The sequence below is a fragment of the Cuculus canorus genome, chromosome 7 (assembly GCF_017976375.1).
Source record: "Cuculus canorus isolate bCucCan1 chromosome 7, bCucCan1.pri, whole genome shotgun sequence".
NCBI classification, from domain to species: Eukaryota; Metazoa; Chordata; class Aves; order Cuculiformes; family Cuculidae; genus Cuculus; species Cuculus canorus.
In genome coordinates, this window is record NC_071407.1 from 35,949,635 (window position 1) to 36,065,154 (window position 115,520).

At 43.0% G+C, this 115,520-nt stretch overlaps 1 protein-coding gene across 36 annotated transcripts; it reads left to right on the top strand.

The window, feature by feature from the left end:
- The first annotated feature begins 26,562 nt into the window (after positions 1-26,562).
- Positions 26,563-113,173, top strand: SORBS1 (sorbin and SH3 domain containing 1). Of its 36 annotated transcripts, XM_054071048.1 has the most exons (35): positions 26,563-26,621; positions 37,627-37,682; positions 39,108-39,173; positions 41,125-41,220; positions 44,256-44,375; positions 46,081-46,196; positions 48,297-49,103; positions 49,676-50,047; positions 52,956-53,103; positions 58,143-58,172; positions 61,584-61,759; positions 62,521-62,584; positions 63,714-63,788; positions 64,123-64,185; positions 68,128-68,175; positions 68,290-68,419; positions 70,793-70,907; positions 74,960-75,043; positions 82,198-82,263; positions 82,839-82,940; positions 84,228-84,277; positions 87,122-87,297; positions 88,868-90,385; positions 91,115-91,200; positions 92,696-92,863; positions 94,298-94,344; positions 96,032-96,146; positions 96,257-96,382; positions 97,432-97,626; positions 99,494-100,213; positions 101,522-101,638; positions 107,470-107,529; positions 108,157-108,347; positions 109,797-109,909; positions 110,963-113,173. In XM_054071048.1, the coding sequence occupies exons 1-35, from the start codon at positions 26,590-26,592 to the stop codon at positions 111,028-111,030; spliced, it is 6,516 nt and encodes a 2,171-aa protein (XP_053927023.1). In that variant the 5' UTR covers positions 26,563-26,589; the 3' UTR covers positions 111,031-113,173. The 36 variants fall into 36 exon arrangements, with proteins under 36 accessions (XP_053927023.1, XP_053927024.1, XP_053927027.1 ...); XM_054071049.1 differs by lacking the exon at positions 49,676-50,047 and having other exon boundaries at positions 26,564-26,621; XM_054071052.1 differs by lacking the exon at positions 48,297-49,103 and having other exon boundaries at positions 26,568-26,621; positions 49,733-50,047; positions 110,963-113,172.
- The last annotated feature ends 2,347 nt before the right edge of the window (positions 113,174-115,520 follow it).

Genomic DNA, 115,520 nt, shown 5'->3' on the forward strand with positions numbered 1-115,520 from the left:
AGGTCTCTGATTTGTGGTACAACTGCATGAAGATATGGTGTCAACTGTTCTGGTCTTGTTTGTTTCCTTAAAGCTATAATAGGAAACATTTCAAAGGCTGCCAGCTAATTAACTGCAGGTACTGTTTAATTACTAGTATCATATCTGTTGTATCATCTGTTGTATCAGTGACATGAGGTTTAACAAGGCCAAATGCCGGGTCCTGCACTTGGGGCACAACAACCCTATGCAGTGCTACATATTAGGAGAAGGACCTGGGGGTGTTGTTTGACAGCCGACTGAACATGAGCCAGCGGTGTGCCCAGGTGGCCAAGAAGGCCAATGGCATCTTGGCTTGTATCAGAAACGGTGTGACCAGCAGGTCCAGGGAGGTGATTCTCCCTCTGTACTCGGCACTGCTGAGACCACACCTTGAGTACTGTGTTCAGTTCTGGGCCCCTCACCACAAGAAGGAGCATTTCCAGAGAAGAGCAACGAAGCTGGTGAGGGGAGAACAAGTCTTACGAGGAGCGGCTGAGAGAGCTGGGGTTGTTTAGCCTGGAGAAGAGGAGACTGAGGGGAGACCTTATTGCTCTCTACAACTACCTGGAAGAGGTTGTGGAGAGGAGGGAGCTGGGCTCTTCTCCCAAGTGACAGGGGACTGGACAAGGGGGAATGGCCTCAAGCTCCACCAGGGGAGGTTCAGGCTGGACATCAGGAAAAAGTTTTTCACAGAGAGGGTCATTGGGCACTGGAACAGCTGCCCAGGGAGGTGGTTGAGTCACCTTCCTTGGAGGTGTTTAAGGGACAGGTGGATGAGGTGCTGAGGAGCATGGTTTAGGGAGTGTTAGGATTGGTTGGACTCAGTGACCCAGTGGGTCTCTTCCAACCTAATGATTCTATGATCTTCTCTAAGACTTTTGAGTTCTGAAAAGCTGTAAATTGTTCCTCTGACATTAGGCTTCCTGAATACTTTTCCATGAATTATGCAAATGACGAGGAGAATAATGCAGGCCAGTATTCAGTATTCACCCTAATTTGGTTCACAGAAGTTCCTAGAATAGAAATTCTTTGCATTGCAGAATTCTGTTTCCTTCTAGGAAACATGTAGCAGTGACCTTAACAAATCAGTCTTCTATGGAATATCTCATTCTGTATAACTGAGATTATGTATCTGGGAATTAATTATCTAAACTGTATTAAAATATATTTAGTCACCCACGTCATCACAGAGCACATGTAGCATTCCTCTTTCTTTGTTATTACATCAAAATTTCCTGATAGCAAAGCAGGGGAGGATTCATTTGTGCAAGAAGTTAGGTCGGGTCCATGTGAAGAACGTCTCACTGGTACGCTGTGACAGGAATGTGTGCTTAGTAGTTACAGAAAACCTGTACCTTGTCAGCAGCAATCACTCCGTCTCCCTCATTCTCTAAAAAGAAACAGCAGGATCCTAGTGCATGGTTGTAAATGCACTGACACAATCTTGGTAAAGTCAGTTATGGATCATATTTCATATCAGTACCCTACCAGATCTGCTTTCCCTTCATCAGTTCTCTCCTTTTACAAGGGCCCTGTTCTTATTCCTGTTAAATAAAGAGCTGTTTCTTCATTGCTTTTGACATGGGGCTTAAGGATTCACTTACATTAAAATGACTTTCAATGGGATCTATGGCTATTTGTTGTAGAGTATGCCGTGTTCATCATCTGGACATAGAAGGTTTATCATCACTATATCATTAATGAGACAATGAGGTGTTATAGTTGCTGGTTCAAGGGGCTGTGGAAAGCTCTGAGCTTGCCTAAGTAATTCTTCCAGTGTGGAGGTGACTTTGGAGTGAAGCTAAGGCTCAACAGACTGTTCTTGTAGATACCTCCATGACATGAATGTACCTTGATGGTTTAAGTAGTGCATACCTCTGACTGATAGAGAGGCTCTTTAGACTATTCTGGTGAGCCCTTTAAAAAGCACAAGAAGTGTCTGGCTGAATAAAATGTGCGGAATGAGGAGAAAATCTTTAATGATTATTGTAAAAGTTTATTCAGCTTCTCTTGGCCCATAACACAGCTGTGAGCTTCTATACCATATATGAGCTATGGAGAGTTTATAATGAGCACAAATCCTATGAGGAGCAGCTGAAGGAACTGGGGCTATTTAGTCTGGAGAAAAGCAACTGTAAGCCTCCTAGGAGGCTGTAGCGAAGTAGATATTGGTCTGTTCTCCAAAATAACACAAATTTCTTTAACGAAAGGGTTGTCAACCATTAGAACAGGCTGCCCGTGGAAGTGGTTGAGTCACCATCCCTTGCGGTATTTAAAAGACATGTAGATGTGGTTTTTAATGTCATGCTGTCAACTCCAATTGTGGAGTTGGCAGCATTAGGTTAAGGTTTCCAATCTACGTTATTCTGTGAAACAGTTCTTCTGAGGTTTGAACAATTTTTGGGGGTAATATTGGTCAAGAGCACACATTAAAAATTACTGTGTAACAGATAAGCACAGTCAACTTAACTGAGTACACGCCTCACAGATTTTAGCAGTCAAGAAAAAAAGAAGTGAATATAGAATGCGTGCCTTTTGATATTGATCTCTGGAATGGGATATCTTCCTAAGTCATTCCAGTCCTATCATGCCAGGAGCAGCTCCTTGCTCTGATTACGGGGAAATGTTGTGGAACAATGCTGGCTTACACTTGCTGAGGAGTTCAATGCAGTGGAAGTTCCCAAGATCCTGGCAGCTTAGCTAATGAACATTGCATGTTTTTGTTAGCATTTCAACATCTGTTTAGTTAGTAAAGCCCAAGACAAGTGAGTACCTTGCTCTTTTTTAGGACAAAACTAATAATGTTTGAACAACTTGTTGTTAATGTTTTGGCCTGGCATTGTTAACATCTAGACCGGCTGTGTTATAACAAAGCCAAGCCCCTGATTTTCTGAGTGAATGGATGAGAAAAAATATTTCTTACCACATGATTGCCAAATACAAAGCAGCTGGTTGTCTGAAACGTGGGTCAATTTTACTATAAAGTCATATTCAAAATGTGTTTCCATCTAGAGGAAATTACTTGAGCCAAAGCATGCTCCTTTTTGAATGGCCTGGCTCTGCTTAGCAGCTCCTCGACTACGACAGGAGAGCTTCTTACATGAGGAATGTCTGCCAAGTTCCCCATCTTTGTTAAAAAAGTGGAGGTTTGATAGGTGATACTGTGAATGGAATAAGAGAGTTTATCCTCTTTCTACTAGTATGCTTGTTTTTCCACCGCACTGATTTGGTCTAGCCTGTAAAGTTCAAGGAAGTCAAAGGAGTCTTTAGGTATAAATTTCAGTCTTTACATCTGAATAGGAAGAGACCCTGCGCAAGATCTGCCCCACAGATAAGACACAATCCATTTATCCAAGATGTGGTCTTATAAATGGCAGCACTGCCTCAGGTTGAAAGTTTTGACTTGGCTAAAATATATAAATGTTTGCATCAGGAAGAGTATCTGGAATTTTATGCAGCCCCAAATAAGAAACAAGCTGAGTTTGATCGGGATGTCTAATGCCAGATAAGTTACTCATGTGCTTCTCGTGTTTTAATACTTTTTTTCTTCTTTTTAAAAATGGAAGAATGAAGCAATGTCACCTCAGGACCATTCTACCGATCACAAAAGTGCTGAATAATTTTGTATTAGCCTTATGACTGTATCTTTCCTGGCTTTTGAAATTCTACAACCATATTTGACTGTTCCCTTTATGTTATCCTAGGCATCTTTGCTGCTCGTCAAGCACGTTGCATCGTTGTCTCTTGGCAACAATTTGTAATGTGCCATATATTTTGTCTCTGCTTTTTTTTAGTATGTCTGAAGAGTTTATAGTTCATTTGAGTATTTGTGAGATGTCCTCATCTCTCAGATATTTAATGACCATATTAGGGAAGGTCTGAAAGCCTAGAGTATCTAGTTTATAAGATTAGTTCTGAAAGTTCAGTATGCTTACAGAATTTGAAAAACAACATGACTTGATGGCTTGTGTTTTATGCAAAGCTGTAAACAAGAAGAGAGTAACCAGAGGTTGGCTGTTTCATAGATATGAATTACTTTAATAATATCTCATGGGAAATACAAGAAAAATCCACTTATTTGGTTTCATGGATAGTATCTCTTCTGGTGAGTGACCTCTTGGAGTACATACAAAGGTACATAAGTCATGCTGTTGTCACCATAGTGAGTGACACTTGTAATATATGAAGGGCCAACATAGCGGTGCAGAATGAGGATGCACTGATGTTGTCAATAGTGCTATTCCTGTAGAAGGAGAAATTCTGAAATGGTCTGCAGTTGTGCTCTGCTCCGTTCTTAACTGGATTAGCATTATATCTCTCATCCCGTGGGATATTTAGCTGTTAAATGTGTCTGCCTCTGCATTTTGATAGAATCCCAATGAAGAGAAGGACAGGGTTGTTGTGGTTAATCTGTTATGAGGTACTTGGATTTTAAGTAGTACTAGGGCCTTACTATGACATTTTGATTTTTGTGTTCTTCTGAGCCTTTGATATGTTTTTCAAGCTTATTTTCTGTAGTCACAGGCTAATGTTCCTAAATATTCATGTGGTTCTTTAAATAAAACAAAAAGGCAAGCAAACAAAAGAAAAATTAAATAGCCCTTTAAGGATGGCTGTATCTACTCTGCAAGGCGATGGAGCCATTACACCTCTTCTGCAGTGGAAGTACGGTGCTCACTTTTGCTGATGGTACAGGTAGTTACTGGAGGGTGATGTTGACAGCCTGGGCCTTCAGAAGCAAAAGTCTCTAAAGGGAAGTTCAATCTTTAGGAATGTGAGAAGTAAACACTGCTTAGGCCTCCTGTATGTTTACAGTAGAAATACCCCTGTGAACACTTAATTGATCTGGAGCAGCTTGCCTGGTGCCTGGGAGCACAGTGCTGACAAACCCAGGTAGCAGCTAACTCAGGGCTTACTCATCTATCTGTGGAGCTCTGTATTGTGCACAGTAAGCATTCGCAGAACTTTTTTTTTTTTCATTTGAAACCTATGATTCGTGGTTAATGCGTGAGCTACAGCAGCTCAGACTTCACAGAAAACCCCAGCTATCCTGGGAATTGCAGTCAAAGTACAAGATCTGGCATGTTTGAGTGTTCGGCATCCAGTCCACATTTGACTTGCAGCTGGTTAGTGTCCCCAGACTGTTCAGGAAGGGAAACCCTCCTGCGAGGCAGGATCAAATCCTGTTTCATCCCTGCTGCAGAGTAAACTGTTAAAGGAGCCAGACCCGAGGAGAGCTACTGCTTTGAATCCTGTACCTCCTTTTCTCTGAGCTCAACGCCCCCTTTTCACATTTTCAAAAGTCCTGGCTGGCTGAGGCATGTCCTTCTGCATCAGGGGAAGAGGACAGCATTTCCTATCAAATATGTTCATGGAAGACAGATGGGAAAGCAGTGTCTTCTGTGAGGTTCAGTTCTACCCTCTCTTGAGCTTTGGGGATTACTGGACGTGTTAGCCTTCTTTGATTCAGATTTGGCTCTTCCTGGCTATACCTGTCACCCAGATACAGTGGCAGTCCAAGGCATTTGCTGCTCTGGGTCTCAGTCTGCACAGGCAGAAACAACTGAGTTCTGTTTGGAGATCCTCAACTGAGCACAACATCATCCTGCCCCCAGCACCCAGAGCACTCACGCACTGAACAAAGTGGCCGTATGAGAAATGTCACTAAAAATTTAGAAAATTGTGCTGTTTGGCAACACTCCAGCTTCTTATTTTATGACTATGTCTTCCTTGCCCTTTGATGTAGTAGGCCTTTGTATTAAAATAGGATTTGTGTTTCCCAAGAGAGAACACCTGGAGGATGGTATGAAGTCATATGTTCTATGTTCATCGTATTGCCACTTTAGATGTTCTTGAAACAACATGTGGGTTCCCCTCCTCAATCCCAAATTAAACAATTTCACTTAAAGAATCACGATGAGATTTTCTTTGTCATGTAAGAATGTAAGTTTGAATGACTTTTACCTTCTGGTTGTGATTCTTTCTGGTTCTTCAAGTTTTTCTCTGTACCATGCGTGTCAGTAACTCCTTGTTTTTATTTGGGGGGTTGTTTTTTCTTTTATTTATTTCAGATGAAAGCTGAGTTTATTATGCAATCTTTTTTTTCCATCAGGTAAGGCTTCGTAAAAACTTCCCACATTGTAGGAGCTGACACCACCATACTAGATGTGCAGTGCTCAAAGGTATATCAAACTGGGAGGTGGCACTTAGTGCTGTGCCCATTCTTAACTGACTGAGAGATTTTATATGATTTAGAGCAGCTCCATAAGTGATTGTGGACAAGTCTGGATGGGTTCAATCTTCGGGAATCCCCTGGGAGACTTTCGGTTAAAGGCTGAATGTTATTACTTGACTAGGGCTATCTGAGAAGACTTCAGTATTTTTGCAACATTTTGTAACTATTTCAGTTACTGGAATGGTAAATGTTAAAAATCTGGGCTATTATTTTAGCACCAGGGCTTTGTTGAAGACAGAGAGGCTTTTAAAACCACTTTACAAGAAATTAATGACTGTTGAATTTCTTTGCACTTTGTGACGGTCTGAGTATGGAGACCAAAGATGGAGGAGTTTGGTGGTCATCTTCCTTTGTAGGAGCAGACGGAGTCACAGCTTGGGCAGGCTTTAGAGGTGAGAAGGACTCTTGAGCTAAAGTAAGCAGATTGCTGCTGTGGTTGTTAGCTTTGCAGCTCACTAGAGGAATAGAAATACTAATTGTACCAGACAAAACTGTAGGCTTGCTCACAGGCATTGGCTCAACCCAAAACTTTTGAGTTCTTGAACTAGTGCTCCCCCATAGTTTGAGCACAAGTCACATACAAGACCATGTAAGGGTCAAATCAGAATTTTACAGCCTTTTTGATTAGAACAATGAATCAAAAATGGCAGGCCCTGTCTGAAGGCACAATTATGGGGCTGCACATGGAAGAGGGACGTGCCTTTGGACTGATTATTCTTGTAACTCTTCATGTAGCTCTCCCAGATGTAGATATTATTTGTGTTAGTATAATTGTCTAATCCATTTTGAATGCCAGTAAAGCTATTTCCCTACAATATTCCTTCCTTGCCCTGTGGTAATAAATTCCTCAGGCTGATTTTATGCCACCTTTTTAAAATTATTTTTATGAAAGAATATCTATTACGTTTACTGCCTTTTTATAGCATGGGGCAGGATAAATTGGCACATCCCAGTCTTGCTACACAATTATTCCTTCACTGCTTCACTTGCAGCATGAAACCAATTGCCTTTTCTTCTGCTTCCATCTTTTCCAGCTAAATATTCCTGTAAACTTTCCTTGTAACCTCAATGTATGTCTGTAGATTTTAGTCTCTTAAGAATTTATTTCATTTAGCTGTCTATTCTTATAATGTTCCCCAGTATTATTTACATTGGTTAGCAAGTTAGATTTTTTGGGCAGCTTCTCCAAGAGTTGGCCTGATTCTTCTGCAGTTCTCACCTGGAGATGTATGAATCCCAGCCCAGGTAACAACGTGGTCCTCAGGGCTTTAAGAGCTTCCATACAACTATCCAGGGCTGCTTCTGTGTTTAAGGCAAGTAAGAATTATCTTAAATCATGTTTGTGGGGCCCTACCACCATAGCAGGGTGCTGCATATTCCAGCAGCAACAGTAGCAGCCTTGAAGCTTGAAGTTCCCTGCCATAGCTCTAAATCAGTGTGTCCTGGCCCAAACACTGATCTTCTGAGAGCTGCTGTTTAATCAGTTTTAGACTCCGAGAAAGGCCATCTGAGCAGGAAATATTCCTTACTGAGTTGTTTTCACTCATTTTAGGGTTGCCTTACTATTAGTGTAACCACAATCATACCTGATGTAACTTTGCCAGCTACTGTGTCACTTTGCAGTTTTCAAGTGCAAGATACAGAGCTGGAAGGGAATCTCATGAGAATTTTTCTCGTAGTGATTACAATCAGTTTCCTTTTCTTCTGTTATATATAAAGACATCAAAACAACATGAAATTTAAAGAAATATGAAACATGAATTTGTTCTTTAAAAACAGAAGCATTTTTCTTTTCCTGTAGTCTTGATTCGAGACCCTTAGCATTTATTTGTTCTTTGTTTTTCAAAATTCTTTTTTTTCAGATAATGTTTTTCAGGATCTGAATCCAGTTTCTGAATTGGAAGAGCAACAAAGAAAAAATACTCCATTTATAAATTCTCAGTGGAAAAATAAAATGGGCACATATGGAAACATGAGAGGGAGGGCTGCAAGCACAGGCAATGTGACTTGCTTCCACGAGACATGCTTGAGTTTCATCATAACATGGGGCTAACATACAGAGAAAGCAGAGGGACATGGACAGTATCATCTCTGTGTCAGCTTTTCTGTGAGCTGATAGTGACCCCCTGCAATGCACTCTTCCTTGTCTTGTTTCCATCTGTTTAGCATTTTACAGCTTCTCAAGTCACTGGAAGCCTGCTATTGATTATTAGATGTGTCCTAAGTTTGCCATAAATTTTATACTGTGACATCATACTGCCAGAAAAAAAGACTCAGAACACTTTGAAATAAATGGAAGATGTGTGTAAATCATTGCAAACCCTTTATATCCCTCTAGGAATGCCTGAGCTGAAGGAGAATTACCACACCTTAGTAGTTAGTTATTGATGTCTGCAGAGTACATCTTTCTTTTTGTGGGAGAGTTCAGCAACCTTTATTCTCTGTTTTGGTGTACAGTCGTATCTCTTTTGGTATATGCATGGCAGCACCAAATCATGTGTGTCTGTCCAGCGCATTGTGATTTCATTCTCAGGCAATGCAGTCTCTGCGTTAGATCAGACAGGTTCTGCTCTGGCAATGCTACATTTGGCTGATGTACCCCATTCTACAGTCTACAGCCAAACCCTCTTTCAGTCATTCCACTGTTCTTTTTCTCATTTCCATCTCTTTGTCGTTCCAGACTTTCTTGAATAATGGAGACAGTGATTGCTTTTGAGATGTGTCATAAGCTTGTCATAAGCATTTTCTTTCCTTTAATAGCCCCCTTTGCCAGGCAATGCAGTTGAGTAAGGGGAATTGACAACTTATTCCAGCTGTTCTGCTGAAGCAAATGCCAGTGGCTCTTCTGCATGTTTCCCCATTCACTGTCTACATTGATTTTCTGTAATTCTTAGTGGATATACTGAGACTTGTTGCAGCCACTGAAAACTAAGGGAGCCTCGTCCCTTGAAGCATTAGAACAAGAGAGATTTTAGTGTTGGGGAGATGAGGACAATAAGTGCTTGTACTTAAAAGGGTTATTGATCTAGAATCTAAGGCATGAAACTTATTTCAGTTCTGAAGTTTGCATACTTCATCCTTTCCTTGTTCAGAGGCAAAATTCATTGCCATAGTTGTTAACTGTGAAACATTATATTCACCATGGAGTTAACTCACGTGGCTGGATTTTCAGTCCCAACTTTATTTACAGCCACTTAATGTTTGCCTCAAGCTGTGATAAAGATCTTATGCCCTAAGGCTTCAAGTGATTTGCAGAGAAGTCAGGTAGAAATAAAATACTGTCTTTTTTTCCACAGTGCTTTTGAGACACAGGGGAAGATGTGAGTGCCAGAGGCATACGAGTACTGGGTGTTGGCTTTGGCCTCGGTAACCGGGCAGCAATGCTGCTACCCAGTGGGGGTGAGATCCCCACAGGCTGCCCGCCCCCCAGCTTAGAGCAGCTCTTTCCTCCTTACTGCGAGTCTGCTTTGTGGTGGGTGGAGAACCACAGTCTGATTGCAGCAGTTTCATGCTTGTACAAAGCCCTGTGTGAGTGATGGCCTATAGGGGTGAATAATTCACTGCCTTCTCTTTCTCTCCCCCTTTCCTGATGTGTTTTGTTTTTTTCTAGGTAGTTGTATAGTTCTCAGCTTTTTGAAAGAAAAGCAGGGAGCATGACCTCAGTGTGATTTTTGTGGCATTATTTTCCCCCTCTCTTTGGAATTGAGGGGCTATTGTTTCCTCCTAGAGAACTGTAATCAACATAATGCCCCAAGGTCAAGTCACTGTGTGTTTGACCCTTTGCCTTGGTCACTGACCCACATTTCATTTAAATACATTGGTAAATAGTGGCACTTCTTATGTCTTTAAGATTTATGTAACGGGAGAAGATTAGAAATGGAGGTATCTCTTACTATTTTGGGGCTTGGAATGCCTGCCAATTTTACTTCTTGAGAAGCAAGTGCTTGGTTTTGTGAGTATGAAGTGTGTGTGACTCATCCTCCTCCTTGACATACTTTAGTGCTAATATACAGAGTGGTGATTTACATGAGGGGACATTAAGGCTCTGCTTGAGCTGACAGCACTTGGACCGCTTAAATCTTACATGTGGATAGAGGAAAGGATTTAATCTGCAGTTAAATATAGAAGCAATGGAAGAGGTGGGAAGAGGAGGCGTTGACTCTAATCTCACTTAGGTTGGGGTCAGACGAGAGTAACCTCTATAGCTGCATGGTATTACGCTGGGCTAAGTCATATCTCACCTCTGAGGAGCTGACAATATTAGCTAATGGAAACTGGCAGCAAAGTGAAAATGTACCCTAAGGTCTGTCATAGTTGCAGTGTTATTCTTTCTGTTTATCCTCTACACGCTGGTGACACTGATTTTGGTGTTAGATTATAGAGCTTTTTTTTTTTCCTTTTTCTTTCAAGAGGTGGGTTGTATAGGTGAGCAGCTGCCTGTTGCTAAAATTGTATCCATCTGCATCAGGCTGACACTGCTGCCAGATTGCCTGCACCGTGAAGCTTTATGTTGCCTGCACTGTGTTGGAGAAGAGGTGAAATGAATTTTGCTGACTTATTCGGGCAGGTAAAATCGGAGTTTCAGACACAAGCTGAGCAAACCTGAGAGCAGAATTTCAGAAGCAGCCAAGAGGAGGTTTTTTTCTGAGAAGACAACTTGAACTAATCTGTTAGCGCTGACCGTTTTCTCAACAGAGTTGAACTCAAGTAGTCCATGGAAGCAATTTGCATTTGGAAATTGTGTACCATGTGGGTCATGTTTGTTGAGCAGTGGGTGAGGGAAGCCCCTGATTTACCTAAGTTCTCTACAATGAAAGGTCTGTCAGTTAGAAGAGTTCATTTTTATGGTGGAGAAAATCTGAACAAGATCTCCTCTGGAATGCACTTGTGCGTCTTTTGTTGACTTCACTGGGAATCACATGCTTTTGCAGAATTTGGTCTTACATGTGGATTAATAAAGCATCACAGTTGTTTTCCTGTTAGTCCAAAGCAATATTCTGTGAGTCATTCCAGTCCACAGACACAGGCTGAACTCTCACCATCTGTCTGTAAACGGGCCATATTGATCCCGTAAAAACAGTCTGTTTGGTAAAATCTAATAAAATGCCAATACCATTAGAGATACCATTATCAATAAAAGGCTGATTCTCAGTATTACCATTAATTGCCATTAGCAAAAATGTTACCAGAATCTCATCTTTGATGCACTAGCCGAGGATGGTGGATTTCTTGCATTTGACATTTATGAGTCTAGAACTCACAGGATGGAGTGGCTCAGATAAGAAATTTCTAAAAGGTCACTTGATAAGTCCTCTTATCTGAATCACGAGTCTTATGACTTCAGAGTAGAATGTCATAACCACATCTGAGACTAAGGACATGCATCAATGTAGCAAACAGCTGCTCAGATTGAAGAGGAGAACCCTTGTCCTCCCTTCCACAACGCTGCCTGTTGCTGTGCTGATGGTTGACTTCACTTACAGCTTCGCCAGCTGAAGAGTGCATGTGCGCACTGTCTGATTAGCATTGAGAAAAATGGATGAGCTTAATTTACCTTCGCTGGTTGTTCAGTTTAACTTGATGGATTCTGTCTTCTCCATATCATGGTGTGCTCACATGGACTCATCTGCTACCAGCACTGCAGGGTGTGATAACCTCCAGCAGTGGGATGGTGACAATGGAAAGAGCTTCAAAAGATGGGTGTCAATTTCCAACCATAGAAGAATTATAGACCAGGGAAAACAGCATTGTGGTAGGAAATCGGAAGCTGCAGTTCTATGGTCAGGTCAAATCATTTCTCACCCATGCATCTGTTTTCCCTTCAGCTGTCTTGTCCATTTAAATCCCTTGGAAAAAAAATGGCAAAATATCTTTTATTCTGCTGTTCTTACATAGCTGCTTAGAGTTGTTGTTTCCTAAATGGCCTTTATATCTGAGTATTGTTTGTTGGTTTTCTTCTTGCTTTCTTCTTTCCAAGCCTTTGCTTTTCTATTGCAAAGCTGGCCCCACACTGATGTGTTTGATTATGTTTTCATTGCCATTGTTCTTGCTTTGATTTTGCAGCTCAGTGCCCAAAGCACAGGGCGCTGTATAAACATGATGAAGTCGAGCAAGGTCAGCCCCCTTTCTCTTTTTACCTTGAAAACAATGTGGAACTCCTATGTTTCTTTTGCTTGGCACTTCCATTTCATGAGCTTGAGGCTCTGTGGACGTGTGTGCACTGCCCTCCTGTTGTGTTCAGGTTTTGAGTACAAAAGCTGCAGTTTGTCCTAAGCCACGGTGGTTTATTTGACTGAGGATCTGAACACTCTAAACTCAAGGAGTCTTTACAGTTAGGGAACCCTCTACTTAAAATAAATAAATAAATCAGGACAAACCAAGCAAAAAAATGAATACCCCACAGGAAACCTCTTGATCAGCAGCGCGGTGAGGATTTTTGGGTTTTTTTCTGTTTTCTCATCAGTTTATTTCATTTCAGTGCTCACCTGTTACATTGCTGCATTAATTCAAAGTTTCCAGGTAGGAGCAACGATCTGATTGTATGCTGCTTTTTGTAGCTTACTGAGCATTTCAGTCACTGTCAGGAGCTAGTGTGCTTTCAGCAGACTTCTCCATGACAGTGGAAATCAAACTGTAACAGGAGATAAAGCTGAAGATTAACAAGATTTAAAATGTCAAAAACTTTTTGGCAGTGTTGTTCATCTCTGGCAATGTCATTTGCCCTGATTTTGCTGCCACTGACAGGAAGGGAAGTTTTGTCACTAACAGCAATGGGTGTAATGTTTGCCCAGACTGAATCCTTCTGTGAATCCTGTGTTGATTTTTTTCATAAAAACAGCTTCTTATGGTCCTCTCGGAACTAATGTGGGGCATACTTCCAAGGGGGAAGTTTGGGTGTTTAGTTGTCTCTTCCAGATTTGGGCACAGACCAACCATAACCTGCATCCATATGCCTGTGTCGTGCTGCGCTCCACAGCTATGTGCCAGGTCAGAACTTTAATTGTAACAACTCTCAGTACCAGAGGAGTGTCTGTCAGTTCCCTTTTGTGCCATTTATTCTCTCCTCCCCTTCCTGACCTACCTCTTAGTCCTTGTGATGAGTAACAACTTCTTTGCTTTGGGCAGCTTTTGGTAGCTGGGACTCTGGCCAGCTTCAGCCTTTTGCCAACTCGCAAGGACAGGGCAGGCTAGGAAAGCAAACAAAGTGTAGTTAAAGCCAGCAGGGCAGATACTTCTATCACAGCAAAACCAGAGCTAAACCTTGCTGCTGAAATATTAACTCTCTCCTGGTGCATACTCTGGACAGCTTTATAGGAAATTTTCTTCCTGGTACCAGCAGTAAGTCTTTCAAATGTATATCCTTTCACTGATCCCTTTCTCCTTGTTGGAGATGGAGTAACTACTCAGCTGGCCTGGACAGAAAACTGTAGTTTGTTTCAACTTGTGTTTTCGTAGAATCATAGAATGGTTTGTGTTGGGAGGAACCTTAAAGATTATGCAATTCCAACCCTGTTGCCATGGGAAGGGACACCTCCCACCAGATAGGTTGATCAAAGCCCCATCCAACCTGGTCTTGAACACTTCCAGGGATGGGGCATCCATGTCTTCTCGGGCAACCCATGCCAGTGCCTCGCCACCCTCACAGTAATAAATTTCTTCCTAGTAGCTAATCTAAATCTCACCTCTTCAGCTTTAACTGAATTCTCCCTGTCCTATCACTGCGCTCCCTGATAAAGAGCCCCTCCCCAGCTTCCCTTTAAGTACTGGAAGGCTGCTCTGTGTTCTCCGCACAGCCTTCTCTTCTCTAGGCTGGGCAATCTGAACTGTCTCAGCCTGTCATCATACAGGAGGGGCTCCGGCCCTCTGATCATCTTTGTGGCTTTCTCTGGATTCACTCTAACGGATCTGTGTCCTTCCTGTGCTGAGGACTCCAGAACAGAATGCAGTACTCCAGGTGAGGTCTCACAAGAGCAGAGTAAAGGGCGAGGCTCACCTCCCTCAGCCTGCTGGTCACACTTCTTTTGATATGATTGACTTTCTGGACTGCAAATGCATATTGCCAGCTCATGTTGAGTTTCTCATCCACCAGCAGTCCCAAGTCCTTCTCTTTAAAGCTACTCTCAATCCATTGTCCACCCAGCCTGAATTTGTGTTTGGGCTTGCCCGCATCCAGGTGCTGGGCCTTGCACTTGGCCTTTTGGAACCTCAGGAGGTTCTCACAAGCCCATCTCTCAAGCCTGTCAAGGCTTCTCTGGGTGGCATCACTTCCCTCCACATGTCAACCATATCACACAGTTTGGTGTCATCAGCAACCTTGCTGAGGGTGCCCTCAATCCCACTGTCCATGTATGCGACAAAGATGTTAAACAATAAGGGTCCCAATACCAGTCTCTGAGGAATGTCACTCGTTACTGGTCTCCACTTGGACATGAAGCCATTGACCACAGTTCTTTGAGTGCAACTACCCAGCCAATTCCTTATGCACAGAGTGGTCCATCTGTCAAATCCATGTCTCTCCAATTTAGAGACAAGAATGTCGTGCAGGACAGTGTCAAATGCTTTGCACATGTCCAGGTAGAAGGCATCAGTTACTCTTCCCTTACCCACTAATGCTGTAGCCCTATCATAGGAAGCCACCAACTTTGTCAGGCATCGTTTGTCCTTAGTGAAGCCATGTTGGCTGTCACCTCCTTATTTTCCATGTGCCATGAGTTTGCAGGAGGATCTGCTCCATGATCTTGCCAGGCACAGAGGTGAGACTGACCGGCCTGTATATTCCTGGATGTTCCTTTTTTCCTTTTTTAGAAATGGGAGTTAAGTTTCCCGTTTTCCAGTCAGTGGGGACTTCACTGGACCATCATATTCTCAAATATGATGGATAGTGGCTTAGCAACTTCATCCACCAGTTCCCTCAGGACCTGCAGATGCATCTCATCAGATCTCATGGACTTGTGCACTTTCAGGTTCCTTAGATGGTCTCTTACCTGATCCTCTCATACAGTGGGCAGTTCTTCGGTCTTCCAGCCCCTACCTTTGTCTTCTGCGGCTTGGGTGGTGTGGCTTGACGCCCTGACAGTGAAGACTGAGACAAAGAAATCATTGAGTACTTCAGCCTTCTCTGTATCTAGGGTAACCAGGTGCCCCATTTCCTTCTGGAGAAGGCCCTCATTTTCCCTAGTCTTCATTTTATCACTGACATAGCTATAGAAACTTCTCTCATTGTCCTTGATGTCCTTGGCCAGATTTAATTCCATGTGAGCTTTAACTTTCCTAACCTGATCCCTGGCTGCTCAGAGAATGTCTCTGTATGCCTCCCAGGCCACCTGCCCTTGCTTCCACCCTCTGTGACCTTTGTTTTTGAGTTTAAGTTTGTCCATGAGTTCCTTATTTATCCATGCAGGCCTCCTGATGATTTTGCCTGACTTCCTCTTTGTTGGGATGCATTGCTTCTGAGCTTGGAGGAGGTGATCCTTGACTATTAACCAGCTTCCTTGGGCCCCTCTCCCCTGCAGGGCTTTATCCTATAGTACCCTACTGAGGAGATACCAGTACCCAGAGTAGTGAGCTCCATGCACACCCTTCTTGCTGCCTTGAACTCCACCATTTCGCAGGCACTGCAGCCTAGGCTTCCCTTGAACTTCACATCCCCCAGCAACCCTTCCTTATTGATGAGAATGAAGTCCAGCATAGCACTCCTCCTTGTCAGCTCCTTTATCATTTGGAGAAGGAAATTATCATCAACACATTCTAGAAGTCTCCTGGATTGCTTGTGCCCTGCTGTGTTGTCCTTCCAACAGATGTCGAGGTGATTGAAGTCCCCCATGGAACTTTATGGTCATGTGTTGCTTGTTTTAAAGAAATATGACTCCGTTCCCCCCCAGAGTTTGAATAAAATGCACACAAGGATTTGTTCAGGCGTCCTGGGTAGGCATGAAACTTTGCTAGGAGGTCTCCTCAAGTTCTTTTAAAAACTGTTGAATACAGAGAAGTATGAAGGAGGCAGCACAGAGAGAGGTGGACTTGCCCTCTGGAAGAACCCCTCTCTTCATTCAGTATGGAAGAAGCTTAGGGTGATTGGCTGACTGATAAACGGCGTGGTTAAAGCTGAGTGGTGCTGACACTTACGTATCAAACTGCAAAGACCTCTGGCTAAATCCAGGCTGCTGTTGATGTTATTGAATGAAACAATAAAGCTGCAAAGCTGTCTATCAAATCAGTGTCAACACTAATCATTAGACTTGGTATGGGACTGGAGTTAAGCAGTCCCGTTTAGTAAGGGTCAATGCATGCAAATAAAATGTGAATTTTGCCTCTGTGACTGCCTGGCTGGCTGTGTACGCTGCCAAAGACAACCTGATGCATGTTTCTTAGTATGTGTCTACTATCTGCATTTCCTTTTGAGGGTTTCTTATTCCTGGCAGTGGGGAGTTACATTTTGTGACTGTTGTTATCCCTAGCTCCTAGCCCAGCCTCAGTATCAGACAAGCCTATTCATGCCTCAGGGATAGCTGCATAAGATAGGTATTCACTACACTTTTTCTGTGTTTTGCAAACTAAATCAGCAGTGCTTTACATTAGTAAATGAACTGCACATTATAGGGAGGCGTGGACATTTGAGCTCTTCAGCCACCCTTGCTGCTTGGGGGTAATCTCTAGCAGAAAGGAAAATGGATGTGGTTTCAGCCTTCCCTGGAGACAACCGTAAATATAATTTCTCACATAGGGCATGCTAGGATGCGGATCTGGTTAGGCCACTGTTTATACTAAGCATCCTTCCTGCCTGGTAAGCAAAGGGAATTGCTTAATCTAGGACTAACATTATTTCTGTGAATGACTGGTTGCATTGTTACAGCTCTCTTGGTAATTGTGTTGGACAGCAGGACTAGTGGCACTAATGGAATTTTCTTCCTCTGACTTTTGTAGGTATGTGCTGTTACATAGCAGGTGCATGTGAAGAGAAGACGGAGCGGAAGTCACTGTTGAAGGATCCTGTCATTCTAAGCTGGGCCTGACCAGCTGGTTGATGTGAGTACCCTGAAGGGGAGATGAAGGAGCATGTCACTGGGAGACCTCATCCTGACTTGGGGCACTGAAATCATATCTATCTGTATCACCTGCAGCGAAGGAGTTTTTCTTCCTAGTAACAACTAGCCTGGGTTATGCAGCAAAGGCTACATATTGGTGAGAGCACCCTTGTGTTGTATGGGGTTTTTTGGTAGATGCATCAGTCAAAAGCTCTATCTCTTGAAAGAGGATCAAAATCCAAGTGCTATTTTTGTGGTAAATCATGGATGCATTAGATAAAACGTAGTAGTTCCAGCAAAGCTTAATTCACCTTTACCACCATCAGATGTGCTCCTTCTTTATAAGCTGCATTTGTGACATCCTTTTCTGTTTATTTTGATGCTGATGTGGGTAAATATTTTGTGCCTCAATCTAGCTCAGAAACATATGGAGGTGTTTGGAATTGGAGTGGGGGTTAGGTTTTAGGGTAAAGACCAAAGCTTAGCAGTTGGACTTGAATAGACTGCAGTTCCAGGTTTAGCAGTGGTGCTTGGCTGCACTGTAATGGTGACCTGTATTCGTTGCCTCATCTGTAAGAGGCAGTTGGATTAGGTTTGAGTTGGGCGTTGGGGTGCGTGACTTGACTTGATGTGGGTTTAGAGCTGACAGAAGCTATTGGACTGGCATCAGGCTTTGGAGGGAATAACGAAGTTGATGACATAAGATAAGGTCAGATCCTCAAGGGGCTTTTGGGCTAGGTCTAGGGTAGCTGCAGATACAACAGTTACAAATACTGCTGAAGCTGTTTTGTTTTCTTTAGAAGAGATGGTATGGGGTCTTTGGTACCATTTGGTCTAAGATTAAGTCCTAGGTTGAAAGACACTTGACAGTTTTGAGGTAAGGTTTGATATTCTTACTTGCCTGAGGCAAAAGTGCCTCAACCTTTGAGAACTCTGCATTGAAGTAGAAGTCTTATCAAGGCCGAGGCTTACATGTCAAGCTGTTGAGACCATTTTTTCCCCTCAGGATGTGATCAGGAGGGCAACAGTCAAAGCAGTACTTGCAGAAGGCTGGCATCCCAGAAATGGCAAATGCAACTCTTTCAGGCTACTTCTGTTTTGTTTCTAAAAAGGCTGAAATTTTTAGGAGCATTTTGTCCTGTCTCTTCCCTTTCCTCTGCATGGATGCTGTAATTGTCTCAAACTTCAGTTCCATATGATCATCTCAATGCTTTTCTCATATAACACTGTATTTGATACTTGTCTTCATGCCAGTGCCACATCCACACAGGCATCGTGATTCTTGGGGATTGCTTAGATGTATCTCTTTCAGTAATGCAAAGCCCTTCCAGTAAGGCTGCATCAGCCTCTTGCACACTGAAAATGCAGAGGCTCTTGTTAGCCTGACTGTGCTTTGTCTCTTTAGTCCTCTGAGTAACGAAAGTCCAGAATGTTGAAGAGGAAGCTGGAGAAGCTTTTGGTATGTATCAAGCCAAGTTTTCTGTCATTTTCTCCTGCTGCCTTGCCAGCAAAATCATATGGACTCTGCTGCTGAACTGGCACAATTACTTGGTCTCTTCTGAAGATGAGACCTGAGTATGATCCTGTGCTTTGACTGAAAAAGGGAAGGAAGCTCCTTTCCATCGCTTTGACTGCTTTAAAGGGAGTGCGTAGCATTGAGTACCTTTGCCTTGTTAGCCCATATAGGATTTTGGAGGAGAAGGCTTATTCTTTAGCCATCATTCTAGCTTAGGTGAAGCTCTAAATGGCTATCATTATGCTACCTTTTTATATGAGAGAAAATATTTGCCTTTCTGTAGTAAGGTTACTCTCTTCCTTTATTTGAAGGCTCATGGGAATGCAGTGCAATGCTTGTATACCACATTCTTTTGCGTTTGATTTTTGTTTTTTAAGATCTAATCAAGGCATTGTGTTGGGTTTTAATGTGACCTCCAATGCATGCTGTAGATCAGCTGTTGACTTCAGACCTTCAGTCCAGACATCTGGTACTTAGTGGTGACAAAACAGTTCCAGGCCTGACAATCTGGGCCAAAGACACAGAGGGAAAAAAAAAAAATCTAGCCAGTGCACCTGGAAACAAAGTGAAGTCTATGAAAAAACATTGTGGAAATCTTGACTATATCATTTGCTATCATAGGTGGGGGAGGCAAAGTACAGAAAATGCTACTGTATAGATCTACGGCTTTCTAATTGTTTCTCCTACCAACAAAAAAACTGCTCTTCATGCATGCAGAGAACTGCTGCAGAGTTGCTGTTCGCACCAAATGCCAGACTTGCCAGGGCCCAATGGTCAGTAGCTGCTGCCTTATTCGGTTCCTGAATTCATTGCTTTGAGTGAATGCTGTAAATTACTCAGGCTGCTCTAAGATACAATGAGTCCTCCTTTCACTACTTTCCCTGGGGACAGAGCAGGATGTCTTCTAGAGGAAGTTGTTACTCAGAATACCATTTTGGCTCTGGCCAGTTGGTCACACCAGCTCCACGTTGTCTCTGCCCAACTTCAGACTATAAGAGGTTTAAATGGTGCAGCATTCTGCTAGAAACCAGAGCAGCGACAGTGAGAATGAGTTTACAGAAAGCAGGAAGATGGAGCTTTCATTTTTTCCATTGAACTTTTGGGAACAGATGGAGAGTCGATGAGGCAGAGACGCTGGAAAGGACAGTGTGTTTCAAATGTTTTCCTTAATGTCTTCTCAATCTGCTCATAGTTTCATAGCTCCTGCCTTTTCAGTGCAAGGCAGTTAGTACAGGATGGGAAAACTTCAACACCCTCGGGCCTCCAGAGGAGGATATTCTCCAAGGCCTGTTGAACTGTGGGTTTTGGGCTAATGCACTCTTGACATAAAGGGTCATGGGAGTAATTCATGGCCTGATGGGCAACGACTTTGTTTGCTTCATTCCAAGTACCACAGTGAAGGATCTGGACTTTCTGGATAGAAACAGTAACCCAGGAGCATCTTTACTGAGCCCTGTGTTGATGCTAATAGACCGGTGCTGCCTTCCTAATTGGCCTTTTTTTTTTGTTTTTAATCTGGTTAGAAGCCAAGAAGAATCTAATCAGAGCCCAGCAGTGCACTGAGCAGCAGTCATTGTCGTTACTTAGTCATCCAGTTGCTATTTTTTTGCTCTGATGAGAAATGTTGGTGTGGTGGGAGGGGATGGGGGAAGATCATCAGCCTTTATCTTCATCTCCCTGAAGAGATTCAAGCGCATTTCCTCTTACTACACCTATACTGAAGCATTGCCCTTAGAGGGCAGATTTAAAGTCAGTGAGGCCTTCAGAACTATGACAGTCACAGTGGAGGAGTGGAATCAATGAGAAAGGGGAAAATAAACCATTGTTATGGAAGGTTAAAGAAAATGTACCCTTGCTGATGGTTGAGAATGGTGACCTCGTATCAACAGACGAGGAGAAGGCTGAGGTACTTAGAAACTTTTTTGCTTTGGTCTTCACTGATAACTGCTCTCCTCACCCCTTCTGGGTCACGGGACAGCAGGATAGTGACCAGGAGGGTAAACCCCCTCCCACTGTAGAGGAGGATCAAGTTCGTGAACAGCTGAGGAACCTGAATATATATAAGTCTGTGGGACCTGATGAGATGCATCCTGCAGTCCTGAGAGAATTGGCTGATGTGGTTGCCAAGCCACTCCCCGTGATATTTGAAAAGTCATGGCAATCAGAAGTCCCTGGTGACTGGAAGAAGGGTAACGTTGTGCCCATTTTTGAAAAGGGTAGAAAAGATGAACCTGGGAACTACTGACCTGTCAGCCTCACCCTCTGTGCCTGGGAAGATCATGGAACAGGTCCTCCTAGAAGACATGCTAAAGCAGATGGAGGACATGGAGTTGATTAATGGCAGCCAGCATGGCTTCACCAGGGGCAAATCCTGTGTGACCAACTTAGTGGCTTTCCATGATGGGGTAACCACAGCAGTGGACACGGGTAAACCAATGGATGTGATCTGTCTGGACTTCTGTAAAGCCTTCGACACAGTCCCCTACAACATCCTTCTCTCTAAATTGGGGAGATATGGATTTGATGGGTGGATGGTTTGGTGGACAAGAAACTGGTTGGATGGTTGTATTCAGAGAGTAGTGGTCAGTGGCTCAAAGTCCAGATAGAGATCCGTGACAAGTGGTGTCCCTCAGACGTCCGTACTGGGACCGGTGCTGTTTAATATCTTCCTCAATGATATTGACAGCGAGATTGAGTGCACCCTCTGCAAGTTTGCATATGACACCAAGCTGAGTGGTGCAGTTGCCACAGTGGAAGGGCAGAATGTCATCCAGAGGGACCTGGACAGACTGGAGAAGTGAGAACCTCATGAGGTTCAACAGGGCCAAGTGCAAGGTCCTACACGTGGGTCAGGGCAATCCCTGATTTCAATACAGGATGGGGGATGATGTGATTGAGAGCAGCCCTGCAGAGAAGGACTTGGGGGTGCTGGTCGATGAGAAGCTCGACATGAGCCGGCAATGTGCGCTCACAGAGCAGGAGGCCAACCGTGTTCTGGGCTGCATCAAAAGAAGCGTGGCCAGCAGGGCGAGGGAGGGGATTCTGCCCCTCTGTTCCTCTCTTGTGAGACCTCATCTGGAGTATTGTGTTCAGTTCTGGAATGCTCAACATAAGAAGGAAATGGAGCTGTTGGAATGGGTCTAGAGGAGGGCTACAAGGATGATCGGAGGCCTGGAGCACCTTCCCTACGAGGACAGGCTGAGAGAGTTGGGCTTGTTCAGCGTGGAGGAGAGAAGGCTCCGAGGAGATCTTATAGCAACCTTCCAGTAACTGAAAGGGGCCTTCAAGAAAGCTGGGGAGGGACTGTTCACAAAGGCTTGTAGTGATAAGATGAGGGGCAATGGGTGTACACCAGAGAGGGGCAGATTCAGACTAGACATGAGGAAGAATTTCTTCACCATGAGAATGGTGAGGCACTGGCCCAGGTTGCCCAGGGAAGTTGTGGCTACCCCATCCCTGGAGGTGTTCAAGGCCAGGCTGGATGGGGCCTTGGGCAGCCTGATCTAGTGGGACGTGTCTTTCCCATGGCATGAGGGTTGGAACTATATGATCTTTTTTAAAGTCTCTTCCAACCCAAACTTTTCTATGATTCTGAGATTAACTCCCAAAGGCATTGACTTTCAGCTGGGAACTGTGAGATGTGATTACTTCCTCACTAGCTTTCATAGTTACAAATGTAATAATAAATGCCAGCCAGCTGGCCAAGTTAGAGGCAAATCCAAAGTCTCCCTCAGGCTGGTGTTTTAGGCTGGATCTTTACTTATCAGTGACACGCAGAGCAAGTACATTGGGCAGAACTGCTGGGACTTAATTTCCATGAATGCCTAGGCTTGTTTACTGGAAAATATTTTGCTTCTTTTTGCTCTGTAATTCAGTCCCAGGGGAACAGAGGATCTGCTTGGGGGGTAGCCTGATTTGATATTCACTTGTCTTTAGTAGTTAAGGTGCAGGGAAATGGATTGCAGGAAACTACTGAAACGGGGAGAGAGCACAGTCTCTGAATTTTCTTTGCTGGTTCTTGTAGTTCCTTTCTTTACTGCACTCCTAACTCTCCTTTTTGGTTTTTTCTTACCCTCAGCAAACTATCACATCACTGTCATTGGAAGAGGCAGTAGGTGCTGGCCTAGAGATTATGCTAGATATATGTGTATTTAGACTCCGAAGAAAAATGACAGGATTTTACAGAAGTCGTCTTCCTTGCATGTCAAATAAGAGATTAGTTTCTTTTGACTGTACCTTAAGGTTAATTGTACCTACACAGCACAAAGCTTAAGAGCACTGATAAACAGCTAGTGCCATTACAAAAGGTTTTAATATTGATTGGGCTGTATTCTGTTACCTTCAAAGCCAGTGGTGCTTTTTATTGAATGAGGTGCTGTTTAGATTAGCTCTTGCCCAAACTAAACTTGATATATGAAGTGCCATTGATGGTCTCATGTAGCAGAGGAACAGAGCCTAGGTCCTCCTCCCATGCCTAATCCGGTGATCACTGAGCATAATCTTTGTGTGCCATGGCCCAGTTTGGCACATATGCCACAAATCACAGCATGCAAAACTTTCTTCCATTTTGCCTGAGTGGCAGTACAGGGTGCAAAGGGCTGGAGCAGCTTATGTGAGGATGCATGTTTTGTTGATTGCATGTTGTTAACTGCCACAAATTTCCTTAGGACTTGGGTAAGCTTAGCTGAGATGTGAGTTTTTCCCCTGCAGTGTTGTATTTAGCAGGTCCTGAATTCCACAAAATTGCTTGGTCCAGGGTCGGCAACTGTTGAAGGGTAGATGGGGAAGGTTGTACGTGGTTTTATGCATCAGAGTTTAAATAGGTCAGCAAATCAGTGGGAGCTGGGAGAAACCTGTACTCGGGTGACTACTAAACAGCTGATCACTTCCAGCTTGTATGGTTTCCAGCTGCTGCCCAGCATTCTGGTCAGTAAAAGACAGCAGAGGGAGCCACACCTCTCACAGGGGTCTCCCTTAAGATGCTGTAGATCCCAAATCCTGTGACACTACCAGGTAGTATTTTTTTCTGTTTTAGCTGAGGGATCACCAGCCTATAGCATATCCCTTGTCTCCAACAGTCAGAAGGGACACTAGGCCTGCTCTTCAGTTTTCAGCTAGGAAGCCAAATTATGCATTTTCTTTTCTCAGCTATTTGAGAAAACTTCCTAGTAGTTTGTCTTGTAGCCCATGTTGTTCTCTCTGTCCACTTAGCAGGTTATGTTCTTTCACTGCATTAATACATGCATTATTGTTACAAGTGCTTCTTACTACCCTTTAACTACTTCTGCCCTGTAGACTTCCTTGCAGACTTTTGGACAGGTGTGCCCTTTGCTGGGTTAAAAGCAAGCGGGATGGCCGGGCCCAAAGAGTGGTGGTCAATGGAGTTAACTCCAGCTGGAGGCCAGTGACAAGTGGCGTTCCCCAGGGCTCGGTGCTGGGTTCTGTCCTGTTCAATATCTTTATCAATGACCTGGATGAGGGGATTGAGTGCACCCTCAGCAAGTTTGTGGATGACACTAGACTCGGAGGAAGTGTCGATCTGCTGGAGGGTGGGGAGGCGCTACAAAGGGATCTGAATAGGCTGGATTGATGGGCTGAGGCCAATGGGATGAGGTTTAACAAGGCCAAGTGCAGAGTCCTGTGCAGCGTTACAGGCTTAGGGAGGAGTGGCTGGAAAGCTGCCTGGCAGAGAAGAACCTAGGGGTGTTGGCTGACAGCCGACTGAACATGAGCCAGCAGTGGCCCAGGTGGGCGAGGAGGTCAATAGTATCTTGGCCCGTATCAGAAACAGTGTGGCCAGCAGGACCAAGGAAGTGACCTGTACTCTGCACTGGTGAGGCCACACCTCGAATCCTGTGTTTAGTTTTGGGCCCCTCACTACGAGAAAGACATTGAGGTCCTGGAGTGTGTCCAGAGAAGAGCAACAAAGCTGGTGAGGGGGCTGGAGAACAAATCTTATGAGGAGCGGCTGAGGGAACTGGGGTTGTTTAGCCTGGAGAAGAGGAGGCTGAGGGGAGACCTTCTCACAGTCTACCACTACCTAAAAAGAGGTTGCAAAGAGGTGGGTGTTGGTCTTTTCTCCCAAGTGATGGGTGATAGGACAAGAAGGAATGGCCTCAGGTTGCACCAGGGCAAGTTTAGATTGGATATCAGGAAAAATGTCTTCACTGAAGAGGTTCTCGGGCACTGGCAGAGGCTGCCCAGGGAGGTGGTTGAGTCCCCATCCCTGGAGGTACTAAAAGGCAGGTAGATGAGGTGCTTGGGGATATGGTAGTGGACAGGTATGGTTGGGCTTGATATTTTCAACGATGTTTCCCAACCTAGTGATTCTATGATTCTACGGTTGTAGTATTGGGATGCTAGAAAGTGTATTAGGAAGAAATAAACTTGTGCTGCTGACAGAAACTCCATGAGCATTTCACAGTGCATCATTATCGGTTTACATGTGAATGTATTTGGAGACCTTTGTTCCGTGTTCTTCACTAACTTTTTACTGAAGGAATTCGAAGTTATACTAAGCTCTACACCCTTCTGCAATCACTAGCTCTTGCCATTTGTGTTGCTTTCTAGGTCTTGTTTGAATGCTGAGATGCTCGCCTTGCAATAATTTTCAGTACATTTGTTTTCAGTCTTAGAGTTTGGCGGCAGATCAATGCCTCTACATGCATATTTGAGGAATCAAAATCCAGAGACAGGCTGCAGACAGAGACACTCTGGAGTGTCAGTCACAAAAGCCAACAGTGGTTGGTGCACTGGTTTCTGTGGTCTGGTTACAAAGATCAGTACCGAGAGACTTAAGGGTCTCCTTCAGTTTATTTCCACTGTTAAGCTACGAATTAGTCTCAGATGAACCAACCTGCAATGTCAGATTTCAGGAAATTAGGAAATTTCCTGGTCCTAATCATTTGTTTCATAGATATTCACCATGGAAGGTGCAGTTACTCACCTTCCAACATGCTGCCCAGATGTGGAGATATGTAAGTATACCGTCACTCTCCTAAAAGTTGGCACCACCTCCACTCAGATGTGAGCTTTAGGATGTCTAAAGGGGAGCCAGGCTGCACTGTGGTGGGGATGCTCCACTCTAGGGATACCCTAGTATAGCTTGTGGCTTAAAAGCTCTTTTGGTGCCTGTTTTGATGACCATGGAGTGTGCATATGATATGCAATAGCCATGCAAACAGTTAGTTTCCTTTTGTGTTGTGTTAGGTATTATGCTACGGATTGCAGCTGCCAAGTGCAGGAACCTTAGCTGCCCCTTCAGCTCTTACTCCTTGAAACAGGATCTGCCAAATCCAATGCTAATGCAAATATTCCTTCCTTGACAAGCGGATGCTGCCTTGTTGTTTGTTTTTTGTTGTTTTTTTTTTTTTTTTTTTAAAAAAATTGCTTTTTCCATGCACTTTAATATTTCTTCAAGGTCTGCCTCTCATTTCTCTTCTCAAGTGCATCCCGTACCGATGCTACCATGGAGTGTTGCTTCCAAACTTTCTCTCTTTCCTTTCCGCAGCTCCGGAGTCTTTTGTGATGACAGTGGCAGAGGAGTGACAGGCAGGCTGTGTGTGGGTGTCTGATGGTGAGCAAGCCTAGTGACAGGATGGGATGACTAAGAACCAACTGGCTAATTAAAGCGCAGCAGTGGGAGGAGCAAATATTTAAGGGTGCCAGAGAGAGAGAGATGCCCCCACAAATTTCTTGTTACACCTCAATAGCCAAGTGACAGGACAACACAGTGAAAGGCTTCCTTAACTCTTTCCATGCCTCTTAGGAAGTGAAACTGAGTGAATAAGAAAATGCCATCGTTAACTGAAAAACCTGAATCAAGGTAAGGATATTGGTATGGTTTTCAGTCAGAGCTAGTCAAAGCTAACTCTTCTAGAGCTTCTATGAACTGAACTACCAGGACTTTACATGGCTTATGCTAATATGCACTGAGTGGGTAGGTCTGTTGGGGCAGTACATACTGATTTTCAGATTACTACTTTCATTTGGATAGGTATTTCCAGCTGCCCCTTGAAAAGAGAAAGATATCAAGGTAACCATTACACGGGTCTGTGTACTCATTAAGGAGAACGGGTGGGTCCTTGCCTCCTTACCAGAGTGACTGGATCTGTCTCCTGTCTATTTTTATGGAAGGAGTTCCTGAATGCTGATGGGGGCAGCAATTAAAGTGAAAGTGATGACAATGGATGTGGAATTCTTGGCTATATTTGAATTTGGTCATCTGAGGCTGGAGAAGTCATAGGGAAGTGAACATGGGAACTGGCTTCTGGAATGTAATTTTCTGCTATTTCAGGAGACACTTTGAATATCAGGCTATTGCTTAACCCACAAGTTTGGTTTTCTCAGAGCATTTTCAGTACTGAGCAGAGGAGCGATCACTGTGTTCTTCATTTCAGTGTGAGGGTGACTTTAAAGGTAGCACAGTCTGACAAGGCTAACAAGCCAACCCTCCAGCCTGAATTCCCTGGCAGGCACAGTTTTGCTGTTTGACCTTGGGTGCATGACAGTGACCAGCCTTCTGAGTTTTGCCCGGGACCTTTTTGTGGCTGATATTCAGGTAGATTAATGTGTTCCCTGGCACTTTTTCTAGTGTAGCAATGCCTGCAGGTTGGCGAAGGCTAAAGAGAATGACCCTGTCTCATTTCAACTTGCATCCCTGGGCTTGTGAAAGATGTGTTGGAAGTATTGTATGCCTAGCTCCACGCACATAGGCTGGACTTAGCTTTATTTGGTTCTCTGGAGATCATTGCAGTTGTGTGTAAACAAGACCAACTCTCAAACTGGTTTTGCTTATTCTGAAAATATAAAAAGAAACCTGTAAAACTGATACATGTGCCTTGTTACACTGTGCCAGCTCAGCTGATTTCGGATGTTGCATAAAATAGAGGCTGGAATCTTCCACCTCTGTGTAAAATAGGAATATTACCAATAGACCTTAAAAAATATTAGCTGTTGCTTAGTGAATGTTCGTGTAGCGCTTCTAAACAGCTAGTGCTAGCAGAGGTCATAATTAAAAATTAATGTTAATGTGGTTGCCACAGTGAGCACTCATTAATGCCTATGCAATTCCTATGCCTTATGCAACTAGGAATCTTGGGTTGTGTCTCGATGATATAATGTGGTCTGTTGCATTAAAGTATCTGATTTATTCATCATAGATGCATCAAAATTTTCACTCTACCCTAATTTCTGTAACATGTTTTTAATCTGGATATGGACTTTTGACACTATTCAGTTTCTAATTAGTGTTTCTGCTTAATGGAACTTCCTCTTATTTACTACTTCACTGTTTGAGAGTGTGTGACAGAGGGGAAGACACCCTTTGTAGCCTTTGTTTGTTATACTAAACCATGCAAAAGAAGCTTCTGGATGTTGTTCAGATGATCTAATTTATCATGTTTATAGAATGCATTCACTGTAGTAAATGCAATGTAGTGTTTGTGTCCCTCAGTCCTGCGGTCAGCTGAATGGATCCATTGTTATACATAATTAGGGCTTCTGGAATTTGGATCTGTTTATTTGCAGCAATTGTTCTGCAGAAGCACAAGTGGCCTCGTGTACAGGTGTACGCAGAGTTAAATGCAGTACACAGAGCAACCCAGCTGCACAGCTCTTACAAGTAGTCTCTCAACAGCATGAACTCAAAGAATCTTCTGTTTCTTTCAGCTGAAGCATAAAACCAGCATCATCTTGACTGGCAGCAGTCGCTGCAGGTTGTCTGAAAGATTTGCAAAAGCAAAATCTCTTTTGCAAAAGCATAAATCTGGTGTCATTGAATTAATTACCCTTTATCTGTTAATAAATACTAATTTCAGTAGTTTGTGTTCCCTGCCCAAACTCCTGTATGAGTCTTAGTTAAGTGTTCTAAACAGTTGCAGGTTGCAATATGCTGTTAAATGATTTACAATCTTCTCTCTTGTGTTGGCAGCCTGAGAGCTGTGCCCAGTGAGCTCCTTTGTATGGGACGTACATCAGCTTGTTTGTGAAGTGCTTCCACTTATGAGGTATTAGCATACATATCACAGATAAATCTGAGCAGAAATATCAACATCTGCTCTCAAACACTGTGTATTATGTCTTCTGCTAAGATGACTATGAAATTTATTTTAAATATCCTCTTTTTTTTTCCTTCCCTCTCTGAAGTTGTAAATTTTTATGTGAGCTGAGTGGGTGTATGGGTGTGGCACAAAGATATTTGTTGCTGTAGCAGACAGGTATGATGGGGGTCCACAGCTACTGTCACCGTGATCTCAGCTGTCAAACACAAAATACAGGGCGCAGCCATGGCAGACTCAGGAGGAAGTCAAAGCCCTGTTATTGTGTTTTTAAAATCTATTTTCATGAGAAGAATTTTTGACTGTAAGGGTACTGATAAGAACAGTTAACTTATCTAAAGGGAACCAATGATGCACTTCATGTCAAGTTACTCCTTTGCTCTGTGCCAAACAACCCTCTGGATAGCTGTTTTCCAAGCCCTGTGTCTGTAGCAGAGCAGGAGGTTGGTGGCTCAGGCAGGAGCCACCTTTCATCCCCACATCCCTGCAGTTATAAGTCATTGTCATTTAATGAAGATTCAGTGGCTGATGTGAAGTTATTCCAGTGTATTTCTTTGCAGGGAGGTCCCTGTGGACATCAGATTCACTACCTGAACACTGACCATAGAATTGTTTTTAGTGGATAGGCCAGCATTAGAGTGAAACAAAAAAGCTGATTTACTTTTTAAATCTTGCTTTTCAGCTGTAGGCTTTGAGCTCTGGTTCTGTGACATTAAGCAGAGTTTAGACTTTGGACTGCTAACCTTTTAAAATCTTCTGCTGTTTGGCAGATTATAATGAGATGGGTGCCAGCATGCAGACTGATTGCTTTGGAAATGCTTGTTTACAGACAGGCTTGCAAAATGAAGGTGCAGAGAGTGCAGTCATGTTCTGAAAATGCAGGGATGGGAGTAAGTGCAGGGAGGAAGAGCTGCTTGAACAGGTAAAATTGTGTTGGTGCAAAATAATTTAGCTGTAGCTGTTCATGAATTAAATTTAGGTTGCAAATCAGAAGTGGCATTCAACCCATAAGGAGAATGAGTTCCGGAGCAGGCTTCTAGGAGGAGCTGTGGAGCCAGGAAACCAGTTTTAAGCTGGAATGTAAAATGCTCGTGCACAGATTGTATGACACAATTGATGGCAGTAGCATGGGACTAGGCCTGATTACCCAGGAGATCCTTTCCTGCCCACTACTCAAAAAGTAGCGACCTTGACACAGGTCACAAGTGGTATTCCCCCAGGCTCAGTGTTGGGGCCAGTCTCGTTTAATATCGTTATCAATGATGTGGATGAGGGGATTGAGTGCTTTCTCAGTAAGTTTGTAGATGATACCAAATTGGGTAGGGGTGTCAATCTGATTAAGGGCAGGAGGGCTCTGCAGAGGGACCTGGACAGGCTGGATCAATAGGCCAAGGCCAATAAGGCCAAGTGCCAGGTCCTGCACTTTGGTCACAACAAGCCCGTACAACGCTACAGGTTTTGGGAACTGACTGGAAAGCTGCCTGGCAGAAAAGAACCTGGGGGCGTGGGTCAGCAGCTGGCTGAACATGAGCCAGCAGTGTGCTTATGTCACCAAGCAGACCAATGGCATCATGGCTTGTATAAAAAATGGTGTGGCCATCAGGAATCATGTGATCATCCCCTGTATTTGGGACTGGTGAGGCTGCATCTCCAATCCCATGTTCAGTTTTGGGCCCCTCAGTACAAGAGTGACATCAAGTTACTGGAGCACATCCCAGAGGAGGGCAGCGAAGCTGGTGAAGGGTCTGGAGCACAAGTCTTACGAAGTACAGCTGAGGGAACTGTGATTGTTCAGGCTGGAGAAGAAGAGGCTGAGGGGAGACCTCATCACTCTCTGCAGCTCCCTGAAAGGAGGTTGTGGTGCCATGGGTGCTGGTCTCTTCTCCCAAGTAACAACTGATAGGATAAGAGGTAATGGCCTCAAGTTGTGCCAGGAGAGGTTTAGATTGGACATTAGAAAATAATTTCTTTACTGAAAAAGTGGTGAAGCATTGGAGTAGGCTGCCCAGGGAAGTGGTAGAGTGACTGTCCCTGGAGGCGTTCAAAAAGCATGTACACATGGCATTTCGTGACGTGGTTTAATAGGCATGGTGGTATTGGGCTCAATAATTCTCTAGACTGAGTTAACTCAGGTTGCAGATAAACTTTGTTTGCTCTGAAGTTCATGACTGTAAGTTGACTTAGTTCAAAACCACCTCTTAAGTTCTTAAAGCTAAATCTCCTAGTTTACATTTCCTATTTTGACTTTTAAGGGTGTCGTGTTCCTCTCCAGTTGCACAAAACCTGGCACATATGCCCCAGATAACTTAATATTGCCCATTAGGAAGTAAACAAACATACACCACGCTAAAAAAAAAATAAAAAAAAGGCAGTGAAAACTGCACGTGCAATGTGCTATGTTTATTTATTCTAACAGCTTTGAGTTCAATTATTTATAAGAACATCTTATCCAAGCTCGTGTTTTATGCTGCTATTTGTTTCATTTAGTAAGTTTTAAATGCTCCCTCTCTGCTGTCTTAACACTTCATGGAGAGAGAGGGGAGGCAGTTGTCTTGTACAGATGTTTCTTCAGTTTGGACTGCTTGCTTGTTCATAGTCTTTTAATGACATTTATTCTTAGGAGCATAATGTCTTCTGAAGGAGTGATAGGATGTTATTTAACCCTGAAAACAGAAATGATAGGCGATATATTTCTCTCAGTATTTTAGGATAAGCAAATAGTGATACTTGGCCAGCGGTCTGATTGCTGAGGTTAACCTAGAGCTGCCTCCTGTATCCTAATTATTTTTTCTTGCCACATGTTATATGATACAAAGTGCGAAGTACAGAGGAGATGTGCTTTCCAGCAAGTTCCTTTAAGCAGAGGAACTTCTTGTTTGGAAGTGGTTGGAACTTCTTGGATGCAGTGCAGCCCTTTGCCCATTCCGGATTTGGAACTCCACACAGCCAGTATGGCTTGTTGAGTAGAGCATCTGAGTCACAGCTGTCGGTGACAATGTGAAAAAGGGTCTGAGCCAGGAGCAGAACAAATGAGCGCAGTCAGTACTGTGCAAGACCTGACCATCTGAAAAATAAGTTTTGTCATTGCTGATTATCCCTCAAGTCTAAAAGCCTCAACTCCTAGATTATACTAATGTAAGTAAGAATTTGATTTTTCAATTAAGTGCAGCCACAAAACACTTAAAGATCATGTAAATGGAGAGAAAACTTCGAAAATATCAGAAACTCAGAACTGAAAAGATAAAGCAGGAGTCTAAATCTCAGGAATATAAGAGGCCTGCTCAATAAGTTTTCAATGTGCATCTCATGTTTAGCAATTGTTTTTAAATCCTATGAGAGTTGTCAGAGCTGTCAATAATAACAAGAGAATAAAGAAAAGGAAATTACACACATACACATTAGACCACCAAAAATAGCCACCACCTGCGACTGTTAGCTGAGGTACCAGTATCTTCAGAGCAGGTGTCCTTGCTTGGAACTATTAATAAGCTGTTTGTTACCCCTTGCCATTGTAGGGGGAGTAGAATCATAGAATCACCAGGTTGGAAAGGACTGGGTCATCAAGTGGTCAAGTTGACCACTGGGTCATCAAGTCCAACCATTCCTAACAATCCCTAAACCATGCCCCTCAGCACCTCGTCCACCCGTCCCGTAAACACCTCCAGGGAAGGTGACTCCACCCCCTCCCTCCCTGGGCAGCTGTTCCAGTGCCCGATGACCCTTTCCGTGAAAAACTTTTTCCTGATGTCCAGCCTGAACCTCCCCTGGCAGAGCTTCAGGCCATTCCCCCTTGCCCTGTCCCCTGTCACTTGGGAGAAGAGCCCAGCTCCCTCCTCTCCACAAACTCCTTTCAGGTAGTTGTAGAGAGTAATAAGGTCTCCCCTCAGCCTCCTCTTCTCCAGGCTAAACAACCCCAGCTCTCTCAGCCGCTCCTCGTAAGCCTTGTTCTCCAGCCCCCAGCCATTGGAGCACTCCAGTGTCTGGAGCATGTGAGATAGTCCAGAGAGGTGCTGTGCAGAAGGGTTTGCCACTTATCTGCGTTCCTCCCAAATGGGTTTCTAAATGCACTGCTCTCTTTTCCACATCAAGTAGAGAAGGAGCTGCAGCCATGGAAGAAATGTGTTGGGGGTGAAAAGTCTGCCTAGAGGTATGACCAAACTGACAAGGACTTTGTGGTTGTTACAGATGGACATTGGCGTGTTCAGGGTTACAGTGGCTGGCTTATGCCCTTTGAATTTATTACCTTTCCTTGTGTTTTGAATGTCTGCAGCTTTGAAGCCTTTGTTGCTATATCTATCATCTTTCAGGAGAGACACTAATTCCTGTCTGGCAAAGAGAACAACAGTTAGCTGATTAGAGCAGGGAGCTGGAAAGGGAGACACCTGGGGGTTTGGGAGTGTATTTTTTTTTATTTCTTTATTTTGTAATGTCTTTCGTATTGCCTGATCTGGCAGTACCAGTTTCTCTGTTTTTAACAGACTCAAAGGATCTTATTTTTGGTTCCCTTTGAAAGACTCTATTGTGGAGAGCTGCTGTGTGTACTTGCATGTATGTCTACAGGAAGGGCTTGGCCATTTCTGCAGGAGGTTCTGGAGGTGAATTGGGAGCAGTAAATGTTTCCAGACCCACCTGCTCTCACAGTCCACAGACAGCTTGTCTGGCCTGCCTGACAGAGACTGCTCTGTGTCAGGATGCACCAGCCAGACACTCGCTGCACACTGACTTACAGCATGTACCTTCACAAGTGTTACATAGGGCAACATTTTCCAAGAATCACCAGGTTGGAAAGGACCCACTGGATCATTGAGTCCAACCATTCCCAACACTCCCTTAAACCATGTCCCTCAGCACTTCATCCACCCGTTCTTTAAACACCTCCAGGGAAGGTGACTCAACCACCTCCCTGGGCAGCCTCTGCCAGTGCCCAGTGACCCTTTCCATGAAAAACTTTTTCCTGATGTCCAGCCTGAACCTCCCCTGGTGGAGCTTGAGGCCGTTCCCTCTTGTCCTGTCCCCTGTCACTTGGGAGAAGAGCCCAGCTCCCTCCTCTCCACAACCTCCTTTCAGGCAGTTGTAGAGAGCAATAAGGTCTCCCCTCTCCTCTTCTCCAGGCTAAACAACCCCAGCTCTCTCAGCCGCTCCTCGTAAGACTTGATCTCCAGCCCCCTCACCAGCTTCGTTGCTCTTCTCTGGACACACTCCAGAGCCTCAACATCCTTCTTGTGGTGAGGGGCCCAGAACTGAACACAGTACTCAAGGTGCGGTCTCACCAGTGCCGAGTACAGAGGGAGAGTCACCTCCCTGGACCTGCTGGTGACCCCATTTCTGATACAAGCCAAGATGCCATTGGCCTTCTTGGCCACCTGGGCACACTGCTGGCTCATGTTCAGTTGGCTGTCAACCCCCAGATCCTTCTCCTCCAGGCAGCTTTCTAGCCAGACTTCCCCCAGTCTGTAGCACTGCATAGGGTTGTTGTGCCCCAAGTGCAGGACCCGGCATTTGGCCTTGTTGAACCTCCTGCCATTGGCCTCAGCCCAGCGGTCCAGCCTGTTCAGATCCCTTTGCAGAGCCTCCCTACCCTCCAGCAGATCTACACTTCCATCCAGCTTAGTATCATCTGCAAACTTGCTGAGGGTGCACTCAATACCTTCATCCAGGTCATTGATAAAGACATCAAACAGGGCTGGACCCAGTACCGAGCCCTGGGAACCCCACTCGTGACTGGCCTCCCAGTATTTTGCTATAGTGGGGCCATGGAGCCAGATGTACTATCTGGTTGGACCATCTGTCTGGTGCCAAGAGCAACCTCGGGACTAAGGGAGGCCTAAGAGGACTTCAGCGTGTGGTTTGGGTTAAGCATATGTGAGACAGACGGAATAATTGTAGCCCTGATGAAGCATGTTCTTGCCTCCAAACATGCACCATCTTTTCCTCAATCCAAATAGCAGTTATTTTTACCTGCATGCAACAATTCTGTGTGCAGATACTCATCTGATCAAAATCAACTTTTAAATGGAGTTTCTAGAGTTATACTGACTCAGATGCTCAGGATTGGTTATGCTAACACTGAGCATGCTAAATGCATTCTATGTACGGGAACCTGCGTTAATTATATGTTCCTTCTGAGTGCTTGAATAATGCTGATTAGTTTCACATTAAATGAACAGTGAATGCTTGTTATTTTAATTGAATTCCATAATTGCTAGCAAATGTGGGCATATGCGGGAGAGTAATTTTTCTAGATCTAGTTGTAATGAGTTAGTGCAGCTCCTCCATTTAATTTTAGCAAACTTACTTCTTTAAATTATCACTTTATTTTTAATCTCAAATTGCTTCTTCTGAAAAGTAATTTATCCTTTTAAAGACAAAGAATTTGTCTTTTTTGTGTGTAAATTCTTTCCTTAATGCTTTTTTTAATGCAGTGAAGGTCAGTGCTTCATTTCCCACTGTGAGCAGTGTCAAGACTCTTGAATCAAAAAGACACTTGAATCAAAAGATGTCACTGTTTCTAAACAGAGATGGAACAGTTTAAAAAGTATAAAGTGTGGGGTCATAAGTTTAATTGCTAGGATACTGCCATTGTGGAAGGGGACATGTTTTGATCTGGGATTGAAGCAGCAATTAACTCTGCCTTTGCACAGACTCAAGTGAGAATTTCCTCTTTCCTTTAGTGAAAAGGTAATGCACTAGATTTTTTTCCCCTGCCTTTTTATCTTGTATACCAGTGGAAAGCTACAAGTAGGAGATACTTCAAGTGGAAGAAATTTGCTGTTGACTTGCTTGTAGTGCATGGAGGTGGCCAGTGCTGAGTCCAAACTTCTGGGTACTGGCAGCCTCCTCAGCTTCAGGGTGGCTTTAATCCTAAAGCTGAGTTGAGACTTACTGCAGTACTGTCCCTTGTTATAGTTTTCTCCCTTCCTTACAGAGGGACTTTATCCAGTGAGTTTAACTCATAACAGTAAATAGAAGACCATGATATCGTTGCAAACCTCCTTAGCCGAGAGAGCCTATCATTTTAGCATGTTTCTTTCTGCTTTGCTTCAACTGGGACATGTTTCTGTAAGTGAAATGTACAAGATCAGAAAGACTGCTATTATTAAGCACGTCTGTCTAAATTTTCAGACTATGTCAACTGTTACTATTTCAGGAGACTTACTGCTAATATGAAATAGTAGGAACAAAAAGCAGGTATTGAACAGTCAGTCAAAGTCAAGCAGCAGACCTTTAAGTTGAGCTGAGCTTTTGTTGTTGACTAGTTTTAGACTGCACCCTCCATTTTATACTGTATTTTACTGGAGTCAGCTTGGAGTTAAGGTGCATCCTGCTGAGCCTTCACTAACCCATGATGTAGATCTTCTGTATATATTATAATGAAGACAATATTTAAATAATGTAATTAAGTGTTGACAGCTGTTGCTAGGGATGCATACTGGGAAGCCCAGATACTGGCTGGTTTTACAGACTGATCCATTACTATATTTGCTGGTTGAATTTCTTTTCCTTCCTTTCGTGTGTCTGTTGAACATGCTCATTATATTCTGTCTGGAACGAGACAAGTGCTCATTAAGAATGGGGTTGCTTGAGGCAAGAAAACAAATTCAATTTCCTGAAGGCAATTTCTGCCTCTTGCGGTGCCCCGATGCTGCCTCCAGTTCATGTAATGGGAAGAAAAGTATCTCTAGCTCTCTTGCTTAGTTTCTTGTTTCTCTGAACAATTTTTCCCTATGCTTCACAGTTTGGGGTCTTTGCTTATGTGTGATTTTGCAGCTTCAGATACCTATTTCTGTTTGTGTCATGGAAGCCATTAATTGTCTGGAGTTACACTTGATGTCACTCTCTTTAGCTTTAACTTTTGAGGAGGGGGAAAAAGATCGAAACACAAAATTAAATGGTTAGTAGTTCAGCCTAGGACCTTCAGAAAGTTGAGAGAGCTTGGCAAACATGGACTGGTTTTGTAGAAATGCTGTTCTTTGACTATTCAAACCAACATCTGTGGTGTGACAGGGAAACCTGTGTTTGCTGCAGGTGTAAAGTCCCCACAGGTGTGGGCACTGGGTACGAATAGGCCTCATAGTTGTCCTCTGTAGCCTGTCATAACCATGAAAATTGACTTTTTTTATCCTATGGTTCCTCTCTGTTAGTTTCTCTCCTGAGTTGGTAATCTTACTACCTTTGGTCCCAGGAGGATTAAAGCTCCTAATTTTGAAGTTTCACTTACTGGAGTCTGATACTGAAAATATCAGCAGCAATGCAGGACTGGTTGCTGTAGAAGTTAATATACATTTCAACAAATAACTCTGTATTGTTATGTGTTTCAAAGGAGAGACCGACTTTGATCCAAGCAACAATTCACCCTGAAATCTGGCAGTGATCTAAGTTGAGAGTTTTAGCTTAAAGCTTTTAGTCTCACTGAGATTTTTTTTTTCTTAAAGATGATGCACATTTTATATATTTCAAGCTAGCCAAATTTGCCCTTTGTTATATATAGATGCTTTGGCTTTAATCAGTATATTACAATTTAATCTTGAGGATTAGCCTTAAAGTCTGGAAGTAGTACCTATGTTGGATAGAAATACTCATTAGTTTCTGATAATTATCAGAAAAACATGTAACTGATGGTTGACATAAATTCATTTGTATTTTGAAACAGATTTTTTTGCAGAAACTGTAACTGTTATCTTGACTTTGTTGATGAATGTACAACATCCTGTCCAGTGCTGTCTAGGCAGATATGAAACATAGTGTAACCATTCTGCTTTTCACTTTAAACAGAGATCAGCAAAATCCAGAAGTAGAAAAGGCAAGACCCGCTGCCACAATGAGCTCTGGTAAGTCTATATTGCCCTCAGTGGCATTCTTTTTTAACGCTAGAAATATTCCTCCCTGTTTCTGATGCAATTACTCTTTCCTTTTCTTTGACTCGTTTTCTGCCTCCAAGAAGAGTCAAAGCTCTTCAGATCTTAGGGAATCTGACTATAAAGTCAACAGCAGAATGGCTTTGTAGTAAAAAGTGCCCTGGCTTTGCATTTTTTCCCTTCAGTTTGCCCATAATGCCCAAAAAATGACCAGAGACTTGTTGCGCCTGAAGTAGGTCACCTTAGCTTCTTCTGCTTTGCAGTCCAAGAGTTAAAAATTATTGGTTACCTGAAAAAAAATCTGAAAGAATTTGATATATTTTAGCAGAGGTGAATGCAAATTTTGACATCTGGACAGGAAAAATCATCTGTTCAAAGAAAAATTGGGGAGCAGGAAATGGAAGTGAGTTGGGAAGAGGAAAACTTTAGGGACAGAATGAGAGAAAATGGCCTCAGGTTATGCCAAGAGAGGTTTAGATTAGATGTTAGGAAAATTTTTTTCACTGAAAGAGTGATCAAGCATTGGAACAGGCTGCCCAGGGAAGTCATTGTCTCTGGAGGGATTCAGAAAACATGTAGACATGGCACTTCAGATGTGGTTTAGTAGACATGCTAGTGTTGGACTGATGGTTGGACTAGGTGATCTTAAAGGTTCTTTATGATTCTATGGGTAGCAGGCTGAATCAGAGTGAAAAAGAAGGTAGGTGCCGTACTGAAAGTGCCATGTGTAGGACCTATGGAATAAGATTTCCCTTGATTTTTAGCACCTTCTCAAGTCTCAGGTGGAGTATCACGTCCACTTTTTAGCACCGCATTTTGAGGAATATGTGAACTTCTTGGAGAAAGTCCAGAGGAAAGCTAGACTAAGTAGTGTCTCAGAAACATGAGCTGGGAATTCGTCTTAAGAATTGATAAGATTCCAGGTTGTGGAGCATTGGAACGGATTGCTTAAGGATGATGCAGGAAGTTTGTAAGAATTTGTTAGGCAAACATTTGTCAGCAGCAATAGAGGTAGATTTGTTTCTGCCATTGTATGACCCTTGGAGGTCTTTTCTAGCACTATAGTCTGTGTTGCTCTGAATTTACAAGAGCTAGTCTTACTCGTGTCAGCTGAGGATGTTGCAGACTTGAAAAATCTCTCTTGTAACTCTCATCACTGAGCTGCATGCCATATACACATACAGAGACAGTCCCTGTTTAAAAGAGGCTGCAATCCAGGTAGGCAGAGGGAAGGGGGAAACGGGTGTCATCCAAGCAAGAATTGTCTCCAAACAAGGTAGGAATGCTTCCTAGTTCCTGAATTAAATAGTGCCAACCTGTGGCATAACTCATGCTCAGAGGTTAAATTCAGTTACAGAGGTTTTAACCCAGAAGTAATCTTCTTTGTTTGTCTTACAGAACGTGAAGAAGTTGGTGTCCCAAAAACTGTTGTCAATGGACTGAGCAGCAATGGACAAGAGAAAGGTGGGTTAAGAGCTCCAGAGACATCTCTGTAGCTCCCTCTGCATGTCAGCTGTGATGTGGTTGATTTCTCTGGACATTCATTGCAGCAGAGGTTTCTATGTTTAGATTGCTTGGCAACTGATACATGGAAGGCCTGTGTTGCACCATGCCAGGAGCAGCAGCATTTCTTAGCCTAACAAGTGTTCTTTGTCTCTTAAAAAGTGACAAGCTGGATTTTGCCTCTTTGTAGGTTTTGTTTTATATTTTGAGGAAAGCTGTGCACTGCTTGTGGTACTTCTGAGTGCCCGTGAATCAATATTTTAGTGTGTTTAGACAGCCATGGGTCTGTGGTTGCCTCTGAATCCTGTTAACTTCTGTGGTAGGTGAAGGTTTGGAGCCCAGAGTTAAAGGACAGGAACTAACCATTTAAGTAATAAAAAACCTGACATTAGCAACAACCATTTAAACCCCAAACTTATCTAAATGAACTAGTCATAATGTTAACATCAGCAGGTTTGCAGTGTGCTTTATAGCATTCAGTGTTGTGTAGTGATGGGGTGTGATTTTTCAGGGTGAAATTATGTGGTTGTATGGGGTGGTTTTCTGCTGTTTTTCTTTCCTTTGGTACTTTTTATAGTGGTTAATATTTTGACTGCGTTGTGAATGGATTAATTCAGTCAGTTACAGAGCAGAACAGAATTAGGGTTGTTTCCTTAACCACAGGCTGTTTGGATTTAGGATCTATTATATTCAAAGGGCCTCCAATGCTCAGAGAGAACAGGGGTTGATTTGGGTTCCTCTTTTATTAAAAAAAAAAAAATAAAAATAATTAAAACGAATAATTTTATACTGTTAGAAAAAATTCTGTCAGGCTCTTTCCCCAGCCTTTTGCTCGAGAACCCTTTTCTAGGTTGGTGTAGTCTGTGCTTTCCAGTTTTGCCAGGGACCAGAATAATCTGCCACAAGAGGGGGTGTACACACCACCCTGATGTCAGTGCCTCCCACAGGCTGGCCCAGTGCTAAGTGTTGGTGTGCAAAGTATTAGAAATGTGGTCCTCTTACTCCTTATGTTGTGAGCCTGAGAGGTGGCATGGAACGTGAGGGGGCATCTAGCGTTTTCGAGTTAATACATGCAGAAAGCAAATAGGTTTAAAGGAGAAAATACCAGCTCTGCAGAAATCAAGAGCATAACTCATTATTCGTGATTTACAAGATACTTATCATTAGCTGTAATACAGAGTCAGAGGGAGGAAGTACAAGCTGGGGGCAGGGGCTTTTTTTAACAATTGCTAGAATTTTACGCAGTGCTATGTATGTTTTCCCCCAGTGTTAGTACATCTAGTATAATTAGCTGCTAGCTGGTGGAGTCCAGTAGAAATCTCATCAATTCCACATTTAAATGGATGGATATTTTCTGACATGGATATTTTTATGATTCCCTTTGGCATAGGACTGTGTTCAAGATTATGTGAAGTTTCACTTCCTTCTGTTGCTGAACTTCTAAAATATGTGCCATAAAATCCAGAATTTATGTAATGTGGCTATTTTAATGTTATTCTGTCAACCTTTCAGTCCTCATTTTTTCACTTGATTTTTTTTTAACTGAGCTATTTCAATGTTTATTTAACATTTTTGATTTTGCATGTAGTTTATCTCTGCTAAATGATTACACTAATTTTTTTTTATGGCTTCTAAAAACTAACACTTGCAGGTTCTTTTCACCTGCAGCATGGTGGCAGTCATCAGTTAGTCAATTCAATAAGCATTTCTGTATGCTGTATAAAACAGACACATCCTGAATTATGGTGAATGAAGGGATATTTTTAATGGTTGCATCACTGCTCTCTGGACTGCTTTTGTATTTGAAGTTTCCTGCTATTGTGTCTCCAAGCACATTAGAAAATTTTGTGGCATGCTTCCCAAACTCTGTTCTTCCCTTCTGGGTGTGCCATTTACACTTTTGTGTTTGCAGCTGTTGACGTCCCTTTATGTACACGCTCTATTTCTGCTGTTAAAATAATCCCTGTGAAGAAAGTGAAAAGTTCTCCTCACCTAGTCCTGCCTACAGGTATCTTCTTCCTCCCTCCCCCCCCACGCATTAGTTGGCCATCATTCTCCCCCTCTCTCTCCCTCTCCCTCTCTCTCTCCCCTCCTCTCTTTCTCTCCCCCCCCTTCTCTTTCTCCGCTTCACCTACGCCCTTCAGCTAGTTTTCAGCTTCATCCTCTTCTCACTATTTCCAGAGCTGTAGATTTCATCAGTAGGTAATAAAATTAGCTCTTGATGGCACAATACACTGTTCTCAATTATGTTGGTCCTCTGCAGTCGTAGTTGTGTCTACTTGAATCTGGGATCATTGTAAGGTCTTCCACTAATGCTTGGTTATGAATAATACTGTTATTACAGCCTCATTTTGAATTGAACTTCTGATGAACCAAAGAATGTTTCCTCTGTATCTTTGGTCTTTGTGAAAGTAAGTAGGTGTCAGAGACAGTATTTTACAGGTTCAAGCACGGTTCAACATTAGTGGGATGGTTTTGCTTTTCTGTACATATGCTGACCTTACACAATCTTCATGTGGATAAATAAAGATATTAGGCTGTCTCACCTTTCCCCAAGCACATGTTTTCCCACTAAAAGTACAAGTTTTTTTTCATTCTGTGCTGGATTTGGACAGTCAGAGCAGTCTAGCTGGCACTACTTGTCTCTCCTAACTTGTCACACGTGTGCTTTCTTGGACTAGTATAGTGCTAATGTCATGTTTATTATCATCTGCTAGATTTCTGTACTGAGAAATTTAAGTTTTTGTTTTCCATTATTTCAGCTAAGTTTTGAGGAAATTCAATGTCTTGGGTATTTGTCTCCCAGATTGAAATAGTCTGACACTACTTTATTTTCAAACTTTTTCAAAACATTTTCTTGTTTTTTTTTAGTTCAGAACATTTTTTTCTGCTTCTTATTGGTTTGATTTGGTATACATGTTTAATATGTTGTATGAAAATAAAGAAGAGTGCTTTGATTCCCACATTTAATTTTCCTCCTATACGGTGGATACGTTTATGGCTTGGTGAACTCAAGTGTTTCCATTTCTAGCCAGTGCCTGTGAAGGAAATCTAGGTGTAGGAGTGTGGAACAGCTACTCTGCAATCTCTCAGGATGTATAAATCAGGCCTGGTGACTCCCAATAGTGTGTCTGTGCCTGAGCTGGTACAGCACTCTTGAAACTGGAGTCCCATAGCTGTCCTTTGTTTGAAAGTGTGCCCATGAAGTCCTTGGGCTGCATGTTATCATGTGTGGATGGGAACCATAGCCAGAACAGGACTCCTAGGTGACAGGAATCCTGGCCCTATCTGGATCATGCGAAAGTCAGTCAGAGAAGTCAACTTTTATTTCGCCAGGCACGTGGGTGACCTTAAAGCATGATCGCTTGTGTGCTGTGAGTGCAAGTATGGTATATCTAAGGATTAAGCAGTGTTTGGTATGTCTCTGTGGATAATCTTTCGCGTCACAGAGACTGCCTCAATGCTGCTTAAATTAATTAAAGGCTGAACTGTAGGAAGTTCTCCTCTGATTCCTTACTTATTCCATCCTTTCTCCAGTGTGAAGTGTGGATCTGAAGCCATGCTTTTTGTGAAATCCCTAAAGCATTGGAAACCCACATGTAAGCTTGAACTGCAGAGATTCCAGTGTCAAGGGCTTTCAATATGAGAAAGGTGCTTGACGTTCATTGTATCTTTTACCATTACTGCCATTGTCCATCTGACACTACTGATGTTTCCCTAAATTGTGGCCACCTTGGCTGTGATTAGTGTGTTTTGCAGCCTTAGTCGAAGTGTTGTCATCATCTGTTGGTACTGTACTAGTGTGGACTTAATGGGTCATTATCTTACTAAAGTCAGCCAGGGAATATTGATCTGCGTAAACATGGGCTGTTGTCTGGGCAATAAGCAGTAGCCCCTATCCAGTCTGAAGGCATAACTTTCATTGTAATAACATTTCCTAGAGAGGAACTGCATTCCTTCGTGTCCAGAGGTAGCATGGTATTCACCCCATAAAAATCATCCTGTTATCATTTGTGTAACATGGCACATGCTCAGGACCTCTTCGGGCTCCTTGTGTGGTGTCATGATAGGACTAGAACTTTGTTTAGGTAGGGCAAAGTGAAGTCTGAAGGCAGCTGCAGGATCAGTAGTAGCGCATGAAAAGGGAGTGATGTGTTTTCCTGTGGAAGTAACTTGGATAAGTGAGAGACTCTTTAGGCTTATTTTTCTGTAGATATCTTAGAGGAAACAACTCTCCAGAAGGATTTTAAGTAAGGGGAGTACCATTGAAAGTACTGGTTTGTTGTTACTTAATAAGATGACAGGAGGAAATAACCCCAAATCCGTGGACAGATGCACAAAGGTAACACAGAAGCTGTGTTGAGTTGGGCCTCAGCAAGGATGCTAGCATGATCTGGTGTCTGGCTTGCAGGGTGATCTGAACAGGTATATGTGTTAAATCTCCTTCTAGTTTGGGTGATTTGGGTTCCTGTGTCAGAAAGGAAACCCTGCCGTGAAAAGGAGGGAGATGGCTAAGAAGTAGCTTGCAGGGCCCTGCCTCTATATCATATTCAGCATAGCTGCAGGATTTTTGTCCTCCAGTGGCCCTGAGACTCTTTTTTTTTTTTCTCTTCAGTCCTGCACAAAAGGCATTTTTAAGTTTTCTGCATGCAAATCATATTGGTTTATATGACTGAGACATCACTTTAGAAGACTCACAGGTGTAATGGTAGAATGTCCTTTATTCTACAATATTTAGTCTTAAAGCAGACCAAATAAAGCAAATGGACCTGTGAAATTTGGTTCCAGTTCTTAACCTTTTTTCTTCCTTTCTTAGCTGTTACCCTGACTCAGAACTTACTTCTATATTCATCAGTTACATGAATATGAAACTACTTTGATTTCTCAGTGCTTTAAATCCAGAGCTAATCTTCATCTGCATAATCATTACTAGAATGATTCACCTGGAGGCAGCCATGCTAAGATTACTCCAGAAAGCTCAGGTGGCTCTCTTTGTATCACCTATTCCAATGTATCTCCTGTGTGCATGTGCATTTCCTGTAGAAACAGATCCCACTAAAGTCTGCAGCGGAAAAGGAGCTGTGACTCTCCGGGCATCTCCAGCCTATGAAGAGAATCAGAATATCACTTTGCCATGTCCTCAGGATGTTGAGCAACCTGAAAGTAAGTATGTGGAAGGTTACCTGGAATATGTTATTCACAATAACCTCAAGTGAGACCAGCCCAGGGTCTTGTGGGGAACTTTTTTTTGGCTATGATTTGAAGCTCAAAATCCTGTAGCATAAACCTCTTGCAAGAACCAGACCAGTGGAGGGAGACTCACTCCTAATCTCTCCTAGGTTTCATGACTACTCACTGATTGGCTTAAGTTTGTTTTAGCTGTAAGTAGCATTAAAAAGTCTCAAATCTTTTTTTTTTTTCGTAACCACCTTTTATGCCAGGCATGAGGTGGAACAGAAGGAGGCCAAGTGCTGCTGCTTCCATCACAGCATTCACTTGGATTGTCAAGGGAGCAGGGGTGGAATACCAGACAGACACTGTTCCCATGGAGCTCTGCCGTCTTTTCAAGAGCAGAAGTGTGATTACTTAATTGTAGGAGACAGGAAAAGCATAACAAACCTGCCCAGTGTTGTGGATCTGGCAGAGAAGATGAGCTCCCAGAGGCAAGATGCTATTAAAGCAGGGAGGGGAGCAAACTTGCTTTTGAAAGCACAGCATATGTAGTTTGACTGTATTGTTGGAGGAAGGGCAATTCCATTAATTCCAGCCCCAGTGTGCTGTGATCTGCTCTGTCTTCTCCTCCCATTCTGCTTCACCTGTGACCTACCCTCTTTTCATGCTTTCCATTCTATGTTTTTTTCACTCCTACCCCCCACTAATACCACTCTCCGTTCTGTTGATGGCTTCATAAATTTCCAGCAGCCTGAATGGCAATGAGCCTGTTACTATGGAAATCAGCTCATTAATACTTCCTTTGCTTACTCTCTCAATTGCTTTATGAAATGTACTTTGGGGCCGGAAGAGCTTTTTGCATATAACATAACACCAAAATTGGTAGAGGAATGGGGAGGAGCCCAGTGAGAGGTGAGTAAATAGGTGATGGAACCAATGAATCTGGCTCCAGGGACTGGATTGTCAAGTGACATTGTGTTTTATAACTCCTTTCATACACATGCATTTAGTCTGCAAAATCTGATCTATTTGTTGACAGTCCTTTTATCTCAGTTAATCATACATAGCGATGTTGATAAAGATAAATATTCTTCATAACCCATATCATAGCTGAATACGGGGTCCTTACGTTTCCAGTAATTTGTGGTGTCTGGGCATCAAGCTGCAGCTTTGAAAATAGCTAGCTGTGCTGCCTTTTTGCCTCCAAAATAAGAATGTCAATGAACAGTTGTTTCTTCAGTGCTCTGAATGAATTGCCTTGTGTTTACAAAGGTCAGAAGCAAGGGGGGCATCGTGTTTAGGACTGGTCTCTATGGTAATTAGGCAGCCCTGTCAGAAAGCATTTTATGTGTGAAATGAAGTAGCTGACTCTTAACTTCAATTGATACATGTTTTCTGTAAATTTAACTGTTCTGGTTTTTTTCCCTTTCTTCTTCTCTGTGCCTGTCCTGCACCCCTACTTCTTCTGTCCCTCCTTTCTGTGAAATGCTTAGTTCTGGAGCCAGGAAACCCAGAAACAGGTACAAACATTAGCTGCTTATGTTGCTGCTTCTGTTGATTTCTTGGGAATTTTTCTGGTTGCCTGGGTAAAAAAAAAAAAAAAAAAGAGAGGGGAAGGGAGAAAAGAGTCTCCTCCTTTCACTCATCTGGTAGCTGGAGGGAATCCTCTGTGATCTGGTTTTCCTTCTCCTTGTAGATGATTGGAGGTCATCGTCTAACACTGATGCCAATGGGGATGCCCAACCATCTTCTCTGGCTGCCAAGGGTTATAGGAGTGTGCGTCCAAACCTTTCCTCAGACAGCAAGCCACAGGTAAGCCTTTCCTCTGTGACCCTACGGGTGAGTTTCTGGGTTCAAGCACTGGATTCATGGTCAGGAGTCCTGGTTTGAACTCCAAACTTTGCTGCAGACTTGGGTAAGTTTTGCTGTGCCTCAGCTTTTCCTGCCTTTAAAATGGGGGCAACAGTGATGTCAGCAGAGTGTTGTGGAGCTCGTGTGTTCAGGTACACCAGGGGCGTTTCCTTAGTGGATGAAGGAGGGGGACAACACTATTTGTTTGCAAGAAAAAAAATGAAGTAACTGAAGGTACATTGCTGAAGTCGATCTCTTAAGAGAAGGGTAACTTCATGCATTTTTTTTGGCTGGTTGGTCTGCATAGAAACAGTCTGAAAGCTGATAAGGAAACAGCTTTCTTGGGTGCAACAGGGTTCCTTTAGTGCCTTTTCCCCATCAGAGTGTCTGCTCCCATCATCAGAGAGCACTGCTACGGAACAGACACCATTCCTGAAATTGTACGTGAAGTTGGAAGGAGGCGCAACTCAGATGAAGGCATAGGAAGGAGCAGCACCCTAAAGGAGCAATCCATTTATTGCCTGATACAGCTGTCCTGTTTGTCTTTATTGTCCTTGTTGATTAACAGAGAGAGTGCTGAATGCACATAGTGTCTCTTGCAGAAGTCTTTAGGCTTTGGACCCCTGTCCAAACTAAGCTGAAATGGCAGAAAATGGCAATTGAAAGTGGGGAAATTAGTATTTCCCGAGGGTGCTGTGTAGTGGTAAAGTGAGGCTTCGCCTAACCTAGAGAAATATTGTGGCACTCAAGTCTGCAGACTGAAACGAGTGTCCTTGCGTAATCTAAAGGAATGCACCTGTTCCATTAGCAGAAGCCCTTCAGGTGCATGTACCAATCGACTTCTCCACTCCTTTACACATCAGGGAAGTGGGGAAACAGGAGCAGCATGAGGCCAGTAGAGTTTGGGACACCAACTGTAATTTCATGAAACTGTTCTAGGTCTATATCCATGTAACAAGAAGAGGTGCTGACCGCAAGCGCAAATCATATGTGGATCATTTTAAAGGACATATTTTTTTTAGATTTGAATTATGCAAGCTGTTAAGGTATCTTCATTCTGTGGTTTTGGCCATTTTAGCAGTGGTTTAGCCAGCCTTTGCCCATAAAGGTATGACAACAGGGGGGGTGTAAATCTTACCTTCACAATCTCTAGAGGATTAATTTGCAAGAATGCAGAGAGCTACTGTTCACTAGGTGGATGTTTAGTTCTCTTTCTTTCAGTAGTTTATAGATTTCAGCTACTGACAGCAAGCAATAAACAAAACCTCTCTATTGCTGAGTTATCTTACTTCAACAACCTAGTTATTGAGAAGTACCATAAAATAGTAAATTTTTTTTTATTTATTTACTCGAAGCAGGATTTCTCTGTTGATGATCTTGTTTCTGGAGGCAGATTCTTAGAAAGTCAGTTCCTCAAGAAATTTTAATTGTTCTGGTGTTCCTGAAAGCATCTTCAGGAGTGAAGAATCCTGAAGAGAATTCAAGAGCTAGCTTTTAGAAGGAAGGAATGCTGACTATTAACTTAGCTAGCTGTGGCAGGTTACAGTGTTCAGATGATGTCTGCTTTCATTAGCACTGGTGAAACTTCACAATGTTCATTTGTCAGCAGTGCAATTAACGTGCAGGAAAGAGCGTAGAGCTCTGAATTTGGTGTTGCAGTTCAAATGTTCCCAGTGCTGGGAAGTATTTAGTTACACAGGCATGAGCTTGGGTTTGGTTAGACAGGATGTTAAATCTTGACTCAGGCATTCCCGGGGGCGTATGGTGGGTGTTGTCACAGCACTGAGATTATTTAGCCCAGAGAGAAAAAAGTGTAGGCAGGTACTTGAGAGGTGGGAAAAGATTGTGTGCTGCAGTGAGCAATGCTAAGCAAGAGAGAATGCGTGAGATGATGTATGCGAATTCCGCACTAGCCTTCCAGATACTGTATTTGCTTTTTGTTCTTGCTGCTTAACCCAAATCTAATAACAGAATTCATTCTTCAAATTTATTTATTTTTCCTTCCTTTTTCCTTTTGTTTGGTGCTGCTTCCTCCCTCTGTTCTTGACACTGGCTGGGCAGGCCCTTGCTCCTCCCCGTCCTCCTCTTCCCAAAGAGGAAAGCTTTGCATGGCGTCCTCGCACTGACACTAAAGTGACCAACCTGTTGCCAGTGCCCATCATGGATTGTGTGTACCTGAATGCACCCAAGCCTTATACACAGCATACATCACCAAATGCCAGTGCACGGTGTTATTTCTCATCACCTACCCCCTATGGGGCTGTCCCCAGCGGGAAGCAAGGCTTGCCAGCAGGGCATTCTCCCTCTTCAGGCCCCAAAGATAAGGTGCATGCTGGGCAGCCACACTTGGAAAGTTGCTCCTCATTGGATGTGTTGTCCATACAATGCAACCCTGACAGGGCAGATCCCAGTAGTAAGGCTGGAACGAATTCCAGTCATGAGATGAAGGCGGATAAAAAGGTCAGCAAACTATATGTAGCTTGTTTATCTAACAGCACTTGCTCAGCCACATCTGAAAATTCCACTGGCACCACACATGACCCAGCAGCCAGCACCAGTTTGGGCGCTGAGCTCACTCAGGCACCAGCCACCAACATTGTTTCCTCAGTAACAGATACTGGAAAGTCTATTCCTGTTCCTCCTCCTCCTCCTATTCCTCCCAGGCCATACTTTTACATTGTCCTCAGTAAAGACGCAGTTAGTTGTGGTGTGGGCCAACCGTCCTGGACTCAGTCGTCACCTCTGCAAGCTGTGAGGGACAGAGTGCTAGAGCCCCAGAGCACAGCTGCCACAGAGGACAGAATGAGAAAAGAGCCTTACCTTACTCAGCAGCGACAGCCACCATACAAGGCAATGGGACGCGGCATGGTACATATTTTCTCCATAACTTTTTTTCTTTCAGCTGTGTGAAGAGTTCTTCAGTTCATTACAATGTTCCCTTAATGCTTTATTCCCCTCCTACCTAATCTCTGAGCACTCATTGTGCCACCTGAGTTTTGTTATCTTCTACTTGATAACACTTTACTCTCCGTGCCGCCCCCCCCATCCATTGATCGGTGTGTTTGTGTGTGTGATGTTTGTAGGGGGTTGGGTTGGGCTGGCAAGCATCTTTCTATTTTAGGGAGGTGTAAAAGAAGCGAACTGTGTAACGTGATGGTTAGTGCTTTTCAAGTGAGAATGAATGCAGAGCTGTTCTGTGGTTTGATTTAGCCTCGCTACACAGAACTGGAGAAGCGTGTTGCTGAGAGGAAGGAAGATTTTTGTGAAAAGACATGCATATGGATAGGGGCCAGGGCTGCAAGGCTGAAGATCTATTTCTCCCTAAGGGAAGAAAATCTGTTGGGGTTTTGTATCACTTTGGGTGCATCCTTGCATGACGTGGCTGCATTAGACTAAAATACCGATTTCCCCATTGCATAACAACACCTTGTTTCCTACAGGATGCCACTGCCACCACACCAGCTCAGCCTGGGGTTATAGTAGTCCCCCTCCTCCAGGTTAATCCAGACAGACAGCAAGAAGGCAGCTCCAGCACTCCACCACCGCCTCTGGTTCCTTATGGGCAAGGCTCCGTATTCTCTGAGACTGTTTCTCCTGGCTCGCCCTTGACTTTTCCAACTCTAGATGATTTCATTCCCCCACATCTTCAGAGGGGTTCCCACCATAACCAACCACCCTCCACATCTGGCGCATTGCCCTCTGTTTACCCGAAACTGCCATTCTTCTCATCACCACCTTCACTTGTCCCTCCAGTCACAGGGGCTTTGCACAGGGGCTTGAAGCCTGAAATCACTGGAGTCATCTCACATACAGTAAGCTTGCCAAATATCCCCCCACACCCTTTTCCTAAATTTGTGTTCCCAGATTAAAATTACTTTCTCCTTGCAATACTAAACTTGAGAGAGGAGTGATGACTCTCTCTGCCAGCAACGCGACAACTGAAACCTTGTTTACGTCCTGTGCTAGTGCATGCATGTTGCCTGCCTTGTACAGCTTTCAACTTTCTATCGACTTCTTGCAACAACACTCGGCTGTCTCCTTTTGTGCCCATCCTGCTAGGCCATTCACACCTTAAGAGTCTTCACAGGATTTGCTCAGAATAATGAATTCTGTATAAACAGAATAGCTGCAGCTAACTGAGCTCTTTAGGCTCTTTTAATAACATCCTTAATTGTGTTTGAATAACATTTGAAGCAGAACAGCAGACCAGTTAAAGGTTAACATTGGCTTTCTGTTCCACTTTGAGCCACAAGGCTGTATGGTCTCTAAGCAAATCCCTGCTGAAATCAGTGAAAGATTGATGATAGTATCCAATGACCCTCAAGCAATAATATCAATTACTGGCCCAGGAGTCTTCTGAGCATGTAGGTGCTGTGGGATAGATTAGGGCGAGAGTGTCTCTTCAGTTTGAAATTCATTGTCTTTTGAAAAATTTGAAGAATTCAGTCCACAACAGTTTCAACTTGGAATTTAGTGTGTTTTTCTTGGGTTAAGTTTTGCTTATCTTTAAGCTCGTCACCCGTTTTAAAATGTCCTCAGGGACAGGAGGAAAAGTAGTTTTCAGTTAAAGTTGTAGAGGAGACAGAATGTACCTGACCCTCCTTGTACTGGAATTCTCGCAAGCACCATGCTTTTTATATGTTTGCGTATAAGGGCAAGTAAGAAGTTTAGTGGAAACGCCCTGCTCTCACGATGATGCTTTCTTTGCCCTCTGATTCCGTAGGGATCTAGCAAACAGGAGGGGATGAGGGAGGAACGGCCAAGAATGGTATTTTCAAAAATTCTCAGCACTGGCTTCTGCTTGAAATCAGTAGGATTTTTACTGCAGAGAGCAATGAAAACTTGGGGGGGGGGGGGGGGTTTCGTTTGCTTGCTTGTTTATTTCTTTGTTTTATTTGCTGGTTTGTTTTTAGCGGAGCCTATCTGCAGGCTCCAGACAAATCCAGCAGGCATCCAAATCGTAGAGGAGCAGTGGCAATTTTGTTATACCTGATTTTTGTGAGATGAGAGTTTCGAGACGTTTTTGGGCATGCTCACTTCAGGCATGTAGTCACAGAGCTATTTTCCACAAGGATTTAAATGGACTTTGTTCATCCACTTTGGTGGCTTAGCTGGGGCTGCAGACCCTATCCTGATCTAACATCCCTCCTCTTTGAAGGGTTCTTTATATTTTAGTTATCAAAATGAAGCTCAAACCCACCTCTCTCATAATTCTCCCTGACTTCTACTCCTTTTCTGCAATTTCTTTTTTTGGAATATTATCACAGCCAGCAAAATGGGGCTGGCTCTTTCTCTTAAGGACATCTGTTTCTGAAGACCATTGATTCATTTCTGTCCTCATGAAATGTCTATGGACTGGTCAGATGCTGACTGGAGCAAGAGCACCTCCATCCAGCAGTACAGGATTGTTCTTTCCTATTTTGCTTCTAGGTTGGAGAGACTGTAGATGTTTGTTATGATTCTGACCAGTACTCACTAAGATTTGTATCTGAGCTCTGGTGCCAGGCCCTTGTCCAACCCCCTGTCTGATCCTGTAAGTGCTTTCCCCTGACACTGGTGGGTATGAAGGGCATTGAGTTGCAGTTGGACAGAAAAGCCAGGAGTTGGCATTTTTCTGGAGCAATATTCTGTGCATTTTCCGAAGGTGGGTGATAGTAATGAAAATCTCTGTGAATGCTCAGCTCTGTTTGACAGATCAGTGGCCTGATCAGCATTTCAGTCTGACAGTAGAGTAGCAGGAGTACAGAAATGTGGTTTGCTGCTCCATACTCTCTTTGTTTGGATACTTGTTCCCTTTTAATGTTAATTGCATGTCTGAATTCCTTAAAAAGCTTTGAAAAATCTCGGCCAAAACCAGCACTCCCAGTCTTAGTCATCGTCCCTTCTTTATCTTTATCTTTATCCCTTACTAACAACAATAGCCCAGTATCCCAGGACTGAGGTTTTTCAGAGATGAACTAGTTTTTGAAGTTTCCCTCCAGACACAGCCTGTATTTCTACAGAACAACCAGAGCTATGGTGATTCCAGAGGTGGGTTTGGAATAAACAAGCAATGGAGCTGGATGCTTTAGGAAAGCAAGAGCAGCTTGCTATCTGTTCCCCAGCAGCAAAGCCATGTTGAGTATCTTCCTTGATAGAGTCCTACTTTTTACCTTCTATCAGTTTGGGGTTGTTTTTTTTAATTTTGTTATTTTAACCAGGTAGGTGTCACACTGTCTCCTGAGTGATGATCCTAACTTTATTCTTTGGACCTTCCATACCAAACTAGCTGCAGTAATAATGTTTCACTCCAGAACTGCATGAGTTTTGCATGTCTAACTTCTTGATATGAAAGGAATACTTCTAAAACAAATGTTTGTGTGTGTATGTGTTGGGGGGAAGATGTCTGTCTTTTACCCCAAAAGATTTGCTCCTTTCTGGTGCCCTATGTTTGCTCCAGAGAGTCTGCAGATTAATTTAGTGCCTCCTTTTGGGGTTGGAGTTGTGAAACGCAACACCGCGTAATTATAGTGCTGTCTTAGCAAACTAATTGCGTTAACAGCAAGCAGGGTATGTACAAGGAGCAGGGTAACACTCATGCTTATGCCTTTTTTACTAAAATTTGCTATGTTTATGCTTCTCATTCAGCTTAAAATGTTTTGGGTTGGGGCTTTTTTCCCAGGTTTTCACGGTGTAGCAGCCTTCTGCATGCTGCCAATGATGTGATGTTCTCCTTTTCAGGACCCAGGTCCTGTGCTAAATGAAGTGCCCCAGCCTGGCACTGGTACTGACTATCCAACCTCCTTCACTTCAATCAACAAGTCTTCCTCTGCCTATCCCTCTACTACAATCGTCAATCCCACTATTGTCCTCTTGCAGCACAATCGAGGTAAGAACACTTACATATAGATATTTGTGGCTCAAACTGAGTAAACTCAGTTTACTCAGGAACTGGAGATTGTATGTGCCATGGACAATTAAGTCCAGGATAGAAAGAGCTAACAAAGCCTCCTCCAGGAAGTTGTAGTGACTGCAGCATATGACAGGTAAGCAAGATAGAGACACAAGACAATGCCTGATTTTTCTAATTAAAGCTTGTGGGAGGGAGAAGCTTATAGCTGGACAAAGGACATACAAATAAATAATTGCAGGGTAACAGCTTATATTCCCCGTTAGGTGTCTTGTCTTGATGGGAATGGGTGAATGCTCACATATGTCTGTCAGTAGAAGCAAGGTAGTTTGAGATAGATACTCCCTCACTGGAAAAGGTGATATGTTACTTCTCATCTACTGCGGTGTTAGAGCAGCCATATTTTCAGTTACCATGGGAGAGATTTGAGCTTTGAATTCTCACCAGAATTTACCCAGTAACGAATAATGCATTTGCCTGTAAGTTTGAATGTGGCAATTTGTTCTTCCCTTCATATCTGGATAAACTCCTTGAGCTCTGGGTTTGCATATGAACAAAAGAATCTTGTCTATGCGCTCTGGTGTGTACTGATCTAAGCCTTTCTCTGCCACACGGCAGCTCCTTCTAAATGAATAGTTGCATCTTTTACCTCTGGCATTAAAAGAAAACTGTTTCTACTTTTTAGTTCTCCTAACAGCTGGCATTACCGCATTTCATTGTGCATCACTGTACATGTGTACTGCAGCTTTAGATGCAGTCCAATTTGTCTTGGTTTCCAGTGGACTTAAGAAACTCTAAGACAGGCAGATACCAATCTACAATGCTACGACATGCCTTCTGCAAAGGGAAAAAAGAGAGAGCGAAAACAAGGGCAAAGCCTGCATTCCTTAAATTGTAGTAATTCTAACTATAGGCATGCATTAATGTGTTCCTTTGCAGCCCTTCTTGTATTATTTTTCAGTGCTTTTTTACAACAGACTTCATTCTTTGATCCTGAAGACAGTATCCTCACTGTAACCCAGATTATAGGGGTAATGAGTGGATTGCATCTTCCTTTTTGCCAGCATCTGAAGTAGCTTTGCCTGTGTGCTTTTTATGGGGTGTTTGGATTCCTCATCTGCTTCAAGAGGAGAAAATATTATTAGGGGCAGCCTCTTATAGTTTTTTTCTTTCATGAAAGCTTGACCTTCTTGAGGTGGGATACTCTTTTGGTTGTTCTTTTGCTTTAAATATGGAGCATTTCAGTGTGAAACACAGAAGAATATTTTCTCTTTGTATTTTAAGAGCACAAGGACAAATTTGTGCAATATGATGATCTACACACATTGACTCTGAGACTTATCCATATCCAGTTGTTTGCTGATTACCTTCACAGTTAACAATTTGTTCTGCTTGAATATGTCTCGCCTGTGACCATTAGCACTCAAGATACTGTATCCTGATAGATTGAAGAGCTTTCTCTAATCACAGTTTTGATGACTGTGATATAGATCATAGCCTGATAAGCAACTTGATTGATTCTGTGAAGTATCTCATTCTAATGCGTGTTTTTCAGGCTTTATTATTCAAACTTGTGATTTGCAAGAATCATATTGAACTGTTTTGCAAAGGCATCTTAGTCATGAATCTGCGTTGACTGACATTGCATGTGTCATACTATCTGTTTATTAGTAAAATCCCATATAAGTCATTATGATATTTTTCTTCTGGCATTATTGCCAACTTGACAGGCAGATGTCTTAGCCATGGCACTAATCCTTTTCACAGGTTGTCACAACGTTTGCCTCCTTCATTGTCCTGTGAAGTTACCTTTGTATTCCGAAATATACTAAAGATGAATGTTAATGGTGCAATGAGCTGCTTTCTCCATAAGCTCTCTCTTTAGAGCACAAAACTGCTCTCAAACTCTTTGGTACAGTTTACGTGAGCATGCTAATTTTCAAGCATCTGACTTCAGTAGTTGTCATTGATCATAGTCCTTAGTTTCTGTTGAAGTGGAAAGTATTTCTGCGTAGGGCATTACGATGTCAGAGTTTTGGTGCTTTTTTTTTTTTTTCCCCCTCCAGATGCAGAATGGAAGTAGTAGTAAGATGTGTCATCTTTTTTGCCGTCTTATTAACAGTTCCTTTAACAAGATCATTGCCAGGTTTCTGTTTATTCTTCCTGTACCTCAAAACCTATCTTTAAGTCTCGGAGACGTTCTTTTAATTCCGTTGTCATTTTCTTTCACTTCTTGCTATATGTTACCTACTTGGAGGTATACATTTCCTTAGTTTTCCATCTTTACGTGTGGAGGGTTTCTTAGAGTTCCTTATGCTTCTATTCCTATCTAGGCTGTATCCCAGCATAGCATTAAGATTTCTTTCTGTTAACTTAGTGCTTCTAAAATAGTTCTCAGATCCTAGTTATCTATTACATTTCTGCCTTGGCTGGCATGATTCATATTTGTTTTCATCTTTATGCACCTTTTCTATTCAAAACTGGTTTGGTCTCATGACATATAAGAAATTATTACTAGCTTATGACCTGCCTTTCCCCAAATGGTTAATTATGTTTTGTGCTGAAATCAATTCCTTCATGTCAAGATAGGGTTTAATATAAATTTCTCTTGTGTGCTATGAATTACCCTCTGAATTAGAAATTTCAAGATCATTTTAGTACCGGCAGTGTGAGATCTCTACTAGTGTAGTTAGTCTTCCAGATGAATAATGTGGTTATCTTTCTCCTCAGTGGATTATTGATTGCTTTTTAAGGAGCTGGTTTCCTTATTCTCTGGAGTGACCGTTGTAGCACACATCACCTAATGTGCTATTTTATGGTTTATTTTCTAGTTCATTAATCCATAAGCATGTAAGACACTTTGATTTGGAGCTATCAGAGACTTAGAAATAGGTAATGACATTTGAAGCACAGAAACTACACTATATGCTTTTTGTCTGCTTGATCTTACTCAGTAAGTTGTGATGAGAGATTAGATTTTTTTTCTATTGGATTTCGGTAATACAAACTGAATAAGATTCATGCTTATAAACAAGTCATTTCAGATCCTCTTTTTCATTCCTATCACCAAGGTAAGAATTTCTTCACTTCCTGTCTGTTGGTGTCTTGATTAATTTTCTTTTTGACACCTTTATTTTGCACTAGATGTGTATTCAAATACTTGTTTACTCTTCCCCTTTTGTTAGTAGTTTCAAGTCTTAATCTCCTCCAGTGCTCCCTCCTCTGGGAGCTCTGAAGGCATCTAGAACAATTCTTTTGTGTTGCCAGTCATTATATTCTGCTGCTTGATCCTTTCTCTGAAAAGCCTACAAATTTTTGGCCTTTGCTGACAGTCCCAGAACACAAGATCAAGGGTGGAAGCCTCGGTTAGCTGGTGTGTGCCTGGGACTGCAAGCTGGCTCTGGCCAAGCAGGAGAGTGGAACAGCAGATGGCACGGATTCCTTCTGCTTCTATCCATCGGCAGCTCTTTTTCCTACTGAGACTTAAGTGAAAAGGAAACCTCCTCTTCATGTGAAAAGTTGTGGTTTTTTCATGAAGCCTATTCATCCATAATACTCTTTCCTCTGTGGCAGAAAAGATAAGTAAGAGCTCTCAAGCATCAACTCTTCAAACCACATATTTTTGTCAGGAGACCTTAGCGACTGAATGCAATTCTTAGTGAAGGTCATGGCTGAAGCTGAGACCATCCTCATTCGTATCTTTTTTCTTTTCTTGTAATACAGCAGCCTACTCCCGATGACCTGCTTAGAAGAGTGAACCCTGCAGCAGGTGGTTCCCATCTACTTTTCAGGTTCAGATTTCTAGCCCTTCCTTTTACCCATTGCACGTAGGGGATTGTTTCATGTGTTGGCAGCTGTCATGTGAGGATAATGCAAACAAGCAGCTTGCCGTCAGTGGTTAGTGAAGAGAAGTGCTGGGGTTAAAAAACAAAGTTCATAGATGTTGATGAGGGAACTGCACTCAGCATGTAGAAATATCGGTCTCCCTTGCTAAGATAATCCACTTAATACAAATATCTAGTGAAGGTGGGTTCTGCTAGCGAACAGCTTACACCTGGAGGGCTGTGACATACTACAGACTTGCTTGTCAAGTGTCCTTTGGCACCCCAAGGCACAGTTATTTCCCAGGCAGGCATTGCATGGTGTGATTTATTATCAATATATAACAAGTGTGATGATTATGTTCATGTTTTAAAATCTTTGCGTTAACAATATGAGCTTTTAAGAGTGTTTGCACTTTGTATGTCAGTAAAATAGTTAATACTTTTCAAATGGCTTTCATACTTTAGGATAAATTGCTAGGAAGTAGAAAGAACAGAAAACAGAGAGCTAAGAATTCTTGGTTTATTCCCAGCTGTGACTTGGGCAAATCATTTGGGCATTGCTTTAGAAAGCAGCTGTGAGCATCAACTTTAGGGTGGTCAAACATGCTGGAAGATACCACAAATGTGCCAGTCTGGGAACTCTGTAGTGAAAGGCCCTAAACCAAAGGGACCATTCTGAAAATCAAAGCTTTAATCAAGCTGCATCTGTGTGCAGGTTGCTGAATCTGTGGCTCAGTAGTATGTGATGAGTCTCAGAAAGAACCAACAATGACTCAATCCTTTCGTATATCCCTTGAAACTCTTACAGCAGTAACATTGTTCATGCTAGTGGTAACAGAGTTAGTTGTCAAGTTGTTATAATCTGTGAGTCTTTACTGTTTTTCAAATTCTCTTCTGTCCAACATTTTTCATTCTCTGATGTTAAGAAATAAAAAGTAATTTTAAAAAATGCTCTTTACAAATGTATCGACTGCATCATGAGATTTATATTATTCCATGAGGCTGCTGTGTGGAGAAGGGACTGTGGGCTGTCACTTTGGCAGGGTATTTGAAAACGGATTCTCCCCAGCAGCTGCTGCCATTCTGTCTACGGGGTATTTCTTACCTGTCAGAAATGCAGCACCAGAGCACTTGCTATTTGTCTCACCCATTTGTTCTGTATTTCTTTTTGTTTTGTTTCTTCCTTTACCACAGAACAGCAAAAAAGGCTTAGTAGCCTGGCAGGTATGATGTGAAAGATCTACTACCCTCCAACTGCTGCTGCTGCTGGAGCAAAGCTGCTGCTTTGTTAGCTTGTGGAGTACCTTTTGCAAACACACTTCCCAGGAACTGCGAAGGAATTGGCATGAATATTTGTCCTGGCTTAGTCCAGGTCACTGAATGTTTGATTTCAGTCTTTCCTCTAAATGCCACCTGTGTGGCCACATGTTAATATACCGAAACCCTAAATTCTCATCTGTTTCTCCTAAGTGATAAGATTAACATATAGTTTGATTTTGGGGCTGCCTTTAGTGTTATTCCCTTGGGGCACACTCTCAAGTTTCTCTGCACAGCCATTAGAGTTAGTTGTCCTTGTGGTGAGGGGTGAGGAAGAGAAATGAAAATCAGAATTTACAGGACTCCAAGAGCAGAAGTATTTGTGTCAGATGTCAAGAAATAGATTATAAAATTGTAGTGTGGCAGTATGCACGTGTGCTGCCACCTTTCTCTCCCTGGGCAGGTCTCTGCTCTTGCAAGAGAGTCTCTCCTTGAAAGAGGAGCCAGTTGTTTTCCTGGTTATCTTTCCCTCCGCGCACACCAAACAGAAGTAGCTCAGTCTGCAGTGGGTGTTACAGGAACAGCACGTTATGCATTGCTCACCTGTATTTAATATTCTTTGGTTATGGCGATGGCAGGGTAAGCGGAGAGGTAGGAGAGAGTAGTCAAGGAGTGCTGAAGCATTTTAAATATCCCAAAGACAAACACAGGGACACTAATACTGCACGTTCTTGCTCTGCTGCGGGGCCCCTGGACTAGCAGGTTTGTCCCATGTAGGGAGTATCTGCCCACGAGGCAGCTGCTGACCTGGTCAGACTTCATCCACCAGATCCCTTTGTTTGTGGCACCAGCCTGTCCCTGCTGCCTGCTGAGGTGACAGGCTGCATAACAGCTTACACCAGCAGTGTAGGTGTCGTCTCATTGGATGCCACTCATCTGTGAATTTAATGCTTCCCTCCAAGTCTGGTCAGAGGTTTCCTGTTGGTTTTCCCTTTTGTAAGGTGTTTCCCTTCATGATTAGGAACTCCTTTGTCTTCTGAACTAGATATAGCCACAGAACAGTTTGTTACAGCCCAAATGATCCTTGATTTGGAAGAGTGAAGCATGTTGTGGCACAGCTGAGTCTGCACCTGCTCTCAATGTACCAAAACAGCCACTCAAAGCTACTTGCTGCCACCTCTCTTCTTGCTTTTTATGTCCTAGTGATTGCAGCAGTATAACTCTCTTTCTCTGTAACCCCATAGTATTGCTCCTTCTTTTGCAAAATGATGGCTTAGGTACTATGGACCGTTCTGACTTGTACAGTCTGGTTGAGTCTTATGGACCTAGGGAGTACTTCACTGGCCGGGTGCACGGGGAGCACTTGCCCTGTTACAACGCGTGCTGTCAGACAGGCCTCTCCTGTCTCCAGGGTTTTCAGTCCAGCACCTTCAACCAGTTCTAAGTGCACTCCAATAAACCATTTCAAAAACTTTCAAAATACTGGCTGGCAGATGTCCCCCGGCTATGCCATGCTAGATAGCTCCCAGACCTTCATGTTGCAGTATGAAAAATGTGAATTCAGGGCTGGGAGATGGATGGCAGAGAGGCCAGGGGATGGGTTTTATTTTTGCTAAGTATTTAAAATAAAGATTTTTCTAGCATCATGGTTATGACATTGAGGAATCCGATGGTAATACATTTACCCTGTTGTTTGCATCTATATTAGATGTTTTGAATATTATGATTGTAGTTTCAGATGGGATCTACCTGGCAAGCAGCCAACGGCTTTTCCAGCACAGGAGCTAGGGAATTAGAGAAAAATTATATATATTTACCAGTGCTGTTAGAGAAGGACTTTGTGACCTTCTCTGGCTTTGAATTCTTCAGCCCACAGAAAATAATAACTAATGACTTTTCTGTACCAGAAGCTCAGGACTTGTAACATCAGCAATGACAATGATAAGTAATGGAGGAAAGCTGTAACCTTTCCTAAAGTTTGTATCCTTTCTACATCCTGATCCACATCCAAAAAAACACCTCCTTTTGATCATGGAAGAATGATTTATCTTCAGGTGCTCTTTCTGTGCTCTGTCTTTAGAGCTTAGTAAGGAGTTTAGTAAAGGAAATGGGCCAAATACTCGCTACAAAATGGAGAGCTCTGTATACCGGGAACACAAAAGTACCAAAAGACGGTGCATACACATTCACAGGGAGGAAGAATAGGGTGCAAATGCTAATTAAGGATTTAACAGATGCTTTGTTCCATTTTGAATATTCATAAATATTATTTCATTTTTTCTTAAAAAGGAGAAAAACATGAAATTTGATGGTAATTTCAAACCAGCCACTCAAACACAAGTCCTTCACGTACTGAATTTTGCAGGGCAGAATTGTGTTTGCACAAGATACCAACAGACCAATGCTTTGTTATGCATGAGCCTTTCCTCTGCTAACTGCCCCTTTCAGATTTCTGCACATTTAATTGCTTTGGGAGGTATGGTGATGTGCATGAGTAAACATATCTCTCTCTCTCTCTTCAATGCATGCAGTGATGTAAAAAGTATAGGACTTTGCAAAGTCTTGATGAGGCAGACTGTAAAATCACAGATTTTTCCTCTCCTGAAAATTCATATAGAAAAAGTCCTTGGCGGATCCTAAAGGTTGCTGTGCTGCAGCTCTGCAGAGCGTAGCAGAGCTTCAGAGCCACCTGAGCTCCGTTGGCCAAGTGATGGTGGTGCCTCCTGCTACGTGTGGATGTCAGGCAGCATCAAGGAACTCCAGGTGGAAGCAAGGTGGTCTGAAGCAATTAGTTGTTTGTGCAACTCGTGTGCAAGAGGAATCATATGTCTACTTAAACAACAGTGGAATTTGTTGTTCACGAGGTCTGGTTAGGTCACAGAGATGAATTGGAGGTGTTGTATACCAACTGTAATGAGATTGTCAGGCAGATGAATGCAAGTTGTTAAAAAGTAGTGCCCCACTACCACATAGGATACTCTGTTTGATTGAAATCCTTAGTAGAAAAAGATGTGTAGGAGACTATCACTGATGGTTTTTGATGAAGAATGAGATTGCAGAATCGCTAATTGGTCAAAAAGATGAAACCACAGTGCCCAAACTGTCCTTGAAACCAAAATTTGTTGTTTTCTTACATGACAGCTGAGACTGTTAGGAGATCTGTGGAGGTAGCTGGCTGAGAGATGCCAGCCTGCTTTTGCTGGTATCAAGCATTTTCTTGGTAGATTTCCATCAGTCCGGATCCTAACCACAGCTAGCACTGATACAGTCTGTCTCATCAACTACCTTGCCAGGATTTTTGCCTTAGAAGAGCAAAATATTGTGCCGTGTTGAAATGCTGAGATGAGATAACTCCTCCCCGCTCATTGTCATTTCCAGATTCAGTGCCAGACAGACCAGTTTCTGATAAAGTTGATTCAGCACTCATACAGGACAAGCCATTTCAGGAGACAGTGCCAAGTGAGAAGAGGGCAATGGAGGAGAAGCGAAGCATTGTCACAAACAGTCAGCACACGGCTGATTCCTCGGTTGATGACATTGGCATTCCACTGAGGGTAAGACAACACTGAGCATGTGATTGATGCACAAAACCTAGGCCAGAGTCTGCCTGCCTTAGGACTCAAGGAATCCACTAAAGCTCCAGAGACTGCAGAGATTCAAGGGAAGATAGAAATCTAGTTCCAATGTATTTAATCATGAAAGCTTCCATTTGCTATCAGTGACCCGTTGCAACTGCATGGAGGGGGGTGGATTATTAAAAGTTAATACTTCTTTCATTCATATTGGAGGATACTGTTTCCTGATCTTCTATTTCATTCACAGCTAGCAGTTAAGGGAGACTTTTGTCTCATTTTAGCCATCTTAAAGGCAGGTATCTCTTATACAACACGTTAAAGTTCATTCAGTGTTCAGGGAAAATACCACAACAAGAATTTTTAACCTATTCTTAAAACTAGTGTCTGGAGTAACCGGAACATTAAATATTTCTAGCTGTCCACTGAATACTTAGGAAATTGTTACACATGACTAAAATAGGTAAGATCTCTTCTTCTGCACAATCTACAGTTCTACACAGGTTACAACTTACCCCTGCAAAGCTTGCGCATTATTAGTAACTTGAGTGAAGCTCGTAGCTTCATTACATGTGAAGTTATATGTCTGAGTGAAATTAGTCATATTTCAATTATTAATTTCATATTGCCTTCATATAGCAGAAATTAAACCTTTTTCGTTTCTGGAAGATTCTTACGAACTTTGTAAGGCTGGTAGAATTCATGGTTGTGATTATTTGTGTGTGTATTTATGTTTCCAATAGAATACAGACAGATCGAAGGACTGGTACAAGACGATGTTCAAACAGATCCACAAGCTAAATAGAGGTATTGTAACACAGATGGGTTTTATGTACTTTAAAAGATCACCTTGATAAAATTGTTTCATTTGTGTGCAGAATTATACTGAACATTAAATAAAAGCAGTTTATGTTAACTGGTGTTTGCTCTGCACCATGGAACTCAACTAATATATCTGAAGTCTCTGAAGTCAAATTTGAGAGAACATTTGGAGTCCAAGGGAAGGTCTCATTTGATCTGAAAGGTGAACTGTAGTGCCCTCATGAAATCGAGAGTACTATTTTAGTCACAAAGCTGATAATAATTCCATACTTAGAGAAAACAGATCCCTGAACTTCAGTTTCATCAGCTAGCCCCTTCCCCCCCTCACTTTTAAAGGACAGTAGATTATCCCCGAAACTGCTGTATGCATAAGAGAAAACTTTTTACACTGTAAAACTTCAGTACCGGCGTGATGAAGTTTCCTTTGAAGCTCACTGAAACCAGTGGAAAAGTTTCCATCAGTTTTTGATGAGTTCAGAATCTGAACTCTGCTTTTTCAAAACATAAAATTTTCTTCTTTCAAACCCTATAATTGTAGTAAGCACTTGCAGACATTTCATTAATGCATTCTCAGGATATGTCCTACTTCAGGGCACATCTGTGTCTGGTTGCTGATATGTTAATGTTCTTTTTAATGTGTAAGAATTGGCTGCAATAGCGTTTGCAAACTGAACCTTCTGAACAGCCGGATGTGCAGGCAAATGCAATTCAGAACCGTGCTTATATTACGTAATAAAACATACTGTATGCAAAACTGGAGCTGTGTTCGTTGCTGCAGGTGCTGTAATGATGAGCTTTATGCATATATGAATGCTGTATTGCATGGTATGCAATGAGAAAGAGTTGAACTGCTTCCTAATTGCAGTGCTCCTAATCAGCCAGAGACTATGCTTTAGAAGGAGGAGAATGAGTTCAGTCCCCTGAACTTCCAGGACCTCTTGTAGGGCCCAGACGTGCAAGGCAGCAATGAGCAAAGAGGCACGTAGGTTGAGTCACGCTAGAACATCAGCACGAGGTGGACTGTTCTGCAGCTTGTATGGATTCTTGTCTTCCCTTCTTCCCTTTTAAATCTGTCCTCTCTGTTCTCTTTTGTAAACCATGTTCCTCTCCTTAGACACTCCTGAAGAAAACCCTTATTGCCCTACCTACATATTTCCTGAACTTCCTGAAATCCAGCAAAAACCTGAAGGTACTAGAAGTTTAGAGAGAGTATCTGTTGTCTTGTGCTTTGAGCTAACTGTACTATAGCACTCTAATAGTAACTAGATTCAGGTTCTAGATTTCCATTACCCATGTATTACACTGGCTGGATATTCAGTTATGCCCAGTGTATCTCTTTGTGTGATGCATAAATAACTAAATCTTTGCTAATCCATTAATCTTTTTTTTTAAAGTATGATACCATTTACTGTAGTATTATTAAAGTAGACAATAAAATAATATGGTAATAGGGAATTGGGGGATGAAGCAGAACCTCCACTTCACTGTGGATAGTCTCAAAATCCAGCTTTTCTCTGCTGCAGAAGACAATCCTTATTCTCCTACATACCAGTTTCCTGCGTCTACTCCTAGTCCTGTCTCTGAAGGTAATAATAAAGGACCGTGTATATTTTTCTGCACAAATGCTGCCTTATCAGTTTATTTTCTTCCTGGAGTTTTTTCTAGTTGCTGAGCGTTATGCTGCCTCATAATGATTTCCTGCACTCTAAGCATTTCCTTGACTCTATGTTGCCGTTTTGGCTTTGCAGTGGTCCTCTGGCTTTGCCACTAGTGTTTGACTAATGCTACAGACTTGGGGTTTGCTTGGTTTTATGCGCTTGTCAGTTGTATTTGTGTGCAGTGATTATTTAACATGCCTAGAATGCTGGCTTACGTGTAAAAACATGGTTTAACTGAGATTTCTCCTACTCCCTTCTCAGTTCAATACATTTCTTTACTTCTTTTCTTCTGGGTTTGGATATTAACACAGTATTAGGGCCAAAGCCAAAATGGCACTGAAATCTATTGGTAAAAAGGCTGCTTGCTTCAGTGAGTTTTGGATCAGTCTCTCCATATAGTCTTTTAAAATAAATATAGCTCAGTAATATAGGTTCAGACCTGGCCTTAGGTGCACTCGGCATATCTAGGCAAGGACAGAGCTTGACAGTCTCATCAACACATCCTGCAACTTGAAATAATACTGTCTTTACCTTATCCTCTTTATGTGCTCAGCAGATTCCTTTAAACTTCACATACAAACCAGAATCCTTTGCAGTCGTGTTTTAGGGATGGTGAAATAGCATCTTCTGCAGTGATAATAAAGTAACTGTGTGCATATGCGAGAAAATGCTTATATATGAGAAGCACTGGAATCCACTGCACACATCGGTCATACAGACATTTCTAGATTGGAAAATTGTTGTTGGTGACAGCCTTGTTGACTTGGTGCTTTGGTGTCACTTTAGATCCTGCAATTTAGGAACTTGCCTACTTAGCCTGTGCCTCAAGCCAAGCCTGGTGAGACTATTAATTAACCATGTAATTCATTGTTTATATTAAACGGATTAAACGGCTGGTGGGTACTATCTTTAAGCCTGAGGTGCTCGAGGAAAACTAAGAGATGTAAGGTGCATAACACTGTTAAAATGAACGTGGGCTAGTGTTATCTAGGTAACAAAGATACTTGCTCGTTTCTTGGTGAAACTTGTTGGTGAAGAATCCTACCTTGCAAATCATAATACAGTGTAAATGATTATCTTTTGGCAGAAAGGTATGTGAGTGTCAATGAGAGAGAGAAAAAAAAGGAGTCTCAGTAGCTAAGTGATGAAGGAGTTTCACAGAGATTGTGTTTTCTTTATCTGAAGTCTGAAAATCCATTTTGCTCCTGTGTGAAATAACGTAGTTTGCAAAACAAGTGATACTATGTTAAGAGTGTGGTCTCCAGTAAGTGTCCCCTATGCACTTACAAATGTGTATATGAAAGTAATTTGGTGGTTTCGGTAGTTGAAATTTGGTTAGACAAAATGCTTTTTGTGCTCAATACGTTCGGAAATGTTTCTCTAATATTCTTGGATTGCTTCCTTGATAAGGAATCCACAATATCTGGTGATGTAGATGGCATAGAGTGCATGTTTCACATTTAGAAAATGTTTCAAAGTTCCGTACTCGATGGCAAATTGTTTATACAGATATGTATTGAAGCCTCAACTCCATACAAACAGTGTCAGAGATTTTTGCTTTGGGTTGATGCATAGAATCTTCTAGAGACCTCAAGACTTGGTCTCCCCTCTAAAATAGAGTATCTAGAAACATAGACAATAAGGAAATATGGAAAAAAAAACCCCTGACCTGCAGATTCTCTAGGAACTGAAGGGGAACAGCCTCTTCTCACTTAAGAAATCAGATTTTTAAACTAGAGACTGATGATAGTTTGCTCCATTAAGAAGGGTCCCGCGGATAGAATGCAGATGTGAGAGCCAGAAGGTCTTGTTTTAATGCTCATTTCTGATTGACATTTTAATCTTTACCAAATCATTCAAGATGTCTGTGTTTCAGTATTCCTTGTTGTAAAAAGAGAAGAAATGTAGACACTCTTCTTAAGACACAGGAAGAGACAAAGCATACCTGTTCTCTTATTATTGTAGATATTAGAATTTTAGCAATTGGAAAATAGCACTTATCTGAAGTGAATTTTTTATTTTATGATTTTCCTCTCTGAATGATGAGCTACAATGAATATTGATGTTTCTCTTGAAGTAAGTAAATCACTTTTTTTCATTCATCATTAGCACTAAATAAACTATGAGGGAAAATAATATGAGAGAAGATAGTTGTAGACATTTGTTCATCTGTATTTGTAGGGTCTGAGATTTTTGTGATTTACCAAGTATTTTGCTACCTGAGTAAACCCAACTTTTATATTGGAATATCAGTCAATTTTGTCAACAATTCAGTGTAATAACATTAGATAATGTGGTTTTTTCTGTCATTTATGTTTAAAAAATGGGAATTGGCCTGAAAATTGACCATCAGGGTTTTTTTAACCTAGAGGTCATGATAAGCCCACCAGAATCAACAACCATCTGTTTGGAACTTAAACCTTCTGTTTCGTTCACTAGGAGAACCCAGCAGGGGGGCTAAGAGTTAAGACTTCTTTGAGCCTTCCTGAAAGGCTTGATTAAGCCTTGAGTGCATTTATGGGTTGACTGTGTTAGCCCGATGTTTTTTTCCAGCAGATGCTATTGGCTGTAGCAGCTGATGGATGTCCTCCTTGTGAGGAGAGCTGGAAATTGTTTCAATCTGTCGATCAACATGACTGAATTCAGATAACTCTTCTTTAGTATGTTCTTTTCTTATCTAGCTTATTTTAGCTTAATCTCTTTTGGTTTCCTATTTTTTTATCTCTGTTTTCCTCACAGAGATATTAGTAAAACCTTTGCTCACTGTTCTTTTTGCAGTCATTGCACGGTATTTTCCTGCATTTTCCCTTGAAAGTCCTGTGGATATTTTATGTAACAAGTTTGAATTCTCATTAGCAGAGAAAGTTGATGGGCCTCTGGGTCCAGTTTCTAGTCCCAATCCCAACTCACTTTCCTACTACCTGCAGTACATTGAGTGTTCATTCCAGTGCCTGTTGAAGATGGTGGAAGGATACTGATAAGTTTTTGATCACATCAGAGTCTCTGACTATCATCTTTAGAGTGCCATGAGACATGCCACAGGGCACATCTGCCTTTTGTGTTATGGTACCATATTATACTTGAATAAGGCAGTATGAGGTTCCGTGGCCCAGGGCAGCAGCTGTGTCCTGGGAACCACATTGCTGTGTTGATGGAGTGTAACACTTAATCTGTCAAAGAGAGGTAATCCAGCTTGGGGGCCAGACCACACCATTCAGATATGCTGATATCATTACTCCCTCTTTTAGAACTTCTTTAATATCTCTATTGTATCCTATAAAAACATGTTTCCTGTTAGAAAGTAAGCTCTTCAGAACAAGGACAGTCACTTTGTGCAACTAGACGTGTGTCTCATGCGAGGAACGTTATCTGCACTTAAAAGATAATCTGAGTTAGTCAACATACTTCAACTTGTTGTACAAGTCAGTACAAGGAAGATGTCCCAGTGACTATCATACGTGACTGGCAGCAGAACTCCTCAACTCTATTACTGTATCTAGTACCTAAGAAGTTATTTTAGGCATCTACTACAGCTTTTAAATCCTCAATTTATCTTTCAGCCTTTGATAAAATGGATCTAATAACCCTTGCTGTAGAGGATTTTTGTGATAAGAGTGATTGTTTTCTAAAGTGCTTTGAGAGCCTGGAGAAAGGTATTAGTGTAAGTAGTACGTTGATACTTATATCTAATCTAGGAATTATTTTTAAATGTGATTTAAACTTCATTGGGATTTCCTTTTTTAGGATCCTCTCCCTGTGGTAAGTAGTGGGCATATCACCCAAATTATGGGCAATGTATGAAATGAAAAGAGCGCTGCTGCTTCTTTGGGACTTTTTCAGCTCACTTTGGGAAATGCTTTTGTCTTTCAGATGAAGATTCTGATTCATACTCTCCTCGCTATTCCTATTCTGAGGACAGTAAGTAATTCACATTTCTTGTGTGATCTGTCAAACAGAAAGGGCATACAAAGCATGTATTTGTTTGCATCCTATCCAATTCACCAATGTTCCTATATTTGACTTACCCTACAGGCAGAACTCAGCTTTCAGTTCCCCGTTCCAAGAGTGAGATGGACAATATTGATTCAGAGAAGGTTGTTAAGAGGTCTGCCACTTTGCCACTGCCAAACCGTGTTTCATCACTGAAATCAAGCCCAGAAAGGTAACCTGAACTAAGATATGTTTGGATCACACTGAAAGAATCCCTGGAGGCTGTGAATAGAAAGGAAACAAAGGTGGAAGATTTAGGTACACAGCTCCAGTTAAACTTGTTTGGGAAAGTGGAGATGTAGTTTTGACTTTGACTCTTCTTCCAGGTAGCAGTGAACTCCCTTCATTGACATGGCCCAGTCCTTTGTTTTGTCAGTCTTTTACTAGGCACCACACAGTCTCTTGCATAGTTTCCTGCTGAGGTGAGGAGTGTATGTCATGCCTGTATAGTGCCTACCATGGAGAAACAGTGGAAGCTCTTGGCTTGGTGTGACACTGTAAAGGCACCTCAGAATACAAACAAGTAGCAATAATTGTGGAGAAGCAAAATTTGGATTGATGTTGAGCTTTGGTAAAAGTTTTGTTACTTTGTCTATCTTGAAGGAGTCCTACCTGTATGAACTTTATTTGAAGCAGGTTCTAGTTAGCTGTGTCATTTCTGATCTTTGAGATGACTTCTGTCATTCTGTAGAACATTGGCCTTCTGAGAAAACTGCTGCAAGTGAAAATATTACAATAATTAGTGATTCCTATTATCTAGTGACAAGAGTGTTTCACCAGGGAGAAGTTTCTCTGGAGTTGGAATCTTAAGCAATCAAGTTTATTGTTGACAGTAAAGATTAAGCTAGTTGAAATTTGTATATGTTTTGTTGGTCAGTCATTTTGGCTATTATCTTGCCTAACTTTAAAAAAAAAATCACAATTTAAATTGGTTGTGTCTGTCTTTCCAAGCCAGCAGAGAGAGTTTTGGCTCAGTTGGTTGTTCTTAACCTAAACCAGGTCAGCAGTGTAAGTGGGAGGAAACCTGGAGCAGCAGTTTTAGTAAGGTACCTCAATTATGTTTGATGAATGATAGGTGAGACGAATCACTTAACCTCAGAACTACAGAACGGTTGGGTTGGAAGGGACTTGTGGAGATCATCTAAGTCCAACTCCCATTCTACAGCAGGTTCATCTAGAGGAGGTTGCACAGATATGCGTCCAAGTGGGTTTTTAATATCTCCCGAGAAGGAGATTTCACAACCTCTCTGGGCAGCATGGTCCAGTGCTCTGCCACCCTCACACTCAACACTGCCCATCAAAGAGAACTATGAGCAAGATTAGAATTAGCTTGATTTCTAGGCTTTTTCAGGGACACTGGTTATTCTGTGTGATGTGTGAATTGAATATATTACTTTTCAGAAGAGCTGGGTATTGTAGGATATGAATCCTGAATGCTTTGTGATACATATTATCTGAACTGTGCCAGTATAGACACTGGACAACTTTATAGCATTTTGGATAGTCAATGCACTGTTCTTAGCCGTTTTTACATGTACCAGTCTGAGATAATTGGTTCATGTCTCTAGAAAGGACCCTCTCTTGGACCTCAGAGTCCCCACAGAATCCAGAGCAGCAGTAGTCAGGTAATCGGCGATATGGCCGCAGTGACGAAGTTTAGCAAAATTGGTTTAATCTCTTCTGAAAGCTTCAACATGTTCATATTTATGAGCTGAGTTGAAGCCCATCACTAAGGTATTTCCAATCAGGAAAGATATGGAAGTATGTAGGTTTGTTCAAATAGAAGAAATCCCCTCTGCTCCAATGGTTGCAGCAACTGAGCTGTGTCAAGCTCTGCCTACTATAGATAAACAAATCATAGAATTCATAGAATGGTTTGAGTTGGAAGGGACCTTGAAGATCATCCAGTTTCAACCCCCATGCGATGGGCAGGGACACCTCCTACTAGATCAGGCTGCTGAAGGCCCCATCCAACCTGGCCTTGGATACTTCCAGAGATGGGGCATCTACAACCTCCCTGGGCAACCTGTGCCAGTGCCTCCCCACCCTCATTGTAAAGGATTTCCTCCTTATGTCTAGTCTAAATCTGCCCCTCTCCAATTTAAAAGCCATTACCACCTCGTCCTATCCCTCCAAGCCTTTGTGAACAGTCCCTCCCCAGCTTTCTTGTAGCCTCTGTCAGGTACTGGAAGGTCACTATGAGGTCTCCTTGGAGCCTTCTCGTCTCCAGGCTGAACAACCCAAACTCTCTCAGCCTGTGCTTGTGTGGTAGGTGCTCCAGCCCTCTAATCATCTTTGTAGCCTCCTCTGGACCTGCTCCAACAGCTTCATATCCTTCTTATGTTGAGGATTCCAGATGCAGCCCAGGACACAGTTGGCCTTCTGGGCTGTGAGTGCGCTTTGCTGGCTCATGTTGAGCTTCTCATCAATCAGTGCCACCAAGTCCTTCTCTGGAGGGCTGCTCTCAGTACATGCCCAGAGCCCTGTCTGTACTGTCTCCATGGAAACCAAAGTGTGTGGGGTTAATAGATCCCTCTTTCCTTAGGACTGACTGGGAGCCTCCAGACAAGAAGGTGGATACCAGAAAATACCGTGCAGAGCCCAGGAGCATTTATGACTATCAGCCAGGAAAGTCTTCAGTTCTGAACAGTGAAAAGATGGTAATGTTTGTTTTATCCTCATTTGTGGCTTTATCATGTAACTGTAAAATATTCCCCCGAGAGCTCATCCAGCTCCATTCAGATATGATTCCTTATGCCTACGTTGCAGTGCTTGTGTCATGTATTCCCTGTATATTTTGGGTTGGAAACTGTTTTGCATAACTTCCTAATAATTTTGTTCTCTGTAAAGGAAGGTCCAGGAGGAACAAGACGCTTCTTTCCTTTTGAATGTGTTGTTTTCTGTGTTAAGTATGGATTGCTAACCCTAGTTTTTAATCCGTGTTTGATACTGTGACCTGTTCAGCAGCTGTTTTGCCGGCTGTACTTTTTCTAGAGCACAGCGTTAGTTGATGCCTCTGAGGTGCATTAAGACATGGCCATCTGCCCTGGACTGCTTTCTTCTTCAGCTGGATCTCACCGATTCTGTGATAGGGGAAGCAGAATTGAGTAGCTGGCTCACCAGCTACACTAGTGCGGAACCTGGAGTAGTATTAAGTGAGCTGTTACCAATTTCAGTTTGAATTAATAAGTAATGCTGTGAATTGTGACATCTAGGGGTCATAAAAAAAATGTCGCTTTCTGCAGGCTTGACTGAGAACAGTTGCCAAAAGGGCAGGGCAGAGAGGTAGCGGTAATATCATCAGCCAGTCCTGCATAAATAACCACAGCTCACTTAAGGTGTCCTTCAGTGCTACAAGTGTGACACTGTAAGTGCTAGAAAATATTGAATAGGGTTACTAGTGAATAGCCAGTTTCGTACATAAAGATGTAATTGTTCCATATAGGTATTAATTTGAAGGATTCAGTTAGAAGCGCTAATTGCATGCAAGATTCCAAGTGTAAACTGAACTTTGTGCCTAAACAGCGCAGACATTGATCTGTGCATGGACTAGATAATAGAATGCTTCTGAAAAACCTGCCAGGGATTTTACACAAGTGTGATCAGCAATTTAAATCAATAGAAATGTAAGCGTCAAGTCTGATCTGAGATCTGATGTTTCTCCTTACTCCTTTGGTGGGTTTTCTTTTTTCCTTCCAAGTGCATTCAAGGTCCATCACTTCTTGGAGATCCTACTTCTTTTCACACGTATACCTTCACTGATTTCCACAAAGTTGCTCCTGATATAGGAGCATGATCCTAGTGCCTATTGAAATAGATGATGGGTGACTCTCTCTTGATCCTACTGGGTGTTGGCTCAGCCCGTCAGGGAAGTGCCAGTGAGGAGTGGTTTGAACACACCACATTATCACAGAATCACAGAATGACCTGAGGTGGAAGGGACCAACAAGGATCATCAAATCCAGCTCCTATCCCTGCATAGGACAACTGCAAAATTTATACCACGTGTCTAAGGACATTGTCCAAAATGCTTCTTGAATATTGGGAGGCTTGGCACCATGTCTACTTCCCTGGGGAGCCTGTTCCAGTGCTCCACCGCTCTCTGAGTGAAGAACCTTTTCCTAATATCCAACTTAAACTTCCTCGACACATCTTCCTGCCATTCCCTCAGGTCCTGTCATTGGTCACCAGAGAGAAGAGATCAGGACCTGCTCTTTCTCCTTCCCTTGTGAAGAAGCAGTGAAATGCTAAGACGTTCCCCCCTCAATCTCCTCTTCTCCAGGCTGAACAGACCAAGTGACTTCAGCTGCTCCTCATACAATTTCCCCTCTAAACCCGTTACCAACTTTGTGGCCCGGCTCTGGACACTTTCCAGTAACTTGATATCTTTTTTATACTGCTGCATCAAAACTGCACACAATAGGTGTGGAGCAACGCCAGAGAGGAGCAGAGCAAGACAATCGCCTCCCTCACCCATCTGGCAATGCCGTGCTTGATGCACCCTAGGGTACGGTTTGCCCTCTTGGCTGCCGGGGCAGACTTGTGGCTCATGTTCAGCTTGTCATCGACCAGAACCCCCAGATCCATTTCCATGGAGCTGCTCTGCAGTCTCTTGCTCCCCAGTCTGTCTGTCCATCTCGGGTTGCCATGTCCTAGGTGCAAAATCCAGCATTTACCCTTGTTAAACTTGATGTGGTTGGTGATTGTCCAGCTCTCCAATTTGTCCAGATTACTGTGCAGAGCCTGTTTGCCCTCAAAAGTGTCAAGGGCCCGCCTAGTTTCATGTCATCAGTGAACTTGGTTAGTAAACCTTCAAGTCCTGCATCCAGGTATGACAACTCCATTCCCATGGTCCCTCCTGGAGCTAGATTTCTGCTAACTTAAGTGCCAATTTTGTCTCGTGGTTAACAGCCAAGATTAAGACTTGTTGCAGAAGGTGTGCTTCACCTCTCTACTTCAGCCATTGTGAAAAGTCTGACATCACTAGTGGCACTGTTTACATGTTCAGACTTCATCAGATACTTAATCGAGCTGTTGAATTGGAGTCTAAAAGCCACAAGCAAGGCCATCATCAACATAGTTGAGAAAAATTCTACAGAACCCATCAAAGTCAAGAAAAATGTGATAGCTATGTTACTTCCAGTGTTATTTTTTTGAGCTTTAATTCCAAGCCATTGATCATTGAAGAAAGAAGGTCTTGAAATAGTGGTTTGATGTTCTCCATCAGTCTCGCTAAATAGAACAGTAATACAGTGATTAGCAACCAGATCTTTCAAGGGGGCTGCAGGAAATTTACATCTATTAGTAGTCACACACAGAGCTGTGACTCTGAGAATCCCAATCCAAAACCATTTCAGAACAATGAAGAGCCTCCCGTTGACATCAGTGGATTTTTTGGTTTATGTAAAGGCAGTTGTATGACAAGACGAGCACAAGATGAGCAATAAAGAAAAAAAGAAAAAAAAGAAAGAAAGAAAGAAACATTGCTTCTATTTTGCCTTTAAGAACTAGTCAGATCTTTCTCAACGCCACTGGAGATCAAGCATGATGTAACCATTTCTTTCAGATTGAAGCATTGCCCCTCTTTCAGCATCAGTCCTGGGCTCTTGTCCTAGAACTTATTTTGTGATGCCTAATGGCTGTGGGAAAGTCTGGGATGTCTCGCAAAGCCCCACGTTACTGGGAACTGCCTCCTGCCTCACCAATGCCGTCACAGAATGATTTGCTTCAGGACAGTTTCTGTTGGCCCTCTATGCATGTGTGTGGCCTAACATGGATTGTGATGGAGCACTTTGGATCACATTGGCTGATCAGAAATAATTTATTTATATTTTTTGTGTGCTGAGATCCGTTTTGTCTAAGGGTAGTTACACTGAAATGCAGTAGTTACAAGTGTCTTTTGGGGAGTGGCACCTCATAACCTTCACCAATGGACTTTATTCTGTTATCTGACCAATAGTATTTTTAAACAGCTACAACAATTTTACTTTTTCTGTTTCATTAAAACAGATTGTGTAAACAAAAGGGAATTTCCTTTTCAGCTGTACTGTTTTCTGTCCTGTCTAATTTTCCTTTGTTGTAGTTTTGTCTGATTCTCTAACAGTTATTTGTGAAGAAACAAGTAATATTGTCTCTCTATCCATCCCTTCAGAGATCTGTCAGGGATGTGCTCTCCGATTTGTGTTCCCTTTGATTTAGACAACCACCTTTCATTCTGTTTGCAGTGTGTAGAACAGGAATTCACACATATTCATGTGCTGCTAAAGATGCAGTATTTGATTGAGGTCTAGCTGAATCTATTGTTTTTAACCAAATGAAGATTAAAACCAGCTTTATAAGTACACGCAGCTTTGAACTTAGTGGAAGTGTCTGTCAGTAGATCTGAGAGAGTGGTTCACTCCCAGCATTTCCATTGAGTCTCCCTGTGACTCTGGGCAAGCTGCATAATCTCTTTCTGTGTGCACCTCCTGATCTGTAAGATGCAATTCGTTCATATTCACGTTGCTCACAGTGATGCCATTAGGCTTAACTGATGAAGTAGTTCATGGCCTTTGTGAGAGAGGTGCTATAGAAATTCCAAATTATAAGGCGAAATATCTACATTTTAGAACGGAAACTATGGAATCTGCATCTCTAACAGTCTCTTTCCGTGTATTCTTTGCATAATGTTATCCTTCTCTTTCTTCCATTCCCCTATCACCAACTGCTTTAGACTCGGGATATAAGCCCAGAAGAGATAGATTTAAAGAATGAACCTTGGTATAAATTCTTTTCGGAATTGGAGTTTGGGAAACCGGTAAGTTTGATAGCTGCAGTAACCAATGAAGTCAACCTCCCTATTTTTTTTTTTAATGATTGCCACATCTCTTTGCTAGGCCCTAAACCTGGAACAGCTGCTTTACTAATTTAAAATGTGATTGTTCATAACATCATCCTGGTGTTGATGTAAAGAAGCCGTTCTGTGACCATTTTAAGTATTTTGAAGCCCTTCCCTACCTCCTTCCAGGCAATATTTTTTTTTCACACACCATACTTCAAACTGCATTTTTGTTGCTAATATTGGAAATAATGCCCTGTTCTCATTATTATAAGTCCATTTTCAAAGCCACTTTTCTCTCTCTGCCTAAAAAGATCAAGGATGGCTGATAGGTAGCTGTAAGTCAAGGAGAATAATTTATTCCTGGTCTTGACTGTAGGTCAGTCATTTCCACCTGTTCATAAAGAGATCATGACCCCTTTTCCTGCATATTTCCTTATGCATATAGCTGCCCATTGCCTAAATGGAATCTACCACGTGTTGAATAGCCCTTGCTAACCCTGAAACCAAAGAAGTCTGAGAACAGTGTGGTGTCTTTTCAAATTGAGCTGAGTTATGTGTGTGGAGGAAGGAAAAAAAGAAAAAAACAAAAACCTTGATTTCCTGCTCTGGAAAAAGATGAAGCAAAGCGTAATTATTCAGTAGGACAAAGGACATTTTGAGGGAAGGAACACATCAGTGGTCATGGCTACTGGAAAAATGTGACTTTTAAAGCATTTTATAGCCTGATTCTTCATTAAACACTGTTAACTCAGTTATTAAATAATGTTCAATAAGTTACTTTTACTGCATCAGAGGATCAGTATCAGCTTCTCACATCTGTTCAAGTATGGTGGTTGTTTCTCCTTGAGGTCAGTTGTCAAATGCCCGTTCGCACTATTTTTGAGTGCTGCTGAGATTTCTCTGCGCATTCAACAAAAAAGAAATAAGTTTTAAGCTTCTGTACTAGCTTCAAAGGCAACTGCACTTGGATATTGGTTTTCTTTAACCTAGTCGATATGACAAATGTAGCTGCCTGAGGTTGTGTGCCCAGTCTGATCACATCATAGAAATAGTGTAATTTTTGCTGAAAAACAAACATGTACAGTGGTTGGGTGGTCCATTCTGTCATAGAAAACAATGTTTTATAGCTATTGAATGTCCATCCTAAGCCAAAGAAGGTGCTTCAACTGTGTTTGAGATGAGACCCCCTAACTTTTAGGCAGTAGAATTCAGATAATCCCACCTCACTGAGGCATTTAAGTGATGTCAGTATAAGGATTTAGCCCTTCACCATTTGACATGCTGTAAGGTTCCCACAAAGTGAGAAGAAACCTGCTTCTCTTTGCTGCTATGTAATTAATATCCATGTGCTCTTGCAATTAATGAAGATTTGTCATCTCTGTGATTCTCCTAGTTAGTGTAAGTTAATGGAAAATGTGTCAGAGAAAGGGTAACATTAAAGCCCTTGAGCATTTCTAGAAGTGAGGGTCTTTAGAAGCATATATTTGTGCTTTCAGTCATGCAGCCTTGGCTTTAGTTCAGAAGAGGGCATCTCAGGCTACACCAGCAATCTATCTCTTGTTCAGCAGTGCATCTTTTCTGGTAACAAGTTCCCCACCTTGCTCAGGGCACTGTTTCTAAGGCCTGCTTTCTTACAGCTTGCCCTGAAATTGTATCCCATGTCAACTTGCTCTAGCTCCAAAGCCATAGAACCATACTCCCTGATCAGCTACGGCAGTCTCTGTACTCTAGCATCAGGCACTCGAATGCCATTTCAGACGTTTATAGCTAGAAAAGCTCCCTGTGAGCTTCACTACCATAGCCAAAAGAGCATGCTTTTTGTAGCTTGGCTCATTCCAGTCGTGAGACGACCAGATTTTGGTGACCAGCTAGTGGCCAAGTCTTATACCTAACCAAAGAGTTTCAACTGATGTTTGCTCGCACCTGACATTTTTAAAGATTATCTGTTTGTCCCAGCTTCTTTTCCAGTAGTGGAGATAATGTATGCTTCTACCGGCATGCTTTCCCCTGGATTTCTGACTTCATTTGCAGCTCTGTGATGTTGGCAGGAAACACCCTTTCTGAAAGTGAGCACAGGGTTCTTGTGAGGCTGTGGGTGTTGCTCTCCAAAGACACCAGAATGAGCAGGATGGAGCTTCCCCCACTGAGGAAATAACACGCGCTTACAAGGGCACCTGTAGTTATGCTTTGCTGGACCAGCATCCCAGATGCATTTCTGAGCAGTTCCATGGACAGACACACGTCTGGGAGACAGGTAGATCAGTCTCTGCAATATGGATGCTTTTTCAGTCTGCTGCTGAGACTGAATCTGTACATGGTCCTTCCTTCTTTCCTCTGGATCCATGGCTCCACAGCTCCATGGAGCCATCCACAAAACTCAGCATTCAATCAGTCTAGAGCTTGGTTGTCTTCTGCTATGATTGTGACATGTATGGACACTTCCTCCCAGCCCTTCCCACGACAGCACTGAGTAAGCTCTGTGCTATAAATGGAAAAGGAGGAGGCTGGGAAAAGGGGTGCACGTCCTGCCTTCTCACCTCCTTCCCTCCAGTTCCTCCCTCCAAAGATCAAACCTAAATCTTTGCAACACCATCTACCTCCACCCACCCACCGACCCCCCGCAGCTGCTGAACTGATGGATAAGAAATAGGTAATTAGTGTTTTCATCTACACAATGGTTGTCTGAATGTAAAGTGGCACAGGTTCGAGCTACAGATCCAGGCAGTCTAAAGAGGGATTTGGGCCAAGACCCAAGTGTTGTAGCTCAGTCTCACCTTTAACAGACTGACGCTTAGAGATTCCCTGTCAGTGACTCGGAGACACTTCAATAATCCAGTCAGAGAAGGCAGGATGGACGCATAGGATGATACTAAGCTTGCCAGCCAGCAGAGGTTATTTCTGACAAATAGTCATTGTGGGGTGGGTTGGGGGCATGTTCTCACCAAAAAACTGCCATGGTTTAGCCCCGGCCCAGCTAATTTTGGCAGCTGAAACTGTGCAGTTGTGCTCCCAAATCCCTATTCCCCACCCCCACGGAAAGGGGAAAAGTAATATCAGAGGAAGGAGAATTGTGAGTTGGAAACTGAAAATACAGCTTTAATGAAATAATAATAACAACAACAACAGCAATGCTGATGAAAATAATTAGAAAGTTATAGAACATGTACAAATATATATTATCACTCCCCCACCCCTTGATGACTGTACATCGCAGAAGACGCATGATCTCTTAAGATTATACCAAGTATGACATATATGAGATGGAGTACTCCACTGGTCAGTTTAAGTTCACCTGTCCTGTCTGCCACTCCTTGACAGAGTGGCCCTTTTTAGCTCAAGTATGGCCTCGGTTAGTATAGGAGTAAGTATAAGCATTGGGTTTTTTGCATATCAATGCCTTATCACTTCTAGGGAGGAACATTGTCTCAAGAATGTGCAGTTAGCTTTGAGAGAATGAAGTTACTGAGAGCAGCTGAGTTAGTTATGAAACTGACTCTAATTTAGCTCAAACCATGTCATGTTATTCCAAGGACCAGTCAATTGGGAATGAACTCTATTCCCTTTATAAGGGCTGAAGGTTCGCCAGCCCAGCTGAAGGGCATTTACACCACTGCACGCAGCATGGGCAATGAGAAGGAGGAGCTGGAAGCTGTTGTAGGGCCACGTGACTACGATGTCATTGGCATCACGGAAACGTGGTGGGATGACTCACATAATTGGAGTACAGCCATGGGGGTATAAACGCTTCAGGAGGGACAGGAAGGGTAGGAGAGGAGGTGGTGTAGCCCTCTATGTTAGAGAGTACTTTGATACCCGTGAGCTCAACTACAGTGAGGAAGGGACTGAGTGCCTGTGGGTTAAAATCAGAGGAGCCCACAAGAAGGCAGACATTGTGATGGGAGTCTCTTACAGACCACCCAGCCAAGAGGAGGCAGCTGACGAGCTCTTCTATAAACAGCTGGGGATGGTCTCTAGATCACTACTTCTTGTCCTCATGGGAGACTTCAGTCTTCCAGATATCTGCTGGGAGTACAATACAGCAGAAAGGAAGCAGTCTAGGAGGTTCCTGGAGTGCGTGGAAGACAACTTCCTCACACAACTGGTGAGTGAGCCGATGAGGGAAGGTGCCCTCCTTGACCTGCTGTTTGAGAATAGAGAAGGCCTTGTGGGGGATGTGACGGTTGGAGGATGCCTGGGACTAAGCGATCATGAGATGATAGGTTTTCAGTTCTAGGTGAGATGAAGAAGGGGATTAGCAAAACAGTCACATTAAACTTCCAGAGGGCAGACTTTGGACTGTTCAGAAGGTTGGTTGGCAAAGTCCCATGGGAGACAGTCCTTCAGGGCAAGGGAGCCCACGAGGGCTGGGTGCTCTTCAAAAATGAAATCCTAGCAGCTCAGGAGCAAGCCATCCCTGTGTTCCGGAAGAGGAGCCGGTGGGGGAAAAAAACAGCTTGGTTGAGTAGAGAGATCTTGAGAGGCATCAAAAAGAAGAGGAATGTCTATTAGCTTTGGAGGAAAGGGCAGGCGTCTTGGGTGGACTACAGGAAGGAAGTGAGATCGTGTTGGGAAGAAATCAGGAGGGCCAAGGCCCAACTAGAAATCAAACTCGCTAAGTCTGTGAAAGATAATAAAAAATCTTTCTACAAATACCTTAACAAGAAAAGGAGGACTGGGGAGAATGTTCAGTCCCTATTGGATGCAGAAGGAACAACAGTGACAGGGGATGAAGGCAAGGCTGAGGTACTTAATGTCTTCTTTGCCTCAGTCTTTAATAGCAAGGAAAGTTGTTCCCTCTGTGTACAAGCCCAGGAATTAGAGGAGCGGAATGAGGCTCCCATGATCCAAGAGGAGGAGGTTAGAGACTTGCTTGCCCAGCTAGATGCCCACAAGTCTATGGGGCCGGATGGGATCCACCCAAGAGTATTGAAGGAGCTGCCGGATGTCCTTTCCAAACCCCTATCCATCATCTTCCAGAGGTCCTGGCTGACTGGGGAAGTTCCACTAGACTGGAGGCTGGCTGATGTTGTGCCCATATACAAGAAGGGTTGCAGGGAGGATCCGGGGAACTACAGGCCTGTCAGTCTCACCTCAGTGCCAGGGAAAGTCATGGAACAGGTGATCTTGAGTGCTATCATGAAGCACATGGACTTCTTGTAAAGCCTTTGACACAGTTTCTCACAGCATTCTGCTTCAGAAACTGTCAGCCTCTGGCCTGGACAGGCGCACACTCTCCTGGGTTGAAAACTGATTGGATGGCCCAGAGAGTGGTGGTCAATGGAGTTAACTCCAGCTGGAGGCCAGTCACAAGTGGGGTTCCTCAGGGCTCGGTACTGGGTCCAGCTCTGTTCAATGTCTTTATCAATGACCTGGATGAAGGCATTGAGTGCACCCTCAGCAAGTTTGCGGATGACACTAAGCTGGGTGGAAGTGTGGATCTGCTGGAGGGTAGGGAGGCTCTGCAAAGGGATCTGAACAGGCTGGACTGCTGGGCTGAGGCCAATGGCAGGAGGTTCAACAAGGCCAAATGCCGGGTCCTGCACTTGGGGCACACCAACCCTGTGCAGTGCTACAGACTAGGAGAAGTCTGGCTAGAAAGCTGCCTGGAGGAGAAGGACCTGGGGGTTGACAGCCAACTGAACATGAGCCAGCAGTGTGCCCAGGTGGCCAAGAAGGCCAATGGCATCTTGGCTTGGATCAGAAACTGTGTGACCAGCAGGTCCAGGGAGGTTATTCTCCCTCTGTACTCGGCACTGGTGAGACCGCACCTCGAGTACTGTGTTCAGTTCTGGGCCCCTCACCACAAGAAGGATGTTGAGGCTCTGGAGTGTGTCCAGAGAAGAGCAATGAAGCTGGTGAGGGGGCTGGAGAACAAGTCTTACGAGGAGCGGCTGAGAGAGCTGGGGTTGTTTAGCCTGGAGAAGAGGAGGCTGAGGGGAGACCTTATTACTCTCTACAACTACCTGAAAGGAGGTTGTGGAGAGGAGGGAGCTGGGCTCTTCTCCCAAGTGACTGAGGACAGGACAAGGAGGAATGGCCTCAAGCTCCGCCAGGGGAGGTTCAGGCTGGACATCAGGAAAAAGTTTTTCACAGAAAGGGTCATTGGGCACTGGAACAGCTGCCCAGGGAGGTGGTTGAGTCACCTTCCCTGGAGGTGTTTAAGGAACGGGTTGATGAAGTGCTGAGGGACATGGTTTAGGGAGTGTTTGGAATGGTTGGACTCGATGACCCAGTGGGTCCCTTCCAACCTGGTGATTCTATGATTCTATGTTTGTAAATAGAGCAGATGTGTTCTGATTTCACAAAGTAAGAACAAAGTCTCTTCGAGTGAGAGAAGCATATGTAGTGAAATGAGGACATTAGCATGGCATTACTTGGATAGGTGTGTCAGGACAAAGGTCTTTCACTTTGAATAATCCTCTATGATATTTACACATGCATCCAGACAGGAAAATCCTATATTGAAATTGGCACCTTCACCTATAGGATGAATTTTAAATAAATAGTTCCCAAACTTTCCATCAAAACCTCCCATAAACAGCCTCAAAAACCAGTGAAATAAAAAATAACAGTTCTGCATTCTCATTGCCCCATAATGCCACCACTGGAAATTCAGCCATTTGTTCACATGGTATGTATTCATAGTCTGGTGGGGTGGGAAAGATTCTCCTTTTTCTTTAGCAAAAGTTGTTGGTTTACCCTTTCATTTTGAAAAGAGGAATGAGCAAAACAAATGCTTTTTGTGACTGCGTGTTTTTTTCCCCATTTTGTTTTGGTTTTGCATTAAGAATGCTTTAACCACCAGCCACGGGCTCCCTCTGAAGAGTCCGAAAGTCCCTTAGAGTGCCTTGCAAAAATAAAAATTTCCTCAAACACTACTGAAAACAGCCCCTCCCAGACTGCATGTATGCTCCCTTTTACCTCCCATGATCTCTTGATGTTTTTGCTATAGCGTATTTATCCCTCTTTCTATCTCTCTTTCTCTGTTGTGGTTTTTTTTTTTAATTTCTTTTCAGTGTTGATGCAAATCCCCTATTGTATTTCCCCTCCGTTCTAATCCAGTTTCCATAATCTCTGTGATGTCTTTCCTTATCTTCATTTCCTCATTTCCTTCCTCTGCTTTCCATCAGCCTCCAAAAAAGATTTGGGATTATACTCCTGGAGATTGCTCTATCCTTACTAGGGAGGATAGAAAGGTAATTGTGTCTCACGTGTATTGTACTACAGCATCTAATGTGTGTGTATGTGATTGTCTCTTTTTATTTTTTCTTTTTGTAGCATTGCTTGAGTTTTGTGTGCTATGAATGATTTTTTTTTTAATTGGGCTTCAGCTCATTAGCCTAACAATTAAGTAGCTAGTAAATTGATTTAATAAGCAATTATTAAAGCATAATCAACCATAATTTAGAGTGGTGGGTTTGCTATCTTGACTTGCAATGATAATTATACTAACAGAATATTGCATACTGTTACAATATCTTTTTTTTTTTTTTTTACAGGTGGGTTTTATAAATTTTTGGTTTGTGGAATTAGATTCTAGCAGGCCCGTGCACCTCTTAATTTTCAATGTTAAATGCCTAAAACTATTTCCTCTGTAGTGATTGAAATGTGATTAATTACTAGTGAATTTCTGTGTATTGTGCATACTGTCTTTGGGTTTTTCTCCATTAAAAAGGCTAGCTTTTTTTTTTTTTTTTCAAAATTAACATTCCTTTGGTTTCCCCTAACCCTAAGCATTATTTTCCCATTCTTCTTCTCCTTCTTTAACCAGACTGATCTAGAAAAAGACCTCTACCTTTACCAGACTGAGTTAGAGGCAGATTTAGAAAAAATGGAGAAGCTTTATAAAGTGCCACATAAAAAGCCACAGAAGGTATTTCCTATTCTTTTTGTGCTGCCAATCCCTGTTTCCAAACTCTCTGCTCTAATTTATTCACTGCTGGGTGATTATTAAATGAGGTTGGGATATGTAACGGTTCTGGCTGTTCTCACTGCATGGCTTGCTGCTTCGCTGTTGGAATTAGTAGAAGGTGATGCTGAGAATCTGCCTTGAAATCCATTTCAGATACAGTGATTTCCTCTCCGTTCCCTTTCAGCTGCTTGCCACCTCCGCCCCCTTTTAGCGTTCCAGTATGTGCAAAAACAAAAATGCTCTATTTTCCATGTGAATAGGCAGCAGCAATCAGCTTAAAATTCTTGGTTGGTGTCACGTCATCATATTGTGCCTTTCAAGCGTGTTGCCATCTACCCTCCCTTCATACAAGCCCTGCTCTCTGCGAGGAGCACACGCCTACCCAAGATTTGAATATACCCAAGAGATTTTACACAATTTCCCTTGTGCTGTGCTTGCTGTGGCCTTCTAGGGCGAGTCAGCTGCTGCTGCTGTTTCAAGGGTCTGCAGAACCTGAACCATGAAATGATAGATTAATTAGGTAACATGCCTTTGGTTTTGTTTTTTGGTTTTTTTTTTGAAGCTACAACATTTCACCAAGACTTAAAAAAATTGCTTTTTCAAACCCAAGATTTGCTTTTTCTTCCTACGTAGGGATTCTCAGATAGATGAGGGGGCACAAGGTAGAGCATTGCTTCTAAAAGTGCCTGCAGTTTTTTACATAACATGCCGAGGAAGCGTTAGATGGATTTAAAGCAAGTGGATAAAAAATGGCTTTTGCTATTGAACCTGTGCAGCTGGCATTGTTACACTTCAGTAAGAAAACTGAACTGGAAAATTGCTTTTCTTGGTAATGCTTTGGTAGTTTTTTGAATGCTGAAGAAATGTAATATCCTTTTAAAGCTACGGCGGGCAGTGAACAGTCGGGGGGAAAAGCTTGGGGAAATAATTATGAGCATGTGTCTCCTGGTCGTGGCCCAGCTGGTTATCGCTTCTTGCTTTTTGCTTTAATCCTGGTGACTCATTTGCAGACAAAAGAACAGGCACTGTGAAAAGGCATCAGCTGTGCTAAAAACTTGTCACTGCTCTGATGGAACTCAGGAAAGTTGTCACTTTTCTGCAAAGATATTGACAGCTTATATTGCATTTTGACTTAAACTGAATGTCTCCTAAAGGCTAATGCTCAAGCAATAGATGGGAAATTACTTGAGCGAGCCTTTTTGTTTCTCCTCACATGTAAGTGTTTGGACTTTGTTTGGACTTTTGCAGAATACATCAGGTGTGACTCCTCTGGAAACCTCCACAGACCATTCATCCTAGTAAGTTTTCTGATTGCTTTTCATGTCGCTTGCAATCTGAAGGCACATAGGACAGAGTTTCAAGTGTTGGAAATGCATTGACTTTGTTTTTTGGTGATAGATCTATACCAATGCATTTACCATGAGAATCATATGTGTATGTTAGGCGAGTCCAGGTACAATATCTACTCTTTGATCTGAAATTAATTTTGAAGTGATTACATGAGTGATTGCATTGTCTAGATAAGAATTTCTAATTGCTCTGGGCAGGTAACTTCCAGAAAAAAAGCAAACAGACCTTTAACTCCATCTTGATGAAGTTTATAAATTGATTGTAACTTCATGCAAGTAACTTTACTGCATGGAATACACAAAGTGTGTTACTGTTACACGTGTATGATAGATTGGCTCCTGTTAGATATTCCCAGGATGCTGTTGATGAAAGTCAATGATTTGCCAGCTTCCAGAAAGAGAACAGTGGTAACAGTAATGATATTTCTCAAAGATCAAGTGTGGCACTGCTTTTCCGGAGGGATACATAATAAGCAGTATGCTGTGTCTAAACGAGTTGTAAATGGAGCTGTTTTGTTTTAAAGGAGAAATAAAAAAAGTCCAGAGCAAGATGCCGAGCTGTGCTAAGTTTCTTGAGCCACGGAGCTAGCTCCTGCCGTGAACCTGCTGCTCCTTGTAATTGGACTGAGCGTTTAATGTTGTCTGTAGGAACAGCGATCCCCTCTGCATGGATGTTGTGTCGTGGAAAGTCATGTTCTTCTCCAGAGACGCATTAAGATCATGTGTGTTCACTGGCACTCTGGGGCTGCCTTAGAGGTCTCCTGTACTTCTTTCAAGTCAATTCCCTTCTATCTGTGTTCGTTCTGCCAGGAAACACGCTCACGCACTGCTGCGGTTTGCTGGTTGCTCCTGTGACTGCTTAGGGTTTTTTTGGTAGGGAGAGAGCAATAAAATAAATGGGAATCTCAGAGATCAGCATAGAAGAATAGCTTATGTTTGCCAAAGACTAGTAGGGTTTCTGCACATGGCAGCACTGTCCGTGCCCTTTCTGATGCTGTCCAAAGCATGCAGGAGTGCCAACATGGAGCTAGTGTGGAAGCAGCCTGGGTAGGCTGGGAATACACACCAGCGAGGCCCAGTGGAGTTGAGCATTCTTCCCTGCCTTTCTTTTAGAGAGTAGGGAGAAAAGACACTTGGACTTCATTGTCTTTGCAGTGTTGCTCTTTCCTCAGTTTACCTGATTCTGATCTTGCAGACCACCTTGGCCCCCATCGTGCTGCTTGCTGGCAGCAATCGGTAAAGGAACTCTGCCAAATGCTTCCTCTCTCTCCCCAAGGTGTATTCCCAAATGATGATGATTTTAACCTTTTGGTTAAAAGGAACCTCAGGGCAGTCATTATTCCCTGCAGCAACTGGAAGGGCTTCCTTCTGAACTTGACAAAGAGAGGTGCTGGGGTAACCTCAGTAATTTGCAGCAGCTCTATAGCTGTGAGCCTGTTTAAAATGTGACAGTATTGCCTTTCTCTTTCATGGTGCTTTTCCCAAGGTTTTACTCCAGAAAGTAATTTATGGAATCGCATGTGACCTAGTTTTCCTTGTCTGGAAACAAATCTTCTTTGTCTTCCAGACATTGTGTAATTCCACCTCCACAGCCAGTACTGTGATGTATTTGAAAGCTTTCTCTTTACCTCAAAAGTACAATGTCTGTCTAAAATAAACAGATGCGTGTACAAATTTATCCATAACAAGCAGCTTAGCCACAATCAATTCCACACTCACATAAACCGCAATCACTCCTGGATATGAGGATGTAAACCAGCTTTCAAAATGCTTCCATGCATTGGAAAATACCTATTTTTTTTTTCCCCTAAGATTTTCCAGCAGTTATGCTTTGGCCCCAGAATAGCTTTGTGTGAGACTGTATCGTATTCTGAGGAGCCTGATAAGAACCCATATCAGATGAGCAGAACTTTTAGGCAAGCATTGTCTGCTCAGCAACTCTTTTGTACCTAGAAAGACCATTTATACAATATCATTGTCAGTTATTTTTTTGGAGAGAAAACAGTGAAATCTAGAAATCAGGTTTGGGGATATGGTTGCACTTAGATTCATGACTGAGGAAAGGGTTTTGCAATAAATGTCTACTACTTAAAGGCCTAAAAAAAATAAAATTGTACTAATTTTAACAACTTTTTTTTCTTTTAGTAGACCTACATGATAGACCTACAGTTCAGGATTTTTCATTCCCTGTAGTAGAAACCTGAGGCAAAGCTGATCAGAACTGTGCACATCTGGGAATTTCTTTGGCATTTAGAACTGTAGTACCTATAGCCCCATACTATTGCTTTTCTGCGTGGTCCCTCACTGAGAAATTGCTCTGGGAGTCTTGAACAGTGATGTTAACTGGGAAGCTGCACTGGTTGAGATGAACTCCCGAGCAGCTGTGCTTTGTAAGCAGGGGAAAAGGTATGACTCGAGTTTAATGACAGAGAACTGGGAGCTGGAAAATATTTACGCTACTTCCAGGTAGCCACTGAATTTCTTTGTGTCTGTGAAGCGATCGTGCCTCTGCTTTCTGACTCTGTTGTCTCATCTGTAAAATAAAGGAGTGCTTTCCTGCTGCCTGTTTTCTGGAGGACTGAGTTGAGAGAGTTCCCTTAGGTGGAGAATGCTATGGTATTGCCAAACATAGAACATTATTGGACCATATTCATAAACTTCTTCATTCAGCAGTAGTTCCTCGTACATAGTCTATTCTGGGTTCGCATGTGCGGTTTTCTCGTACTTTGCATGAAGCTCTCAGCAAACAGAAGTGACCCACTAGTGTCTCTCGCCCCTTTTTGGGTTTTCCAGCTCCACATATTCACCCAACCACCATGCAGTGAAGAGGGAGTCAGAACCAGGACTGGTGGATCCTGCTGGCTTGGAGAATGAAAGGCAGATTTACAAGAGTGTGCTGGAAGGTGGAGATATCCCGTTCCAGGGGCTGAGTGGTCTCAAGAGGCCTGCCAGCTCTGCTTCCACAAAAGGTAGGTGGTCAGGGCACTAACGCCTTTTGCATTCTGCACAGACTGTTAAAAGCCAGGTTATATGGGGCAAACTGCTGCCAGGTTTAGAGTTCTATTCAAGGCAGTTGAGGTTTCCTCTACCCTTCCTCTTCGCAGTCCCGAGTTTTTGCTCCTTTTTTTCTCTCAGCCCACACTGGCCAATATTTTTCATGAACTCTTCGATCCAGGTTCCTCTTCCTCTTCCTGACAGGGACCAGATCCCTCCATCTAGCACTTCAGCCACACCTTCGTTGAGGCTTCTTAGGCTGGCCTTGCTATCCATCCGCTCCCACTGCCTTGCCATGCCAGACCCCTTACGTGCCTTTTCTCCTCTTGCTGTTGCCGTATGTCAGCAGGCCACACCATCTCTGCTGGCCTGGCTACCCCGGTGTAGCTGGTGCTGTGTGCTCCCCAGCCTCCTGCCTGCAACGGGTGCACAGAGAATGCATGGGACACTGGGAACCAGCAATGTCCTGCAAGCTCTGAGACAGAGAAGCAGCAGAGACCACTGCATTTCCTCCCCTCTCCTCCCATCGTGGTGGGCTCTCTAGAAGATGTAGGATGAGGAACAGCCTGACTCCCATCAGGCAGTTGTATTGGGGAAAACCACCTTCAACCTAAAAATGATTTGAGATGGGGAGAGGACTAGGAAAGGAATGTGTTTGGTTTCTGAACTGCTCTCCCTGAAAATAGTAGATCACACCAAAATGATCTCTCTCTGTCTCAGACTTCCAGCTGTCTTTCAGCTGGTATTATGTCATGCTTGTAGGACAGGGAGTCAAACTGGATCTGAACAAAATAATCTGTTCAAGCAGTTATTGTTCCCCGAACTGCAACTGAACTTGAACGTTTGACATTTGAGTTTGAACTCAAATAGGAAGCATACCTAAAAAAAGCTGCAGTCAAAGCTGAACCCAGACTGGATCTGACTTTAAAAAAAATAATATCCAGATCTGACTCCTTGACTTTAAAAGTAAACATGGCCAACCACAGTGAAGCACACTCAGCTTATTCCTAGTATGGTGAATCTCTAAGCAGGCAGCTCTTGGGCTGTGCCAGACGATATGGCCTGCTTGTGCTAGCGCTGTAAGCCATCAGTTGTCTTCTCCCACCCAGGAATAAACTGTTTGGCAAGCACTGTGGTGACACCATATTAAGTGTGACTACAAGCTTGCTATTAAGCCATTTTTGTGATGGTCATGCCTCTGCATTCTTACTGACACCCTGATGCTACCCAGAGTTCAGCTGCCGTTTCCATGGTGCCGCAGATTCCTTTGAAGCCTATAATGCTCAGCACTTTTTAGGAGGATACCTTCAAAGTGCTGTAGAATGGCTTCTGGCCGTGCTTCTCATTTTAGAAGCATTAGCAGCACTTCTCCTACTCATGTAAGCGTGGCTTGTTGTGCAGTTTCTTCCTGCTTTTCTTTGGTTTGGAATTTTATTTCTTTAAAGTGCATTTTGTGAAATCCAAGCATATTCTTTATCCTTTCTCAATAGCTTTCTAGCACTTAAGCTAACAGGTTGTATTTATTTTATTCTGCATGCTTACCAGTGGATCGTAAAGGTGGGAATGCTCATATGACTGCACCCTCTTCAGTTAATAGCCGAACCCTTAATGCTAGTCATACTGGTATGTCAGGTCACACATGTAAACATAAGAAGCCCTTATCAGCTGCAAAAGCCTGCATTACTGAAATCCTCCCTTCTAAATTCAAACCGAGACTAGCAGCTCCAGCTGCTCTTGTGCAGGACAAAAAGGGTGTCTTGCTGTCTCATGAGAAGGCTCAAAGCTGCGAAAACCTTCGTAGCTCCATTGCCTTGTTTGATAATAAAAAAGCTTTCGTGGTAGATGTAGGGGAAAGCATGGAAAACATGTTGATGAAGTCAAAACAGGAGTACGCCATCAAATCTGGCAGTACCATGAGCCTTCAGGAGTACGGCACCGATTCTAGGAAAGGCTACTTGTTCCCTGCCTCCAGGAAGAGCGGGATCGAGTTTACAGTGCTGTATAAGGACATGCACCAGATCAACCGGTCCAGGATCCATTTGGGCGCAGTCTCCTGCAGCGTGAGGGATATTGCTTCTCAGTTGGAGAACGAAGCAAAGGACAGGATGGAGCACAGCGTTAGTCGAGAGGATTCAGAACAGATCCCCAAACACACCGTTTCCTCTCGTATCAGTGCCTTTGAGCAGCTGATCCAGAGATCCCGATCCATGCCCTCACTTGACTTTTCTGCTGGACAAAACAAATTCACCACTTCTCCTCAGTCTAAAACTTGTCTGAGTTCTGCCTACTCTGCAGAGTTTCTTCTGGATGTGCCAAAAGCACACCAAGAAGAGACGGATGCTGCCAGCTTGGCAGAAAGAGTCTCCCACTCCTGCAGCAACATGGAGGACACGGCTTCGAATGTCAGTGATGCCATCCCTATGGACACGCTTTCAGCTTGCATGGATGAGATAGATCTCCTCTCAAATGCATCCAATGACAGCAGCAGCAACAGCAGCAACCTCAATGGGCCTCAGAAGCATAAAATCAGCAGATGCAAAGGTGCATGCCCAGCTTCCTACACCAGGTTCACTACCATCCGAAGGCATGAGCAGCAGCAGGTCTTCAGGGACCCTGATTCCAAAGGGGATGTCTATGGTGATAGACACATGCTCCCCAGAAATGTCTACCTAATGAGCCCACTCCCCTTCCGACTGAGGAAACCCTTCCAACACAAATCCTGCAGAACTCCACCCCCAGACTACCTTGGAAGCCTGGCAGTGCCCAGCCCTGAGAACCCAGATGACGCTATACAGCTGCAGGGGAGTGTAGGAGAAAGAAGTCACCACTCCCAGCACCAGCTATGCTACAGAAGCAGGCCTCTAGCCCCCAGGCGCCTGTCTTCATTTGACATTGTGGAGAGGCTTAGCTACTTCCCCACCATGGGATCTAGCCGGGATAGCTTCATGGGCCGGGCTGACACTCCAGACTCCTTAAACAATGGGATCCCTGTTCCATTTGCCCTCTGTCACAGCCTGGACGCAAACAACAATCCACAGAGTGAACTTGGGATGTACCTAGGAGGTGGCTTTTTTGTGTACTTTACCAGTGTCACTTCATCTGTCTTCTTGCTTTCCTTTTTCCTCCCCATTTTTTCTACAAACCTTGCATTTTTACTCCTCACCCTCCATACCCTGATTCTCTCTGTTTTTTCCCCTAATGTGTCTAACATCTTTTGCTTGTCTTGCTGACCATTTTTGTTCAGGACTAATTAACAGCTGCACTTCTGAGAAACGATTTCCGCTGCCTTTCTGTCACATTGAGTTTAGTTTGTCTCTCCAGCAACCACAGGGATGCAAGAATCTCAACATGAGATACTTCTAGTCCTATATCATTTGCACACATGGGAATATAAAACAAACACAGATTATTTGCCTTAAGGAGCAGTTTCTCAAGGTCTAGTTGTGTACGTGTGTGTGTGTGTGTATTAGACTTTTCTCAACAGTAAAATGCCAAATCATACTTTGATGGCAGCAAATCTTTTCTTCACAAAGTCTTTCTGTGTCTTTACTTGTTCTTGTACCATAATTTTCTCTCTGGTTTTGGATCTTTGTTCATAAGCACAGCCCAAAAGGGAAAAAAATGAAAATTGATAAATTAGCAACATCTGATTGGCAATTTGGTCAATGGCAATTCAGAATCCTTACTGTCATAATGGAAACAAATTGTTTAAAAATATCTATTTTTTTTCCTTTCTGGTTTTGCTAGATAAATCCATCTGTATTTTAACTTCCTTATGTTGTTTTGAAGTAGATTCAGAATCACCAAGGCATTTTGCACCAGTTGATTACATGGAAACCCCAGAAGAAATTATCCGCAGACGGCATGATGATAAAGAGGTAATGCCTTCCTTTATGGCTTAATAACAGCGGTAGCTGCTTCACATACAGGAAATACAGCATTCAGTTTTATAGAAGGACAGCTTGTTTGTCCATGGCTATCTATATTGGAATGTAGAGCAACAAGCTGGAACTAGTATGGTTTAATTTTAGTACTACCTCTACCACTGATTTAATGTATAATATGTAATCCAGTTCAACTTTTGCTTAAAATGTACCTGATAGGTCTTATTGACTGCACAAAATTGTATATGGGGGGGCTTAAAGCATGTAAGAAGGTCGACGATGTGTGGGATGGATACAGCGTTCCAGTACCTGCTATTATTCTATATATGACTTAAGGTTTTATTGTTCTCCAAACAAGACACTTGAGTTGGTGTTATTCAGACTGGTCAGAACAGTATTTTTCTTGAGGGACTCCTCGGATTTTGAACAGAGAATGTAAGGTATTTTAAGCTATCAGAAAGTGTGAAGTTCCCCGCAGCGCAAGCTAGAATTCCTTATGGTGTCTCAAGTCATTGATGACAGAATGTAGCAGTCCTTTCTGAAATGGGTAGGCAACACTGGGACAAGGCAAAATAATAGGAAAGCCGCATAGAGTTTTCAGCACTGACTGTATTCAAGCTGAGTTAAATAAGTTATAAAGTCATTGCTTTCCAGGAAGCTGTTACTTTTCACTGCCTGGGAGAAAAAAAAAAGTTGTTTTTTTTAGTGTTAACTTCCTATGTTCAAATAAGGTTTATGTCTGCTCTGAAATATGGTAAGACCTCCTTTTAATTCCTGTGTGAAAAATGTACTTTGCTGTCTTCTCTCATGAAACAGTTAGTAATCTACCCACTTCCAAAATCGAGCGCGAAAACTCATTTAAGAGCAAAACTCTAAATTCACTAAGGCCTCCTAGCTTCAAATGAGTTAGCACAGAGCTGAGCTTTTCAGCCTACAGTCAGCCCCAAAAGGTGGAAGAATCTTTCTGCTCAGGTACTCAAGAATGCACATTTCCATTACTGTGTCAGAGGCTTTGGAGGTCCAAAATAGTTCTTTGGAATTTGTTTTATTTAATACCTGAAGGTGATGAGGCACTCTCCCAAGCTCGTTGCAAAGCTCAAGCTGCCTCGAAACTTATCTGTGCAGCTTGATTCAAGTCTTTTGGAAATCAGTGAGAGAAACTTGATTGAAAGGATTTTGCCCTCTGCATTATCAGCAATCTTTATAGAAGCTCCCAGGACTTGGCCAAAACTTAGAAAAACTCATTGACTTCCATCAGCTTTGGATCAAATGCTCTGTATGAGCCAGATTTCAGTTATGCTATAATGATGTACATTCTATGGTTGCAAAACAAGAGTATTGTGTAGTTACTAGAATCAGTATTTTATGTTGAACTGTAAAATCCCTATTTGCAGGGACCTCAGGTGTTTTATTTAAGTCACATTTATGGCAGCTTTTGAATGCCTTTAACTAGATGATTTACTGCCCATTTTATGCAATTTTATGGCAGAAAATTTTAGAGGACCAGAGACGGCTTAAACGTGAGCAAGAAGAAGCTGATATTGCAGCTAGAAGGCACACAGGGGTTATTCCAACGCACCATCAGTTTATCACTAATGAGCGATTTGGGGACCTCCTAAATATAGACGATACAGCAAAGAGGAAATCTGGGTCAGAGGTCTGTTTTAGCCACCTCAGTCTGCTGCTTGACCCAAAGCAATATTTGCCTCTCACAATGCTGTGCTTTAGGCCAACATTAGCTCTTCAGAGAATGTCATTTGTTGTTTTTATTTTTTCCCACCTTCCCTTTTCCCATTCTGGCTTCATTTAGATCTGCTTTGACTCATGTGCCTGGTTAAATTAATTGATACCTCTATACCAAGCTGCATACATTAAAGCATGCCTGCTGAGAATTGCTAGTGCACACCTGTGATGCATGCCTTTAAATATCAGCTACTTTTAGTAATCAAAGGCATTCTACATCTTTTGCATCATATTGCTACGTTGTCTTCTTGTCTGTGCCTTGTGCTTAGGAACTTCACATCCTGTTGATCCTGGCCATCTGACTGTCTCGTAGGGGATTATTTTAGAAATGAATTGTTTCTTCTCCTCTTGAAAGATGTTTAATGTCCTTTAAAAACAGTTGGGAAAAGCCTTAGTATGTTTCCCTGAGGACAACCCAATTAGTCTTTTCTGAAAGAGACAAAGGAGGAGGTAGACAACCCCAAGGCACTTTCCCTAAGTGTTGGATTCTACTTCAGTTGTCTTGGACAAACGTCTTTCCTTGCCTTGGGAATCGCTGATGGGGCTCTGGACAGCAGTTCTATTCCCCCAGAGGCCCTTCACAGCAGTGGGGGGTGAGGTGATCACCACCATGGAAGGTGGAGTATACTTATCTGCCCTTTGTTTATGTAGTTTCAAATGCTCTTGGTGCCACATCAATGTGGTTATTTATTTTACACTGTATTGCTGAAATGACTTTAAAATTTCCTGGGTATTTTGTGGCCACTAGAAAATCAGCCAAATAAATCAAGCTTTAAAGACTAGGCCTGCTGTCAATGTCCTCTTTGGCTTTATAGCCACTTAAAAATTTTTTTTAGACATGTGCTTAATTTATTCATATTTCATTCTCACCTTTGTCTCTTTCCTAGCAATTTATACAGAGTACATGAGTCACTTAGCAGGATTCAGCGGTAATAATCAATATGAGCCACATCAAATGAAATCCTACTGTTTTTTTCCCAGCTGGTAATTTTTGCTTTTCCATTCACACGTCTATGGAAATTTGGTCCTGGAGCCCCAGCAATTGTATTTACTGGAGCAGCTTTCATTCAACAGACTTTGTCTCATGTAAAAGTTTACTGCTGTTAAATCCATTTCCTGTAGAGCTTTTAATTACTGTTATACCAGAAATTGGCAGTTTTGCCCTGGTGTGACAGACATATCCAGCATGTTTGGACAGTAGTACCAGTTGTGCATAAGCTTGTAGAATACCTGCATTCAATTTCTTCCCTAGACTAATGTTAGCTATAGAAGAGTTCGGGTGCATTTCCTCAGATGAGGGTTGAAAACTTAGTTGTTGCTTTAATGTGTTGATTTTTTTGATCTCTAGATGAGACCTGCTAGAGCCAAGTTCGACTTCAAAGCACAGACGCTAAAGTGAGTACAGTTTGTTACTACTGTCTTGAATGTTATTCCTCTGGTTTTTCCGCTAGGATGCAGCATTTATCATGTGTTGTGCAATTCAGTTCAGTTTTTAGTAGTGTCCTTCAGCAGCAGCTCAAAGGAAAAGTGACCATAACGAGGCAGGGGCAAGTAAATATGAGTCATGCAGGTTGTGTTATCTGAAGGACATTTAGGGAAATGCCTTCTTTCTCAGTGCATTTGTATCCCATGTGGTTCTGGGGGCAAACACACATTCTTTACAGGAACAAGTGAGCCCTCTGCTCTGAGGGTGCTGTGGGACACTGCTTTGGCTCGTGTTTGTCCCCACACCTTGTAAGCAGAATGGCTGCGTGAGACCTCTGTCACTGCCGTTGTACTGGAGATGGAAGGCTCTTGTCACTGCCCTTGGGATCCGATGTAGGAGATGGAAAAAACTATGTTAGTCTAGCTCACTGCGTAAAATCTGCCATATAGAACGTTCAGAACAGCAACATCCTTTTCACTGTGCTAAGCATAGCCCAAAGTCAGCGAGGGACTTAAACAGACGCCTAGCTTTAAGCATGTAGGTGTGCGCTTGACTCACAATTATCCTGATTCAGGACCTATAAGGGTACAGAGTGGTCATTGCTTCCCCGGCATCTGTGGATAAACCAACAGATGTTTTCTGGTGGCGTGGCTGTACCTCCAAGCCCTGTTGTGATTCCTTGACTGAATCACACGGCGCTGCTCATTCTTTTTGAGGAACATTGCTGTGAAGAGAAAGCCCAGAATCCTTTCCCTCTGCATGAGCCTGGAAAAGCTCTGATTTTAACATTGCTACAGAGGGAAGGAAGAAGAACGGAATTTAGTGAAGGACTTGCTGTTTTTCTTCTCAGGTGCTAACATTCTGAGTATATTTTGTTGTACGTTCTATGGGTGATGATTTCTAATGATTTATACAGCATCCCTCCAGCATCTGTAATAGACTGAGGCAGATGTAAGGTCAAACTGTTGTGTTCGTGAGCGGAACATACTAGCGTGCCAGACAAAAGTAAAGGAGAGCTTGTGAAAATTGTGTTAGGAAAGGCTGAGTTGGTTGTTTTCATATGGGGACCAAAGTAGTAGGTTTGTGAGCCTAGTACATGCTGCCCATGGTGGGCATTCCTGAAGCTGCAGACATTCATAATTTTAAAACTGGAGACTGTAGATTGAAATCCCGGTTGTGGGCCCAAGTGAGGTCAGTGGTTGCACAACCAAAGGCTGGCCAGAAGGATCAACACTAGCATGTGAGGGGGTTCATCTAATCAGCAAACTAGCTTCTGTTAAAATCATATGTCTCTTTAGAAGGCACTTGTGACATGACTGGTTTCAGAACAGAATCGGTGCACTGCTCTCTGTATCCAATGTGGAAAGCAGCCAGTGGCATCTTCTGCTTGAGTTTGACCCCATTGCTACTGGAAGGTATGTGGTTTGTAGGACACCCATAGGACAGCTTTTTTGACAGGATGCCCAAAGAGTAGGAGAGGCTCTGCACGTCACTGTTTGAACAGGGCAATTGTCAACATGCAGCTTTCACTTTGAGTGGAGCATGATTTGGAGCAGCAAGTCTGATGCAGACCTTGGTACCTAGGGATTGCTGGACAGAAAAAGAACAAGTCTGTTCTCCAGTGAAGTTCTGATGGACTGCTTGTGTTGTTAACAGGGAACTTCCTCTGCAGAAAGGAGATATTGTTTACATTTACAAGCAAATTGACCAGAACTGGTATGAAGGCGAACACCATGGCAGAGTTGGCATCTTCCCACAGTCATACATAGAGGTAGTAGCAGCTTTCCTTGCAAGTGTTCTCTTTGCCCACTCCCTTTCTGACAGTGACAAGTTTATAGGCTTTTTGTATGCGACTCATTTGATTCTGTTTGTTCATTCTAGCTTCTCACACCAGCTGAGAAACCTCAGCCCAAAAAGCCATTACCTTTGCAAGTACTGGAATATGGAGATGCTGTTGCTAAGTTCAACTTCAATGGGGATACCCAAGTGGAAATGTCCTTCAGAAAGGTAGGACTTCTGTTGTGCTGATTGTGCCGCTTAATGAAATCTAGAGAAACGCTGAAGTAATTTGCAGTTTCCAAATGCAAGCTACAATAAGATGGACTCCATATTAAGGAAGGATTTTTTTCTCATCACCTGTGTTTTTACTCCATTGTTGTTATGCAGTGCTGCAGGTAGGCTGACTCAGGGATAGCCAATTGCTTCCTTAATGCTACTTGAGAAGATACGTTGAGCATAAGTGCTGGAAGACTGGCTCTGCAAGGCAAATTACGTATTTGGTGATGATCTCCGCTGGAGATATACACAGTCACCTGAGAATGGCGATATAGAAAAGAAGGAAACTGGGTTCACCTTCCTTCATACTACAAGCCAAATCATTGAGCACAGGCAAGCAAAGTTCTTGCAGTATTGGAGTAATTGGCTAGTCCTGACTGCAGAGTGAAGGGATATAGGACTGGGTTGTGTAGTGGCTGTTCAGAGCGAGTCAGCCATCTTTAGACCCAAGTAGCAGCATTTCTCCATCTCCACCAGCTTTCTGTTATGATGCTCAGATCTGATCTTGTACATCTTCTCTTTTAATTGTACGTGAAGGTGGGGCTTGCAGTTTATATTAAGGTTATCTGAGAGTCACTTTATTTGTCAACAAAACAGGAGAGAGCTTAGAGAGACCTAGTTTAAACTGCAGACCTGTGCGTACTCCCTGTACACCATATAACCCTAAGAGTCTCATGGTCAGCCTGAAACTACTGGTGACCATTTTTTTTAACTGACTTTATCAAGTAGGGTCTTGAAAATGTGAGCATAAATGAGTGAGCGTAACCGAGTCTGCAGACAGCCCAACTCAGCACCAGAAGATTTGCATTTCCTCCTTCTCTGTACTGAAAAATATCATTACCACTCAGAGATTTAAGAGTCAGGACCACGTAACTGGGAAATATGGGAGGCTGAGAGCCACAGATTGTTATAAGTCAGCTGCAGCAAGATTGAAAATGTTATCTCCTTTGGAATAATTAAATATGTTAAAGTCAGGACTACATTACTGTTCCTTCCCATAGGGTGAAAGAATCGTGTTGATTCGACGAGTGGATGAGAATTGGTATGAAGGAAAAATCTCTGGCACAAATCGCCAAGGCATCTTCCCTGTCACTTACGTGGAGGTGCTCAAACGGCCTGTGGTCAAGAATGCCATCGACTATCCTGACCCACCAGTATCCCTCTCCCCTAACCGCAGCATGACAGCTTCACCACAGGTATTCGGACTAGATGCAGCCAGTCACACCACTTTGCAGAACAGAGGGATGTTGCCATTGCTGTGCAAGAAGCAATATCTGAAAAAAAATTGTAGCTAAGACATGTGCTCCCTGCAGTATGCTAACAACTGCAGGAAAAGGTGACATTTCATTTACCAGAAAGGTTAATTAATGTGTTATTTGGGGATTTGGAGACACAGCTTTTCACCTCTGATCTATAGCTTGAATCCAGGCCAGGTTGAAAGGGCTACAGTTCGCAGCCATCTGAGTAAATTTCACTGCCGGAGATGGGATGAATTGAGGATCCAACTCCTCCTGAGTGCACGTTTACGTTACAGACCTCCACTGTGATGACTCAGTTTTTTAGTATGACTAATAATAGGGCATTACAGACTGTTATAGTCTGTAGGAGTCATTGTGTGATCCCAGTCAGCTTGAATCAAGTTGTATACTTACTAATAAATGCTTCAACTCAGGACCAAGGTTTTGGGAGACAAGGTCAGGAGAGCAGCCTGAATTATGTGAAATTGGTGCTAAATGAACTCAGGTTTTGGAAGCAGGCCAGTCTGTGATCTTTCATGACTATTAGATTCACTGTCAACCACACTGCAGTACAAACCAGAAATCACAATGGCAGCAAGCGATTGTATGGGGATCCCAGAATGTTTGTCATGGAAAAGGTGTCAAGGAGGCAGTGACTCTCTAAATCTCTTAATTTTGTTCTTTTCCTGCAAAGACTCGTGTTTGAAGGTCAGCATACATGTCTGGGTTGCAGCTATGAATTTCTGGTGCATCCTTCTCTCACCCGCTGGTTAGAAATAAGGTCGTTCTGAGGTCAAGACTGCAAGGAATGCAAGTGGAGAACTGGGATCAGCAGGAAGGGATATTCAGTACAAGATGGATGGAAAGGCTGCCATAGCTTGTGTCTGGTGTCTGTCTGGATCTTCCCTAAAAAAAGTCGCTTTATGCTTAGCCGCTGCCTGACGAGGGAAGACTTGTTGCTTGTTTGGGGTTCCCTTTCAAAGTGGACCTCCACTGAGCTTTTCTCTTTGAGTCTGACAGTCTCTCCATAGTTGTGATCTGTCTGCCATCAGCTCTCTGCAGGCTTCTCCCTTTGGTGGGAGGGATTGTGTCTACCCTTTTTTGGTTTCCTTCGCTATTCTTTTGATTTCTTCTGTTGTAAATAAATTTCCTCTCCTACTTTTTTCTGGTCAGCGCTAATGTATTTGATCTCGGTGACATCGCTGTGGTAATCACTAAGGGCAGAACTTGGTTATGTGTTCTGCCTTTATATACATAAGACTTCTTTAATCACCTAATGACCAATTGCCACAGCTGGATTTTTTGAGCCCTTTCTCCTCCGCAGCTTCACTAATGCAAGTTTCTTGAGGAGCAGGCATTGCTCATGCTGGAGTTGGATAAAGTCAAAATTCACTGCAGGAGTGAATTCTGACTGGGTCCACAGTCTGAGTTGCTGAGGCCTCAGCTATTACTGCCAGGCCAGTCAGATGCTGCATGCTCCATCGTGGGTGGTGGCTTCAGCTGCTCTCTGAGGGACTTAGGGCATAGGGTATGAAGTCTAAGATCTTCTACAAGACACTTTGTGTCTGGGATCCTGTCAAAGGCTGGAGAAGGGTATTAGCAGCACAGATACAGACTGAACTCTGGTTGGAGTAGCTGTGGACAGCGTGTTCTCCAACATGGTGCACCTGTCCATGGAAAACTTATGCACCGTGCGTGGTCACAGATCTGCTCCTCTCCATACCCGTGCTCTCTCCTGTTACTTTTGCTCAGTCATTTTATATTTTCCTCTATTATTTTTTTGTTCATTTCTTTCTTTTTTTCTTCTGCTTTTGTCTCCTTCAAGTCTCCTGGCTCTGAGCTGCTCCATACACCAACTTCTCCGCCTTTGCCTTTTGCTCGCCGCGCCTTGTCCCCAGAGGTGCAGGCAGTCACATCTGAGTGGATCGCTCTGACTGTAGGAGTGTCTCCTGGCACCACTCCTGCCATAACTCCTCCATTGCCTCCTCCGCCTGAAGCCTCCCTCTCTCACACTGACTATCTCTCGCCTTCTGCTGCCTCCAGCCCTTCCCCCACGATCAGCCTCTACCATTCTCATGTCTCTGGCTCCTCGACTCCCAAGTCCATTAAATCCCCATTGCCCTCTTACCCATCCAGACCTCAGTCTTCCGCTCACCGTTTCTATCCCGCCACTCCGCAAAGTGAAGAAAAGTTTGTTGGCTCCCCTCATCCCAGCATGAGCTACTCCAGCTCCCCTCGCTGGTCGGTGGAGAGCCCTGACAGCGTCCTCGCAGAGCAGCATGGCAGCCAAACCTGGCTCCAAAAGACCAGCGAGGGCAGCAGCAACCATGAACAGGGTGCTCACGCTGTTCACAAGATCTCTGTTGAGCGCTGCCTGAAACCATCCCAACTAGACATGCGTGCGAGCCCAGAAAAGAGACCTGTGGGTGCCTCTGAGGACAATCAGTTGTGTCAGGAGCTAATGGCTATTGTGCAGGGAGGTAAAACAGAGAAAACAGACATGAGGAAAGGTGATCTGAGAAAGTTTCAAAGCGGGGAAAATAAGGTACTTCTCCTGCATGTGTGTGTGCTGGTCTGAATTGCTGATTTTAACTCCTGTGTTGAGGTTTGTGCTGCTCTGCTGGCCAGGCAGAGCCAGTGGCTACCACGTGTCATTCTGGGGATTCTAAGACCTTCTTTCAGGAGTCACCAGTGGCATTCACTGGATAGTAGATCAAAAAGGTTTTAGAAGAGGATTCAGGAGCAGTGTAGTAGAAATTAATATAATAGAGAATATAAATTAATATAATAAATATTAATATAATAGGTAATTATACAGGGCTGAGTCAATTGGTTATGTCTCACGATGTGATTGTCCCAGGTAGTGGGTGTTACCAGGTGTGTCAGATGAACTATCACACAGACCTCACGCCTATATACCTCACTACGTAGAATACAGGCAATTTCATGCTATTCAAAGATTTTCCAGTGTGTAATGGATCGTCTTTGGCTATAGGATTTATTTGTTCCTCACAAAGCCGAGGATTGAAAAGCCTTATAAATGGCAGACTGGCTCCTAAGTATCGTAAAGGCTGTCCCCTCTTGATCCTGAAGCCTGTGGTTTGATGAATCTTAGTCTGGGATGTGCATGACTAAGTCAGGGAGGCTTGATTGTTATCTGTGCATTGAATGGAATTTATTACCTTTGCAGTTCCAAAATGATAGGAAAGGCCTAGCCACAAATGAGAATTTGACCTAGTGATGCTTTTCCCCAAGAGTTAGGGGAACTCTCCAGTGACAATGTATCTTCTGTCCCCAGTATTAGTATAGGAGATATGCCTTACTTTGCAGCTCTCAGTTTACCTGGGGTCCATTATTGGCTACAGCAAGCCCAAAAACATTAACAGCACTCCCACTGTACCTTGTATAAGAGTGGAGGGCTCAAAATCATAGAAATCTAAATACTCTTGGATGCACTGTGATAGCCTCCATGACATACCTCCTCTAACCTGCGCTAAATAATGATCAACTGGAGTTTCTAAGATGACACATTTCACTCTGGGAAATCTTATGACAAATTGTTTGATTCTCGCTTGACACATAGTGAGAAGTCCATCGAAAGCTGTGTAAGGACTGTGCTGTTTACCATTTGGGTGTATTGTTAGTAGCATTTTTTATAGACATAACCTGCATGTTAAAACAGACTGTGGTGGTCAGCTCAGACAAACACACTGGAAACTGCAGTTACCCTTGCATGGAGTTGTGTTTGCTGTGTGTGCATCTAATTTACTCGACAGTGGATGCTCTTATCATTAGCAGTGATTGTGATAAGAGAGTGTGTGCCAAGCTGACCAACTTTTCTTTTCTTCAAAAGACTGCAGACTCAAAAGCATTCTCTTCATCTGCTCCTCTCTCTTCCTCTGTCCTCTCCTCCTCTACTGTCACAACACAGCCACCTCCCAGACTTACACGTAGAGTCAGTAAGCCACAGGTAATCATCTTTGCTGATTACTCTTCCACTGCTTAGAGTTGTTTCTGTGCCGTGCCATTGTTTGGTCATACGCTTGTTTAGCCATTCATCAATTCCCTATCACTTCATTCAGAATTTCTATTTTTTTTTAAAAGGTCATTTAAAATTACACCCAAGCTGTGCATAAGGGCAAGTATGGGCAAAATCTTCAGCTGTTGCAAAGCCACGTAGCACAAGGCACAAGTCTGGGTTTTTGCCAGTTTGTACCAGCTGAGGGTCTGATTTTCTGTTCCACCCAAGGATCAACCCAGAGCTTATTTAGTTCTTCCCTTGAGTTCCTCACAGCATCATTATTAGGCAGGGTCAGTGGCCTTGTTAGTAGGACTGATGTAGCGTGAGATACTTTGATTCAGGTTTTGTTTAACCACCTGAGATCAGGCTTTAGGGTTTGAGCATCTCAGAGCTGGGGGTGAGGCATCAGAACTTGGTATCCACAGTGTCAGGGCCTGTTCCAGCCTTCCCAGGTAGGATTCAGAGGTTCTTAACTCTGTGGCTGAGAGCTACAAACGCCTTTAATGAGGGATGCAGTAGGGTCTGTGCAGCATAATCAACTCGGCCTCAGCACTGTGTAGCTGCGATGTCCAGAGTCTGGGCATGAGCAGTGCTGACAGATGCTGATGTCTCGCCAATCCTGCCAGGCACCTTCTCTAAGATGGCAATATTTGAAACAGGTGGCTCACAATTAGCGAAAACTGGACTGGATTTGTAGTAGTGGGTGTTTGTAAAGCAGTCTTTGGCTTGGTCAGTGAATCAGGCTGGCTGCTCGTGCAGGATGAGTGTGGGCCATAGTTGCTGATTTTACTTGTTTTCTGGATCAGCTTATGACAGCGAGATACACCTTCAACCCTGAAGGTTTCCTGTTGCCTTTACTTAGGTAATTGCTCTCCGCTTGTGGGCTAACACAACTTTTTACTGAAGAGCCATCTCCTTCTTCCCTTTCAATTTCAATTCCTGAGTCCAATAAGATACACCTTCTCCTTTGTGTTAAAGAATCCTTTTGAGTTTTCTGTGTTGACCTTTTCCCTGACCTCTTATCTTCTCAGTCCTGCTGGTGCAGTTGGATGTGTGCAATTCGAAAGAGCAGGAGCAAAGAGATATTTAGGGAAAGATGTTTCTCCCGAGTGCCGACTGGCACACAATTCTATTTTGGGTGTTGCACCTGGTTGTAATAGGACCCCGTGGCCTTTCTTTGGAGTCAAAGTCAAGCCCAAATTTATAGTTAATATGCCCTGACAATCAGAGCATTGTCAGTGCTAACGTTAAAATAGCATGTGACATAAGTAGTCTTGACCTCCTTTCCAGCTTTGAGTCTGCAGCTGGTTAGGGTGTAGGAGCAGCAGCAGTATTTATATGTACAAATGACTTCTCACTATCTGTGTGACTGATGGCTTCAACAGAACTGCAGGTAATACCCTGGAGGCCTTTCCAAAAGTCTGTAATGTTTTCATTGATTTTAATCAAATAAGAAAAGCACTTCGCAGACGTTGAAATGAGCCATAACATTTGGGGTTTGTTTCTGCTACTGTCCATCGCTGGTGTTTAAGGTATTTTACCATTTTGAATTTTAGTTTTCTTCCTTATTATAGAAAACCTTCCAAGTTGTGAAATTCTGACCCAGGGTTTTTTGCAGGTTTAAGATCTTTTTGGTACAGGGCTGGTCTAAGGACTGTGTTCTTGCCTCTTCTGTTAAGTAACAATATAAAATGCAATGGCTCGTTTAGCTGTTTTGAAGTTATTGCTTTTGTATAGTTTCACAGTCTAAGCTAAAAAAAATAAAGACACCACAGCGTGTGAAAGATGTTTTCAAGTATAACTTACAAATAATTTGTTTCAATATTCCAATAAAACATCAGAATAGAATAGAATAGAATAGAATAGAATAGAATAGAATAGAATAGAATAGAATAGAATAGAATCAGTTTATTTCAGAGAACCCTCAGGAATTTTCTAGTGTAATTCCTGTTTTACTCTGAGGTCCTGTTAGCACACTGTGGCAGTCAGTAGCGGTGCTGGTAGGTGTGTGAGCAGTGCAGCAGCTTCAGCCCTGGGGCCAGACTGCAGCCGTGGGGTGGGGAAGGCAGGAGTGATTGGACAGGGTCCTTGTCTCACTCAGCAGTGCAAGGGCTGTCAGGGGAGGCTGTCTGCCCCTTCCCATTTCTACAAAACCACCCAGGCAGAGTGGTGGGTAATTTCACTCAAGTAGTGCTGCTAGAGAGAAGGGCATATGAGAGGGATTCTCAGACCCCCTGCTCCCCAGCGCAGACCAGCTACACTTACTTAGCATGGTAATGACTTAGCGTCCTCTCCAAGGTAAGCTTGTATCCCCTCACAGTGGTTTTCTGCTGCTCCATAGGTTCAGCAAGGTGGTGTTTCAGCCCAGCGCATTTATTATTCCAGCCAGAACTGCACAGACTGCAGCAGGCATTGGTACCTGCTCCCCAGGGGAGATGCATTTTCTGCTGTAAACACAGCCTCAGCTTCTGATCCAGGGGCTGGGGAGTCTTTCCATTGACTTTGGCAGCCTTTAGGCTGCTCCGCACTACAGCCTTTTCAGTGTCCTTTGTGAGACCTTTTTGGCCAGCTTTCCCTTCTCTGTCACCAGAGCTGGGGCTTGGTGTGTGTGGAGGTTTACCTTTTTTCTTTCAGCTGGGCTGGGGGGTCCTTCCTGCTCATGGTTCTCCATTCACATGTGGGAGCATCACTGCTGATGTGTGCCCATCTCTGAGAGGATACCCATTTGTCTGACTTGTCTGGCTCGTCTGTCTGTTAGTCTGTTCTGTTTAGCTTTCTCTTACATAGCACTTTAAAGGAAGAAGATATGTAAAAAAGAGCTGCAGTGGATAGGCACACGGATGACGCTTGTCTTGACTAGGAGCAGGGAGAGCCTATTGAGTAGCCCGGGCATCTTTATCTGTAAAGATAAAACCTGCCTCAGGGCTCTTAACATAGAATGCTTTTGTGGTATTCTTTTAAACCTCTTACAGACAACCACACACTCTTTAGTTCCATCCTTAAACTCTGTATAAGTTGGAAATGGTGGCCAGCTGTGCTTCAGGAGTGGCTGTACCGCATATTTGTGTAGACACTTATTTAAGTACCAACTTAAGTTTATTCATTTAGTCTTAACAAAGGATGTAGGGTGACTGAGGGGGGTAGGAGTTGAATTGTCCTCACGAGTTGTGAATACTTGGTCACTTTTAGGGTCCTCAGTTTTCCTCCAGCAGCAGCAGGGCTGGCTCGGTGTTTTGGGGGTACCTCTGTGTTTTATACTTTGGAACTGTGCCCCATACTGACTGAGTCCTCAGCCACCTCTCGTACATGGAGAAACCACTGTAGGTCATACATGGGCTTTCTGAAGCTGTGGTTGAAGAGCATTTGAACTTATAACAACCTTTATTTTTCTCTTTATTCTCTTCTCTACTTGCAAGAATAATGCAGATGTTTTTCCAAAATAAAAAAACAAACAAAAAAAAAACCCAAAACCCCACATCTAGGCCATCCTATCAAGGTCACTTCTTTGAAGCAGTGAGGTGGTACATTTACAGCCTAAAATGACAGGATGTGATTTGGTCAATTTTTCATCCTGTTTGGCTGATGCTGCATAGTTGCTGACTTTGAGGTCTTCAATCACTTTACTGTAGGGCTCTACTGTTGCCACCCAGTGCTTTGGTAGGAGCTGCCTGGATCTCTGGAGCAGAGGCTAAAGGGGATCCGCTTGGTCATGTGTCTTGTTGGGAACTGGAGGCTGTTAGGAGGGTAGGGTACTGCTTGGTGTCTGCCACTGCCCAGGTGCCTCATGGAGATCCCCATGAGGATCCTGCCCAGAAAGGAAATGTGGTCAAATTTCTGATGCTGATAGGCAGTGTCTCCTGGTATTATAGTGCACATATGAGCCTGCACCATGGAGCATTCAGAGGCAGCATCAATCTTTTAACTTTCAAATAACTTATTTAATTCATAAGTATTGATGCTTTTTGGAGGAAAAACTGGTCAGGAAGGTCACAAGTAAGCAATGAGAAATAGACTACACAGTCTTAGGAGCTCATGGAGCAATTCCAGCAGTCAATTTATTAGTATGGAGTGGAAAAGCACTTTCCTGAATTGAAAAAAAAAAAGTCATTCTTACAGCTGTCTCTCATCTCAGCCTGGAAATTGTTTTTTCCAGTTACTTGACCACCTGAGTAAGCACTGATCTCATCAGATTTAATGCACTATATCCAATTGGTCTACACAGTATTAGTTTTAAATTTCTAATTACTCCATTTTCCTTTCAGGGCTGGTGATAAGTAGGAATGACTTCCAGAAATCATGTGACTATTTCAGTTTCCACAATAAATACTTGGAACATGAATTCCACTGCAATTAGCCCATCCAACTTGCATTTCATTTTCTCTCTCTAGAAATATATGTGGTAACAGGGTATTGTTTCTTACAGCAGTGATCCCAGATTCCAGCCCCAGGCAGTACGGCTGACTACAAAGGAGTTGCTGTGGGTTCGGGTTGGCCTGGAGTGGGTCACGATCCTCAAGAAAACAAATAGTTTGCTTTAATATAGTGGTGGGAACCGCTCCAGAGATCCAAGATGTGGTTCAGAGGAACTTCAAGAATGGGAATTAGACAGGGATGAACTCTTCACCCCGCAATTCTCCAGATTCTTTGAGCACGCTTGGGCTGAAGGTGTCACAAACCTCTATTATCCTCTACTTCTGCTCTGTTTAGCGATGCCATGAGAAAGCAAGCCTTTTACTGAAGGGCATTGTTGAAATGAATAAAGAGGAGGAGGGAAAGCCTAAAAGTTAAGGCCTTTGGAATCTGGGTTTAAAAATTGTGTTGAATGATTACAAAGGATGGCAATCCTCTGTATCTTATCCCATCCACGCTGCCAAGCAGTCCTGCAGGTCGTACAACTGAGCATACACTAGTTCAGACATCCCATTTGCTCATAGTGTGCTCCTTGCTTTCAGTAGGTGTTTGAATATGCAAAATACATGCAAAACCAGGCTCTGGATACCCGTGTGACTTTCTGAGTGACCTTCTGCTTCCTCATAAAACCTCCAGCCTCAGACACCCTGATTTTCTTTGCTGTGCTCTGGGACACACGAGTCCTTGTGAATAGGTGTGACTGGGGAGAGAGGCAAGGCAGAGTCCAGAAGCTTCACAGGCAGTGATGTTAGGAGCTCAGTCGTCTGGTCAGGGCCTCCTTTGACTTGAAGCCCTGCCTCTTTGTGGGAATGAACAGAGCAGCTCAGATCCTCGCTTGGTACAAGGTAGAATGATTTTGCTGGGACTACACAACATTGTGCCCGAGCTGGTCTTTTTTAAGAAGAAAGTGAGTTAGTGTTCCCTCCTGTGTCGTTGATGACTTTTCCAGAAACAGCAGCAGATTCCGCTTAGCATGCTTTTCACTTGTCAAGTTTGATGCTTTCGAGTACGTGCTTCTGTCCTTGTTTTTTTTTTCCCCCTACAGGAACGCAGTATGACGATATGTACCATTTCTGGTTGTAGCAGAGTCCATAACATTCCCCTCCAATTCCCTGCTATGAGCTTCTGTTTCACTCTCACCTTTCTCTTTATAGCTTTCCAAGTGCTGCAGTGCAGTTGTATTATTGTCGCCTTAATGTCTCTTGTGTAAATGAAAGACCTTGTTGTCCAAAAAGTGTGGTGTTTGAGTGCAAAGGGAAACAGTTGTTCATTTTCTTTTGTTGTCTGCACTCCATTTAATTTTTTTAAATTACGACCAATATAACATCTGCTAAAATGTCTTCCTTATCATTTGCTTGGTGATCATACAGCCTTCCCACCATTCATTGAGAGCTGGACCAGATCTCACAGAGTCTGAAAAGAGCTATGTGGTAAGGCCACTGTTTAAACCAGATGTGTAGTCCTAAACTGTCTTCATCCAGACAGTAACACCTCAGTAGAGTTAAATGCCAGTGCTATTTTTAGATGCACAGTAGGTACATATTTATCTATTTGCATATATTGTTTTGTTTTGCAATAGAAAGGGGGAATTTAGCAGTTAGAAAAACTGTCATATCTAATGAGAAGTTGGGCTAACTGTGTTTTGCCAGCCCTTGGGTATAAGTTAAATGAAGCAAAATGCATGAGTGGAATGGCCCTCCTTGCATTCTTGAACTGACTTCATAGCATTTGTAATGGTGCCACTGCATAACTAATTGCAACCTATTATACTGCTGCTTTTAAAAATATATGTATATGTATTTGTTACAAATCTTCTAACTAAATGCCAAATTCTTCTGTATCTTGCCTGTTTTTCCATGCTTACACCTGGATCCCTTCTGCACTCCACTACCTGGATATTTACCTGGATCTACAACTCTTCTGTTTTTTTTCTTTTGTTTTACTGGACTTATGTGCTCCATCTGGAATGTCCCACCTCCTCTTATCTATATTTTCCCCTCCCTCTACCCTGTTGACTGTCCTTTGGGTGTTGGATGTCAATGCTGCCTACCACGCAGGAAGCTGTTTGCAATGAGATCATAAACATTGCAGAAAAGTCTGTTCATTACTGCAGTACTATTTCTCAGCCTCTTGACTCTCGCAACAAGGTGACCTCTAATGACCATAAACCATCTCTCATCATTTCTCAGCAACCTCAAGCACAGCAGCAAGGAGCCAGTCCTGACAGAAGTCAAACACCACGAGACATGTAAGTCCTTTTGACTCCCATCTCTTCCAGGGGCCTTGTCTCTGATTGGTGGTGAAGATGGGGAGGTGTGAAAACTTCAGTGTTTCAGGAATTAAATTAGAATTCTGGGAAAGTGTCAGGTTTTCTTTAAAGAACAAAAATAGCCACATATCATCATAATGAGTACTTAGTTTAACACTGAGATCTTTGTGTCTGTGTAGCACCTGAAATAATGACCTCATGATCCAGGTCTTCTTTAGGCACTTGATTCATGCTGGTTATGGAGACTATCTCAGTGTCTTGAAGCTGGAGGCAAATCAATATCCACTGGCTATGCCTGGCTTATATAGCGTGGATCAATGTGTTCACCCCTGTTCTCAGCTCCTCACAGTACTGTGAGCAGTCCCAACACTGAAACCACTTGGTGCGTTGCTGGCCAGTTGCACAGATGAACTGATGGTCTGAGAGACCAAGGCTGAGATTTTCAAAACTGTCTGGTGGGTTTAAACCTGGAGCTGCCATTAACTGCCATTAAACTTGGTGGAGCCTTTCCCTGATGGTTTTGGGAATAGTAGCCTACACTGTGTGCTGGGGACTGAATGATTAAGATTAGAAAAGACCTCCAAGATCATGAAGTCCAACCGTCAGCCCAATATCACCATGCCTACTAAACCATGTCACGAAGTGCCATGTCTGCTTTTTGAACGCCTTCGGGGAAGGAGACAAGGAGACTTCAGGGAAGTCCCATGGCAGTTGGTTACTGAAAGGAGCCTTTGCTTTCCCCAGCCACTTTATGAAGAACAGAAAGTCTCACATCAGCTCTATTTTTACTCCTCAGCCCGGGGATCCATACTTCCCCAGATTTACCTGGAGATTGTTTCCACTTCATAATGTTCCTTTCTGATAAATACAGAGCACCTCTGGTGCAAGTGGTATCTCAGGGCAGGATTCAACCTTAGATTTTGTTGGCACTCCTACCTCATCAGCCATGATTTATCCAGCAACCTTAGTGCAGTAGAGTAGGCAGTATCTGTTTCTAAAGTCCTTTCCTCTGCCATTTGGTCATTCACGGCCCTGCCTCTGTGCCTGGGCTAGGGAACAGATGTCTCATTTAGCCCAGGAATGAACGTACACAGGTTTTGGCTTGCATTCAGTAGAGTGTCTGCATTTGTACGCTCCTTAGGTGCTACTCAATAGGAAGACTCCGATTGTTACAGTCTGTGGAGGCAACTGCAAGGCAAAATGGAAACAAGCTCTCCACATATCCTGCAGAGTGCAGGCGTGACACTTTTTACTGCCATGAACTTGTGACAACAGCCAATTTAATGCAGTTGGCTTCTACCTCTCAAACACAGGTCCAGACTGCATTGAACAAAGTATAAAATAAATTAGAAAGGGGAAGGGAGATGTCTCCTTCTGAAGTGATGTCAAGGAAATCCAATGGCTAACATGGTATATTTCCGGTTTTAGAGTTAGCTACCAAGCCCTCTACAGCTACACTCCCCAGAATGATGATGAGCTGGAACTGAGGGATGGTGACATTGTCGATGTCATGGAGAAATGTGACGATGGCTGGTTTGTGGGTGAGTTGTGACACTTGCCTCTCGACAGAGCTTTTTAAGATTCAGATGAACAATTTTGCAGTGTGTCTGGAAGCTGCTTCCATTTATGGGGTCAAAACCATGAAAAATATAAACTCAACTTTTTTTCACAATTTCTCATTTTTTCCCAACACTTAAAAATTAGGTTGTGGGGTGGTGGAGCTTTGTTTTCCTTGCTAGGTCTCTAACTTCCCCTTTTTTTGCCTTGTTTTTATAATTTCCTCACTCCCCTCTTCCTCCTGATCCTTCTTGCGCTCACAAATGGCAGAGCAACAAAGGGGACCAAGGAAAACTGGATTTCTGTAGCTTTTCCAAAACTGAGGGAGCCATGGCAAGTTACAGAAGGTGGCATGTAGCGGATGAAGGGAACATAGATGGGAGTTGCAGTTCCTGAAAATCCAGCCTCACCTGTGTAGAATCATAGAATGGTTTTGGTTGGAAGGAACCTTAAAGTTCATACAGTTCCAACCCCCTGCCGTGGACAGGGACACCCCCGCACTGGATCAGGTCGATCAAAGCTTCATCCAACCTGGCCTTGAACACCTCCAGGGATCTGACATCCACAGTTTCTCTGGACAACCTGTTCCAATGTCTCACCACCCTCACTGTAAAAAATTTCTTCCTAATATCTAATCTAAAGATCCTCTCTTTCAGCTTAAAACCATTACCCCTCACCTAGCAAAATCCAGCCCTTTACCTTCAAAGAATACAAGTCTGGATAGTGTTCTCCATCTCAGCACTGCAAATGTAGGCTTGCTATCTCTTCTTAAGGGAGGTTAACTTATTTATACTGATAAGAGTTTGGCTTCTAGCCTATAGGCCAAGGAGCTTTCATCAGCACCTTACTAACTGTTAAAAGGGAAGACCAAAGATGATTAGTAGCAGAACTGGTTCTCATCTACACCAAAAAGCTCCTTGACCAGGAGTCGTATTTAGTTTTGGAAAGGAGTGCCTGCGGGCTACCACCTCTACCTTTTCAAACCCCTAAGCCTTCCTTGCGTGTCTGTGTCTTATTCTGGCTTCTTTTTGTGACAGGTACGTCTAGGAGAACAAGGCAGTTCGGCACCTTCCCAGGCAACTACGTGAAGCTTCTATACCTGTAAAGTAATAGCGATCCCACTGCGACAGTGATGGGGTTGTTTTCCAGATGGTGTTTTTAAGCAGTGAAGAAACAGACCATTTATGAATGTAATAGACAAGAGATGAGATGTGCTAGGAGGATGTGATTATGTGCTATAGAATTGAGTTGAATGTGTAGCCCTGCTTCCATGAATTCAGGGTGTGATTTGTTTGCTGAAGAAGAGACAGTTTCTAGTTTACACTGCTGCCTTTTTGTATTCCTCTCCCCTCCCCAGCAAGAGTTCTGGTGATAATCTTAATTTGTGTGGAGGGCTTATCTCTGAGAAGGCTTCAGGGAAGCACATGGTATAGATTTTGTTTGTGTGTTGAGCTGTGACAGTGCTTTGGGGCAGTATGCAGCCTTGCAGCTGCTCCTTTTGACTGACGGAGGTCAGGGAGGCCAGGCTTTCTGGCTGCTTTCTGCCTTGCTGAAGACTCACTTTTCTCTCTGCCTTCCACTTCCATAGAAAAACCCTTCATGTCATGCACCTTAAGACCCAGGAGAGACAGAGGACAGATGATATGCAGAGCTCTGTATGGAAAAAGAGTTTGGGGCTGGTGATATAATCCAGAGAGATCAGCCACAATATGATGCAAATGCGCAAAAATCCCAAACCCTTTAATAAGATATTACGTATCTCTGCAGAGTTTTTTTCCTTTTGTGCAGTGTGTGTGTGTGAATGTATTGCGTGCATCAAAATGAACAGAATCCTGTTTTTAAAGAGAAATCAGTCTGGCTTTGACATTCATCTGCACAAAGAATAGAACCAATAAACAGAACATCCATGAGAGCAAATCCTGTTTATGAGTCCTACAGCCATTCACTTGCTCTGTTCCTCCTGCCCTCTTGCTGGCCCTGAAGGATCACACACTTTTTGAAACGTACTCTTTGGAATGAAAACTTTGCCTCCTGCCCGACATTGAATCTTAGAGGCTCTGATAAATCTGAGTAACATATCACTGAGGGTGGCTTTTTTTTTTCTTTTTGGTTACAGTGTTGATGGTAGGTCTCAAGTAAATACCTTCATTTGGCTGCCTCTTAAGTCATACAAAAAAGTCTAATCTACTTGGAAAGCTCTTCCCAGCAGTTATTACCAACTACATAGATTTATATTTCCTTGAAAAATTAAACATGGCTTGCCTGTATGCTTGCCCGTGAATCCACTAGGAAATCTCTTTTGATAGACATTTTGTTATTAAGAAAAAGCATAATCAAAAACGGTTCTGTCAGACTCTGCTTCCTACAGTTACCGTACAAATAGCAAAGGGTTAGATTGCTATTTTGTCATAAGACGTATTTAATAATATAAAATGCCTATTTTTATGCTGATGCTTTTATACAGATTTATTAAGAGTAACTACAACTAACTGTTAGCACGATTTGCAGTGTTTTGATAAATTAGCCATGCTCCTGTGTTTGAAATCAAGTAGGATTGTCTTCCGCCGAGGTCAGCGGAAGAGAAGACTTGGTGTCTCAGAAGTTTGACTGTAAATATGTATATTTAACTTTGTACAGACACTGTACTTAACCTTGTATAGAAAATAATTTAAACACGTTGAGTGAAGGGAGGAAAAAAAAAAAGGCAGTTGTGAAAGGTTGGGATTTTTTTTCCACTTTTATTTAAATGATGCAGTTCCATGTACGTCCACATAAAGAATTCTAGCACAAAATATCCATTATGAAAGAGTTTCAGATATGACACAAAGCATGACTGTTTCTTTTCTGCAGGACATACCTTTAATCCTGCATCTTATTTATGGGTTTGTTTGTCTGTTTTGGGTTTGCCCTTCAGTTATTTACAGCAATATTTAGGCCTACTGCTAAGATTGGATAACACTGAATTAATCTATCCAATAAATTAACACGATGATACTGACTGTATATAACATACTCATTTAAAGGTTTTATTTTTTATTCTTGCTTTTGTGATTTTAAGTTACACACACACACACATATATGCACACCAACCACAACTTATTTTTGTGTTGATTTTTTGTTTCTTATTGCAGTGGATTACTGTTTGACAATAAATGGAACTATTGAATTACTATTGTGTTCCTTGTACAAATTATTAAATAAAGTCTATTTCTGCTGTTCCTGTCGTGACACACTTTTGTACTAGTGCCTCTCTGTGGCTGGCTTCATCCGTGTCCATACGGAGCAGGAGGTGTCTGCCATGGGCTTTCTGAGTGTCCTGCGCCCGAGGATCCTGCTCGTGGCTTGGTGTGAACTCACCAGTTCTCCCATCTGAGCCAGAGGAAGGTTGTGACTTTCTCAAATAAAGCAAGGCGTAAAAAGCAGAGGAAAAAAAAGGTGGGCTTACACCCAGTTCTCACTGTAACACGGAGTCAGGATGCAGCTGATGTGGCCTGTGCTCAGACTTGGAGGTCAGAAGCGCACCCGAGTCCACTGTTTTACAAAGGGTCTTTGTGATTTTTCTCTCAGATGAAAAGACCACACAGGTTAAGTAGAACAAGAAACCCCGGACTCTAGCCTCTGTGGGAAGGGATGTCAGCTGATGTGGGATTTACATGTTCATTTCTAACCCTGACTTGGGTCAAAAGCCATAAGGCACTGACTTCTGTAGTAGCTGCACACTGGCCAGTCAAGTGTGGGTGCCTTGCTGATTCAGGGGGTTTGTGCAAGATCTGTGGTGAACACTTCAGGTCCTCAGCCCTGCAGCAGGATAGCTAGCAGGAGTCTTTGGTTGTGCCTCGTGTAAAGGAACAGTCTGCACAGGAGCAGAGCGAGGGAGGGCCAGAGCTGAGCTGCCCAGGTAGGCTCACCGGCACTCAGTAATGCACAAGGACCACGAAAGCACACTCTGCACCTCTGCACTGCAGGTTCCTTGCAGGCTGCCTCAGCAGGACTGTGTCCTCCCTGAAGGCTGGTCTTTCATCAGTTTACTCTTGAGACCTCAGGCTGAGCTGAAATTGGGCATTCACAACGATTCCCTGCTCATGGGAAGGGGGTTGGAATTAGATGATCTTTTAAGGTCCCTTCCAACCCAAACCATTCTGTGATTCTATGATTTTAGGAAGTCATACTGTAAGCAAGGCAATCCTAAACCCAAACTAACAGGATGGCAAAAGCCTCAAGCTATTTTACACATCCTTAGCTCAGAAAGCTTATGTCTGCTTAAACCTATTTTTTTGCTTGTTTCATAGTTACCTTATCACAGAATCACACAGAATCACAGAATGACAAGGTTGGAAAGGACCCATTGGATCATCGAGTCCAACCATTCCTAACACTCCCTAAACCATGTCCCTCAGAACTTCATCCACCCGTTCCTTAAACACCTCCAGGGAAGGCGACTCGACCCCCTCCCTGGGCAGCTGTTCCAGTGCCCAATGACTCTTACTGTGAAGAATTTTTTTCTGATATCCAACCTGAACCTCCCCTGGTGGAGCTTCAGGCCATTCCCCCTTGTCCTGTCCCCTGTCACTTGGGAGAAGAGCCCAGCTCCCTCCTCTCCACAACCTCCTTTCAGGTAATTGTAAAGAGCAATAAGGTCTCCCCTCAGCCTCCTCTTCTCCAGGCTAAACAACCCCAGCTCTCTCAGCCGCTCCTCGTGTTAAAAGCAAAAGGAGGGCAGCCTGTCCGCCGCCTTCCTGCAGTCACTACCATCACTAGCCCTTGCTTTACAGTGCCGTGGTTAGGGAGGGGAGAAAAAGAAACTCATCTATAACTATATAACCTTGATATTTACTGATGCCCCTCTCTATCCTAATATAATTGCTGAGAAACAAGCTGGAGATGTGTTTGTTAACTTTAGAAGCTGGGTGTACAGAGAGGGGAAGAGGACCCAGTGATGTGTCACAGCCCTACAGAAATCCCTCGCACCCAGGGAGAAAGGAGCTCTTGGCATCTCTTCCTTCACTGCCAGGAGATGGGTAATGGTGCAGGAGAAGAACTGTTGCTGATAGACAGGTTAATAGTCTAGCTGTGCATACCTCAGAAGGAAATAACCCATGGAATGACAAGTTCATGCAGGAAAAAGGAGGAAGCCAAGAGAGGGGGTTGCAGAGGCAAGGGTGTGCCCTGTGATGGGATCATTCCCGGCTGTGTCTGCAGGGCCAGCACCCGGGTGATCTGCCTCAGCCCACCCTCTGCCTGCTCCACACCTCCCGGCTGTGGGTGAGCAGCAGACGCGTTTCCTGAGTCACAGCTAAGGAGGTTGGACGAAACACCTGTACAGAATTCTTTCCTTTGTCCGTGGTACCACCCGTAACAAGATAGAAATAAACAAAACTCTGCCTAAAGCAGCCACGAACCCGGTCTAAGTTAGGGGGAAAGCAATACCTTTCCTTGGCTGCACCCTGAACGTCAGCTCCCGCTCTCTCCGCCGCCTCCGCCAGGTGTCGGGGCTAACACGGCAGCAGGCGGGGGCGGCACGAGCCGCCTTTGCCCGGGAGGTGCCGCACGGCGGCGCTGCTGCGCGGTTCGCTCTGGGGCAGCACCGCCTTCGGC

Excerpts from the sequence above, each read along its gene's own strand:
- SORBS1 (XM_054071048.1), top strand. The coding sequence starts at position 26,590 with ATGCCATCGTTAACTGAAAAACCTGAATCAAG. Across the intron at positions 39,174-41,124 it reads CAGCAATGGACAAGAGAAAG|CTGTTGACGTCCCTTTATGT; the intron begins GTGGGTTAAGAG and ends TTGTGTTTGCAG. Across the intron at positions 97,627-99,493 it reads GCATGACAGCTTCACCACAG|TCTCCTGGCTCTGAGCTGCT; the intron begins GTATTCGGACTA and ends GTCTCCTTCAAG.